Source organism: Salvelinus alpinus, chromosome 5 (genome assembly GCF_045679555.1).
Source record: "Salvelinus alpinus chromosome 5, SLU_Salpinus.1, whole genome shotgun sequence".
NCBI lineage: Eukaryota > Metazoa > Chordata > Actinopteri > Salmoniformes > Salmonidae > Salvelinus > Salvelinus alpinus.
This window is the reverse complement of record NC_092090.1, coordinates 37460983-37605161: the sequence shown is the minus strand read 5'-3', so window position 1 is coordinate 37605161 and position 144179 is coordinate 37460983. Positions and strand designations below refer to the sequence as shown.

The 144179-nt window shown below is 42.2% G+C and overlaps 1 long non-coding RNA gene across 2 annotated transcripts; it reads left to right on the top strand.

The window, feature by feature from the left end:
- Positions 1–41518: 41518 nt before the first annotated feature.
- On the top strand, positions 41519–142080 carry LOC139576138 (uncharacterized). 2 transcript variants are annotated; one of them, XR_011675070.1, is made up of 3 exons: positions 41519–41734; positions 116723–116763; positions 141367–142080. It is a non-coding gene; the product is annotated as an uncharacterized lncRNA (long non-coding RNA). The 2 variants fall into 2 exon arrangements; XR_011675071.1 differs by lacking the exon at positions 41519–41734 and adding an exon at positions 79044–79740.
- Positions 142081–144179: the final 2099 nt, after the last annotated feature.

The window sequence follows — 144179 nt, the reverse complement described above, 5'->3', positions numbered from 1 at the left end:
TAACCACCTATATAACATCTTACAACCTCATATAACGTCCTATAATATCATATAAACTCCTATAGCCTCACATAGTATCCTATAACTGTCCTTAAGCCTCCTATAACCTCCTATAACCTATAGCCTACTATGTCCTCTTATGGCCTCATATAGCCTCCTATACCAGCCCAGAGGTGGTACTGAAAGCCGTCTTCCACTCGTCTCCCTCTCGGATACGCACCAGATTGTAAGCGCTCCTAAGATCTAGTTTGGTGAAGAAGCGCGTCCCGTGCATTGACTCCATCGCTGTGGCTATGAACGGTAGTGGGTAACTATACCTCACCGTGATCTGATTCAGACCCCGGTGGTCAATACACGGATGCAGACCTCCCTCCTTCTTCTTCACAAAAAAGAAACTCGAGGAGACGGGTGAAGTGGAGGACCGAATGTACCCCTGACACAGGGATTCGGAGACATATGTTTCCATAGCCTCCATCTCCGCCTGTGAAAGGGATACATGTGACTCCTGGGATGTGCAGCGTCTACCAGGAGATCTATCGCACAATCGCCCCGTCGATGAGGTGGTAATTGAGTCGCCTTCTTTTTAGAGAAGGCGAGAGCCAAATCGGCATATTCAGGGGGAATGCGCACGGTGGAGACCTGGTCTGGACTCTCCACTGTAGTAGCACCAACGGAAACCCCTAAACACCTACCTGAGCACTCTCGCGACCACCCCGTGAGAGTCCTATGTGGTCAAGAAACAGTGGGGTTATGACAAGCTAACCAGGGTAGGCCCAGCACCACGGGAAACGCAGGAGAGTCAGTAAGGAAAATACAAATTTTCTCCGTGTGACCCCCCTGCGTCACCATGCCCAAAGGAGCGGTGACCTCCCTAATTAACCCTGACCCTAATGGTCGACTATCTAAGGTGTGAACGAGGAAGGGCACATCCACGGGAACAATGGGGATCCCTAAACTATGAGCTAACGATCTATCAATGAAATTCCCAGCAGCGCCTGAATCTACGAGCACCTTATGCTGGGAATGCGGAGAAAACTCAGGGAACGTGACAGACACAAACATATGTGCAACAGAGGGCTCTGGGTGAGAATGGTGCCGGCTCACCTGGGGTGACGCCAGAGCGCCCTGCCTGCTGCCTCGATTCCCAGAGGAACCAACCCGGCACCGACCAGCAGTGTGACCTCTGCCGCCACAGATGGTGCACGAGCGGAAACCCCCTCTGGTCTCCCTGCGCAACGCCCCTCCCAGCTCCATGGGTATCGGAGAGGGGGTGCGGGAGAATGGAACCACCAGACCCCGATCTGGACGTCCGCGAGTAGCCAGCAGGTTGTCTAGCCGGATGGACAGGTCCACCAGCTGGTCGAAAGTGAGGGTGGTGACTCTACAGGTCAGCTCCCGACGGACGTCCTCGCGCAGACTGCAGCGGTAGTGGTCGATCAGGGCCCTGTTGTTCCGGCAGCCAGGGTCCTAAACTCCTGGGCGCTCCTCGTCTCCTGCCTCAGATGGTAGAGGCGCTCACCCGCCTCTCTGCCCTCGGGCGAGTGGTCGAAGACTGCCCGAAAACGACGGGTGAACTCCTCAAAATGGTCCAACGCCGCATCTCCCTCTCTCCACACGGCGTTGCCCACTCCAGGTCTTTCCCGGTGAGGCACGAGACGAGGGCGGTCACCCTCTCGCGGTCCAATGGAGCTGGGTGGACCGTGGCCAGATAGAGGTTTAGTTGGAGGAGGAAACCCTGGCAGTTGGCAGCACTCCCGTCGTACTCCTGTGGCATGGAGAGACGGATCCCACTGGGTTCAGGCCGGAAAGGGACGCTCAGGAGAGACCTCGGTTGTGCTGGTGGAGGCGCTGGAAGAACTCCCTGTCTCCATAGTGGTCCATTGTCTGGACAACGCGATCCATGGCGGCTCCCAGATAGTAAAGCATTACCGCATGCTCCTGGACGCGCTCCTCCACCTCCATGGCCGGGGTACCTTCTCCTGCTGACTCCATAGGTGGTCGGAGTGCGTGTTGGGGTGCGTGTTGGTGGCAGGGAAGTCAGGTGCAGGAGAACGAACTTGGTAAAAACGTAGTTGTTTAAATAATGCTGACAAAACTCCAAAACAACCAAAGTGTACAAAATAACAAGTGGGTACAAAACCCGTCGCACACCAACACTAAATAGCACATCACATACAAACAAAACAATCTCCGACAAGGACATGAGGGGAAACAGAGGGTTAAATACACAACGTGTAATTGATGGGATTAGAACCAGGTGTGAAGGAAGACAAGACAAAACCAATGGAAAATGAAAAAATGGATCAGTGATGGCTAGAAGGTCGGTGACGTCGACCGCCGAACATCGCCCGAACAAGGAAAGGGACCGACTTCGGCGGAAGTCGTGACACCTACAGACTCCTGTAGCCTCCTATCACTTCCTATAGCCTCCTATAACCTCCTATAGCCTCCTATAGCCTCCTTTAGGATTCTGTTACCTCCTATAACCTCCTTTAGCCTCCTATATCCTAATATAGTCTCATATAGCCTCCTATAACATCTTATAACCTCCTATAAACTCCCATAACCTCTTATAGCCCCCTATAACCTCCTATAGCCTCGTATTCTCCTATAACCTCCTATAGCTTCCTATATCCTCCTATAACATTCTATAACATGCTATAATCTCCCATCGCCTCTTATAACCTCCTATAACCTCATATAGCCTCCTGTAGCCTTCTGTAGACTCATTTAGTCTCCAATTTGTAAGTCGCTCTGGATAAGAGCGTCTGCTAAATGACTTAAATGTAAATGTAAATATAGCCTCCTATAACCTTCTATAGCCTCCTATAGCCTCCTATAACATCCTATAACGTCATATAACCTCCCATAGCCTCTTATAACCTCCTATTGCCTCATATAGCCTCATATAACCTCTTAGAACCTCCTATAGCCTCCTATAGCCTCCTATAGCCTCATATAACGTCCTTTAGCTTCCTATAACCTCCTATAACCTCATGTAGCCTCCTGTAGCCTCCTATAGCCTCCTTTAATAATTAACATCCACATTAAAAACACACATTGTGTGACATTAGTGTTTTTAGACTTGTTGAAAGTAAAACCAGAATACCAGAAACCTCATATTCCAAGGTCAGGACATTCCAGGTTTAAATGTTGAAATATTTGTTGGAAATATTTTGTATATATTATTCAGAGAGACAATGTGAGTTTCCCAGAAAGAGATGGGGGAGAATAGAGAGCAAGAGGGAAAGGGACCGAAGGGGTTAGAGGGTGTATCCTGATTTATAGCAAGGCCAGGGAGCAGAGACCTGAAGGTGCAAAGGCAGTGCTTCAAATAGAGATTGCTGGTGGCCTCTGGTGTGAACGTCGACCCAAGGTGAGGCATTTAACGATTTATGTCTCTCATATCCCCTCATCTTCCCTGCCCTAGCATGCACTGGGCTGTGATGGGGCTGAGCAGGGTCCTGCAGGCGGCCGAGAGGCAGCTCCTTGCCAGCCAGGGCCATCCAGCTCCAAGCCCAGACCGTGGCCCTTCTGACTGACCCAGGAACAGGGCTACAGAGAGGAGCTCACGCTGTAGCCCTCACAGCCATAGTCATGATCTCACACAGGCTGGGTCAGTGGTGGGGTGGGGTTATGCTAGCCTGGCAGACAACTTACCAGTGCTAGTCTGTACTTCCGTGGGTACTGTTGGATTCAATGTCTGTGTGTATGTTTAGAAGACCTGTACATTATGTGTGTGAGTGAGTGCAGTACAATCCAGTGCAGTACAGTGCAGTACAGTGCAGTGCAGTACAATCCACTTAACCAGTCATTCATGTGCACACACACACACACACACACACACACACACACACACACACACACACACACACACACACACACACACACACACACACACACACACACACACACACACACACACACACACACACACACACACACACACACACACACACACACACACACACACACACACACACACAGTACGCAGACTCTCCCAGCCCCACAGATGTCTGAAGCTGAGGCTGGCTAATGAGGAAATGTATTCTCAGTTGAGTGGACTTGATGCCAAGAGAAAAACCTACAGAATCAGCCCAACAGCTTCATCTGTCCAGCATGTGTGTGTATGCAAGTGTGTGAACGAGGGGTGTGTCTGTGTGTGTGTGTATGTGTGTGTGTGAGCGAACGCTCCGCTCCACTCTTAACATATTTCACCACATGGGACTGGCGTTGACATCCCCCATGCCCTGGGATCCTTCAGGAGCAGATTTAGAGTGATTTTCAGAGCAATTATACCTGCCACTTCTGACTGGTAGAGTTGCCCTCCTCTCAGCTCATGTCTTCATGCTAGGGAATTGATCCAGTGGTTGTGCAGCTGCAGGGCCTGGCTCCATGCTCCAGGGCCAGGGCTTCCTCAACTCAGCCCAGGAAGAAGCCCTTTCTCTAGCTAAAGCCACTGTGACCTGCAGTCTGGCAGCCTGGAGCCTGGATGCCATTTGCAGTTAGTGCGAGGTGATAATGAGTTGCCAGGCAGATTGTCTGTCATCAGTAGGCTGTGCCCTTGTTGTCTGGCTGGTGGAGTTGGACTGTGTGGCCCACAGGCGGGGTTTGGAGGGTCCTTGTGTAGACGTGTAAATCACAGCTTTACACGGTGGGATTGGTGACCTCCTCGCCACAACCCAGAGGTCATCCCCATATGTCCCCTACTCTCCCCTATACACACATAGACCCTCATCCTCCCCAAAAGAAGTGCACAGTTAAAGAATGATGATTATTTTCCTAATTCTTTTGAGTTAGCTGTTGTTACTCAAGCTTTTGCATATTTTTCATATTGCAATTATGGTTTACAGAGTGAGATTCCAAATATAAACAAATATAAATGTGCTAACATTTTAATTTGTATTCCTTATAAGTGGTCATATGTAATATGTTGTAGATGTTCTATGTGCGCATGCTTATGTCTATGCATGTGTATGATCTCTCTGACCCCAGTGACCCCAGTGACCCCAGTGACCCCAGTCTTCGACAGTGGATTGTTTCCCCGTCTCGCTACCATGCAGCGGCCACAGCACCACCATGCATCAGAGGGGCCGTAAAAGCAGGCCTAACCCCTCGCCCCCACTCCCTGCGCCCCCACTATCCCCCGCTCCACTCCAGAGACTGGGACCTAATGAGGGATCCACCTGCCTCACAATGAACCCCTCACAGTGTCTAGTGGAGGACTAGGGGTAATAAAGGAGGCTAGGAGTGTTAGGGACTATTTGATCCGTTACAACCACGTACATTGCCACTTCAACTACCATGTCCTCGCTGGCATCCATTTTATCTGAATCAAGGTAGATGGCTAATGCTGAGACTCATTTTCCATGTGAGGAGCAATCGCAGGGAGCGGAGCACGTCACTCAAATTTCACAGAAATTTCACAGCGACTCAGGAGAGCGGTTTAGTGTTGCAGGGCTCTTTCAAGGCATCATTAGAGGAGCGCTGAGAGAGGCTCCTGCAGGATGAGACTTTCGTCATTGTCTCTAGGGGGAATAACAGATAGTAGAGGCCCAGGCAGGGAGCTGGGAGCAGGGACAGACAGGGTAAATAAAGGTGGTGCTGTGGAGAGGAGAGGGAACACACAGCACAGCTTAATCAGGGCCTGGCTGCGCTGCTCTGCTCTGGGGGGACAGGTGTAGCTACCTGAATGACAGACAGACACGGATGCTTCTGATGCTTAGATGAATATAACTGGCAGAGAGGAGCAGGACACAGGAAGGTGAACCTATGGAGACCCGGAAGGAGGGTTAGCTACATACTGTAGGTTTGTGTGTGTCTGTGGGGAGTGTGTGTACAAATGTGTGTGTTGGCATGACATAAACCATGGGGGTTGCTGTAGTGGTAGGATTCCTACTGTCACTGCCTGTCCCCAGCCAGCATAATTCTTTTGGGGGCTCATCCCTCATCTCTCCATTAGCGTCAGCAGTCTGGAGCGACGCACAGAATCCCTCTAATTGATATGCAGTAACGTATTTGTCAACAGGAAGCGAACCCAGCTGGCCCTCTCTCTCTCCACTGGGGGGCTGCTGGGGATAGGTGGACAGCCCAAGGAGGGGGTGGCGGTGGGGGCAGTGGAGGTGTGCCTGAGCACTGGGGCTGTTTATTTTTCACCTGAACCAAATGAGTCCTGTAGACAGAGCACTGACTGTATGGTGAAACACAGTGGACTAACTGTAGGTAGTGTGATGAGATAAATGAAGTTGAATGTAATGGAAAGGCTGCTGTTTGTTGTGTTTAGATATGGGGATGCCAGAGCAGTGGATGGCCTCACATCCAGAAATGGTACAGTCGGGGATGCTGTTGTGGATATCAGTCAGATAAGACAGTGTCTCAATAATGAAGGATACGGTGGAGCTGGTACTCTCAGCTGCATTGTTCTGGGTCTTGACCTTTAGGTTCAAAGAGCCTCCTTCAGAGCACCAACCCCCCTCGCCACACCCCTATCCCCCCTACAGGAGCCCAGTGATGCTCAGTGATGGGTGCTCCTCTTTATGGTCACTCTGCCCCCTGCATAGTGTAGTGCTGACTCTCTTAAAGCACCTCTGGGCCTGATAAATAATGGAAGTGGAGAGGCTTTCTCCTCTTTCTCCCGCTTCGCTCCGCACCATCAACTCCCAACGTCAGAGTTGACTACTCAGCTGTAAGGTGTCCATTATCTGGTGTGGACAGGGGAGTTGAGCAGGCCGGTCCCGTCTGGGGCCGTGGTGCTGTGTGCTAAGGTGTAGAACCACAGTGGGTCCCCAGACCCCGCTGACAGCTCACTTTTACCTATGCCCTTTCCAATCACAGCCGAGCCAAGGAGAAGACAGGCAGCCCCACACCCTATACATATTCATAAACCTCAGTTGAATGTCATGTTTACCTGTCAAGGCTGTGATTAGGATGAACTGTGATCAGGTATGTTACTGAACTTCACCACCCCTGGCAGACACCCATCCTCACCCCTCCTCTCCCTCTCTGTCACCCTCCTGAGTCGCTGAGGGGAAAAACAGTCAACAAAACCATTCAACAGTAAAGCGTTTGATTCCCTCTCTCACTATTTATTGTAATGTTTCCCGGTGTTACAGCGGTAGCTCATAATGAATTCTGATAAATTAAAGGTTGTATTGTTCTGCTGCCACAGCGGTGCTTGATCACGATGCCAATTACTGGGGGGTAATTTCCCCCCTCTGCCTTTCACTCCCTAAGATCTGACAAAAGGAACTTCCTGCAGAGTGGAACAAGTTGACACACGGGTGACAGATTCTGTTTTTAATTATTCTCTTTTTGATTCAACATTACAACGGCACATTGTACATTTTCATTGTCTCCCAGCCCTTCTCCTGTTCCTTCTTTAGAGGAAAATCTGTTGACTCAATTGGAAATGTCACCCAGGAATCTTTAACCTGAATAGAAGAGTTTTGACTCTCCTTATATGAAATGACAGACGAGGACACAGTCTGTCTTCATCTACGTAGATGTACACAGACAAGCGCACCTCTACCTAACTAGTGCGAGTCTAAAAATAAGTAAATAAAATAAACTAACATGCTGGGGGGCAGATGAGAGGAGGAGGAGGGCGGGGGGCTCTGCTTTTTTCATAAACAATATATGAGGTGCTTTTTGCAAGTTAAATCCTTAAAGATTCACTGGCGGCTTTCCTCACAGTGCCTTTTAAGGAGCGAGATTGCATGAGAAGGAAATGGCAAGTAAACATTGGGGGACAGAGGAGGGGGGCGGGGGTAATAAACAGAAAACAACGCATTAAGGAGATAACCGTTGACATGAAGATTGCCGCCCCCCTCCCAATCCTCCCATCCCCTTCGCTCTGAGCAGAACCTTCTCACTGAAGTAGCCGGGAGATGTTTGTACGTGTAACCTCTCTTCTTAGCGTGCTCGGATCGCTGCGTTCCTTGTGCTGTTTGTTGCCTTTATTGGCTGACATGGAATCACCTAGAATCTGCGTAATACCTCTCTCTGTGAGAGTGACCAGTAATTAAGTTGTGCAGATCAGAGTTCCCTCTCTGTTATCACTGTAACAATCAGCCTAAGATGCTTTTTGACTGCCGGTTGTGCAGTGACCTGTGCGCGTCAAGTCCTTCTCTCTTTATTGGGTTGTCTTCTGTCCACACTAATGGCCATAGGGGGCTGAGCCCAGGCTTCACCTGACCAGCACTCACAAAGCCTGCTCTCTGGAGCCGACAGGCGGAACGAAAATCACATTAACCCAGCCCAAACCAACAACCAAAGCAGCACACATTCACACATACTGAGCAAACACAAAACGGGAGGTTCTCTGTGTTTGGCTCCTTTATCAGCGGTAGGTGTCAGTTTGGCTCATCGTTGTTTACCGGGCTTTGTCTTAAAGGGCTTCTGCCACCCACACCCCTTTGTGAGGCCAACAGGAGAGGCCTTCCCGAACACTAGCGGCTGAGATGATTTGGTAGTAAGCCCTGTAAGTAACTAATGACATCTCCTGACCCATCAGAAGAGATGAATGATGAGTAGATGATGAATAGTAGATCGTGTGGCACAGTCTTCTTAGTTGCCTGTTAGGGAGTTTATGATGAGGTGCAATGTGAAGGGTAGGAAAAGAAATGAGCCTGGATGCCTCCTGGACAGAGTTGCAAAGTGAGATGAAAGACGGGAGAGATGTAAGATGGAGGCCTAAAAAAATCTAGCTCAAGTTCTACACATGAAAAAAACTAGCATGCCAATGTATAATGGCTGGAATGGCTAATTTAGCTTTAATTCACCTTCAATTCACCTAATTTGGCTTTAATTCACCTTCAATTCCCATATTAGCGTGATGACGCTAATATGGGCTACAGGGTAGTCTTGAAGCCCTGAAGGCCTGATGGTTGTTGAACGGTAAAGGCCTTGATTCTGGGAATGAAGTGATGTCAGTTGTTGCCCTTGTGCTTTGTTGACACTGCATGGTAAACCCTATCATTAATGTCTCTGTACAGGCTCCTTCTTTTCACTTAATAACCTTATGGATTTGTCTCTTTACATTTTTGACCTGTTTTCTTTTGTTGAGTGTAAGATAGAATAGTTCGGGTTTTTTGTGCATTACGTCCCTACTGCAGAAGGTCTCCAGTTCAAGGCCAGCCATATCCAGTCCATACTACTCATTTTCAATTTCCCCACTATGATCAAGTGGGAATTACATTTTCCTCTTGCGCTCACCGACTGCAGTTAAAGGCAGTTTGATGGACACAGACCGGTTTAATTTTCCAACACTTAGCAGTAGCTTTGGGGCATGCCACATGCGTCCTGACATATGAGCCTTTTGTCACAATTAAAGGGATTCTGGCCCTCTGCCAGACCACTGTGCCAGCCTGCTTCCCTCTTCACTGGACTCTCTGCTCAGCTGTTTGTCTCAATCGGTCTAATATCAGCCATATTGCCCACCAGAGGACTTTATGCGCCACATGTCCGACATATGGACGAGTGCCAAACAAAGCACACTCACTCAAATCAAATGGCCCTGAATGGCATTGTGGGAATCTAGGCCACTGGAGCCAGGCATCTCAGACTCTGCTTTTAGGCTCAAAGGGAAGGAATTGAAGGTGAATTAAAGCCAAATTAGGTGACTTGAAGGTGAATTAAAGCTAAATTAGCCATCCTAGCCATCATCCACTGGCATGCTAGTTTTTTTTCTTGTGTAGAACTTGAGCTAGATTTTTTTAGGCCTCCATCTTACATCTCTCCCGTCTTTCATCTCACTTTGCAACTCTGTCCAGGAGGCATCCAGGCTCATTTCTTCTCCTGCCCTTCACATTGCACCTCATCATAAACTCCCTCCACCTCCACAATGCTACGGAGACTAAATCAACCCTCTGTATCTCCCAGCCGACACTCCCTCCCTATTCCAGGCGCAGGGAAGCAGTGGGGAGGGCAACAACCAGCCCTGGCAGTTTGTTGTTTTTATTTCATGTGTTTCTACTTCCATGTCATATTTTCTCTATTTAATTGATGCCCAGGCCTGTGCTGGTGCCCAGCACAGCATTGAGAGGATGCTTCCTCCAAACAGGCCCTTATCCTCCTCTAATAGGCCTGGCTCTCCTCTGAGGCCTTCAGCTGTGTCAGGCCACTGCTGCCTCACTGCACCTCTGGTTTTAACCACTGCCGTGTAGCCCATTAGTTCTCTCTCTAGGCCTCACTATTCCCTGCGCTCATTCCTCTGCCACCCCTCCCTCCGCTACACCACCTTCCCTCCGGCCCCAACCCTCACCTCTGCACCCCCTCCGCCTCTCCTCCATGCTCCCCCTACGTTTCATCAGCCATAATATGAGGATGCTTTCACAATAAACATTTTTCATCTCATTCTTCCTGTATGAGTAAAAAGTCGGCTTTGCCTGTCTGCACCGGCTTGGCCTGTCTGTTTAATTTTTGTGTTCTGGAGGTACTTTGGGCCCTGGCCCAGCCATCACTTCCTGCCCTGCTCTGCCTGCCTGGGAAGGCCTCAGTGCAGCCCTGCAGCCCTGCTGTTGAGATGGGTGGGGGGGGGGGGGGGGTTGAGGCCTGGGTGGTGAGTGTGTTGTTGGTGAGATGTGTGTCCGGCTGAGACGGCAACCCTTTGGTGTCCGCTGGTGTTTCTGGGCTGTGTTTGTCCAAGCCTGCACCTCTGCCTGGGTGGGACCACCCGGCTCCTGCAGCCTCCTGCTGCCTCTCCACATCAGAGGAAAGCTGAAGAATAAAAGAGACCAGAATATCTAAGCGCCTTGAGGGCATGGCAGTGGACTCATGGGCCACCCTTGAATCATTGATAGATCTGCAAAGCAGTTTGTTCTACCGAATTGAACAATGATATATCATTATCACAACTTTGGGGGAAATCTATAAAATCAATGGGGACGCCGGTGGAACGGGATTAGTATTACTAAAGCGCTGAGAGGGTGTTAAAGCGGCCGAGTATGGATCCCAGTTGCGGCTCCGATCAATGGCGTTTGTGGACACTAAGCTCAATAACAAGCCTTCCAAGAACTGGGAAGACGAAGAAAGAAATAGATGTGAAAAGCACATTTGCTGGGAGAAGAGCTAATATCCTGTACGCGCCCGGCTGAACATGAGCTGTGGAGACGTTGGCGAGAGAGAGAGAGAGAGAGAGAGAGGGAGAAGGGAGTGGAGGAGTGTGGAGGGAATGGATTCCTCCGCTCAAATGGTACCAATGCAAATAGAGGTGTCGTTATAGATATCCTTACTTCATTGGTATTGGCAGACGGGTAAAGAATGTCAAATGCATTGATTTCAATGGGGGGCACAAACCTGTTGTTTAGCGTTCGTGTCTGTATCGAGTGAATCGGATTGATTTAGAAATTGTGTGTATTTTAAAATGCAATCGATGCCTTTAGGTTATTGAAAGGGAATATATTTTCGTAGTGTACTTTTATCAGAGGAATGATTCCCTTCAAAGTGTCAATAATCATTGCTCTCCCCTCCCTCAGAGTTGTGGAGGGTGAGTGAGATGACTGAGGCTAGATGGACAGCTCTGTTTGCATGCCTCCTGCATGGGAGAGGAAGGTACGAGGTGAGGCAAAGACACAGTAATTGGATCTGTAAAAGTCCAATTTCCTGTTTGGTGCCGAAGTCCTGACAAGATGACAAAAGATGCTGTGTTTAAAGAATGGAGATGTTTGGCCATAAGGATAGCATTAATCTTGAGGGGAATGACAGCCCAGTAGAAAGTGGGCATTTCCCTCAACACGGAACAAGAGGAAACAAAATTAGCATGTCCACTTTATCCTCACACTGATGCTTAAAGAGCAACAGTCCAGACAGGCCTGGATATCCTTCTGGGCTTCCTTTTATTAAAATCCATCACAGTGGCTCGCCTTAGATTAGTTGAGTGGAGAATGTTTGTTTAGATGGAAAGGATAATACAGCTTAGTAGCATTCCAGTTAGGAAATAAGTTTGATATGGTCCATAATGAATGTTGTGAGGTTATATACAGTAGTAGCCTCTGCTCAAGGGCTTCTCATGTATTCTATTGGCTTTTCAATTTATTAAGATTTCGAATTCTTGAGAGCAAATTGTTTTGAGTAAATTATCTCTGCAATTGCTGGGAGCTCAATACATCTTTACCTGATGTACCTTCATCAAAGGCAAAGAGAGAGAATATTAGTGCCACATTTACATAGGCAGACAATATATTTCTGTTGAAATGTGTTCTATGTATAATCAAGTAGATTATAAGAAACAAAGACAGAAAAAAAGGTCAACCCAAAATAATACTAATCCAGATAATAACAATGTTGTTAAAGGCTTCGGTCCCATCAAGGAATCACATTAACAAGTGTACTTGACAAGAGCAGATAAACTGTTTTCACAAAATACTGTCAAGCTGATGGCTCAGCCACATAAAATATAATTTGCTGTATTAATTATGAGTTTGAAATATAAACCCTGCCCAGATCACAACCACACACACACACACAGACTTGAGTGGTTCTGATTAGCATATAAACACATTTCTCCATCTGTCAAACCATTCTGAGAGAGCAACAGGACATTTTCTTTCTGTCAGAGCATCTGATTGTGTGCTCGCTGTTTTCTTTTAGATTGCATGTTCAAACAGTGACAGGGTCCCGGCCCAAAAGTGACCGTCAGGAGCCAGGGAGACTGGGAGAGGTAGCTAGTGAGCTGTGGTCAAACAACTCCTGTTACCAGAGAACACAACTGGGCCGTCTATCTTTCTGCAGTGGGAAACAGATAGCACCAGGAGGACAACCCAACACAACTCAACAGACTGCAGGGAAGAAAAGACAGAGACAGAACAGATTGCTGGTTTAGAAGTGAAAGACACAGCTTGAAGGGAGACAGTAAAAGGCAGATGAGATATCGTGGCAGGAGAGGGGGAATGTGAAAAAGGGAATGAAAACAGAAAGAGAGTTAGAGCCCTAACTACTTTGAATGGGGGCCAGTCTTTTCACCCATGTTTTGACAGAGATGAGAGATAGAGGGAGAAAGAAAAGAGAGATGAGAAATAGAGGGAGAAAGAAAAGAAAAGGGTGTAATTAACCAGCTTAATGAGTTTGTGGCTCTTTTGTAAGCATGGAGTTTTTTTTTAAAGGAAGCCTGGCTTTTCAGGGTAGAAAATCTTCTCTTTCAGTGCTGTCAAAGAAGTTTCTGGCAGAGCAGTTATCACAGCATGTCAAATTGCTCCAGCTCCAGAAATAATTTGGATTTTTTTCCTGTTCGCAGAATGCTGCGAAACAAAAGGCCCCCCCTGGTCTAATTTGCCTTGGTAGGGTCCCTCTGGGTGGGGGGTCCGCGCGGACAGTGAGGGCCCTGTCTCCTTGGGGATTAGGGGATAGGGAGGGGTAGGGGTGAGGCGAGGGGCGGGGGGTGGGGGGGTGAAAGAGCCTTCTAGCAATTTTACCCAAAATGCTGCAATTGTCCCCAAGATTGAACAGTGCAGAGCAGCAACGCTCATTTTCCCCTCTATTCATCATCTCTCCTGTATTTACTTATCTTTGTCTCAAAAGGGAAAAAATCAAAGTGTTTAAAGGGCCCTTTCATGTGGAGAAAGGTTTTTAACAGAACACTCCGACTCTGACACGGCTGAGTTAAACTAAGCTACGGTTATGTTATGAAGACAGTATGAATGGCAAATGAGTACTTTTCTACTTCTCATTGGTATTATACACTGAATTAGATCCTTGATTTCTTCAAATTGCATTTCCCTAGGGCGCCAGTATAATGCCTTTTTTGGGGGGATGAGATGTGCAATTTTGTGGTGTCAAATTAGCACAAGGAAAATTACTCCGTTATTCAGAGGAACGGTTCTCTACTATTTTTACATCAATGTGCCATATGACTTGATTTTATTTTTCTTTGAAAATAAATCCCTTCATAAATTATGCATCTTTGGCGAGAGATCATTTGACAAGAGATAATAAAACAGTAGGAGCTGTGCTGGATTTACATTCTAATAAATGGAGACAAAGGAAGTTCATGTAGAAAGATATTTCCCCTCTCTGTTTGCAATGAAATAAACCTAATTGACGTTGTCCTTTTCAATGAATGTCAAAGCTGACACAGCTGTACTTTACCGAATCTACAAGAGATTTACTTGACATTAATGCTGTCAGCTCCTGATTTCTGGCTGCTAGATGAAGAAGACTTTCAACATGTCACAACAACTGCAGTTACAGCTTCTCATCGAAGGTAAAGGAAGGTTGGGGTTGTCTTTGATGATCAGTATGACAGTGTGAGGCCCAGCTAGTCCAGGCCTGTCCTCACACACTGAGGCTAGCTGGGCTCAGGATCCTGGAGTGTGTGTACTGGGCCGGACCCTGAGCCAAGGCTGATGGCTGTGTCAGCTGTACCAGAGATCATCATTCTGATTGGCCACACTCTCTCTAGTGGCCATGCAGAGGATGAACGAGGACTGCTGTATGGACAGTGACCCGTTATGAACACAGTTATGTCTATAGACCTGTTTGCATTGGGTGCTTTGGGAAATGTCAAATATCATGTTCTCAGCTATGTAAAATGGCCACGCTCACTGAAAAAAATATTATAGGCTTGCACATGCTGAAGTTATTATCACATGCACGTACACATGTGCAAAAACACACACTAGACATTTAAAAATTATATTTTTATGTAGTTAGCTTGTTATTTTCCATGCTAAAATGCATTATTTCTTGCTTCATTATTGCATGTTTTAATGTAATTTCTGAGTGGGGAGAAGAGAATTGTTCAAAGTGCACCTTGAAATTAAATGGATGAGCCTCTTGTCCAAATATCTTTGTGACCTATGCCGTTGTCACTGGGGTTACCTGCTGCTCTTGGAAGGGAGCCAAGTGGAATCAGCTCGAGATGGATATTTTGCCCTCAGATCAACTGTTGTATCAGTAGATGTGTAGTATACTGAAAGGTCCCCACTAAATGAAATGGAGTCAAATCAAAATAATCAAATCAAATTGTATTAGTCACATGGGCAGAATACAACAGGTGTAGACCTTACAGTGAAATGCTTACTTACGAGCCCCTAACCAACAACGCAGTTAAAAAAATAAAAATAACAATAACAATAATAATAATAATAATAATATATATATATATATATATATATATATATACAGTGGGGCAAAAAAGTATTTAGTCAGCCACCAATTGTGCAAGTTCTCCCACTTAAAAAGATGAGAGAGGCCTGTAATTTTCATCATAGGTACACTTCAACTATGACAGACAAAATGAGAAAAGAAAATCCAGAAAATCACATTGTAGGATTTTTTATGAATTTATTTGCAAATTATGGTGGAAAATAAGTATTTCCTCCACTCGTTACCTGTATTAATGGCACCTGTTTGAACTTGTTATCAGTATAAAAGACACCTGTCCACAACCTCAAACAGTCACACTCCAAACTCCACTATGGCCAAGACCAAAGAGCTGTCAAAGGACACCAGAAACAAAATTGTAGATCTGCACCAGGCTGGGAAGACTGAATCTGCAATAGGTAAGCAGCTTGGTTTGAAGAAATCAACTGTGGGAGCAATTATTAGGAAATGGAAGACATACAAGACCACTGATAATCTCCCTCTATCTGGGGCTCCACGCAAGATCTCACCCCGTGGGGTCAAAATGATCACGAGAACGGTGAGTAAAAATCCCAGAACCACACGGGGGGACCTAGTGAATGACCTGCAGAGAGCTGGGACCAAAGTAACAAAGCCTACCATCAGTAACACACTACACCGCCAGGGACTCAAATCCTGCAGTGCCAGACGTGTCCCCCTGCTTAAGCCAGTACATGTCCAGGCCTGTCTGAAGTTTGCTAGAGAGCATTTGGATGATCCAGAAGAAGATTGGGAGAATGTCATATGGTCAGATGAAACCAAAATAGAACTTTTGGTAAAAACTCAACTCGTCGTGTTTGGAGGACAAAGAATGCTGAGTTGCATCCAAAGAACACCATACCTACTGTGAAGCATGGGGGTGGAAACATCATGCTTTGGGGCTGTTTTTCTGCAAAGGGACCAGGACGACTGATCCGTGTAAAGGAAATAATGAATGGGGCCATGTATCGTGAGGTTTTGAGTGAAAACCTCCTTCCATCAGCAAGGGCATTGAAGATGAAACGTGGCTGGGTCTTTCAGCATGACAATGATCCCAAACACACCGCCCGGGCAACGAAGGAGTGGCTTCGTAAGAAGCATTTCAAGGTCCTGGAGTGGCCTAGCCAGTCTCCAGATCTCAACCCCATAGAAAATCTTTGGAGGGAGTTGAAAGTCCGTGTTGCCCAGCAACAGCCCCAAAACATCACTGCTCTAGAGGAGATCTGCATGGAGGAATGGGCCAAAATACCAGCAACAGTGTGTGAAAACCTTGTGAAGACTTACAGAAACGTTTGACCTCTGTCATTGCCAACAAAGGGTATATAACAAAGTATTGAGATAAACTTTTGTTATTGACCAAATACTTATTTTCCACCATAATTTGCAAATAAATTCATTAAAAATCCTACAATGTGATTTTCTGGATTTTTTTTTCTCATTTTGTCTGTCATAGTTGAAGTGTACCTATGATGAAAATTACAGGCCTCTCTCATCTTTTTAAGTGGGAGAACTTGCACAATTGGTGGCTGACTAAATACTTTTTTGCCCCACTGTATATATATATATAAGAATAATAAATAAAAGTAACAAGTAATTAAAGAGCAGCAGTAAAATAATAATAGCGAGACTATGTACAGGGGGTACCGGTACAGAGTCAGTGTGCGGGGGCACCGGTTAGTTGAGGTAATTGAGGTAATATGTTGGTAGAGTTATTAAAGTGACTATACATAGATGATAATAACAGAGAGTAGCAGAGGTGGGGGGTGGGGGGTAAAAGAGGTGGGGGGTGGGGGGGGGTGCAATGCAAATAATCTGGGTAGCCATTTTATTAGATGTTCAGGAGTCTTATGGCTTGGGGGTAGAAGCTGTTTAGAAGCCTCTTGGACCTAGACTTGGCGCTCCGGTACTGCTTGCCGTGCAGTAGCAGAGAGAACAATCTATGACTAAAGTGACTGGAGTCTTTGACCATTTCTAGGGCATTCCTCTGACACCGCCTGGTATAGAGGTCCTGGATGGCAGGAAGCTTTGCCCCAGTGATGTACTGGGCCGTACGCACTACCCTCTGTAGTGCCTTGCGGTCGGATGCTCTCGATAGTGCAGCTGTAGAACCTTTTGAGGATCTGAGGACCCATGCCAAATCTTTTGAGTCTCCTGAGGAAGAATAGGTTTTGTCATGCCCTCTTCACGACTGTCTTGATGTGCTTGGACCATGTTAGTTTGTTGGTGATGTGGACACCAAGGAACTTGAAGCTCTCAACCTGCTCCACTACAGCCCCGTTGATGAGAATGGGGGCGTGCTCGGTCCTCTTTTCCTGTAGTCCACAATCATCTTCTTTGTCCTGATCACGTTGAGGCAGAGGTTGTTGTCCTGGCACCACCCGGCCAGGTCCCTGACCTCCCTATAGGCTGTCTCATCGTTGTCGGTGAATAGGCCTACCACTGCTGTGTCATCTGCAAACTTACTGATGGTGTTGGAGTCGTGCCTGGCCGTGCAGTCATGAGTGAAGAGGGAGTACAGGAGGGGACTGAGCTTGCACTCCTGAGGGGCTCCTGTATTGAGGACCAGAGTGGCGGATGTGTTTTTACCTACCCTTACCACCTGGGATCCAGGATTCAGTTGCAGAGGGAGGTGTTTAGTCCCAGGATCCTTAGCTTATTGATGAGCTTTGAGGGCACAATGGTGTTGAACGCTGAGCTGTAGTCAATGAATAGCATTTTCACATAGGTGTTCCTTTTGTCCAGGTGGGAAAGGGCAGTGTGGAGTGCAATAGATATTGCATCAACTGTGGATCTGTTAGTGCGGTATGCAAATTGGAGTGGTACTAGGGTCTCTGGGATAATGGTGTTGATGTGAGCCATGACCAGCCTTTCAAAGCATGTCATGGCTACAGACGTGAGTGCTACAGGTTGGAAGTAATTTAGGCAGGTTACCTTAGTGTTCTTGGGCACTATGGTGGTCTGCTTAAAACATGTTGGTATTACAGACTCGGACAGGGAGAGATTGAAAATGTCAGTGAAGACACTTGCCAGTTGGTCAGCGCATGCTCGCAGTACACGTCCTGGTAATCGTCCTGGAATGTTGACCTGTATAAAGGTGTGGGCTGGTGTCGGCTGTGGAGAGCGTGATCACACAGTCTTCTGGAACAGCTGATGCTCTCATGCATGTTTCATTGTTATTTGCCTCGATGCAAGCATAGAAGTCGTTTAGCTCGTCTGGTAGGCTCATGTCACTGGGCAGCTCGCGGCTGTGCTTCCCTTTGTAGTCTGTAGTGGTTTGCAAGCCCTGCCACATCCGACGAGCGTCAGAGCCGATGTAATACGAGTTGATTTTAGTCCTATATTGACGCTTTGCTTGTTTTATGGTTCCTCGGAGGGCATAGCGGGATTTCTTATAAGCTTCCGGGTTAGAGTCCCGCTCCTTGAAGCGGCAGCTCTAGCCTTTAGCTCAGTGAGGATGTTGCCTGTAATCCATGGCTTCTGGTTGGGGTATGTATGTACGGTCACTGTGGGGACAACATCATCGATGCACTTATTGATGAAGCCAATGACTGATGTCAATGTCATCGGAGGAATCACGGAACATATTCCAGTCTGTGCTAGCAAAACAGTCCTGTAGCTTAGCATCTGCTTCATCTGACCACTTTTATATTGATCGAGTCACTGGTGCTTCCTGCTTTCATGTTTGCTTGTAAGCAGGAATCAGGAGGATAGAATTATGGTCAGATTTGCCAAATGGAGGGCGAGGGAGAGCTGTGTTTGAGTCTCTGTGTGTGGATTAAAGGTGGTCCAGAGTTGTTTTTCTCCTCTGGTTGCACATTTAACATGCTGATAGAAATTTGGTAAGACCGATTTAAGTTTCCCTGCATTAAAGTCCCCGACCACTAGGAGCGTCACCTATGGGTGAGCGTTTTCCTGTTTGCTTTTGGCGGAATACATCATTGAGTGCGATCTTGAGCTGTAGTTGGCACTACAGACAGTACTAAGATACAGACATTCAGACAGACACTACCAAGAGGCACCTCGTCACAGCCCACCCACAGCTCCTATTGAATCTACAGTAACTCTTCAGGAGAAAAGTCTCAAACAATTATATTTTTTCCCTTCCAACTTAATTACTGATATTTCAGTGTAATGTGTGTCTGATCTGAGGGAGATAATTAGGTGGGATATTGAGGAGGGCCTCCAGGGGCCCAGGCCTGGCGGATCAGGGCCTCAGAGATGACGAGGAGACGCCATCTTCTCAAATTATTCTGGGGGGCGAGTGCTCCCAAGCAGCTTATGCAGCGATGGCCTGGTAATTAAATGATGATTTAACCTGCTGAGTGTGGAGCAGCATGGCCAGGCCAGGCTGGGGGTGGGAGAGCACTGACAGGATTTACACTTAATGAAATAATAAAGCAGCACCAGCGCTGTGTGGTGAGCCATTCAGCAGGCAGGAGACTTCTGCTCTCTGTTTATCCACCTACCTCCTCTGCAACAGGGGAGGCTCAACCCAGTCTCTCTCTCTGTGTGTGTGTGTGTGTGTGTGTGTGTGTGTGTGTGTGTGTGTGTGTGTGTGTGTGTGTGTGTGTGTGTGTGTGTGTGTGTGTGTGTGTGTGTGTGTGTGTGTGTGTGTGTGTGTGTGTGTGTGTGTGTGTGTGTGTGTGTGGGTGGGTGGGTGGGTGGGTGCGTGGGTGGGTGTGTACAGTACTGTACTGTAGGTATTCCTTTGCACAGTGTGGTGTTCTGTATGTTGGGGTCAGTAAGGTGTTATAATACAGCAGATATTTTTATATGTTTCATGTATCTGTGCGTGTGTGTTCAGTGTTAGTTTCTTAAAGTGTGTGTTCATGCTTGCATTTTATTTGCCTATGCGTTTGACTGCAGTATTTCGCTAATGCTCATGTTTCTCTTCGTGCATACTAATTCTCTGTTAATTAATTAGGCCTCTCTGTGGGGAACCTTAAAGTACATACAATTAAAAACTCCAAGAACACTCAGAAATGTGCTGACCCTCCAACATCAACATTTAAAACCCTGAACCCCATGGGGGGAACATCATCCAGTCCAAATGGAAAACTGCTGGATTGGTCATTTGTTTTACTCCTCAGGTTTGGTTCCTGACAAAATAGGGAAGAGATCAGTAATATAGTGGATCAGAAGCAGGACCCCTCAGACACCAGTCAGCCCTTCCCTACTACTGTACTGTAACTGTAGTGGTATACCTCCCTTCATGAACAGAGAGACAGAGGGACTGGAAGAGGAATAGAAAGAGGGAGTGAAACAGAGACAAGAGATCCAGAGAGGAAGAGAAGGAGCGAAGCCACCATATTGTTCGCTCACTATGCCTTTTAAAAGCCTCCCTTCCTGCTTTTTCCTGCTTCATCACCGAGGTTATTAAGATGGACGCCCGGATTACAGGGAAAGACAGTGTTCCACCCAGTAGCCCTGTGCCGCCACTGGCTCATTGTGCCTCCCACTCCTCTCTTCCCCAAACCTCCCAAACCACCATCACTACTGTATAACCCCTTGCACCCCACTTTCTCCCACTCAGCCCCCGCCCTAGTTCCAGCCCCCGCTCTAGTTCCAGCCCCCGCCCCAGCCAGCATGACAGACAGGCCCAGTTAACAGTCTCTATAAGCGGGGGAAAAAAGCCGAGCAGAGAGGTAAAATGACTGGACCGCAAATGACAGGTGTAGTTAAAATAGTGAGACGCAGAAAGGCTTGAGGACAGAGAGCCGCAGCCGCGTTGTAATAAGCGGGATGAGGGAGCTCAACCGTTCCCTGAGTTTTCCTCACTCGTTCACTCCCCCCTTTCCTCAGGCAAACAAAATAAAAATAAGATAAACTTTTTTCTTCAGACAGCTCCTCAGTTAGTTTGGCTACCTGACATCCTGCAGTTCTAATCTAACAGTATTTTTCAATGTCCAAAATGTATTTAGCATGAACATTATTATGTTAAGCAAATTTACACCAGTTAGGAAATGTCAGATTGCAATTCCAGTGATTATGAGATCTAATGAAAAGTAGCCTTCACTTTGTCATTTCTGGGCTCAGACTGCTTGAATTGTAAATGAGACGGGGGAGGCCATTTTGTTTGGGTTGTGGACCTGTCTGGCTAGTTTAGATGGACACTGGGGGGATTTGTCCTCCACTGCTGATCTGCATCTTTTTTCTATTCCTCTCATCCAATCTCTCTGCCCCATTTTTATCTCCACCTCTCCATCACGTCCAGCCCTGCCTCATGTTTAAAGTAATCAGATTTTCCCAGGAGCATCTCTTGGAGGGCTGGATAGGCTGGGGGAGATGAGATGTATGCGGAGGCAGAGCAGGAGAGGAGCGGGGCCATGCTGGCTCCAGTGTAGCTGGGCTGGGGAAGGACCAAGCCTTATTCCCCCTGTCCCTTATGTGTTGGTTGAAAGTTTAAGTCTTATTGACATTGTGCCTCTACACAAGCCCTCTCAGAATTAGACTGTCCTTGTGGGATTGTGTGTTGTATGTGCAAATAAATCTGTGTGTGAGAGTGTGTTGACAAGTTACCAGCCAGAGCGGCACCACATGTATACATACATTCATCCAAGCAGAGGTCACACACATACAATACTTTACAGGTCACCCAAAATACACAAGCACACACTCACACAGACACACACATACATTCATAAATGTCTCTCAGACCCTACCCTTTAGTGATTGCAGACCTCAGGAAGCGTGTGTATGGACGGTCAATCATGCAGTGTGTGTGTGTGTGTCTGATCAAACACAACAGCTCCCAGTCGTATCCGTATAAAACAATACACAGGAACAGGAATCAGATAGTTCTCCCACTCATCTCCTCCTCCCCCTCCCCTCCCATCTCCATCACCCTGGGCCTCTACCTATCTGATGAGTATTAAAATTATTTTTAATGCTGCAGTTTAAATTAGCAGTAATGGAGGAAGAAAGCTGTCTACTGCCACAAATGATTGATGCACAGGGATTAAACTTCATAATGTAGAGATTGATCTTTCAGGAGACTGAAAAGATTTGGCATGGGTCCTCAGATCCTCAAAAGGTTCTACAGCTGCACCATCGAGAGCATCCGACCGCAAGGCACTACAGAGGGTAGTGCGTACGGCCCAGTACATCACTGGGGCAAAGCTTCCTGCCATCCAGGACCTCTATACCAGGCGGTGTCAGAGGAAGGCCCTAGAAATGGTCAAAGACTCCAGCCACCCTAGTCTCTCTGCTACCGCACGGCAAGAGGTACCGGAGAGCCAAGTCTAGGTCCAAGACGATTTTAAACAGCTAAACAGCCCCAAGCAATAAGACTCCTGAAAATCTAATCAAATGGCTTCCCAGATTATTATTTGCATAGTCACTTTAATAACTCTACCTACATGTACATATTACCTCAATTACCTCAACTAACCGGTGCCCCCGCACATTGACTATGTTCCGCTGTTTATAGCCTCGCTATTGTTTTTTAATGCTGCTCTTTAATTGTTTGTTACTTTTATTACTTTTATTTTTTGGATTTTTCTTAAAACTGCATTATTGGTTAAGGGCTTGTAAGTAAGCATTTCATTGTACCCGTTGTATTCGGCGTATGTGACAAATACAATTTGATTGGATTTGATTTGATTGCTCCAAGGCAAAGTAGTGGCATCCTTTTTGATCTTGAGGAATTTATGGATATCTTGGATATTAACTATGCCAGAGAATACTACAATTATATCTTCTAAATGCCAGTGGAGGCTCCTCAGATGAGGAAGGGGAGGACCATCCTACTCAGTGAATTTCAGAAACATTTTAATAGTGAAACATTAAAAAAAGTGATCCTCTTTAGTTAAAACTATACTAAATGTATTCACGTAACCAAATAACTGATTAAAACACACTGTTTTGCAATGAAGGTCTACTGTAGCCTCAATAACACTCGCTTAGGTACATTGACTTCAATACAAAACCTAGGAGGCGCATGGTTCTCACCCCATTCCATAGACTTACACAGTAATTATTATAATTAGGGCATCCTCCAACCTATCAGAGCTCTTGCAGCATGATCTGACGTTGTTCATACAATCAAAGGAATTAATCTAGTACTGAAAGCATAAGCTACAGCTAGCTAGCACTGCATGCATTATACAGTTAAAGTCGGAAGTTTACATACACCTTAGCCAAATATATTTAAACTCCGTTTTCACAATTTCTGACATTTAATCCAAGTAAAAATTCCCTGTCTTAGGTCAGTTACGATCAGCACTTTATTTTAAGAATGTGAAATGTCAGAATAATAGATGAGAGAATGATTCATTTCAGCTTTTATTTCTTTCATCACATTCCCAGCGTGTCAGAATTTTACATACACACTCAATTAGTATTTGCGAGCATTGCCTTTACATTGTTTAACTTGGGTCAAACGTTTCGGGTAGCCTTCCACAAGCTTCCCACAATAAGTTGGGTGAATTTTGGCCCTTTCCTCCTGACAGAGCTGGTGTAACTGAGTCAGGTTTGTAGGCCTCCTTGCTCGCACACACTTTTTCAGTTCTGCCCACAAATGTTCTATAGGTTTGAGGTCAGGGCTTTGTGATGACTTTGTTGTCCTTATCCAGTTTGCCACAACTTTGGAAGTATGCTTGGGGTCATTGTCCATTTGAAAGACCAATTTGCGACCAAGCTTTAACTTCCTGACTGATGTCTTGAGATGTTGCTTCAATATATCCACATTATTTTCCTCCTCATGATGCCATCTATTTTGTGAAGTGCACCAGTCCCTCCTGCAGCAAAGCACCCCCACAACATGATGCTGTCACCCCCATGCTTCACGGTTAGGATGGTGTTCTTCGGCTTGCAAGCCCCCACCCCCCCCCCCCTTTTTACTCCAAACATAACGATGGTCATTATGGCCAAACAGTTCTATTTTTTGTTTCATCAGACCAGAGGACATTTCTCCAAAAAGTACGATCTTTGTCCCCATGTGCAGTTGCAAACCATAGTCTGGCTTTTTTATGGCGGTTTTGGAGCAGTGGTTTCTTCCTTGCTGAGCGGCCTTTCTGGTTATGTCGATATAGGACTCGTTTTACTGTGGATATAGATACTTTTGTACTTGCTGTTTTGTAACAACTTGCTGTTGTTCTCGGATTGATTTGCATTTTTCGCACCAAAGTACATTCATCTCTAGGAGACAGAAAGCGTCTCCTTCCTGAGCGGTATGACGGCTGCGTGGTCCCATGGTGTTTATGCTTGCGTGCTGTTGTTTATACAGATTAATGTGGTACCTTCAGGCTTTTGGAAATTGCTCCCAAGGATGAACCAGACTTGTGGAGGTCTACAATTTCTCTTCTGAGGTCTTGGCTGATTTCTTTTGATTTTCCCATGATGTCAAGCAAAGAGGCACTGCGTTTGAAGGTAGGCCTTGAAATACATCCGCAGGTACAGCTCCAATTGACTCAAAATATGTAAATTAGCCTATCGGAATCTTCTAAAGCCATGACATAATTTTCTGGAATTTTCCAAGCTGTTTAAAGGCACAGTCAACTTAGTGTATGTAAACTTCTGATCCACTGGATTGTGATACAGTGAATTATAAGTGGAATCTGTCTGTAAACAATTGTTGGAAAAATGACTTGTGTCATGCACAAAGTAAATGTCCTAACCGACTTGTCAAAACTATAGTTTGTTAACAAGAAATTTGTGGTGGTTGAAGAACGAGTTAATGACTCCGACCTAAGTGTATGTAAACTTCCGACTTCAACTGTATGTGGTGAGTAGTTGACTCACTTTTGTATATTATCTACCTCACTTGCTTTGGCAATGTTACCATATGTTTCTCATGCCAATAAAGCCCCTTGAATTGAATTGAGAGAAAGACAATAGCTGAACCGTTTTAAACATATTCATTTATTTTTTTAAATGAAGGAGAAGCAGCAGAGAGAGAGGGAGAGAAAGCGATAGCTATATTTAGTTGTATTTTTTTCTCACTTTCGCTTACTTAGCTAGCTAATGCTGCTATCTAATTTTGCCTATTCAAACACCCGGCTCAAACAGAGAGGAATGCTGTTTGTGTTAGCTAGCTGGCTAAGGCTATCCAATACTGGAACTCTTCTAAATCAATGTAAGCTTTCGGTTTTATTAATTTATTGCCACCGGGACCCGCAAGTGTACTAATCTACTTGCTGTACTCTGTACTGCGTGATCGTAGTGGGTTTACTCATGCGTTAGTTCTAGTAACTATGTTGGCTATGATGTTAGCTAATATGGTGACAACGATGTAGGCTGTGTGTAGTGGTTAGCTGTTATGGTATGAAGGTTTGGCTTGGAAAGTCTCATTGATAAAAATGTAAGTGCCAATAAGGTACTAGAGATGTCTTTCTCATGTTAGAATATGAAATCCCTCGAAGTTGTTTAATTGCTTGAACCCCAGACCAATAAGAACCCTCAAACCTCCTGTAAACCGGGCTCAACATTTCTGAGCACATCCATGTGTGTTGTACAGTCCCTTGGTCCAGGTGGGGTGCCATCAGCCAGTAGTAGTAGTAGTAACACTGACAGGCCTGCTCAGCTGACTCCCCTCCTATGGACTGTGGTGTTTTGGTGGTGGTGCACTTAACTGACAAGACGTGTTGGTAAGTGAGACTGGGCAGGCCGGCGGTCTGGGGGACCTCAATGTGTATGCTCTCTCTTTCTCTCTTCCTGGGCAGAGGGGGAACATCTGTCTCTATTAGCGGTGTACGTGTGGTTAACTCTGTACAGGAAACCCAGGGCATGTTATTCATGCAATATTTAGATGACGAGGTAGGAGTGCTCCTGTGGGGATGGATGGAGCTGAGCTCGTCTCTGTCGCGCTACACAGGCAGATGGATGGAATGATTGGTATGGGCCGTCGAATACTGTGAAGAGAGAAGGCAGAGAGAGAGAGAGAGAGCGAGAGAGAGAGAGAGAGTGGTGATAGATCTGTCAGGGCTCACTCTGACTGTATCATCTGATTCCCTCACCACCATAGTCTCTTCTCCCCATACCTCTATGCTATGGTCCAGATTGGTAATAACACAGGAAGACAGCATATTAGAGTCTGGTAATTAGCACATGACTATTAGACTGAGTTCTGTTGAGCTAGATAGGGATTTGTGGTGATTGAAGTATTGACACATTATGCAACTGGTGATATCATGGTCTAATAAGACTACAGGCCATGGAGAGATGTGTGTCTGGCCTCTTATCTAATAGACAGATCTGCTGTAATCAAATGGCGCTATGCAGAGAGGGAGGTCTGAGGAGAGTGACATTTAGAGGAACACACACATACTCAGGACAGATACTACAGTATTCCTGCACATTGTACATGGGGTACTGGTATTGGCCCTGTATTTAGCTTATTTTCTTATTTCTGGTGTATTTTTTATTAGTTCTCCTATTTTGATATTGAATACTGCACTGTTGGGTAGGGCTTGCAATAAGCATTTCAGTGTACTTGTGCATGTGACAAATACAACACACACACAGAGAGAGTGAGGCAGCATGCAACAAACAGCACAATGTGTGTATCAGGTTGCCGTAGTATTGTGCATGTTCAAACAGATGAATATTAGTGCTGTGCCTCGCGAATGTCCATTCTGTTACTGTAAGATGGAGAATCCAGTTGAAGTGAATCCAGGGAAAACAGGCTGTAGACGCAGAGCTTCTACTGAGTTTGTTGGAATAGATCCCCTCTGCTGCTCTCCCATCAAGGGTATCGAATGAATAACATTACTTTAGTGTGATTGAAACTGTGCAGAGAAAACACACACACACATATAGTACACAAGAATAACACATTGTTTTACAGCACGGTTACTGAGATTGTGTTCCTTTTTATATCTGCTGTTTTTGGGGAGTATATACAGGTCCTGTGCATATTTCTATATACCTCTTGATTGGCTGCTGCACCACCACCTCCTCTGCCCTATTAAACACGAGACGTTCATTCAAAGCCAGCGTTTGTTGGCAGCAGTCTTGCGTCTTTTTTTAGCAGGTCTAGGACTCTGCAGCATTGCTCCTTTGCTGCCAAAATCAAAGGCAGCGAGGGGAATTCTGAACAAACCTCTAGTGTTCCCAGTCTGTGTGGATAGGTCCTTCTGTAGCCTGGTTTGTATTACAGACATATTCCCTCTACCGCTCGCATACTCAGACTCACATTCAACTGGGACAGACATACCGCAGAGTCACTGCTAAAAGAGGGGTCCCCCTACTCAGAGGGGTGCACCTGCTGGCACACTGCTAATATAGTCACGTGTGTGTGTGTGTGTGTGTGTGTGTGTGTGTGTGTGTGTGTGTGTGTGTGTGTGTGTGTGTGTGTGTGTGTGTGTGTGTGTGTGTGTGTGTGTGTGTGTGTGTGTGTGTGTGTGTGTGTGTGTATAGGTGTGTGTGTGTGCGTGCGTGCGTGCGTGTGTGTGTGTGTATAGGTGTGTGTGTGTGCATAGGTGTGTGTGTGCATAGGTGTGCATGTGTGCATAGGTGTGTGCATGTGTGCGTAGGTGTGTGCATGTGTGTCTGTCGTACTTGTCACCAGCAGGGCCAGAGACATCAGTAGGAGCACCTCTAGTAGAGGTATCTCTCACTTGACCTGTACAGTCATGAGGCACTGTGCTGATTGCTGCTAAAACCAGTGGAAAGCAAAGGGACGTCCATCTCCTCTTTAGCGGATTAGAGAAAACATGACAGAGGACCAGCCATTTGTCCCCTGCCACCCCTCTTAGCTTTAAACGCATGGATAATGTGAACATTACCTATTTCTACCAGGAGATATGCAAGGTATACTGTACCAAGCTATTATGATAAGTAGATATAATGGTTGCAGTCATTTTTATTCTAAGTGTTCCAATATTCCCCCACAGAGGAGACAAGCACCATATTAAGCCAGTCACATGCACATAGATACACAGTAATGATGCTTTCATAATAACTATAAGAAAAGAGAGAATAGCCTCATTTGTGAGCGGGTCCCTCTGTATTCATTTTCCCCACTAAGTGATCTGCCATTGTCTGGCAACAGCTCCTATAGAAACATAACGTATTAAGAAATAAAGCCAAGTGGCATTAATAACACATTAAGAGGAATGAAATTTGTCTGTGAAATGTTTGAGGGATTGCTGCCAGGGGGGTTGGGAATTAAAATGGCCCCCGGTGCCACGGCTCCGAGGATGCAGCAGGAGAGAAATATTTCAAATAAGAATAATATCATCATGAAACAATTTGCAACCTTATAGGAAAACAACTCACACAAATACACACACGCACACACACACGCACGCACGCACACACGCACGCACACACACACACACACACACACACACACACACACACACACACACACACACACACACACACACACACACACACACACACACACACACACACACACACACACACACACACACACACACACACACACACACACACACACACACACACACACACACACACACAGAAACAGTCTCCCAGGCCTTGAGACGGCACAATACAAACGCCCTGTCCCTCACGCCCAGCAGCTGATGTCTGATATTTCATCCTTGTCGTTTTATTAAAGATTTAAACAGTTTTGCATCTCCAACAAATACATACAGGCCAATTTCCCTGACACCCACTCTGATCTAATGGTGCAGATTTGGAGGACGGAGCAGGGGAAGGAGAGGGAGGAGGGCATCTGATGAGATTGTGATGGTATATTACATTTCCACATGTGAATTTAATAAATGTAAAGAATGCATTATTTCATATTATCAGTGTTAAATTAGCCAGTGTTGGATTTGTGTGAATATGACTCCTGTCAGATGAATGAGAAGATGACAATAGAACCGCTGCCATGATGAAAAAAAAAGCTCATGACATTACCATTATGAGTCCTGTGACTATTAGCATTAGCAGCGGTAGCAGCGGTAGCAGCGGTGGGGCTGTTCTTCACAATGTGATCTCGCCTTATTAGTGTTAATAATAATGAGAATATGCTGCTGTAATATATCTGTATGTTCAGCCTCACATTACAGTTTTTTTCAGTTGCTAACAAGCATCGGTCAATACTGAAGAAACTTTTTCAAAACTCTTCACACAGTCTGCATTACCAACATGCATCTTGGCCAAACAGTTAATCTCACCTCCAAAACTCACTCAAACAACCAAAACACTTCATACATGTCACAAAATAAGCTCGTTCGACCATAACACTGGCAACAATTCACTCAGAAAGCATACATTGTCACTCATAACACACTGACTTAAAAAACACTAACAACAGGGAGAATTACATAAATGATTCACTTTACTCTTTGAAGTTTGAATGATGTTTCACATAAATCAGTATTTCATTATAGAATAAGAATAACGCATTTTCACTTTATTGACTGTACTAAAGTACACTAAAGTATGTAACAAGAATGAATCAGAAATGCAGCAATTTGCTTCAATAGCCTTTATTTTTTTCTATATCTTTGCATATAGCAATTTAATTGTGAAAAATAAAAAGTTGAAAGAAAAATTCCAGTGCCGCAATAATAATTACAACAAAAAATCAACAACATGTGTAGTATAATCACTCATACTGTATAGTACTGTGAGAGTTCTAGTTCTCCCTCTCTCCTGCATTTGGCCACAAATTCTCATCAACATCAAGTCGATTATGCAGGTCATCCAGAAAAGAAAAGAGCCTCTCTGTATTGTAGGGGCCAATGAGTGGTTTGTGTAACAGCAAATCGTCATTGGACAGTGCTGCACACATTGTGATGTTAGCTCCTCTCTGGCCTGGGACATCCACAGTTGCTCTCTGTCCATTCACATTTCTTCCACTGCGGCGTGTTTTTGCCAGGTTGAATCAAGCTTCATCCACAAAGATGAATGCATGTGCAGTTTGCCTGGCTTCCATCTCCATTACTCTCTAAAATACAGTAAATCCACAGTTTTACAGTACTTTACATTATGCATAGCTGTGTATGTACCCTGTTTGGTTATTGAACAGACATTTTACCTGGACATATTGATACCAGAGTTCTTTCACACGTTCACCGTTTCTCTCAAAGGGTACAACTGCTTCATCCTTATTTAATGTTTCTCTATGACTCTGGCCATTGTCGTTGTGCTGACCGTATTCACATTCCCTAAAGTGATCTTGTCTGCCTGCACTCTGTCCTGAATTTCCCGCAGTTTTATTGCGTTGTTGCCAATTATAATGTCGACAATGGCAATTTCCTGCACATCTGATAATATTCTGCCCAGATTTTCTACATGTTTCAATCTGGTTACTGCAGAAATGCACTACATTTGGCATCATTCTGTTTTGAATGTGTTTTTAACAGTTTTGGACACAGTGTGTTAGCATTTGAAATCATGTGCTGCAAATATATAGTTTGCAGGTGGTGGAGTATGAATGAGAAAAGAGTTCATGGATTTCGGAGAACGTGGTCATTGGATGCATTTTGTGTGAAAGCAATGAAAAATTATTCACAGTTTGGTCCACATACACTTCTGTTTCGCTGACTGTGTGATGAGTTTTGACAATGTGACTTCAGTTTTGACCAATGCATGTGAGCAATTGAAAGAAACGGTAACTGCTTTTGTGTGGGAATGAAAGGAGGTGTCACGCCCTGACCTTAGAGAGCTTTTTTATTTCTCTATTTGTTTAGGTCAGGGTGAGATTAGGGTGGGCATTCTAGTTTTTCTATTTCTTTGTTGGCCGGGTATGGTTCCCAATCAGAGGCAGCTGTCTATCGTTGTCTCTGATTGGGGATCATAGTTAGGCAGCCTTTTCCCACCTTTAGTTTGTGGGATCTTGTTTTTGTGTAGCTGCCAGTGAGCAGCCCAGAACGTCACGTATCGTTTGTGCTTGTTTGTTTTTTGTTTGGTGAGTTTCGATTTATTAAAATATGTGGAACTCTACGCACGCTGCGCCTTGGTCCAATCCTTCCATCGACAAACGTGACAGGAGGACTTCTAATGACATCCCTTCTTTTATTTCTCTCTCTTTCATCTTATTCCTCCCCCATACCACTTTATCTGTTTCCTCTTCATGTCATTGTTTTATCAGCCTTTTCTTCATTTAATTTCTCCCTGTTTCTTTTTTCTGTGCAGCTCCTTGTCTCTTGTTCTCTGGATCCTCAAAGTCAATCGATTACTTCCATGGTGGCTGAGGTTCCTGGCTGCATTTGTCTGACATTCTGGGTATCTATCCCTGGTTCTCTGACCTGGGCCAACTCCCCCGCCCTGCCCCGCCTCACCCCTCGTCTCCTTCCCAACTCTGTTGGCAGCATCAATATCCATGTCACCAGTCTGACACTGTCCGTCCTGCATCGATAAACATTTGGGGAAGGCAGATTTTGTCTGGGCTGAATAATTTATAGTGCGTGATTAGAAACCCAATCCTGAGTAGAGGATTTGGTTGCTTGTATGTTTGTCTTGGATCTTTACAAAATAACATGACCCAGTCTGATGTGAGATGGGGGGGGGACCAGAGCTCTCTCTCTCTGTTTGTGTGTGTGTGTGTGTGTGTGTGTGTGTGTGTGTGTGTGTGTGTGTGTGTGTGTGTGTGTGTGTGTGTGTGTGTGTGTGTGTGTGTGTGTGTGTGTGTGTGTGTGTGTGTGTGTGTGTGTGTGTGTGTGTGTGTGTGTGTGTGTGTGTGTGTGTGTGTGTATGCACGTGCATTTATGTGCACGTGTGTGATACACTGATCCCGGTCCCGTTCTGCTAAGCTCCGGTCTGAAGTGGTTGTGATGTGGATGGAGAAGCAGACTGAACACTGAACAGTCTGGCCTAGCTGTCCTCCATAAAGTCCTGTCATACTCAGTGCTGCAGCCTCTCCCAGCCTGTTTTAACGCAGAGCCGCTGAGCCCCAGACACACAGATAGGGTTTGACTGGCACTGTCAGCACACAGTAACACACTCTCTTATGGCAGCTCTCCCTTTCATGTGCTCAGATGCAAACGCACATGATTTGAATATTTTATCGCTCACACAAAGATTTTTTAAACATGAAGTCGCAAAGACAGTGGAAGTGAGAAATAACATAACCATGTACAAAACGCTGTAAGGACTACATAGAGCCGAGTCAAGCCCTGGAGGGCTACTCGCCACTCACCACTTCCATCTGAATAGGAACTAACTATCTGAATAGACTGGAGTGGGTTCATGGGCTGGATGAGGTGATTGAATCAAGTGTCTGATTCAGCCCTGAGCCCACCATTCATAATGACACGTCTGAGAGTAGGTCTGTAGTCTGTCACCTGTCACAAACAGAGCAGTTCTAATGGTACACTTCCATTGTTGTGCTTTCCAGCACACGTTCAGATACTCAATGTGTCACTGTTTGTGGCTATGGTGAATGTAGCAAAAGCTGTTGAATGTATATACATTAGTCTAAAGCACCACAGGGTGATTTGTTCTGTATCAAGTGGTAATGCTGCCAACTATCACACAGACACAACTTAGAGGGAAATCACTGATGGCCATTCAGTTGAGGCTTTGTCAACCAGCCCCTTTCCTTTGTAAAAATGTTTACTGTCAAAAATAATAAAGAGTGCAATTAACAGTCTTCAGAGCTAAGATAAATCATCCTCACCCCTAACTGAACTATTTAACTATAATATTTTTTTTGAGGTCCAAATTATTATTTAAACGCTTGTTGTTCACGAGTGACTCTGCTACTGCTTAGATACAGTCTTTCAGATTAAACAACACATCTCCGTTAAATGAATAAAGCTGTCACTAGAGACTAGCAACTTGTGTTACAATATAGGGTATTTCACTGTTTTTATCCAGCCTCTCTTTTGTACAGATTAAAAAATGTCCACTTCTCAAAGACACATTACTTATAAGTAAAAGTTTTTTTTAGAGGCTGTTCACGAGGCTAAACACCAGACAAAAGGCAAGAGACAATGTTAGTGTTTTATTGTCCGTCACTGTACTGCTGTCTCCTCCCCAGCCTCAGACTCTTTGTGCTTCACAAGGCCAGTGTCGACATCATGAAGTGTGTTTGGAGGGGGGGGGGGGGGTGTTGCTGTTCATTAGCACAGCCAGAATGCCTGAAGGCATGAGTTGAGGAGGAGTAGGTTGAGGGTTATACAGTAGTGGGGTGTGTGGAGGCGGTTTGTATGGAAATTGACCAGCGTGCTGTAACCGTTCGTCTGGTCTGGTGTAGGGCCTTTGAAGTGAGCTGTTGAACATTGCAGCTGTCTTTGTTCTTGGTAATTGCCTAAATGATCTCCATGGAGCGCCGGCCAGCGCTACAACTTAACTAATCCAACGCCAGCCCACTGATTTGACAGAAATCCCCTCTCCATGCCAATCCACCCCCCTCCAACCCCCCAAACACGCACATACACACACAACACCCCATTCACCATTCTGTTTCGTCCTCTTTATTAGTCTTGCACAGCAGGGGGTGTGATTGTTGGGTGTACGTCTGTGTTCCTGTGTTGTCGGGATGAGAGGCTCTCTGTATGCTCTCTGAGCTTAGCCACACGCTTAACCCCCCCTCCTTGACGTGCTCCCCTCCCGTTCTCCCCCATTGATATGGAAATGAGACGCAGCTCCATTTGTAAATCAGGGAGGAATAATTAGTGGGGAGCACTTAGCAACAACAACAATAATACACGCCTGTGATCCAGACTGAGCTGCCCTCTCTTTATCGTTTAACCCGCCGCTGGCAATCCGACAAGCTCTCCCCTGCGCCTGAGACACTCTTGGTTGGTTGGGGGGGGGGGGTTGTATCGACAACAAGTACAGTGTTTGGCCTGCTGGAGCATCACCGAGGTTCATGAAGTCAGTGAAGCATGGAGGGTGAGCAGAGCCCAGGGCCCTGAGCACAGAACAGCACAGAGCAGCACAGAGCGGAACAGAGCAACACAGAGCAGCACAGAGCAGCACAGAGCAGAACAGCGCAGCACAGAGCAGAGAGACACTCGTGGGTGGGTGGGGGGGGGGGGTATCGACAACAAGTACAGTGTTTGGCCTGCTGGAGCATCACCGAGGTTCATGAAGTCAGTGGAGCATGGAGGGTGAGCAGAGCCCAGGGCCCTGAGCACAGAGCAGCACAGAGCAGCACAGAGCGGAACAGAGCAACACAGAGCAGCACAGAGCAAAACAGAGCAGCACAGAGCAGCACAGCAGAACAGAGCAAACAGAGCAGCACAGAGCAGCACAGAGCAAAACAGAGCAGCACAGAGCAGCACAGAGCAAAACAGAGCAGAACAGAGCAACACAGAGCAGCACAGAGCAAAACAGAGCAGCACAGAGCAGCACAGAGCAAAACAGAGCAGCACAGAGCAGCACAGAGCAAAACAGAGCAGCACAGAGCAGCACAGAGCAAAACAGAGCAGAACAGAGCAACACAGAGCAGCACAGAGCAGAACAGAGCAGAACAGAGCAGCACAGAGCAGAACAGAGCAGCACAGAGCAGCACAGAGCAGAACAGGGCAGCACAGTGCAGAACAGAGCAGAACAGAGCAACACAGAGCAGCACAGAGCAGCACAGAGCAGCACAGAGCAGAACAGAGCAGAATAGAGCAGCACAGAGTAGAACAGATTGCCTGGGTTGTTGACCTCAGTGGTGTACTAGGGAGGATAGGACAGAGGGCACACTACAGTCAGTAGATATCCTGAGACCTGAGCTATACAGGTCCTGAAGGAAGAAAGAACACCTTCAACCATGTTTATGGAAAAGGCTTAACTGGAGATACAGTATTTCACGTTTTCAGGGTGAAAGGTAGAACAAGTAGAAAGAGAAATGTGTGTGTAGGTGTTTGGATAAAAAAATTGTGTATATAAGTCTTTCAATAGGAGTATGCATGTGGTATTACCTGTGTGAGAGAGGGTAGAAGACAGTGAAAGCCGGAGAGATCTAGATTGAAAGAGCAGTGACACAGAGACACATAGGGTTATGGAGTAAAACAAGCCTCCATTTCAGGAATATGATTCAATATCATTTGAGTGGGAAACCTATCCGGAGGATCATTAGGGCCAATCTACATACAGTGCTGTTGTATAGCACAGCAGGGCTTCAAAGGGCCGGGTGTCATGTGAGTGCAGCGTGGCCAAGTAGGCGTAATGAAGAGGCCCCCTCCCACTGTCCCGGGACAGGAGCAGACAGGGCCACTGGCAGGGTATCAGGTAGACTAAGGTCCCATATAAAAGCCGCCCCTATGAATTATAAATCATAGGCCATTGGAGCCACAGCCTGTGGGATACAGAGGGGCCATGTTCCCGGAACAAAGGCCAGGGATGGGAGGGTGGGGGCTTGAGGGGGGGTTGATCAGGGGTTGGAGGGGTTGATCAGGGGTTGGATGTGAGGAGAGGGAGGGGGGTGTCATACAGTATAAAGATAATGAAGGACAGAGGACTGAGTTGTTTTTCTGTTGTGGTTGTCAGTGGTGGTGGTATCAGTAAGACAGGGGGCTTGTTATTCCTTTCGTGTGTGTGTGTGTGTGTGTGTGTGTGTGTGTGTGTGTGTGTGTGTGTGTGTGTGTGTGTGTGTGTGTGTGTGTGTGTGTGTGTGTGTGTGTGTGTGTGTGTGTGTGTGTGTGTGTGTGTGTGTGTGTGTGTGTGTGTCCATCCCAGGGCCCTGTATCTCAGACAGTTCCACCCTGTCTGTATGGGAGAACCACACTTCACTTCTGTTTAACTGGGTCCTGTCTATGGATGGTCTATGGATGTGAGAGACGAGCTAACATGGAGGGTGGACATCACCATACACAATTTTTCCACTGACAATCAGACCGGTCCTCCTATGAACATAGCATTGTTTTGTTATTGTTTATTATTTGTAATGTGTCTATCCATGTATTTCTATCATTCTAGCATTAGGATCATTTTATATTAACTTGGCTCAATTTGCTGATTGTGAATATGTTTCTCTGGTAAGGTGAGTGTCCATCTCTGCAGTGTGAGAGAGAGTGGAAATATATTGCCAGGCGTCTATGCTCGTCGTCAGATGGAGGTGTCAGGGTGTGTAGTGTACTATGCTGTGTGTATATGTATGTGTGTGTGTGTGTATGTGTGTGTGTGTGTGTGTGTGTGTGTGTGTGTGTGTGTGTGTGTGTGTGTGTGTGTGTGTGTGTGTGTGTGTGTGTGTGTGTGTGTGTGTGTGTGTGTGTGTGTGTGTGTGTGTGTGTGTGTGTGTGTGTGTGTGTGTGTGTGTGTCAGTGTGAGTAGGACGGTACTGACCCAGCTAGGGTCCTCTGGTCCTTCCCATTGGTCGCTGGGTTGCAGGCCTGGTCCAGTCGGAGGCCATTGAATGGAAATATCGTTTTTTTGGCGAGGCATGCTGATGAAAGGTTGATTGATATGGTGTCAGACGCTCTGTGATGGATTAAATTGTGTGTGCAGACGGCTGTGGCCCCGGCCAGTCATGGCTGTTGCTGCCTCTTCCGCCAGCCACCGCCGAGGTAGCTTTAAGAAAATTTGATTTTGGCAGCTCAGAAACACACGGCAGCCCCTTTCTCTCCGCTGCCTGACTTCTATTTAGTTTGAGAGTGCACAAGTGATTCTTTATTGGATGAAATCTGCGCCGGATTGGATAAAGTGTTAGAGCGCTGAGCCATCTATCACTATCACCGCCCAGCTCCAGTTTCCTCTTAAAAGAAAAGAATGAAAGCAAAGAACAGTAGAAAAGAAGAGGTAGAGGAAAAACAGACAGGCAGAGGATGTTGGAGATTTGAAAATGAACTGTGGCGTTGGAGAAAAAAAGATCTATCCTCCAACAGCTAAGCCCGTTACCTCGGCTAACAGAAGACAAACCTTTCTCCAGTAGAAGCTAGAACCTGACTCACTACTGGTCTGTCTGTGACTCTCCTGCCTCTCTCCTGCCTCTCTCCTGCCCCTCTCTGCCCTAAAAGATCCTCTGACCCTCCCTAAAGGGCAGCTTTTGTCTAAAGTTCTGACCAGAGGATTCAGGGGGGGGGGGGGGGGGGTACACTAACCCTGACACCCCAGCATCTCTAAAGGCTGATCCTAGCGCTTGCATCCATCTCCCCCACTGCCCTGAACAGATCAACATCGCCCCAGGTCTGACAGACAGAGCTGACCACCACACGGCCAGCCCTCATTCCCATCCTCCCCTCCCTTCCAGCCAAACAAATGAATTAGCCCAACTTGTTTGTTTGCTCAGATCTGACCATCTTCACATCCATCCATTTTTAAACACCACCCTTCTTTCCCTTCTTCTCCCCATTAGTGGCATGCTCTAAAGAGCAAATGGACATGGATTTCTTTAGCTCAGGGCAATGCCGCTGTTCTGCGCACATCCAAACGAGAGAGAGAGAGAGAGAGAGAGAGAGAGAGAGAGAGAGAGAGAGAGAGAGAGAGAGAGAGAGAGAGAGAGAGAGAGAGAGAGAGAGAGAGAGAGAGAGAGAGAGAAAGGAAAAGTAGGTGGATAAGAGTACGGGGAATTATTTAAAAGCGTAAACTCCTATGTATTTCATTTAGTCATCCATAATTCATTCTGAAATGAGCTTCAGATGATGTAAATCTGTTCGGAAGAGGCTGCCTCTTTTCCAAGCCTTTACCCCTAAAATGTGTCCATGGCTTGAGTGTCCTGAGGCGTTGTGGTGGATGTGGTGTGGGCCCGCCAGGCTTCCCCCTTAATAAATCATAACTGAGCCGTAGGAGCACTTATCTATCGTCCTGGACGGTCAGAGACCTTTAATGAGCCCTGGGATGGGGAGCAGAATTCAGTCAGCACACCCACCCCCAGAAATATTTGATTAGGAACCATTTAAACACGCTACATCCACTCAGGATGTATGACCACATCTCAGAGACCCTGAATTATATCTGCCATAGATAGGAGGATATAACTAACTCAGTCCCTTGGTTTAGCCTTGGCACAGGCCCATAGTGAGAGCTCTCAATGGGGCCCCTCTGAGTCTGTGGGTAGGGGTCCCAGCTTGGCTCTTAGTCCAGTAGTGTTCCTAAGGGGCTTGAATGATGACCTCTGTACAGATAGTGTGTTTAAGATGGTCTTTCAGTGGACAGGACATATTCAGCAGTCACAGTCGGGTCACTTGTTACTCTGTGTCTCCAACATGGGACTGCATTGTTTCATTGGCCAGAGCTCTCTTTGTTCCTAATACAGCACTAGTCAATGAGATGATACTAAATGAGCTCCTCCACGACATGGCCGATACACCCCATTTCTGCAATTGATTAGAATAGTATTAAAGGTGTTTGACCTTCATGATAGGACGACACAAAGAAACAACCACATTAGTCATCATGCTGATTGTAACTATTTTATTAGCTGACTCAATGTATTACTTTGTGTCGATATCTACATTTGTTCAAATGTAGATTTTCATTCTTTGACGTATTAATGCGGTTTAAAGCAGTGGATGAAGCATTGAGAGCTTGGTGTAAAGAGAGAGAGATCCTGTCTCAGGTTAAGTCCAGTCTCTTTGATACAGCCAGACTGTCATTAGAGTGTTGCTAGGGCCCTCAGCCATAAATCCACTATTCTAAAACACCTGACCCAGGATAATGGCAAGAACATTGTTAATGCATCATTTTTGTAATAAGTTGGAAAATTGCTTAGACCTCTCAACAAAGGGAGAGTGAGCGAAGGGAGCACTGACAGTAATAATAAAAGGTAAGAAGGTCTTTCTCTTTCATTCCTTTTAAGTTTCCAACATCCAAGACTGAAGCAAACTAACAAGAAAAAAAATAATTATGCGCTTGTTTCATCTGACTCTTTCTTCCCCAGTACAGAAACACTGGGCTGATTAAAGATGACTCAAATCTAAACCCGACGAGCTACTACTTCTCCATCCTCCTCACTTCAACTTTTATGTTTAATGGAAAATCTGCCCCGAGCTCGTTTACTCAGGAACAGAGGGATATAAATGTTTAAAAATTTAACCGAAAAAGAAAAAGAAAGGGAAGAAAAGGGAATGGAAGGAGGAAAGGACAGGTAATCGGAGAAAGATTTCAATCTTAATAATTCATAAAGCAGTCCCTCAACCCTTTTTTTGTCTCTGCTGACTGGTGTTTGATGAAGATGCAGCCTTTGTTTTGGCCGGGCGCTAGGTAAATGCTGGAGTCGTGGAGCCGTGTAGATTTCTCTGTGATAAAGCCAGTCAGTGTGTGAGAGACTAACCAGGGGGACGGTGAAACAGTATTACCCAGGCAGAGCAGAGTAGGGAGGAGTGGAGTGGAGCAGGGCTTGGGCAGAAACAAGGTTAGAATGGCAAGAGAAGCCCCAGGGAAACAAGGCAGGGAATCAACCCAGATGTTACACTGATTGTACACCTTGGGTCTCAGGGTTAGGAATGGAGAGGGCCCTGAATATTTTTTATGCTCTGTGTGTGTGACAGAGTTTTTTTTAATGTGTGTGATATTTTTGTTCTGTCTAAGTGTTTACCAGCCATGGTTACAAATAAAACAGGGCTCACTGTGTTGCAGTGGAGTGATATTTTCCCCCATCAGCTCAGATACAGCATGTTTGTTCTTAACAAAAGGACACACAAGTGATTACTGTAATTGGCAGAAATATTACTATCATTATTCTGGTGATCTCTGTAGTTTTCCCTCTGGTGGCATCTCTCATTTTCCAATCAAAGGTGTCTGTCAGCACAGGAGAGGTCCTGCATATTCAAATGCCTCCCGCTAAATGTCAAAGTTAACTGAATATTTTCTCTGAAATCATATCAAAATGAATGGTAGCCTGTAAAATGGAGAATGTGGGAGTGAGTGAGTGAGTGAGTGAGCGAGTGGGAGAGAGGGAGAGGAGAGAGGGATGAAGAGAAAGGAAATGAGATGGAAGGGGCTTGAGCTGCTCTGAGGTATGGCCCTGTGATCTCCTTTTAAATCGCGGCCCAGCATGCTCAGCGGCACAACCACTCAGGCCTGCGGCCCCTCAGGGTTCGGGCTCTCTTTCTCCTCTCTCAGCCTCCTCCTCTCCTCTGCTCTCTACTGACCGCCGGCTCCTCTCTTCTCCTTTCCACCCCAGCGATCACACCCTCCCGACCAGGACATGGTTGTTGACACTGTGTTTGAGGAAGCGTTCTGTGATAATGCCCCAGTATTGATCAGCTATCCGCGGCGTGTGCTGCTGGGAAAGAGATCTGTATTCAATCCAGACTGATTGCTGATGCCAACGGAATAGCGAGGAGTTAGAGGAGAGGAGCCCCTCTATGGGTTGTCTGCCGCTGTTTGTTTTAGGGGAGACCCAGGGTTCACCAAAGGTGAGGGGCCCTCCCTCCCATCTGTAGCCCTGGGACTGGGAGTCAAGTTCAGCCACGGGGTCTGGGGTGTCTGGACGCTACGTCCATCTGGATCAATCTGCATACAGGGGCCAGCTGAGTGACTGAGACTGAGACACACAGGCCAGGGCCAGGGAGAGGAGCAGAGGAAGGGGGTGGAGGGGAGGGAGGCTGATTTATAAAATGTGATTTTTCTAAGCAGAAGAGCGAGCTGAACGGTCACCCCTTTATATGTGTTTAATGCAATGCGAATTGATTTTCAAATAAACGTCCGTGCGGAAAACCCAATTGGTTCATGTTTATTTGCCTTATGTACTTTATGGTATGCATAATATGCATGATCCAAGGAAATCAATGACAATTATATCAGGGAAATATGTCTGGCTGTGAAGTCAAATGCTTGGAATAAAAGTGACCTAGTGCACCATTAAAGTGATACACACCTAACAAAAATGCACTCATTAAGGAAATGTTTAAAAAAATCTACAGAATGCATAAACGTGAACAGATAAACCTTTCCTAGATCTTCCCTATGTTCCCTATATGTGGATAGTGGTGTGTATCCGAGGCTTGAGGATTGATGTGAGTCAGTGGTGTGCTGGGAGTGAACCCTGTCCTCCCTAAAGGAACAGAGGCCAGGGTGGCGTGTGGCCGGCTGCCTCTCCTACGTAATGCTGCTCTGCTTATATTGTCTATTGTCTGTGGTGGTGGCCCTCTCCCCGCTCCACGCTAGACTTTTGACCCTTTTTATTTGGCTGTCCGATTCCAGCTGCCCTGCAATCTAGCAGGCATTAGAATACAGAGCAGATGCTCAGGGGGGGCCTAGGCTCTGAGTTACTGCTAATAGGCTGCTGCTGCTGAGATACCAAATGATTTTCATAGTCCCTCAGATAGGTTTGAGACAGGCTCTGCTCACTGCAGCATGGGGGACTACTGTTATTTTTGTTTTCAATTATTTATGGATTTTTTTAAACAAAAACAATAGCAATGCATTGGTGTAATTTTAGCCAAATACAATTTCAGTTGCATGAGTTCTGGTCATGTGTGTGTGTGTGTGTGTGTGTGTTGGGGTGTGTAGGGGTGTGTGTGTGTGTAGGGGTGTGTGTCATGTGTGTGTGTGTGTGTCCCTAGGCTAGACAAACCGTCCTGCTCCCTGACATTCCCCCCTGTCACTGCAGAGGCCCGGCTGTGTGTGATCAATCTCACGTGGATCAGTCATGGTGTCAGAGTAGCAGTGTCTCTGACTCTCTCTCTCTCTCTCCTCTCTCTCACTCCCTCTCCCAATTCTCTCTCTTCCTCTCTTCCCTGGCTCCTGTCCTTCCCTCCTTCCCCTGGGCTGTGTAGGAGAGTCAGGTCAGGAGAACAGGAGTGAGCCCAGAACACACATCCTACTGGAGGATAATTAATGGAAGCCATGCTGGACATCTGATCTGATCCTGATCCTACAACTGGACTACTCCAACCAGGTACTGCTGATTCCCTTCCTGCTTTACTGTGGAGCTGAGCACCCTGCTCTCTGCTCTCTGCTCTCTGCTCTATCAACTGAGCTGACTGATCTGCTGACCAGCACTCACTCACTCTGACTCTCGCTCTCCCTCTCGCTCTCTCTTCCTCTCTCTGTCACTCTGTTACTCTGTCACTTGCGCGCACACACACGCGTACATGCTTACACATGCGCACACGCACGCACACCTAAACACACACCTTATCTGCTTACTTCCACAGCTTTTACCGTATTGTGAGGAACTTGTTCCTCTGGTTGATATTGTGTAGGTTTACAGGTGTACAGAAATGAATCGCTCTGAGGTGGCAAATGTTCCATGTTTGAGGTTGAGGTGGGTTGTCTGTTCTCAGTTTGCTGTTGGCTGTGGGCTATGTTTACTGTTCTTTATGTGCCTGTACATCTCTGATCGACTTTCTCAAAGGTTGCCACTTTTCGCTTTGGTCTGTGTTTTTGATGTGCTATTTGTTTGATGGGATGAAACTAAAATCTCCTTCACATGCTTTGATACTTACAGGGAATTTAAGTTTCAGTCAAATGTGTATTTTCAAGTTTTACACACTCATTGGAAGTTCGTACTGTATTTTAATTCTGTAAATGTTTTACTGTAAGTCAGTGAGTTTCATTGTCAGCTCTGTTGAACCCATCACTCATTGTGATTTCCATGAGTTATCATAAATACACGTGTGAGTTAACTTATGCATCCTCAACGATAGCTTATACTTTCTGAAACTGCAGAAATGCACTTGGCAAAATATAATTAGCATGATTTCCAAAATAGCCTTAAAAGGTCCATAATTATATATACAGTATATTACTCAATATACAATGATTAACATATGTTCATAGCTTTTATAACCTCTATGCGGGACTCAACTTCTCAACTTCTCAGAGTTACTGCAGCGTGACTTGTCTGCCTTTTAAAATGATTCTGTGCTTTAGATTTCCATTGACAGCCTGGCCTGACTTCCAGATTGTTGGGTGTTGACATGCAGGCACTTCACAGTTTTTTACAAAGGGGAAAAGGAGTTTCCTGTAAATGTCACTTGCATTTTTCGATGGAGGGAGCTGCTTCAAAGGCCTGGGCACAGAAAAGGCCTTTGAGGAGCTGCTTGTGGAGGGTTTGAAAGGGGACTAATTGTCAGAGTGCTTGAAGGTGTGTGCTGGAGAAATCTCTGCTCTCTGCTTTCTCTTGAAAATCCACAGCAGCAAAATGTGCTCAGACCATCCTGATTTGATGGTGTTGTATTGTAATTTAAATTTAACCACATTACCGGCCCATTTAGGAGGTGTAGCCGGGTGAACCAGTCAGAACTTGTTTTAAACTTAATTCACATGTACACAGCCCCAAGCCCAAGAGGTTAATGGCTAACAAATTAACCCCTGTGGCATTATCTTACAAATAGCCTGCAGCATATGATAACCTATAATCAATATCAGCAATTATGTGTCAGACGAAGGCCCGTGGCCGTGACCTGTCTCTCATGAAGGGACTCTCTCCGGAAACACGATCTCTTCCTCGATGCAAAGTGCCCCTAATGACAGGCAGGTTTTTTTAATATAAAAAACACAGGCACCTGGGACCACCTCTTATCCTCTGGGTCTCTCACTACATCTCTCCATCTCCTTCTCTCTCTCTCTCTCTCTCTCTCTCTCTCTCTCTCTCTCTCTCTCTCTCTCTCTCTCTCTCTCTCTCTCTCTCTCTCTCTCTCTCTCTCTCTCTCTCTCTCTCTCTCTCTCTCTCTCTCTCTCTCTCTCTCTCTCTCTCTCTCTCTCTCTCTCTCTTTCTCTCATTCTGTACATTTTCTGCCCTTACCATTCCTATGCTTTTTCACTGATTAGGTCTATGGGAAATAACAGGTGGCCTATCAAAGTGTTCTATTGGGAGAGTAGCATACTATGAATAGTCAAGATCAAGTCCTATTAACTGGTACTATACTTACTGTGGGCACTTTATATGCAATCAATGTATTGTAATATGTTATTCATTTCCCCGTTGGACAGATGTCTACTTTCCCAGCCTGTATTTAAATCTGGACAGAGAGCAGAGTGAGTCGGCCCAGCTATGTTACCTACACATAGGCCTACTCAAAAAAACATAAATGTACATTTTTATTTCTCGCTGACTGGAACAAATGGGTCCATTTCCGTAGTCACAATTGCATAAAACATAAAGTGTAGTAGTTTAATCAAACTCTCTATGTGTTTCAACAGTTGTTGGACATCATTAGTTTGACTACAGTAGTATATTAGCAGTATTAGCCACTTGTTGAATTGTTCTGCTTTGTGTATAACCGGTGGAGATTACACATTGGGACAAACTCACAGGAACATAGGTGGAGTTTTATTTTCTCCAACCAGGAAATTGGCAAGTGACACACACCAGCTCATGCAGGTGAAGGACGAAAAAAGACAATTCATACTTTTAGTTCCTTTAGGAAAAGTGGTATATCATTTCACAGAGATGAAAGTCATCTAGAATTGGACACTTTTTCTCAGCCTGCATGTATCATCTTGGCTGTCATGACATGGATCTGGACAGGTCATATATACTATACATGTGCATCATGAAGTATGTTTCAAAAGGGGGCTTCCTGCTCAAATAGATATCTGCTATTGACTTCATTGAGCTGTGCAAACGGTAGATCAGAACTGATGTGGCCTATGTTCAGATGACTGTATTATCATATTGTCCTCTAATTGTGGGATTTGAACATGAAGTTAGAAGCACATTTGCAGGCTATTTGTTTTAATGTTTGAAAAGCTGGGCTCAGAGAAACAATATTAATATGTATGTGATAAACCAGGAATACATGCTTACAAAACTTTTTTAAAAGCACTAACTTCCTCAACATCAGTAATTTGTCGGAGTAGATTGTGCTCCAGGAAAGTTGAATAGAGGAACTTGTTTCCTGTGAGATCAAGGTGCATGTAACCAACACACATAGGAATGTGCAATTCAGCAAATAGCCTTTAACTTTATTGTGAAATTGTGTACCTTGATTTTATGTTTTTCTTGACGTTTTTAAATCTCTATTTTCTTAAACAAAACACAACATTTACATGTACAGGGCTATTAGATTCTAAAGGTCTCTGAAATGATGTCTACTTGTTGTAATGCCATGCTTAAATTAGTTGTTCTCAAGATGCTCTAATGTTTCTATAGCATTTACCTGAGTTACTGTCTACGATTCAGTTTCAAGTTAATAAAGTTTTGTCAGAAAATATACATGAACTCTCCACTGACTTTGTTTCCCTCGTGTGGGATATATCCTATATTTCCTTAAATATAGCCTACAGTAAAAGAGAAGTGTAATTGACTAAACTTGACTGCATTCAGGATAGTAGGCTACAAATGGGCATACAGATGCTAATAAAACTGAACACCAAAATGTGTGATCTATTAGATATTTCATAATTTGATGGGATATTTTGCCTCATGGATGCTAACAGTTTGCTCACCGTTTTCACCGTGGATTCATTTGACAAATCAACTATTCCAAGCTCTTTCTTCTAAAAATAGTTAATTTTTTTCTTATTCTTGTTTAGAAAACAATTATCAACTAGAGATCCCGATGCAGCATTTCGTTTCTATAAGTAAACAGCAGTGAGGGTAGACTAATATTGTAGAGTTGTGGTGCGATAATGATGAACACTAAGGCAAATTTGAAGTGATCAAGTGGTCTAGAGAATTAGTTACATAATCATGCTAATAGCCACCATATGCGTCTCTTTTGAGATTATTTTTTAAATGATAATAATAATCATCATCATTATTATTATATTTATTATTATTTAATGCAATTAGTAATTATATGTAAAGCTTAGGCTAAACCCAAGAGTTTGACCTAAATCTGAGCTACATACCGGAAGACTATACCAAGACAGCCGTGTGGCCATCCGTGTTTTGAGGTAGTTTGGTCGGTCCTGAACCTTGTCACTGTCATTGGCAACGGAACCAGAGACCTCGAACTTGCCGATGTTAAGTTAGGAGTTCTAAAGATGATGGGCAGCTTTTCTTTAGTGGTGAAATGAGGACCATATAAATGCCTTGGTGTCTCCGGACGCAGTGTGACAAATGGTCACCAATGAGTTTCTGAGTTATTATTATGGGATATGATCAGGCCATAGTAGTAAACATGTTGTGGATTATAATTGTGGAATATGATTAATTGCATCATCATAAGTATCATCATCAACACCATCATCATATGTTTAATACTATTTTCCTAAACCAAGACTTTTCCTAAACCGAGATGTGCTTTATACATTGACAGTTGTCCAGACCTGCAGATTTATTGTCACCTTCAGTAGACGACAGAGAGTAATACTATTACCTTTATAAATAGAAACACGTATTTATTATTTATTTTGCTGTGCCCTGAGTGTCCTTGTGGTCTAGCTTGGCTACACAGCTTGCATGATGCACTGGTCTTCCCTTTTAAAAACGGATTTTGTTTCACAAATGTTAATTGATTAATGATCACAAAAAAATTGGGAATAGATACTTTTGCATCCTGCATTGAGGTTGCTATTTTTATATGACATCATTTATGGAAGACTGCAGGCCCATATTTGCCGCAAGACAGAGTTTAAACCTGCACCTTTGTTGAAATAACTGTGTTATGTTTTGATGTATGAAGCCCTTTTGGTTCTTGGATAGAAGAAAAGACATTGGAAAACTATGAAAATTGTATGAATAAACGTGATTATTTATGTCTAGCAGAGGAAAGAGAACGAACGGAGGGAGTTCAACAAACGTAAAGGAGAAAAGGCTTTGCTATTTCGGAAGATTGTATAGCGACTTCAGATTGATAGAAGGTCTAAGATAGTGGCAACGTTTCAAATATGTATTATATTTATTTGCCCACGTAATGTCAAATAAAAATACCTGAACAATGAAAACATTTGCTCCAGGTCAGTTCGCTCCAGAGTTTCTATGCAGTCTTACTATTTATACTGTCGCTCTTTGTAAAGGTAAGCAAATAGAACAAAAGTATTCCTATTCCTATTACTTTGTAGATTCGTATGTTCTAACAATAAACAGGTTTAGGGGGAGTGCTGTACTGATACAAGGAAACAGAGATGACTGCACTGCATTGCAGCAGCGTCTTGGAGAACAGGAGAGATGTTATTAGGCCTACACTCTTAGAAAAAAAAAGGTTCTGGATATAGGACCAAAAGGGGTTCAATTGCTTCCTTCATATATGATACCCCTAAAGGTTCTATATAAACGCTTTTGTAGGGTTCTTTGATCAGAACCCCAGGGGTTCTTCTTCACTGAACCAAAATTGGTTCCATATAGGACCCTTGGGTTCCACATAGGGTTCTATATGGAACCAATTAATTTCGGTTCTATATAGAACCTTAAGGGGTTCCATATATGAAGCAAACATTGCACCTTTTTTGGTTATTTCCAGAACCTTTTTTTCTAAGAATGTACTGTATATTTAGCGTACACAAATAGACAGATCTTATTTTGTTAGTTTTATGTTTTTTAAATTGATTCATAATTTATCTATATTTTATAAATGCATCAATGTAATCGGCATTCATTTGTACTACACGAGAGAAAGAAAATTATTATAGGCTAAACTGTATTTTCTAAATGATCAAATACAGGCCTATGGTAGTCAGAATTAGCAGATTTGGTCGTTGTTGCAATCACCCTAATAATGGCCCTATTAGAATGTAATGAATACTAAATGGATACAATAAACATGTCATTGTCTGTTGGATCACTTGCCAAATTCCTCAACAGTTGGCTACGGGGTAATTAATACAGGCTATTACCCCGCGATAAAGGATCATCTTCCCTAATTGGTTCAGGGGGGGTCGGCTAATTATTACAGTCTGATTGAAACCCTTTAGAAAACGGGCTTGTTGTGTATTCTAACCAGAAGGTCCTTACATGCAGCTCTCAGTGGTAAACACTATTCACATTCAAATGAGACTGACTAACTTTGGCACAGAAACAAGCACGCGTCCGCCTCCCAGCCTCCTATTAAAGCGATTCGCTTTTGTTAGCCAGTGATGTATCAACCTGACACGTGCTAAGAACTTATTTGGTTAATTTTGTAGATGGCACAGTGCCCAAGCATAGAGAGGGCGCTAATCCCCAACAGGCAAACAGTAAATAGGCTACTATAATCACAGAATTATAACAGAATTACCAAATGACCAAAGAGCAGTCCCCCAATACCACTAGCCTATATCAATTGTATATACAGTAAATATACGTTTTTTTTGTATTGTTTTTATGTATTTTAAATTCGACTGCCTGAAATGGAGTATTCACATTTATATTATTTTGATTAAAATATGAGACTGATTTTTGTAAACAAACTAGATACATTTTCATTGTAAACCTATTTTTTTGATAAACACACACAACAACAACAAAAAACAAGAAAGCAAAATAGAAAAAAAAACATTGACAGAAATGATGAAAAAAGTACATTTTAAATATAAATGTATTTACCGATATTACAGTAGCCAGCGCCTTGCACCTGTCTCTCGCTAGAGATTGGCACCCCCTCGCGCTGTCTGCGTTGGGGGCAGCTCTACTGGCCATGATTGGCGATGCGTGTCGTATTTTGACCCCCCCCCCCCCCACGCTTTTCCTGCGGCATTTGTCTTTGTTGTGCAATACATATAATATGTGACCTAAATAAGCATTTTATTGTCTGTTCTTCTCTTTAGTCTGGGCTCATAAAACAGGGAAATTCAGCTATAATTTTGCACATTTTGCTGTAATTTTCCCGTTCTACTTTGATAAGTGTAATGTTAATATGACGAGGACATGTCAATGAATTGCTCTGTACCTGATTGAGCAGACTGTCTGTGATACTGGGGCTAATGCAATATTAATGCATGAAGGGTTTGTTTGATATCAGAAAGGATGTCTCTACAAAAGTGTCCCCCACAGGGACCCTCTTAGAGGGAAGCACACATAATACTAATGATCACTCTTTTTAGGGTATATCTGAAAAATATCAGGCTCCTTTTTAAGTGACAAAAATGTGAAAAGCATAGTTCGTTTAGCATATTTTTCCTTGCAAGCATATTTCCTGTCCAATTCTTTAAAAGCTGTTTTTTCTCTATATATTTTTCTTCTCTAAAGATAGATTTCAGCAGCTTCCCAACAAACCTTTCTACATGTTGAAAATATTTTATAACGCTATTCTCACGATAGGGCAAAACATATTAGGAAAGGAACAAATTGTGAAACAGCAATACATACACTAATTTGTCGTTGGCAATTGAAATGTATTTAAATGGGCAATCATGTCAATTGGAGGTATTGATTAAAGGCTTGTAAAGGTGTAAGTAAAATGGACTGGTGATGCATCTGGTCTTGTCCTGCAGACAGACAGGAGGGGAGGATAATGAAGCATAATGCTATCTGAGCCTGGGCCTCCTGCAGAACAATCCCAAATTATACCAAAAAACAAGTGAAGACTCTCCTGGGGGCCACAAGGTCAAGTCCATGACCCCTAACCTGTATGGGTCTGTGTCTGGAGCGGAGCGTGTGGGATGCGGCTGGGCTTGGGGAGGGTCTGGGACCTGCCTGCCTGTCTGTCTGTCCTTGGCCCAGGCCTGTTCCTCTCAGCTTGGTTTTAGTGTACAGCCCATCTATTATTTATCCCACTTATTAAAAGTTATTTCTGAGCCGTGCCAGATGACCAGAGAAAGGGGCCTCCTGAGCGTCCAGGCCGGCTGACTGGCTGATGGCAGGCTGCAGACAAACCAAATGGACACACACGGTGGAACTGCTAAAACACAGGTTATAAACAAACAGAAAATACTGGCTGAATTATTCAGAAGGGCATGTGCTATAGGAGAAATAAGAGCTCTTCAATATTTCACTAGCACAATCCCAAACACAGATGAATGTTTAATTAAAGCCAACTGCTGTTATATTTATATGTAAGTTAAGAGACAGATAAAAGCACAAGCATGCAAACATATAGCAGGGCTGTAATTATAAATCATTACTTTTTATATGTTGACTCATCTCATCTAGTAAAGCTCATAAGTAAATTAATACATATTAATGAATAATGTAAACAAAGTTTTATTGAGCATATTTTCTTTTCACTTTATAAACAAAATAAGCATATTAAAATTTGCTGCAAATAAGGAATTGTGTTGGAGTTGACCACAAAGCTTGTTCTGCAATTTTAATGGAATAATTAGCATTCTAACTTTCAAAATTGACATGGAAATATTGTGGTTTATTGTATTGGTTTTGTTAAATGAATGTCAGTTTTTATCAATATACTGCATTGATTCATTTGAATGAATTCAACAAAAAGTTTACTGGATGTTTCAAAAAGCTTTTTATTCTAGCTAATATTTGAGTATAACCCATATGCACTTAAACCAGGGACTTTGCACATATCAAAATGCATAAAAAGCAATATTCTATTCAAACATGACTCCCTGCTTTTTGCTTGCTTTTGAATATTCATACCTTAGTTGAAGAAGTGTGACATAACCTTTCCCCCCCTCCTCCTCCCTAATGTGATGTGTGCACACGCACCTCCCAGCTGTGTCCGGAGAGGGCTGGTGTACGGGGCGGTCGAGGGGCGTAGGGTGCAGGAGCGGACCGAGGCAGAAAGGTCAGTTGAGGCAGGAGACAGGCGGGCAGGCCGGCTGCCGGGGCTTTGAAACTAACAGATGGTGAAGGTTAGGTGACGTCCCCTCGCCTGGCCTTTCCCCAGTAATTGAGGATAATTTGAGCACCAAAGAGAGTAGGCCTGTCCACTGTCAGGCCCAGAGAAGAGAGGCGAGGTTAATATGAAAATGATTTTGTATTATGGCTGGCTTTGTGAGGCTGGCTTTGTGAGGCTGGCCGCGTGGCGCTCTTCCCAGCCCCGGTCCTAATCCTGGCCTGAGGCGGTGAGGATGAAGAGTGTCACCCTGAGTCCAGGCGCGACGCCACACACATGAATACATCTCCGACCCAAACCCACGGCCCTCTGCCCCCCATTAACCAACACTCTGCCAGGTCCCATTACACACTCCAACTCCGAGGCTTTGGGGGCATTTTAGGGAGGTTTGGGACTGGCATTAACCCCCATCCTATAAGAACAAAAGAGGGGCACAAAGGCTGTGTGATATCAGGGCTGATCCCTCACCTCTCTGCTTCTCTCAACTGGCTTCATCTAAACCCATGCAAAACAGTGTGTGTCGCTTACTTTTATGTAATTTACTGTATAGACTTACTACAGCTTATGTATTGACACAATATTTTATTCTTAGTAGTTTCCCTCTGCATTTCAAAAACAGTATTTGTGTTCAATCAAAGTCTACCTTTTTTTGTTGTTGACCATACTGACAGGAATATGAAAAATACAATTAATGAACTAATCTGTTGCTTTGAAATACAGGCCTATAATTTATTAGAAAATCTTTTATATACACATGACCCAAATCTCTGTCCTTATATATCAGTGCATTTACAGTAGAATTACCTGTAGGTGTACATTTAGGAAATTCCTAGCCACTCTGACTGGGTCTCCCCAGTACACTGTCCTGTCAGTAGTAACTGTGGGACCAATCCTGGCTAGAAAGTTGCCTCCTTGGTGTGATGAAGTAATTTACAGCTATTGATCTGATAGTCAAACTGAGCATGTTAACCTGAAGAGCCTTGCAGGGGGTTTCTGGGAACATGCAGGGGCCCCAGGGACCCTCTCATCAGTTAAAGTAAGACACAATAAACAGAGACCTAGTTTTAAAACGCTAGCTTGGCCTGGGTCGTAACTCGGTCTTGTGGTGCAATGCTGTCACACTCGACCTACAGTGGTGCCTTGACTGGTTTTAGAGAAGAACTAGTCACTGTGATATTATATACTTAATAACAGTATTAGTAATTGTTACTTTGGTTGCTTTAAATGTGTCTTATCAATGTATTTGCTTTAAATTGACAATGTTTACTGATGGGAATGTCGTAAATCTGTGAGAGATTCTGTGAAACACCCTGTGTAGTTACGCTGTGTCTCTCCCTGTGTTTGTATGTGTGGTAGACTGTTTCCCACTATGCCTATGTGAAAGCCCAGCTGTGTTGTGAAGCTGTACAGTAACTCAGTGTTTCGCTCTGGTGTCTGTGAATGAATGGTTGTGTGTACTGTAGTACAGTAGCTGCTGTGGTGTATCCTGTATCTGCTCAAGCCTGGTGGTTGTGTGGGCACCACAGCCCCTGGACTCCCCCAGGTGTAGTCCACATGAAGGGCTCTTTACTGGGGCCATCCCACTGTGGTGCTGCCCTCTGCTTGTCTCCTGTGTTCCCCGGGAATGGTGGGCTTTAACACAAACCCAGAGTCCCTGACCTTCCCTCTGAACACAGCCTGCCTCTGCCTCTGGCTCTGCCTCTGGCTCTGGTCAGGAGAGGGACACTCCTCCTTCCTCCTCCTCCTCCTCCTCTAAACACCGCCTCCACCTCTTCACCTCTCTCCTCTGCTCTTGGGGCAGATGACTCTCTGGTCACCGTCAGTAGTAGGCTACTTAGTAAACTATTCAAGTTCAAGCTGAAGTCTAAAGATTAATGGTGTTTTATTGTCTCTGCTCAATCTCCATCCTTCTTTCAATAGAATAATAGTCAGGGGTGAAGGGGTTAAATTAGCTAGGCCAGAAGGGGTTTGACAAAACTCTCTCTCTCTCTGTCTCTCTCTCTCTCTCTCTCTCTCTTTCTCTCTCTCTATTTCTCTCTGTCTCTCGCTGGTGACTGGTCACAGGGGTCACTACTGCTCTCAGAGGGGAGAGGCAGACAGAGAGAGCAGTTAGGGCAGAATACAGACTTTCAAACAATGAAAGAACCAGCTGTTTTATACAAGCCAACACACACACACACACACACACACACACACACACACACACACACACACACACACACACACACACACACACACACACACACACACACACACACACACACACACACACACACACACACACACACACACACACACACACACACACACACACCTTGCTGTTTTAAATATAAGTATGACACATTTTCACCTATATCTTAAATTTTGCAGATCCTATTGCGATCAATCACAATAATGAGCATATTTTAGGCAGTGTAATTTTTATTTATTTGGTTTCTCACTGGGGATGTCTCTGTGCAGTCTGACTGTCTGTAGTTGAGGTGCAGTCTGACTGTCTGTAGTTGAGGTGCAGTCTGACTGTCTGTAGTTGAGGTGCAGTCTGACTGTCTGTAGTTGAGGTGCAGTCTGACTGTCTGTAGTTGAGGTGCAGTCTGACTGTCTGTAGTTGAGGTGCAGTCTGACTGTCTGTAGTTGAGGTGCAGTCTGACTGTCTGTAGTTGAGGTGCAGTCTGACTGTCTGTAGTTGAGGTGCAGTCTGACTGTCTGTAGTTGAGGTGCAGTCTGACTGTCTGTAGTTGAGGTGCAGTCTGACTGTCTGTAGTTGAGGTGCAGTCTGACTGTCTGTAGTTGAGGTGCAGTCTGACTGTCTGTAGTTGAGGTGCAGTCTGACTGTCTGTAGTTGAGGTGCAGTCTGACTGTCTGCAGTTGAAGATGATATCTTGCATGTGTTTCATAGTGCATGCAGGAGTTGGCGACCCGGGGAGGACCAGAGGTTCTGTCTATAATGATCCTCTTATTATTTCACTTTTTGTTTCCAAATGGAAAAAAGGGCATTCATCATGGTGTTGACCCGTGAGATCACGGCAGAAAGCACGCATTTGAAAAGTAAAATAAAAATTCACTTTTAAATAAGATCAATTGTAAACAAACCCAGGCCAACCCTTTGAAAGTCCCTGCCAAGAGATTTACCTCGCCCTGTGGCAAATACTATTTCTTGAACTGGGATTAAATTTCAAGTGTCTTGGGTTTATAAAAACCTGGAACAAAAGAAAATGGGTCTCTTAACAGCAAATATTATCTGCTGTTAGGGCAAGATGTCAAGATTGTATTTTTGTTGTCTCAAATACGGGAGCAGGGATGGTGTATGAAACTCCCAGAATAAACCACTATATTTATTCTTGTTTACTTGCATTTAGTAGGATCACCATGAAACCATATTTGTGTGCATTGTTTGAACAAAGGTACATAGACATTATCTATATTTGTTTATTTACTCTCAACAAGCCATATCGTTTTTAGATTTCCTCAAATTCGGTATTATTCTCCATATAAAAATATGTGCAATTTTACTATTTTGTGGTTATAGGGTATTTTACATTTTATACTGCTATAATAAGGAAAATATATATCTTAAATTCATACTTTGTAGAGTAAGTGTGTTGATAGCTATTTGAAAAGGATCATGTATTTTCATACACTGCTGAATCACTTCCTTTCAGTAGTAACTCTTCTACCTTTAAATCTAGGGGTAAAGAACGGGAAGATAAAAGGACATTAGGCTAGCTAGCCCCCATAGTTAGGCTCTGTGTATTTCAGGATAATTCTGATGATGGTAGCAATAACTCTGTAGTGTTGGTTGGTAATAACAGAGATGGGAGGCCCAGTAATGACCTGCTCCCTTGATCAGTGTCACATCAAGCTAAGATGAAAGCGTGTGGGATTGTCTGATAGGGTCTTGGTGTGACCTCCCTCCCTACCTTCTTAATATCCCTCCTTCTTCCCTCTCTCCCCTCTCCTCTGGCCCATCAATCCCCTGCTCTGAGTGGGTAATAACCCCACCTCGACACACATTTCTACTTCTCTATTTTGCTTGCAGGGGGACTTTTTTGCCTTTTGTTTGTTTTTTTAGGAGAGAACACATCAGAGGAGATGGGTAGTAATCATGAAAGAAAACTCCTGCTGCACTTCTGACTCCCTTTTTTAATTGGACACAGCTTTTAAGTGAACACAGTGGCTGGATTGACGGAGGAACAGCGTTCTCTGTGTAATTTGGTTTCTCTTTGTAGTGAGCCCTTTTTAGAGCGATATAAACCTCGTCCAGCCCACCGGCCAGACAACCTTTCCCCGCAAACTGCTATACCCCACCCTGAGTGGCTTCTCTGTCATCTGATGTTCCACTCTACTTAAAACAGAGTCTGAGGGGGAGAGGGAGAGAGATGGAGAGAGAGAGGAGAAAAACCACCCTGGCCCCGCTATCATCATTTTATTAGGATTTTTTCCATCCTATTCTTTAATCCCTCTGATGAAGTCTGGACAGGCAGAGGCATGCTCTCGCAGACAGCAATTTCACTGCACCATATGTGTCTCACACGTAGGAACACAGGGAGGAGAGGGGCCTGGCAGGAGCATGGAGAGGAGAGGAGAAAGGGGAGAGGGAGAGATAAGACGACATTAAATAAAAAGGGGAGCGGGGGATGCGGTTGGGGTGCACTGATACCCTCTGTTTCACTGGCTACAGCATCCACCCGTCTAGCTACTATAACACATATTCACCACAACCAGAAACACTGGCTCGAGATTAAAACAAAGTACAATTATGGTTAGAGATTATATTATAATTCCTGAATGACACATTTACTATTATGCAGGTAAACAAATGAGCCAGGTACTCACACAAAATGGTGGCGAGCGAGCGAGCAGCAGTATACGCGCTGGGCTGGCCCCTCCCTGAGCCGAGGATGTGGTGCCGGCACCCTGGTCATGTGACCAGAGAGGATGGAGGAGAGGAGAGTGCTCCGAGGCTACACTGTGTGGCTGGATAACGCCTGCGCACCTCCTCTCTTTCCTCATCCTCTCATCCACTTCCTTTAGACGTACATCTCAGATGTACACCTTCAGAAAGTATTCACACCCCTTGACTTTTTTCCACACTTTGTTGTGTTACAAAGTGGTATTAAAATGTATTTAATTGTCTTTTTTTTGTCAACAATCTTCAGAAAATACTCTGTAATATCAAAATGGAAGAAAAATTATCACATTTCTTTTGAATTAATGGAAAATAAAGCACTAATATTTATTGATTAAATAAGTATTCAACCCCCTGAGTAATACATTTTAGAATCACTGGCAGTGATTACAGCTGATTACAGAGTCTTTCTGGTAAAGTCTCTAAGAGCTTTGCACCCTTGGATTGTACAATATTTGCCCATTATTCTTTGAACAATTCTTCAAGCTCTGTCAAGTTGGTTGTTTATCATTGCTAGACAGCCAATTTCAAGTCTTGACATAGATTTTCAAGCCAATTTAAGTCAAAACTGTAACTAGGCCACTTGGGAACATTCAATGTCGTCTTGGTAAGCAACTCCAGTGTATATTTAGCCTTGTGTTTTAGGTCATTGTCCTGCTGAAAGGTGAATTTGTCTCCAAGTGTCTGTTGGAAAGCAGACTGAAACAGGTTTTCCTCTATTATTTTGCCTGTGCTTAGCTCTATTCCGTTTATTTTCATCATAAAAAACTCTGTAGTCCTTGCCGATGACAAGCATACCCATAACATAATGCAGCCACTGCCATGCTTGAAAATATGAAGAGTGGTACTCAGTGATGTGTTGGATTTTCCCCAAACATAATGCTTTGTATTCAGGACAAAAAGTAAATTTATTTGCCACAGTTTTTGCAGTATTACTTTGGTGCCTTATTGCGAACAGGATGCATGTTTTGGAATATTTTTATTCTGTACAGGCTTCCTTCTTTTCACCGTGTCATTTATGCTAGTATTGACGAGTAACTACAATGTTGTTGATCCATCCAGAATGTTGTCCTCATAGTTAAATCCCTGATCTGTTTCCTTCCTCTCTGGCAACTGAGTTAGGAAGGGTGCCTGTATCTTTGTAGTGACTGTGTGTAATTAATAACTGAACCATACTCAAAAGGATATTCAATGCTTTTTTTACCGATCTACCAATAAGTACCCTTCTTTGCGAAACATTGGGGAAAAAAACCTGGTCTTTGTGGTTGAATCTGTGCTTGAAATTCAGTGCTCGACTGAGGGACCTTACATATAATTGTATGTGTGGGGTACATAGATGGGCTAATCATTTATAAATCATGTTAAACACTATTATTGCACACAGAGTCCATGCAACTTATTATACGACTTGTTAAGCACATTTTTACTCCTGAACTTATTTATGCTTGCCATAACAAAAGAGTTGAATATTTATTGACAAGACAATTTAGCTTTTAATTTTTATTAATTTGGAATATTGCATGTAGATCAGTGACACAAAATCTCAATTTAATCCATTTTAAATTCAGGCTGTAACACAACAAAATGTGAAAAAAGTCAAAGGGGTGAATACATTCTGAAGGTACTGTATAGTGTTGAACTACGTTACGATAGAGGGATGCCAAATATACTGTTTTATTTCTCTACAACACAAATGCATACATCTAATATTCATAGTAATGTAGAGCTTATACTGCATAGTTAGAAAAGTAAATGGCCACAAATAATACATTGCGAGTCATCTTTTATTTTATGTAGGGACATTTATCCTTACTGATAGTTCTGTCCAACCACATCAGCATACCAGTTCATAATGCTTAATCTAAACAAATACCTTTGCATAAACAAATATTAAAATACTTTTCTTCTTGGAAAAGAGTGGTAGGTCTTAATGAGGGGGGAAAGGAAGGGGAAAGGGAGGGCCGGGGGGGTAAAATAATTACATTTGGGTCAAAAGACCTTGCTCAGTTACATACAAGGGGAGATCCATAACCCTGTGTACACTTTGTCTGCTCGCATTTCCAGTACGCTCAGTGCTGACCAAGCAACCTGCTCCTTAAACCTCCTCGCTGGTTTTCCATATACATAATACATCCATCCCATATCCTTCAGACCGGTTTACTCCCCCACTGAAATATGTGGAGACCTCATGAGGAACACACTTCATTTGTCCCCCTCTAAGGGCGAGAATGAGGGAGGGAGGGAGGGAGCGAGAACGAGGGGAAGAGATGAAGAAGGTTACATTTAAGCAGTGATTGGGGAGTATGCAATTAAGGTTGTGTGGCATTCTATTTTACAGGACAGTGTGCTGCTCTGATACTGAACCTCTCTAGCGATGAGCACGGCCCACTGTGGACTGACTGGACTGGCTCTGTCACATTTACATGTGATTTAGCACCTGCTAGAACCCAAGAAAAAAAACACCCATCAATGGAGTTTTGTCCTGGGATCCTTCATCACTTCTCTGATTACAACTCTGTACTCATTTGTGGACCAATTGGTTGTTATTTATTATCATACCATTTCCATATTGTACATTGCAGAAAATATTGAATATATTTGAATATTTGTTACGATATACTACTAAAATGTTGTCGTTTTTTGTAATTTGATTAACTAAGACGTAAGCATATAACACTATACACAAGTTGAGACCTTTCACAAAAGCAGAGATATCAGTATGTGAGCTGGATTGGGTGAATAGAGAAAGACACCTTTTTGTTGGTCCATAGACTTGTTTTAAATTTATTTTAAATGACAGTAATGACACATGCTGTGTGATGGATGAGATCTGTGCATGGTACCTATGCAGTCCTGAGCCCAGCAGGTCCAGATCAGCAACACATTACCCAGGGGGCAATGTAGCATGCAGCTATGTAGCGGGAACTCACCAAGCCGAGAGCAGTAGCAGCAGTAGCCCCTGTAGTTGTAGCTAGCGCCCAGGCTGAGAGGAGCTGTATAATACACTTCATTTGCTGCAGGGGAAACTGAGATGTCCTGAGCTATTGATCCAGGTATTGACATCATTTGATGGTTCCTTTAAAGCCTAATGTTAGGCTGGGGAGGTAAGTGAGAGGAAGTGAATAGAGGTGATCTCTCTGTCATCAGGCTGGTGTCTGTGTGTGTGTGTGTGTGTGTGTGTGTGTGCGTGCGTGCGTGCGTGCGTGCGTGCGTGTGTGTGTGTGTGTGTGCGTGCGTGCTCAGGTGCTGTTCGTCTGGTGACTCTGAGACCACCTCTTGCCTTCTGAACCCTCCCAGACTCTCTTTCAGTATATCCCCAGTCCCCACCCCATATCAACCTCAATTACTGGATGCCAAGTCAGCACCGACAGAACCAGGGAGTGCATCCCCATGTAGTTACTGATATAATATAATAAGTTGGAGATTGACCATCCATCATTAAATGAACCAAAAAAATGAACAAGAGTCAAGAGCATTTTCAAATATTACCACATAGATTTTTGTTTTAGTTTAAAAATAGATTACAATAGGCTATAATGACAAGATTGCCATTTTTTGTAATTTACAGAATTAAGAAGGTCCCATTCAGACCACTCGCAGACTGTATTCTGCTTCATGTTTTTTACTTTCAGGATGCCGTTACATAAAGTATAAAAATACAGATTTATTTCAATATTCATACTGATATATTCAAGTACAAACTCAGCATTTTGTGTGAAATTGAAACTGGATACTGTGTGCCTTTTACTAAAGATAAATGACTCCCTATAAACAATATGTTCCAATGTCCAGTTGGAGTGAGTGCAGTGCTGTCCAGTCAGCAGCATATGGCAGTGGAGTGTGCACTTGACTTTGAGCAGTTCCCAGGCCCAGCCCTGCCTGGCTCAGAGGGGACAGCTGTGTGGGACGGTCAGGGTGACAACAGATGTTTCTCTGCATTAGTTTGACTGAGTCTGGGGACATCTCTCTGTCCACACCTGACCTCTGACCACTAGAGTTGGTTAGAATGCTCTCACTGCAAAGGTCAAGGGTGGACTGCACATGCTCAGTGGAGCTCAGCCCAGTCTGGACATCAGAATAATCCAGATGAACCTGTTTTTAGCATGTGTCCAATCATTATTTTATTCATAGTCTTTTAGTGCCCTGTTGTAGAATGTATGAGTATCACACAATTATTTACCTTTTAAATTATTTGCTTCAGCAAATTAGATAACAAATTAATATAATTCATTGCACTACATTTTATGTAAAAGTTTGCACACAATTTGGTAAACATAAAATGATCACATCTGTAAACGTATGTTTGCTTTGAATATGAGACAGTAAAGACCTCAACAACTGATTGCATTGAGAACTGATTTAAAATTGATTATAAAATATATCCATTCCAAATTAAACAAAGAACTTCATTGTAGTGTAAAATACATCAACCTTTAAATGTTTTTGTCATGTCACAGTTATGTTTTTGTAATTGGTTCATATGTTTTATATTTCATATATTCCAGTACTTAACATCAATATAGAAAACAAATATTGTTTACAGCGTTAACTACTATAACACTTTCTAAATAAAGACAAATACAGACACGCTCCAAAGTATACCGAGATCACATCTAATCAACATTTAAGATAATGAAGAATTAATGGGGAAAGGTAAAGGTAGTGATTATTGATGTAAGGATGTAAAATAATATAAATGTACAGTATTATTAAATATTATGTATACCATATTGAATCAAATGAGACTGGGGACATGTATATGTGGAATTTGTCAATATGAATGATTACATTAATTATATGAGCAATCATATTAATTTAGAGCCACCTCTTTCTATAGTAATATTATTGCTGTACTTGCTGCAGCTGTGGTATAGTTACTTTAACCAACAGACAGTAGCTGTATTGTGTGTTTTGTGTGAAATAGTGATGTGTGATCGTATTGACACAACCAAGACTGTGGGTTCCTGAAACACAGCGGGTGTTGACTAGGGTTGTTCTCGTCAGATCTGTCTGTCGGCAGGTCAGCTCCTCTCTCCATCTCTCCTCTCCAGGAATTTGTCTTTACTCGCTGTTACAACAGAAGAATCAAAAGATTCAGGTGATGTTTTTAGTTCACCGAATACAGGAGTTCAAATTAATAACTTTCACTTCCCTGAGGCATCCGCACTGTCTATATGCATGAGTTTGTTTATTTGCATTTGTGTGCGTTGATGAATATTTACACAATACACGTGTCATTTATTAGTATCTGCCCAGGAGCCAGTTAAGGGGTGGTATTTTGGGTGTTCAGGGTCAGATGATGAACAGTGGTGGCACCTCAGTCCCCAAACTGCATGATTGTCATGGTGGTCTCCTCCAGTCCTCCCTCTGCTCTGTGTGCATATAGAGTCCCCCTCTCTGTCTGCATATAGCAGGACTGTGGTTGAAGCTGATCCCCACTGACCAGCCCAGGGCCCGGGGCCCGGGGGCTTTCCATGGGGAAATGAGCTACCTGCTGATCTCTTCAATAACATCCCATCCCAGACATCCTCCACTATTCACAGAACTAAGGCCAGACTTTATAATGTGACAGTTAGCTGTCAACGTCCATCCAGGTTATTGGAAAGGAAGTTTTAGCCAAAAATTTGAATTATCAACCAATGGAATTATTTGTGTGGGTGAGGTTTAACGCTGTTACCGGGAGGACTGCTGAGAGGGAAGACTTCCAGAATATTGATTGCTGATTAATCAGGAAAGTCAACTCTATAGAATGGTGCGATGCTGTTGGAAGTGACTGTCACATACGCTCCTAAGTAAGGCTGGCAGCAGGATGAGCTTGGTACTAGATATGGCCATGAATTTGTATGTCCTTATTTTGTTATTTTATGAGAGAAGTGCTTATTTTCTACTGATTATATTAATGTTTTGACTTTGTTGTGCAACAGATGCAGAGCAAATTTCAGTCTAAAATGAAGTTCCGTTTTTAAAAATGGGTTACATAAACACATTTAATTATCAGAGACAGAAATGTGGACAGTTTGGAAAGGTTTAACATTACTGTACATTTAAAACGAGAAAATAAAAACGGATTTGACTTACTGTTCTTGCTCATCAAAATTGCATAGGTGAATTGCAGGGCGAATTGTGAGATTTATCACAATAAGGATGACTGATTTATCCTGCGTCTCAGGGGTCAGTGAAATGACCCTGAATCATAAAACCCCAGCTTGGTGACCAGCAGTGAATGTCTGCAGAAGAAAATGTGAAATAAAAAAGCTGTTAGTTTAGGGTCCCAGCCCTCACAAAGATGTCAGGTTGGAATATTTTGTGAGAGGGTCATGTTTGTCACGTTCTGACCATAGTTCTTTTGTGTTTTCTGTGTTTTAGTGTGGTCAGGGTGTGATTTGGGTGGGTTATCTATGTGTTGTGTTTCTATGTTGGGTTTGTTGTTTTGCCTGATATGGTTCTCAATCAGAGGCAGGTGTTTGGTATTGTCTCTGATTGGGAACCATATTTAGGTAGCCTGTTTTGTGTTGGGGTTTTCTGGGTGGTTGTTTTCTGTCTTTGTGTCTCTGCACCAGATAGGACTGTTTCGGTTTTCACGTTTTGTTGTTTATGTATTTTGTAGTGTTCAAGTTTATGGTCTTCATTAAACATGATGAACATTGGCTACGCTGCGCTTTGGTCCTCTCCTTCGTCCACAGAAGAAAGCTGTTACAATGTTCATGTCCTCATTACCAATACCAAATAGAAGTTAAATTGATGCTCATGCTGTATTTAGCCATAGTGAAATTGGTAGATTTGTATCAATTTCCCCTCACCCTGCCTTGTTAAAAACTACACATTTACCCAAACATTTCTGTGTAAGAAAATGAGATGCAGCGAGGGAGAAAACAAAACGTTTTAGTTCAGTTTGATTCCCTGTAGTGGCCTATGCCTCATGAGACATAGAGGCTTAAGTTTGTTTGACCTCAGCCACATAGTCGATCCCATCCAAGGTAATAGGAAGCATCTCATTTGTGTTGTCTGAGGCACAGCAACTACAGCATTCCCTTTGAACGGTTCCCATGCAGCATCAAAGACATGCTTTAATAAAGGGTGTTTTGTACAAGGTTGATTAGCTGTAATGTGCCTGTCTAGTAATTCCTGTCTGATGGAAGCAGCGTCAGATGGAGGAAGAGCAGACAGTGTTGTATTTCAATATGGCTGCCTTTTAAGGACGCTGGGGCTAGATGTGTATTGATCTGGATTTGATAACGATTCTATTAGTTCTATTAAATGTGTATATATTCAAGGTCTCAGTTACACACCGAGAAAGAAAAAAAGAGTGAAAGAAAATAAATGAGTTGTGTAAGGGTGGATTGTGTTGCATGTAATCTAAGAGGGGGCCATTGGTAGCATCATCAGGAAGTGTCTGAGAAGTTAGTAAGGAGTAGACAGGAGGTCTCAATGGAGGAGTGTGTGTGCATGTGTGTGTGCGTGTGTGTGTGTGTGTGTGTGTGCGTATGTGGGTGCGTGCGTGCAAGATGCTTACATGATGTAGTATTTATGTATTTTTGAATGGCAGTATTTTATTTTTTAACTTATGGTCAGACAAAGTGTATTAGACGGAGGCTCGTTAGATTTATTTGAATAATTTAAAACACAATACAGCCACACATGTGGATAATGCATTTAAAATCAGCGAGGATGACACAAAAAAGTTAGATAACGTACTTCCATTGTGGTTCTCTTAAATAAATGGTTAAAAAATGACCAACATAAACATAGTAGTCCTAGGCTACATGGTAGAGCTAACCTACTATAACACATACAGTTGAAGTCGGAAGTTTACATACACCTTAGCCAAATACATTTCAACTCAGTTTTTCACAATTCCTGACATTTAATCAGAGTAAAAATTCCCTGTCTTAGGTCAGTTACGATCACCATTTATTTTAACGAATGTGAAATGCCAGAATAATAATAGCGATAATTATTTATTTCAGCTTTTATTTCTTTCATCACATTCCCAGTCTGTCAGAAGTTTACATACACTCAATTCATATTTGGTAGCATTGCCTTGAAATTGTTTCACTTGGGTCAAATGTTTCGGGTAGCCTTCCACAAGCTTCCCACAATAAGTTGGGTGAATTTTGGCCCATTCCTCCTGACAGAGTTGGTGTAACTGAGTCAGGTTTGTAGGCCTCCTTGCTCAGACACGCTTTTTCAGTTCTGCCCACAAATGTTCTATAGGATTGAGGTCAGGGCTTTGTGATGGCTACTCCAATACCTTGACTTTGTTGTCCTTAAGCCATTTTGCCACAACCTTGGAAGTATGCTTGGGGTCATTGTCCATTTGGAAGACCCATTTGTGACCAAGCTTTAACTTCCTGACTGATGTCTTGAGATGTTGCTTCAATATATATCCCCAGAATTTTCCTTCCTCGTGTTGCCATCTATTTTGTGAAGTGCACCAGTCTCTTCTGCAGCAAAACACCCCCACAGCATGATGCTGCCACCCCCGTGCTTCACGGTTGGGATGTTGTTCTTCGGCTTGCAAGCCTCCCCCTTTTTACTCCAAACATAACAATGGTCATTATGGCCAAACAGTTCTATTTTTGTTTCATCAGACCAGAGGACATTTCTGCAAAAAGTACGATCTTTGTCCCCATGTGCAGTTGCAAACCGTAGTCTGGCTTTTTTATGGTGGTTTTGGAGCAGTGGCTTCTTCCTTGCTGAGTGGCCTTTCAGGTTATGTTGATATAGGACTCGTTGTACTGTGGATAGATACTTTAGTACCTGTTTCCTCCAGCATCTTCACAAGGTCCTTTGCTGTTCTGGGATTGATTTGCACTTTTCGCACCAAAGTACGTTCATCTCTAGGAGACAGAACGCGTCTCCTTCCTGAGCGGTATGACGGCTGCGTGGTCCCATGGTGTTTATGCTTGCGTACTATTGTTTGTACAGATGAACGTGGTACCTTCATGCGTTTGGAAATTGCTCCCAAGGATGAACCAGACATGTGGAGGTCTACAATGTTTTCTTCTGAGGTCTTGGCTGATTTCTTTTGATTTTCCCATGATGTCAAGCAAGAGGCACTGAGTTTGAAGGTAGGCCTTGAAATACATCCACAGGTACACCTACAATTGACTCAAATTATGTCAATTAGCCTCTCAGAAGCTTCTAAAGCCATGACATAATTTTCTGGAATTTTCCAAGCTGTTTAAAGGCAACTTAGTGTATGTAAACTTCTGACCCACTGGAATTGTGATACAAATAATCTGTCTGTAAACAATTGTTGGAAAAATGACTTATGTCATACACAAAGTAGATGTCCTAACCGATTTGCCAAAACTATAGTTTGTTAACAAGAAATGTGTGGAGTGGTTGAAAAACGAGTTTTAATGACTCCAACCTATGTGTATGTAAACTTCCGACTTCAACTGTACCAAAACAAAGGACCACATTGTAATAGCCTACAGCAGGGGTACTCAACTCTTCCCCTACGAGGTCTGCTGGTTTTTATGTTCTACCTGACCATTAATTGCACACACCATGTGTCCAATGTCTAAATCAGTCCCTGATTAGAGGGGAACAATGAAAGAAAGTGGAGGAACTGGCTTCAAGGTCCAGAGTTGAGTTTAAGGGCTCTAGAGCATTTCATACAGACATGATCTCTTCTTCTATTGCTCCATCATTAGCCAGCTTTTGACATTCTTTTGAAATGAAGTTATGGTTGGCATTGTTTTTAGTTGTTGTAGTAGTTTGTTCCACTCAACAGTGCCGATATAACATTAGGAACACCTTCCAATGCTTCCCACAAATGTCTCAAGTTGGCTGGATGTCCTTTGGGTGGTGGACCATTCTTGATACAAATGGGAAACTGTTGAGCGTGAAAAACCCAGCAGTGTTGCAGTTCTTGACACACTCAAACCGGTACGCCTGGCTCCTACTACCATACCCCGTTCAAAGGTACTTAAATCTTTTGTCTTACCTATTCATCCTCTGAATGACACAGATACACACTCCATGTCTCAATTGTCTCAAGGCTTAAAAATCCTTCTTTAACCGGTCTACCCCCTTCATCTACACTGATTGAAGTGGATTTAACAAATGACATCAGTAAGGGATCCTAGCTTTCACCTAATCAGTCTATGTCATGGAAAGAGCAGGTGTTATTAATGTTTTGTATACTCAGTGTATAAAAAGGTGTTCTTACCAGATAGACTCTTACATTTAAAACAGGCAATATCAGAGTCTCTGGTTCTGGTGTTGTATTGGTGGACATCTCTAATATAAGTCAAATAATTTGATAGGTACCTGGGGGCTGAGTCAGTAATAATTATGTAGACCAGGCCAAGTTGAATTAATGCTACTGTGCCAGCCTAGCTGATTAAAATGCTCGACCTTCAGATGAGTATGAGGGGGGAGTTTAAGTACAAATCTCAGCAGTTTTGGCTGGTCTGTAGCTTATTCTTTAGATGTTTGGTGCTGCTGGTGAACCATGATGTGCAGCATAATCAAAGTGACACTGAACTAGCGCACCTGCCAGAGTCTTTAGGGTGTCACTATCAGATATTTTGAGGTTCGAGCAAGGAATTCATTGATTTGGTTTATCTTTGTTAAAACCTTTAGGGCCATAGTCTCAGCAGTCAGGTATCTACCTAATTCACACCCAATGTCTCTCAATTCAATTCAATTCAAGGGGCTTTATTGGCATGGGAAACATGTGTTAACATTGCCAAAGCAAGTGAGGTAGATAATATACAAAAGTGAAATAAACAATACAAATTAACAGTAAACATTACACATACAGAAGTTTCAAAGCAATAAAGACATTACAAGTGTCATATTATATATATATACAGTGTTGTAGCAATGTACAAATGGTTAAAGCACACAAGTTAAAATAAATAAACATAAATATGGGTTGTATTTACAATGGTGTTTGTTCTTCACTGGTTGCCCTTTTCTTGTGGCAACAGGTCACAAATCTTGCTGCTGTGATGGCACACTGTGGAATTTCACCCAGTAGATATGGGAGTTTATCATAATTGGATTTGGTTTCGAATTCTTTGTGGATCTGTGTAATCTGAGGGAAATATGTGTCTCTAATATGGTCATACATTGGGCAGGAGGTTAGGAAGTGCAGCTCAGTTTCCACCTCATTTTGTGGGCAGTGTGCACATAGCCTGTCTTCTCTTGAGAGCCATGTCTGCCTACGGCGGCCTTTCTCAATAGCAAGGCTATGTTCACTGAGTCTGTACATAGTCAAAGCTTTCCTTAGGTTTGGGTCAGTCACAGTGGTCAGGTATTCTGCCACTGTGTACTCTCTGTTTAGGGCCAAATAGCATTCTAGTTTGCTCTGTTTTTTTGTTAATTCTTTCCAATGTGTCAAGTAATTATCTTTTTGTTTTCTCATGATTTGGTTGGGTCTAATTGTGCTGCTGTCCTGGGGCTCTGTGGGGTGTGTTTGTGTTTGTGAACAGAGCCTCAGGACCAGCTTGCTTAGGGGACTCTTCTCCAGGTTCATCTCTCTGTAGGTGATGGCTTTGTTATGGAAGGTTTGGGAATCGCTTCCTTTTAGGTGGTTGTAGAATTTAACGGCTCTTTTCTGGATTTTGATAATTAGTGGGTATCGGCCTAATTCTGCTCTGCATGCATTATTTGGTGTTCTACGTTGTACACGGAGGATATTTTTGCAGTCTCAATTTGGTGTTTGTCCCATTTTGTGAAATCTTGGTTGGTGAGCGGACCCCAGACCTCACAACCATAAGCACCTCCCATAGTCTGTTCTGGACTTGGGGACTGTGAAGAGACCTCTGGTGGCATGTCTTGTGGGGTATGTATGGGTGTCCGAGCTGTGTGCCAGTAGTTTAGACAGACAGCTCGGTGCATTCAACATGTCAATACCTCTCTCTCTCTCTCTCTCTCTCTCTCTCTCTCTCTCTCTCTCTCTCTCTCTCTCTCTCTCTCTCTCTCTCTCTCTCTCTCTCTCTCTCTCTCTCTCTACATCATCACACACACTACACACACACACACACACGCACACACACACACACACACACACACACACACACACACACACACACACACACACACACACACACACACACACACACACACACACACACACACACACACACACACACACACACACACACACACACACATTCTGCCATGACTGGTCAGAGTCCAGGGGCCACAGGGTCACCCGTTATTAACACACTGACCACTTGTAGCAGCTCACTGACACTGATCAGTGGTCAGCAGGCCTGTCAATACCTTCCATCAGGGCCTGACCAGACAGACAGAGGTCATTATCAGTCATCTGGGCTTAGGGCCTCAGAGCACAGCACAGTGGGGACCTCTGGGACTGACTGGATGACTTAGTGCTTCAACCCCCAGACAGGTCAGGTCAACGTCCCTCCGGCCAGGGCCACGCTGACCCCTCCCCCCTTTTACCTTACTCTCACTTACACACTCTCTCTTACTCTCTTCTTTACCTCGCTCTCTCTTTCTATCTTCTTTACCGCTCTCTCTCTCTTTCTATCTTCTTTACCTCTCTCACTCTCAATTCTTCTCATATACACATTGAGCTGGAACAAATAGTGCTAACCAGCAGTCCAGCACATCTTCAGATTGTCTCAGTAGTTTTGAGACTATTTATTTAATGTGTGTAGATGAACAGAGCATCCAAGCCTTTTCTGTGGCTCAGACTGTTACATATGGAAGAGTCACATCCCAGCCATGTCCTTTTCATTTCATTTAGCAGCGAGAGGCAGATAAATCTTTGGGGAAACACTCATTTGGAAGGAAGGAATGCATTCGGAGGGAGGCAGCCTCTGGAAAGTAATAGGAATGTATATTTAGAGAAATTAACATAAGACATTTTACACAGTCCATGAAGAATATAATCCATGCATAATTGATTGGCGGCGTGATTGCCTGAGTTTACTGTAATTTTTCTATAGTGAGAGAAAGTCTCTCCTCGGGCTGTTCAGCCTAATAGATTTTAGGATATTTCATTTAGGGCTGTCCAGGAGCAGAGCAGCTGCAGTGCTACAGTGATTCTTTTTTCTTCCAACACGTATGACTCCATACCACTGAAATTACTCTAATTCAGCAGGCAAAACCAAGGTCACAAACACTCTAATTGCCTGCCATTTTGATAAACTCTATCAACTTGTTTGTCTCACATTCCAGTTTGAAAAGCAGGTGAGGGGGCTCTTTGCCCGTTTGTATGTTCCGTGCATTTGCATTGAAAATTTGGCTGTTTGTTTTCATATGTGTCTTTTATAACCAATGCCATGACCCTATGACCCCCTGCTATGGCTGCCATTGTCCTTTAGAACAGGCCAGAGTAGAACAGGAAGGAGATTCAGAGTTTATAAAGAAATAATGCAGGGCCCTGATGATTACAACATATTATTTTATATATTATATTTATAGCTTTTGTTGTTTTCCACCAAAGACTGCCATTATACTAGGTCAAGATATTTGTTATCCACCTTAGAAATGACTTTTAGAGAATAGGACCTCACTCTTGATAATGCTCCACAATAAACACTGGAATTTCAATTTCAAACTCTGGCCTTGTACAAATTGTACTGTATACTTCTTAAATGCCAGTGGATCGATAAATGAACAAGCTAATTTAGGAATTTCTAGCTATACAAAGTAATAGCCCGACACACCTGACGCCAGGACTGACTGCTGTAATTCAGTCTTTCAGGGTAGTGATGCTCTGATGGTGCAGACAGACATATGAGAGAGATGAGGACAGTGAGTTGATGATGGCAGTTCTCTGTGCCTGGCCCTAGGGAGCATTGTGACTAGATCGTAGTGTAGTGGAGCCACTGGTCTGGGCCCTGCTTCGTTATCCCCTTTCTAACCATCCACATCGACGGCCACCTCCACCCGCCCTACTGGGGCCCCAGCCGCCCCACTGCCACCGCAACGGCCGAGACGAGGGGCAATGAACTCCGAAACACACCTTTCATCTTCCAGATGGAGTGATTTAGCATGGGCTGTGTTCCCCAAGAGCCCTGCTCCCTTACCCCTACTCCCCATTCTGCAGAATCAACATTTATATTCTTTAACTTGATGATTTGTTACTATGACAATAGAAATCAAGCAGTTGAGATGCATTTGGTACATCCGGTGTATTTCCAAACCGTTAGAGAAAATAGAGAAACATGACATTGGGAGAGTAACAGAGGAAAAATGAATACGTCTGACTGGACCATGGTGCTCTATGGGGAGTTGAAATCTAACGGGGGGGAAACTGCTCCTCTTTCCTACTGAGCTTTACCAATGAGGGGAAGGGGCACACTTATTTTTATTTCACTCCCTTAATTTTCTCATCACTCAGAAGAAGCCACCTGTCTCTTCCCAAGATTCCCTTCCTTTGTCTCTTAAATAATACGCCTGCATCCGCATGTTGGATGGAGATGACCAGGAGGGAACAGAGAAAAGGTGTGTGAGAGAGGGGAGCAAGAAATGAACAATAAGGGGGAATGCAATAGAAAGAGAGGGAGGGGGATTAAAAGAGGAGAGGTGACCTTTTTTCTCTGTGGCTCTTGTCGTGTCTGGCCATCAGTAAGCAGCAGCAGCCATGTCTGCAAAGGGAGCCATTTTCTCGCCCATCTCATTACCACGTTTTATATTCAGCAGCGTTGAGAAGACGCTGGTCACCGCTCTGCTCGCCCCCCCCGCCAACCTGCTCGCCCCCCCCGTGTGTGTGTGTGTGTTTGTGTGTGTGTGTGTGTGTGTGTGTGTGTGTGTGTGTGTGTGTATGTGTGTGTGTGTGTGTGTGTGTGTGTGTGTGTGTGTGTGTGTGTGTGTGTGTGTGTGTGTGTGTGTGTGTGTGTGTGTGTGTGTGTGTGTGTGTGTGTGTGTGTGTGTGTGTGTGTGTGTGTGTGTGTGTGTGTGTGTGTGTGTGTGTGTGTGTGTGTGTGTGTGTGTGTGTGTGTGTGTGTGTGTGTTTGTGTGTGTGTGTGTGTGTGTGTGTGTGTGTGTGTGTGTGTGTGTGTGTGTGTGTGTGTGTGTGTGTGTGTGTGTGTGTGTGTGTGTGTGTGTGTGTGTGTGTGTGTGTGTGTGTGTGTGAGAGAGAGAGGGGGGGGGGGGGGATTAGACAGACGGACCCCTGGGTTGGAGGCCAGAGCTCAAGTTCATCACCACAGACAATGGAAAGCTCTTCAGAAAGCAATTGGGCTCTCAGTGATATTGGCCTTGGTAGCAGTGGGGCTTCAGCTGAGCATGCGCACACAGCTGTCCCCCAGACCGCTGCAGACCCCTCTCTCTCCCTGAGCCACCTTCATTACGCCCGATACCGCTCCACCTCTGCTTCTCCCCACCGCAGCCCATCTCCAGAGCCCACTACTGTTAATTATATCCCATGAGCACCTCTAGCCACAGTGACAGTGTGTGGAGCAGTATGTGTATCTGGGCACGCACACTGAGTCAGCCTCTGCTGTGACTAGAGCACACGATGGTGACAGAGCTAGCCCCCTCCTCCCTCCTCCTTCCCTCCTCCTTCCCTCCTCCTTCCCTCCTCCTCCTCTCCCTCCTCCCCTCCCTCCCTCCCTCCCTTCCTCCTCCTCCTCCTCCTCCTCCTCCTCCTCCTCCTCCTCCTCCTCTACCTCCTCACACCCCCATGCAAGGACAGCTGCTCCCCCAGCCCAGTGTAGCTGCCATTGTGAGGATCCACACTAACAGGGGCTTTAGCCACTGGTGGTGGGAAATTAAACAGCCCTGTCAGTCCGTCAGTCCGTCCGTCCCCTGATGATAAGTGGCGTGCTGTCCACATGTAGCTCTGGTTATCTGCTGTCACACTGCACAAGGTCAGCCCACCAAGGTGATCATGGGAATTAGAGTTCGGGACTAAAAAATCTCAGCGTGGAGAAAAACTGACTTGTTCGTAGTGGTTTTTCCTATTTTTTTGGGGGGGGGTGATGTTTAGTAAACTGTATTACACAGTGGTTGATATACAGGCTAATGGCAAGCAGACCGTAATGTAGTAGATCTATCGACTGTACTATGACCCATCCAGGTGAAGTGTTTTATGCTAAAGACCCTAACTGGTGCTGCCTTGTCCTATTTTGCATATGTTTCTGATGATAGTGAATAGATATAGTAAACGTTAGGGTGTTATGACGTGGAAATAGGACATTCTCTGCATTGGATGTACAGTATTCAATACTTAATGAAAACATATTATTCACAGGACTACTCAAGGAAGTAAGAGCAGTAGTCTACAAAAAGGAAATGAGGTGATGGAATTAATGAAAAGGCCATTTTTGCCAGAGCAAATTATCTTTTTGAAATGAATAGTTAATATTTTATTATTACTATATATTGTTAATGCACACTTTGCATTTTTGCTAATATAATGTATCATTCCACATTCATTTCACCACTCAGCCTTGATGAGTACTTCAAATGTGAATTAAAGCACTCCATTTTTACGAAGAAAATTAGTAATAATTCAGAAATATTAATAATATATAATAATGCTATTCAGGAAAATGGAAAGTTCAAAAACAGAGGGGAGAACAGGGAGTGATTGCTGTACCTGGGATTGTTTGCTGTTTAGTGTGTGACGCTACAGGTCAGAGAGGTTGGTCAACAGAATGCAATCAAAGGCTGTTCGGGTTCTCGTGGTCAGAACACGGTCATCCAGCGGTCACAATTGAGCGGTCTGGTTTGAGGTAGGCTGAGCTGGGCTGGTGGTTGGCTCTGGTAGCTAATTGAAGCTGAGCACTGACAGGTCTCCTCATCTCCTCCTGTACTTAACCCATTTAGAAGTCACTGCTAACACGGACCACTCATTAATATTAATTATCCTGCGTGTTAATTTGAGCCAATCCCCATCTTTAATGCACTTAAACATGGTGAAGATGATAGGGCTGTGAGGTGCTGCTGAGGGACAGACTCTCTATCTGACTATATGGGGTCAGGGGAGGAGGGGGGGGGATCTTTCTCTCTCTCTTTCTTTTCTCCTTCAACTCCACCCTGTCTTTCTCTGTCTCTTTTCTACCTCTTGTCACGCCCTGACCGTAGAGATCCTTTTTATGTCTCTATTTTGGTTGGTCAGGGCGTGAGTTTGGGTGGGCATTCTATGTCTGGTGTGCTATGTTGTCCTTGTTTTGTATTTCTGTGTGTTTGGCCTGATATGGTTCTCAATCAGAGGCAGCTGTCTATCGTTGTCTCTGATTGAGAATCATATTTAGGTAGCCCGTTCCCACCTGTGTTTGTGGGTGGTTGATTCCTGTTTAGTGTTTGTTTCACCTTTCAGGACTGTTCGTTTGTCGTGTTTGTTGTTTTGTGAAGTGTTTCATATTTTAATTAAATAGTATGAACACTTACCACGCTGCACCTTGGTCCTCTTCTCATTCTCCCGACGACGTGCGTTACACCTCTCTTCCACTCTGTCTCTCAATCTAAGACGATTCTGCAAAGTAAATTAATTCCTTTTTTACCATGGCTTTTAAAAAGAATATTAGAAACTCTCATCATTATGATATTATTAAAAGGTGATTCCACGCCAGGGGGAGCAGAAAATTATTTTTTGTATCTCAGATTGTTTGGGCAATTCTCTCATAGAAACTTGATTAGGAGGAAGGATGTTTGACATGCTTTTTATATTTGTATCACATACCAATTTTTTTTCAAATGATGATGAAAGTGGCCATTAGACCCTTTTTAAACCTATACCTTCCTCCTGTAAGACCCTATGATCTGTGAACTGTAGTTTTGAGATATTATGATTTTTTTATGTTGAGTAAATGAATGTGATAATGTGTATTTCATAATCTAGACAAACTCCATATGTTAGAGCACACTGTAAAGAGCACAATGACACCAAGGTGTTGTCTGTATCGTGTACGGCTCACAGATAATAGGGTCTTACAGGAGGCAGGTATACAGTTGAAGTCGAAAGTTTACATACATCTTAAACAAATATATTTAAACTCAGTTTTCACAATTCCTAACATTTAATCCAAGTAAAAATTCCCTGTCTTAGGTCAGTTAGGATCACCAATTTATTTTAACGAATGTGAAATGTCAGAATAATAGTAGAGAGAATGATTTATTTCAGCTTTTATGTCTTTCATCACGTTCCCAGTCGGTCAGAAGTTTACATACACTCAATTCGTATTTGGTAGCATTGCCTTTAAATTGTTTAACTTGGGTCAAACGTTTCGGGTAGCCTTCCAAAGCTTCCCACAAAAAGTTGGGTGAATTCTGTCCCATTCCTCCTGACAGAGCTGGTGTAACTGAGTCAGGTTTGTAGGCCTCCTTGCTCGCAAACACTTTTTCAGTTCTGCACACAAATGTTCTATAGGATTGAGGTAAGGCTTTGTGATGGCCACTCCAATACCTTGAATTTGGTGTCCAAGCCATTTTGCCAGAACTTTGGAAGTATGCTTGGGGTCATTGTCCATTTGGAAGACCCATTTGCGACCAAGCCTCAACTTCCTGACTGATGTCTTGAGATGTTGCTTCAATATATCCACATAATTTTCCTTCCAGATCATGCCATCTATTTTGTGAAGTGCACCAGTACCTCCTGCAGCAAAGCACCCCCACAACATGATGCTGCCACCCCGGTGCTTCACGGTTGGGATGGTGTTCTTTGGCTTGCAAGCCTCCCCCTTTTTACTCCAAACACAACGATGGTCATTATGGCCAAAAGTTATATTTTTGTTTCATCAGACCAGAGGACATTTCTCCAAAAAGTACAATCTTTGTCCCCATGTGCAGTTGCAAACCGTAGTCTGGCTTTTTTATGGTGGTTTTGGAGCAGTGGCTTCTTCCTTGCTGAGCGGCCTTTCAGGTTATGTTGATATAGGACTCGTTTTACTGTGGATATTGTAACGGCTGTCCTCCTCCTCTTCTGAGGAGGAGTAGTTGGAAGGATCGGGGGACCAAAATGCAGCGTGGTATGTGTTCATCATGAATTTAATAAACAGAGAACACTGAACAACCTATACAAAACAATAAACGAACAATGAACGTGAAGCTATATAAGAAATGTGCTGACACAAGCAACTAACATAGACAATCACCCACAACCCACAATGACAAAACAGGCTACCTAAATATGGTTCCCAATCAGAGACAACGACTAACACCTGCCTCTGATTGAGAACCATATCAGGCCAAACACAGAAAGAGACAAACTAGACATACAACATAGAATGCCCACTCAGATCACACCCTGACCAAACAAAACATAGAAACATACAAAGCAAACTATGGTCAGGGCGTGACAGTACTCCCCCCCCCCCCCCCCCCCAAGGTGCGGCTCTGGCGCTGGACGTGGACCCAACTCCACCATAGTCTTAGTCCACTTTAGTAGCGTCCTTTGAGCGGCGACCCTCGCCGCCGACCTAGGACTGGCAACCCTACTAAAGGGCCCCACTGGACTGAGGAGCGCCTCTGGACTGAGGAGCGCCTCTGGACTGAAAGGCAGCTCCGGACTGAAGGGCAGCTCCTGACTGGCGGGCGGCTCCGGCAGCGCCTGACTGGCGGGCGGCTCCGGCAGCTCCTGACAGACGGGCGGCTCAGACGGCGCTGGACAGACGGGCGGCTCAGGCGGCGCTGGATAGACAGGCGCACCTGTAGGGAGGAGACGGAGAGACAGCCTGGTGCATGGGGCTGCCACAGGACCCACCAGACTGGGGAGACCTACAGGAGGCCTGGTGTTTGGAGGAGGCACCGGAAGGACCGGACTGTGGGGAGCACTGGAGCTCTGGTACGCAGCCTTGGCACCTCTCCCCCAGGCTGGATAACTACTCTAGCCCGGACCCTCCAGAGTGCAGGCACAGGTTGAACCGGGCTGTGGGTGAGCACTGGAGATCTAGTGCCTACTACTCGCACCTCTCCCTTGGGCTCCACTCCCACAATCGCCCGGCACGAGCGGAGCGCAGGCATAGGACGCACTGCACCCTCCCAACGCCCCGGAGACACAGCACGCAGAGCCGGCGCAGGATACCCTGGACCGAAACAGCGTACCGGAGACCAGACACGCTGAGCAGGCACAATACGCCCTGGCTGGATGCCCACACTCGCATGACACTTTCGGGGGGCTGCCCTATAGCGCACCGGGCTATGGGCACGTACTGGCGACACCGTGCGCCTAACCGCATAACACGGTGCCTGACCAGTAACGCGCTGCTTATAATAAGCACGAGGAGTGACCTCAGGTCTCCAACCTGACTCTACCTGACTCTGCCACACTCCCCGTGTGCCCCCCCCAAAAAATGTTTTGGGGCTGCCTCTCGTACCTGTCGCGCTGCCGTGCTGCCTCCTCATATCGCCGCCGCTCAGCTTTCGCTGCCTCCAGCTCTGCCTTGGGGCGGCGATATTCCCCAGCCTGTGCCCAGGGTCCTTTACCATCCAAAATCTCCTCCCATGTCCAGGAGTCCAGAACTCGCTCCTGCCCGATACCACGCTGCTTGGTCCGGTTGTGGTGGGTGGTTCTGTAACGATCTTCGTTGGGAGAAAGAGAGGAGGACCAAAGCGCAGCGTCGTAAGTGTTCATGATGAATATTTAATGGAACAAAACTGAACACTGAAATACAAAACAATAAAGTGAACGAACTAAAACTGAAACAGTTCCGTGTGGAACACACAGACACGGAAGACAACCACCCACAAAACCCAACAGAAAACAGGCTACCTAAATATGGTTCCCAATCAGAGACAATGACTAACACCTGCCTCTGATTGAGAACCATATCAGGCCAAACGAAAAACCCAACATAGAAACACAAAACATAGATAACCCACCCAACTCACGCCCTGACCACACTAAAACAAAGAAAATACAAAAGAACTAAGGTCAGAACGTGACAGATATAGATACTTTTGTACCCGTTTCCTCCAGCATCTTCACAAGATCCTTTGCTGTTGTTCTGGGATTGATTTGCACTTTTCGCACCAAAATACGTTCATCTCTAGGAGAAAGAACGCGTCACCTTCCTGAGCGGTATGACGGCAGCGTGGTCCCATGGTGTTTATACTTGCGTAATATTGTTTGTACGGATGAACGTGGTACCTTCAGAGGTTTGGAAATTGCTCCCAAGGATGAACCAGACTTGTGGAGGTCTAGAATTTTTTCTTCTGAGGTCTTGGCTGATTTCTTTTGATTTTCCCATGATGTCAAGCAAAGAGGCACTGAGTTTGAAGGTAGGCCTTGAAATACATCCACAGGTACACCTCCAATTGACCCAAATGATGTCAATTAGCCTCTCAGAAGCTTCTAAAGCCATGACATAATTTTCTGGAATTTTTCAAGCTATTTAAAGGCACAGTCAACTTAGTGTATGTAACCTTCTGACCCACTGGAATTGTGATGCAATGAATTATAAGTTAATTAATCTGTCTGTAAACAATTGTTGGAAAATGTACTTGTGTCATGCACAAAGTAGATGTCCTAACCGATTTGCCAAAACTATAGTTTGTTAACAAGAAATTTGTGGAGTGGTTGAAAAACGAGTTTTAATCACACCAACCTAAGTGTATGTAAACTTCCGACTTCAACTGTACGTCTAAAAAGGACATAAAATGGCCACTTTCTTCATAATTGTCCAAAAAATGGTTTGTGATACAAATATGAAACATTCTTCCTACCAAGAAGTTGTGACAATTGCCAGAACAATCTGACATACCAAGAATATTATCCGCTCCCGCTGGTGTAAAATTGGCCTAAAATGATTGAGATTGGATGGTAATGTCAATGGAGTCATTTTGCAGCTATGCTTAAACACTAATGGTGCTGCTAGAATGGCCTTGGTCAGCCCTGGCTCTCCATCTTTTCCTCCAGTAGCAGAATGGCCTTGGTCAGCCCTGGCTCCCCATCTTTTCCTCCAGTAGCAGAATGGCCTTGGTCAGCCCTGGCTCTCCATCTTTTCCTCCAGTAGCAGAATGGCCTTGGTCAGCCCTGGCTCTCCATCTTTTCCTCCAGCAGCAGGCAGCCAGATAGAGGCACATCCTGGCTGGGCAGAGTACTAGGGGTATTAACAGGTTCTATATTGGCTGGTCGTCTAGGGGTGACAGGTGTGACCACAATGATATAAAGAACACTATTGGACAGTACATTATGTGCCATGGTGTTTGATTATGGGCGGCGTGTGGATGTGGATTTGCACGCCATCTTCATGCCTTCTGCAGTCTATAGCTTTGTCCCATATTCTTATTATTATTGTTATATTCAACCTGCTTTTTGAGCAACTTTGACGTGCCGTGCACAGTATTTTAGTGATGTGATGCAGCCCATATTGATCATGACTCTGGATTGATAGACAATCTGTATTTGAACTTGAACTTGACTGTGAGTGGCTTCCTCCAGTGGTCGTATAGAGCCTGTTGTGATTGGAGGTTGATGCTGGCCACTGTGTTTCTCTGGTTAAGCCGTCCACTCCACCCTGCTCTCCTCTCACTGTGCTGACGGGGTCTTGGGGGTGCGCTGCGTGGTCACAACTCCTGCCTCTGTGCTGGTCCCTGTGGGGACGCGGGGGCCGGTGGTCCGTCGGTCAGTGTGGCAGCTCCAGCTTACACAGTCATTTCCAGGCTGCCTGCCTCTCTCTCTGGGTTTTTACTGTGGATGTGGACGCAAATCCCTGCCATCTATGTTGTCTGACTGAGCTGAGGTTTAGGGTGAAGATCGTGCAGGGAGAAGTATACTATCGATCCATTTCATACTATATTTAAAATTCAGTTCTATAGAATCAGCACTTACAAATGAGTAGGAGGAAATGACTGTGGGCAGTGGTTGGCAGTGGTTTGACATGTATAGTTTCTATAATGGGAATATTGCATTGTTTTGAAATGTTCCAAAGATGCAAGAAGTTTTTTGAGACTGAAGTTTTTGGAAGTTTTTTGAGTCATTAACTGTTGCCATATGGCTAAACTCAACAAGAAAACCAAATGTTACAGTAGGTTAGATAGAGCTGTGTAAGTCATTATGAATATACAAATATGTAGATATAGTATTTTTCATTTATTATAATAACATTTCTTATATTTCACCTAATCATAAAATCGCTGTAATATTATCATAAAATAGCAGTTTTTTTCTACTCAGATGCATGAGACTGAAATATGACAGTGCTCTCTAAATGTAAAGCATGTTTTGGTAGTGGAGTAGTCACAGCCAGCCACACACACACACGCACGCACGCACGCACACACACACACACACACACACACACACACACTGAAGTGAATTGAAGTCATTTTGATGAAAAATGAGGGGCAGGCTGATTTGGGACAGCTTGGCGGAGCCGGCAGTGATGCCATTAAGCGGCACCCTGGCTGATAAGGCGAGCAGAGTTATTGAATAAATAAATAAATTAAAATAATATCTTATGTATTCTTTTCACCTCCCTTCAGGCCCCCCATCCCAAATCCTGACCAGTCGGGCTCTTCCCCCCCTAACCCCCAGACCCCGTCTCCCCCAAACACACACATCATTTCCCTGCACCCCTTCACTGCTGATGCAGGCACCAACCGCCGCTTCTGGAACCTTCCCCCTAGTATCCATCCACCAGCACATAAAAAAAGAACTTGAATGCAGCTTTGCAATAAATAATACATTTGACTAATACACATTCAGCAGGAGTCAGTGTTTACCCCCCACGCCCACACATCCAGAGGAGGGAGAAAGACAGAATCCAAGAAAAGAAGCGTTTCCTCCAGAACAGAGAGCAGTGACGGCTCGATAATAGGCTAAAACAACTAGCATGAGAGCAAGGGAGTGAGGGAGAGGGAGAGAGACAGCGAGAGAGAGATAGAGAGAGAAAGAGAGAGAAAGAGAGAGAGAGTGAGGGAGAGGGAGGGAGAGACAGAATGAGAGAGAGCGAGAGAGCGAGAGAGAGCAAGAGAGAGAGTGGCAAGCATATTATAACTCATCCATGTGGATCTCCCTAGTAGATTGGGAACAATCCCTTGTTGAAATTGCCTTCTAAACACTTAGAGAGAAGGAGACAGCACGGAGCAGCCTGCCAAGCTCAGTGTGTTCCTGTGTGTGTATTCTCACACTGCCTGCTATCCTAGCCAAGGTAGAGAGACCTCTGAGAGAACGCATGCATGTGTGTGTGGAGGAGAGAGAGAGAGAGAGGGTATTATGCACTGTGGATGTTGCCTCGTGTTTAACCAGCCTGCCTGCAAGCCCAGGTACTGCCTGCCTGCGCGCCGGCTTCTAAATAAGCAGCACATTCACCGTCCCCTTAAGGACAGGAGGCTAGGCTGCAGAGTGTGAAATCCCACTAATAGTCAGTACAGTAGCTAGCGCTGAGCAGCAGCCAGAGCAGGAGTCAGCTCCTACATGACTTACTACTGTAGGTAGAGGACAAGCAGGACCAGAAGAGACAGTGGGGATTGGACGTCAGAGGGAAAAGAAAAATAAAATACAGAAAGGTCAGTAAATTCCTTTTTATTTTTGCTCTGTGGAATCTATTTTTTTCCTCATCTTCCACTCTGAGTCCAGTAAGTCTGGAACCTGGGCTGTGACTGCTGCGTTTTGCTGGAGAAAGTATTGATTCTTTACAAGTTTGTGGGAAGTGTGCTACTGTTTGATCCTGCCAGGTGGGAGCAGGTGGAAAAGCTGGATGTGGGGGTCTGGCTGCTGGAACAGGCCAAGTCATCACGAGTGTATAGACTGTGTGTGTTTGTGTACGTTTGTGCATGTGTGTGTTTACATTTTAGTGAATGGGTGTCTGTGTGTGTGTTTATTTGTGTACCATTTTACATTGCATTACATTTTAGTATAAAGTATCTATATTTGTGTGTGTTATTATCATATGTGTGTGTACTCCTATTTTCTGCTTGTGTAAGTTGACTGGGTCAAACTGTGTGTGTGTGTGTGTGGGTGTGTGTGTGTGTGTGTGCGCACGCACGTGTGTATGGTTGTGATGCTGTCTATATTTTTGGGAGTGAGGGGGAGGCAGAAGGGGGAGGGAAGGGGATCCCCCCCGTGGTCAGTAGTGAGTGGGCCAGAGAATGGGATCGGGGAAAGGGGACCGTGCCGGAAAAATGAAAGCGGCGGCCGTGCTGAAAAGATAAATAAAAGCGCTCTTTGCCGCCATTTCATCCTGTATGTGTGTATGTACTCATAGGGATGCTCTGGCCAGCACTGATGGACAGACACTCATGACTCCCAAACACGACAAACGCTAGCTGTCTCATGTGGTAACATATTACACACTGAGGGGGTCATTGGACCCGTGACCTGCACACACACAGGTGAAGGAAGCATAGTAACCCACACCGCGGTGCACACCACAGACACACACCAACCAAGATGGTGTCCTCCATTTCCTCCTCCAATGGTGTTTCATGTACAGTCAGGTCCGCATCGTCATTAGATTTTTTAATAGAGCTTTGTGGTGGGAAAAAAATGATGTTGACTTTTACTTCCCACTTTGGTAGTTCATTTTGAAATTCACATTTTTTGTAAACAATGTTTTTAAAATTTTGGTTTTGATTTTTTATGTTTTGAGCTATAATTTCAGAAGTATGAATGTGGTTGAGATTTGGAAGGGGGAAACGGCGGGACTTAAGGTATGTGTCAGCACTTAGACACGTTTAGCCACACTCAAAAGAAAACTGGAAAAGCCAGGACTACCAAATTGTCAGCTACACTAAAGACATCAACACAAACATTTCAGCCATCCATCATAGCTGTCGCTCTGTTTCTGTGGCGACAGTGATTTATTCCAGGGCTGAAATCCATTTGAGTCTGAATGAGGAAATAAACTCCAGTCCAGCAGGAGGACTACAGACACACACACACACAATCACGCTGAGCATGTTAACACAGATACCGTAGAGAGCAGGTGTGCCATGTTCCCTCACAGCCATGTTTAAAACCACACATCCCACAATACACCATTGTAAACCTCCCCGCAGGGTCACTAGATATTAAGCAGACCGAGAGTACCCAGCTAGCAGCTAGAAGTTGTGGGAAGGTTGTATGCAAAATAACCAAAGGACAACCTCGCTCTCACCAAGCTCTATGAAAGATATGGTTCTCAGAACGTTATGTGTTGTCTGGGTACACAATATTAACTTCTAAGTATGGTTTTGAGTAAATGTACAGTAGATCCATTATTTATTATTAATCCCCTTAATTGTAAATCTTGAAATGCACTGGTTTCAAAACAACCTAGTATGTTGTGCAATTTATCACCATACACAGCATGTTGCAGTTGTGAAATATTTAGAGGACCAGCACATATTAATACATGTAGTAATATGAAGGCTAAAACTGGTATGTGTGATGAGCTGCTGCTCCTGTGTGTGTGTGTGTGTGTGTGTGTGTGTGTGTGTGTGTGTGTGTGTGTGTGTGTGTGTGTGTGTGTGTGTGTGTGTGTGTGTGTGTGTGTGTGTGTGTGTGTGTGTGTGTGTGTGTGTGTGTGTGTGTGTGTGTGTGTCTGTGTCTGTGTCTGTGTGTGAGAGTTTGTGTGTGTGTTAGTGTGATGCTTGCTGTGATTTAGGTTTGTTTTTTCATATTGCTCCCTCTCTCTCTCTTGCTTTCTCCTCTTGGCCTGTCTTCAATTGCTTATTTTTCCCATTTTGCTTCCCTGTCGTTGTTTGTATCTCAGATCATAACTCAGGTCCCATACTGTGCAGGCAGATTTATCTGAGCGAACATACCAACCCCCCCCCCCCCCCCCCCCCAGCCCCAGCCCCAACCTTAGCCCTTAAGCCCTCGTCCCTGGACATGCACATGTTGATGTGTGTGTGGACTAGGGTTGCAAAATTCAGGGAACTTTCAATAAATTCCCTGGTTTTCCAGAAATCCTGATTTGAGGAAAATGTGCAACCCTAGTGTGGACACACTGTGTGTGCTTGTGAGTTAGATATATAGATAAGCAGAGGGGGTGTGTGAGTTTGTTTATCATCGTCCATGTATATATTGGTCAAACGGGATTGGGGTGTCAGGAGGAGAGCATGATGTTGTGATTTATGCAGATGTGTGGTGAGAAGCTCTGTGCTGGGCACTTAATGTGTTTGGGTCTGCTGCTATCTGGCCTGCTAATGTGGGCTGAGGCAGCATCCGTCTGGAGCTAGGCTGGGCTGGCCTGGAGTTGGAGGTGGCCTGGCTGTGTGTCTGTCTGGAGGGGAAAAGCTGGCCACAGAAAGCCAGACAGGCCACTCACACTCAACTACAGACCTCTCTTTCCAGCCAGAGAGCAGGAAGAGATTGTCGTGCCTCAGCTGAATTAGAGAACAGCTGTAGGAAGAGAGGTGGATGTTTTAGTGTTTGAACATATGAATTGGATGACAATACTGGAAAAATAATGCCTTTGTTGTACGTCATCCAAAGGTGAGTTATACTGAACAAAATATAAACGCAACATGCAACAATTTCAACGATTTTACTGAGTTCATATAAGGAATTTAGTCAATTGAAATAATTTCAGTAGGTCTTAATCTATGGATGTCACATGACTGGGCAGGGGCGCAGCCATGGGTGGGCCTGGGAGGGAAATACTCCTCAGTTTCATCAGCTGTCCTGGTGGCTGGTTTCAGACGATCCGCAGGTGAAAAATCCGGATGTGGAGGTCCTGGGCTGGCGTGGTTACACGTGGTCTGCAGTGATGAGGCCGGTGGGACGTACTGTCAAATTCTCTAAAACAACGTTGGAGCCGGCTTATGGTAGAGAAAATAACGTTACATTGCCTGGCAACAGCTCTGGTGGACATTCCTGCAGTCAGCATGCCAATTGCACGCTGCCTCAAAACTTGAGACATCTGCACAAAACTGCACATTTTAGCGTGGCCTTTTATTGTCCCCAGCACAAGGTGCACCTGTGTAATGATCATGCTGTTAAATCAGCTTCTTGATATACCACACCTGTCAGGTGGATAGATTATATTGGCAAAGGATAAATGCTCACTAACAGAGATGTAAATACATTTTGAGAGAAATAAGCTTTTTGTGCGTATGGAACATTTCTGAGATATTTGATTTCACCTCGTGAAACATGGGACCAACACTTTACATGTTGCGTTTATATATTTTTTCTGTAATACATTTGCAGTATATTACAATTCTAAATGCAAAAGGGCATTATAATACCTTAAAACCTGTATCTGTGAGAAGGATATCAGTGGTATTTTAAATCTTGAATCACTTGCATTATGCCATTGGGAATATTATTCATTAATTTGTTTTTCAACATGGGTATGGATTTTTGGATTTAGAATTTTAGGAAATGTTTAATGAAGACCTAAGTCAAGACCTGATATTGACCATGTTGAATTCAAGCGTTTTGATTTGCGGTCTGATTATATATTTCCTGACATGTGATTGGTCCAGTTGTAGTGCTGGTTGTCCCATAGGCATCTTTTCTCCCACACAGTGATTGAATAGAGGCTGAGGTCCGGGCCTTACTATGATAATGTGCCAAACTCGGCTCTGCTCCCAAAATCCAGGATTAATGCCTGCTTTAGGGGCTTAGCATGGGCAGCCATTCAGACGTGCATGGGATTGCCTGGGCTGCTACCTTGGTCCCCTGTTATCGCCTGCAGAGGTTGACAGGGCTAGGAGCCACTGGAGGAACTAAGTGTCTCACTTTAGCACCCCGACTGACCGTATCACTCCACACTCCACACTCTGTATCACTCCGCGCTTCACACTCTGTATCACTCCACACTACACACCTTCCACACCTTCCACAGGCCATGCCACACTACCAACCTGGACATCTCCTTTCTGTTTGGGCTGTTACATGGGAAATAAGCTCTTTTTAAAGCCTGATCTTGATGTGGAAGATATGATGTGAGTCATATGACATACAGTGTGTAGGCTTTGTCATGTAAATACTGATGTTTCTGACAGGTGCAACCATAATCATAATGAACTTTGAATTGCTTCAACAACATTTGTGTTTATCAAATTACAATTAATTGGATATTTCACAAGGTATGAAATATGTAAGTTATTTGTATTTTATAATCAGCAATGTTACATTTTTTTATCATTATCTTGAATATGTTCACAAATTTGTCTACTGTATTATTTATGTTATATTTGCTAAATTAGCTAATTAAATACTGAATCAATTGTTTGTCCCAGCTTTGAAATGCTTTGCTCATCTAATTCTTTCCAATTAATTAATTTAAGCTCAAAACCCATTAATTTTGTGCAACTGAGCAATTATAAACTCTGTGATAATTTAAAAATGAAAAATATTCAGTTCATAAAGCAATTAATTGTAGTTATATGAAGTGGTGGTAAATTGAAAGCAAAACAAAATTATAAATTATAATTGCAATTATTTGTTGTTCGACACAGCCGTATGTCGATGCATGGGTTGCTTTGGTTTTCTCAATTGACAAGTCCACCATCATGTACTTTATTTATCCTTAGCCCCAAAATATTCTCTCTCTCTCACACACACACGCACAAATGCATGCATACACACACGTAAACACACAACCCACACACACACTGGAAGGTTGCAATATTGTATTGTACAACTCATATCAAGTGGTTGTGGGTGTGTAACTGTCTTAGTCCTGGTAATTTGTATGATTTTGTAGTGTCATAAAAATATGTTGTATTGGACTGTATAGTAGCAGTGGAACTGAACCTGCAGGTCATATATGTATTGTTGCTAATGTACAACTATTGCAGTATATTTCACCTTATAACTACTATCATGACCATACTGTGTAAAATAGTCAAGTATAGGATTACTGTGGAGCAGTGTGTGATTGTTGTGATATGGTAGACTTGTGTCCCACATGCCTCCGACACTGGAGGCAGCTCCGTTGACTGTCGGATGAGTGACACCTGCTCTCGTCCTATGAGACGTCCAGCTCTGTGCTGTCAGCATCAGCGGAGTGTCTGGGATTGGCTGTTTCCAGACATCACATGTCAACAGCCCTGTGGAAACATCTGCATCTTGTGCTTCAGTTCAGACCCACTCCTTTTATTTTTCCTGCTTTCAAGTAGACATGGGCACATATGCAGCTGTGTTTGAAACACATGACAAACGCAGAAATATTTGACTCTATATCAACAATCCTGAGCTGTGTATATTCTGTGAGGAGAGCACACTGCAAAGGCTCCACATGTTATGACATCACAACAGCAGATGAAACAGTCGATGTCTCTGCGGGATTAATTTAATTACATGAATGTTGTTGATTTTTCTGTCTCCCCATGACATCCTCGTTGCTTTATTTGTTGCTGTTGTTTGTTCTTTTGCATGTTAGCCAGGATGTTTTTTGCCTTATTAGTTAAATCTGTAATATCCATCAGAAGGAATAAGACGTTGGGTAATCATGTGGGCCAGCCAAATCTGAGTCTGCCTCTGCCTCTGCACAGCGTCTATAGTACAGCGTCTGGGCTGGGGTAAATACGTATGGTCATTCCCCATCTTATTACATCTGATTACTGCACTCATGTGGATAATCTCTTTATGCCTTTCTCATGTCTGAGGAACTTTTACACTCTCATGTGTGAACCTTATGGACTGGGGGCTGCAATGTTTCAAATACGATTGTTTATTCTGTCACCCCACATCCAGTGGGAGGATACTAAATAATTGTGTACTTTGTCGGGCCTTCTGAAAGATTTCACAATGTGCAAGAGTTGGGATGATTTGTTATCCCAAAGATCAAATTAAATATATATTTATTTTAGTATAATCTAGCCTTGACCTCGTGTAGATAGGATTTATATTTATGGGTGCTACACATCAGGCAGTATGAACGATGCTATGAAAACCCACGGTCTATTTAGATTTATCTGGGGTAGGGACGCCTTGTCTTTTGTCCCTGTGCTTACTAGAAAGAGAGAGGATACATTTCCATTGAGATTGATGGGCGCAAAGCAGCACGCTGCGGTGTAGTTTGGTGCAGCGACTGATCTGTGTAAGAGTAATGGCCGCTGGTTTGGTGCTGTGTTGATTCCATCTTGGCTGTCTTGCAATCAGCCGGAGAAGGGGGGGGGGGGGGGGGGGGAGAACTATTTTATTCCTCAGACCCCCTCCTTCACCACCACTGGAATATAATCCACTGTCTCCTGACCTTCAAATCATGCCGCGCTGCAGTCATTTCAATTGGCCTGGCCGGCATTAGCGTGAAATGTCCTCTAGCCGCTCTAACCACCAAATGGAAGATTTCCCCTCTCACAGCATGGCCTCCCTCCTCTTCTTCCCTCCTTTCTCTCCCTCTGCCATCATGCCCCGTGAAGTCAGGGTGGAGGGATGGGAAGAGCTTCCTCCTCCTCCTCCTCCTCCTCATGTTGGTAATGATCCTCCACAGGAGATGCTGCTGGTCAAAGCAGAGAAATAAAGGCCTTCACACCATTTTAGATTCAGCTTTGTTTGCGTTGCATTCTGTTATCGGGTTGAAATGATTAAAATATTGTAAGGATTGATACTGTATACTATAATAAGTCAATTGTGGGTATTTTGTAATCTAATTATTTTGTGTGTAAAATATTTATCAATATTTTTTTTGACAAATGGAAATTCATATTTACAGTATGTCAATTATAATATTGAACTTATCTTGCCGGTGGATGCTTTTGTGTCACATGCATGATTTCAGTGTTAACCCACTAAAGGGCCTGGTATTAGTATGAGTCCAAAGAGAGCGCATGGTGTAGCCAGTGTGGTGTTGTGGATCAGTACCAGTACTGAGTTTATTCTCATGTTAGTGATGGAGTGATGCATCAGAAGCCTGAGGCAGGGCAATCACTAACTCACATGCCAAGGCCCAGCCTGTGTCATATTGGTTGTAGACAGATATTTTATGAATAATTGAGAAAACCATATTTGATATTATCTGAATAATAAAAATATATCAGAGCACAAGCAGCATTCATGGCTGTCTTTAGAAGCTGAGTGAGAGATGTGTGTCATGCGTACACAAGCCTCTAGAGAGACTCTTTGTTCTGAAGGGTCAAAGAAGCCTCTGAATGTTTGGTATATCTTATATCTTATATCTTAGCCTCTGAATGTTTGGTATATCATATCTAGAGACATGGTTTATTTCAAAGAATTCACAGAAAAGATTTCATCCAGAATGCGTTGTTCATTTACATGGAAAATGATAGAAATGTTCGCAGTGCAACAACTTTTCAACATGATGTCTATCATCAGCATGTCTCATAAATTACTGCTAACTCCATATTCATAACCCCTGATGAATATGCTATGCCCTAGAATTCATCTTATGATGTACTATGAAACATCTCTTAACCCTTTTGTATGCTCCTGCCTGTATCTGAAGGAGGTTGTAGAGGTATGGATTTCAAGTCCCTACTTCCTGCTTCTGTGTTGATTGGTTGACGTCAAGAGCAGGTGTGGGAGGCTGTGTGAGTCAGTGTGACGTGTCGACGTGTAATGGAAGTGTCATGGCTGTGACCCTATGCTGACTGAGAGAAAGAGGAGTGACGTGTGTTTGTGAGTCATGTGAGAGATGTGTCCTCTGGTCCTAGAGATGTTTCCAGTGCTGTCCTCATCTGGAACCTTCTATAGCAGGTCCATGTCTCCTTCCTTCTGCCCTCCGGTTGTTATTACATACAGTATACTGTATGTATGATTAATGATCCCAATGGGAGTGTCCATAACACTACAGCCTCGGGCTAGAATTGAAATGCATGCAGGGGATGTAGAGCATTCTGCTATTATTGCTCAATAAACTTAGCAGCCATTACATTTGTTTTGCTTTTGTTGAGAATAAAACAGAGAGGGCTATGAGGTTTCAAATCAACAACTTGGCCACTCTAAGAGATGGACTTATTGGAATTGCATTAAGTTGATTAGAGCCAGAAATGAATCCCATTTACCACAGAGCAGTGTTAAACACACCGTTTCCCCCAGCAATGGCAGAGCACTGACAGTCAGTCAGCATCAATTCAACTCTGTGATGTGTATATCCTCATCCTGAGAGGTCTGGCTTTGTTCTCTTCTAATAAAGACCGTCTGGGTCTGTCTGTGGTAGCAATGTTTAATTTCCTCATTTTCCAGAGATGGCCCTGAGTAATGCACAGTGCTTATCATACTACTGGAGAGCACTGACACAACACAACACAGCTCTCGTCTGATACCTACATGAACCTGGCTACCCCAGTCCTCATATCACCGCTCTGTGAACCAGCAGTAAGGAGGAGTATTGTTGTGTTTTAATCAGAGAATATGTCCAGCTGGACTGAACCAGGGCCGTTACATTGTGACCCCCTCTCCTCATTTACATATGGGATACATAGGGGATATGGAGTGTTTATATGCATGGAGATTCAGACGTGGCTTATTGTGGTCCGTCACACATGAAAAACATCTACTATTGTTGTCATAAAAGTTATTGTGTACAGTCTTGACTAGAGAAAAACACGGCGGTATATCTGGAGGCAATAGTGTCTGTTCATATGTGAGTGTGTGTCCGTTTCCTGGTAGTAGTGAAAGGGTGTGTGTGGGGGGTTGTGAGGGGGCCAAGCTGTCCCCGGCTGGCTGTCAATTCATTGTGTCCCCAGCCCCCTGTTTAATTAATGTGAGCCACACTCATATACGTTATTGCACCCGGGGTCTGTCACTCATTAATCATGTGACCTTCTGTGGCGCAGTTAATGACCTTGGTAGAGTAGATCAGCTGGATATGGCTGGAGCCACGGAATTCAATTGTTTCTGGAAGTGGTTACGGTCACGCCAGGCAATTTATACGGCCGCCCCGCTCGGGGTCCTTCTCATGAGCCAGCGCCACCTCTGCCTGTGTGCCTGCGCCTGGCTAGAGGTCCTTACAGGCTACGCCACAGGGCTGGCCGAGCCACTGCCAGACAAAGCAGAGAGGGGACACAGGATGGAGATCAGCAGGGGATAAGAGCAATCTGCAACTCAAATTCTCTCATCCTGGGCCTGTTTGGGCTGTCTCCTCTGTAAGTACTGGATCTCACTCTGCATATCTCCCCCCTCTGTGATGATCTCCCTCTTCCCCTTCCTGTCAAATTCTACTTTCTCTACAAATTCTCAAATAATCAATAGAGATAGCCGCAATCTAAACTTGGAGGCTGCGAACAAGGCGTAGAGGCAGAGAAGTAAGATTAGTAACACACGGTTAAATGTCAGAATACTTGTTAATGTTGCGACCGACTGTTTTTAGCAAGTTTTGTCAGTGAGCTGGTTTTGGCAACTTTGTTTTTGTCTAATCGCCGTATAATGAATCATTATGATAATAATCCTGACTCTATGGGTGTGCAAAGTTTAAATAAAAATGGTGTCAAGGCTGCCGCCTCCTCGCAATCGTAGCATTAAAATGTTGGCTTTCTTCTCGGTGACATTAAAATGGAGGGATTTTGTTTATCCGTGCTTTTGTTTATTTAACATTTTGCTCAGCGGGGGGAGTTTCAGATAGCTTGTTTTCAAGACAGTCCCTGCAGACAGCGAGCAAACACTCCACAGTGTCATCAAACAGAACAATCCTCAACTTTCCCCCCTCCGCAGTTCTCCACAGCGCACACACAAATGTGCCAGAGAGGAAGAACACCATACAGGAATTTTTTTGTGAGTCTGTAATGTAATAATATGCATTCAGGTTTTTTTTCTTCTTCAGATTCGTACACATAAGTGTAGCCCTTCACAGAGAAACCACATTGATGGATGAAAACATTGAATTTTCATGAAGCAAACTTTGGTGGGTATTGTGTCATTAATGAATGCACTGATGTGTGAAGGAATTCTAGATTCTCTATCTTTAAGGTGGCATCAACAGCCAGTTGGGCATATTCTGAAACCTGAAAAATAAAGGATGAGATAAAAACAATCTTTGTGAATGGAGAAGTGAGTTCACTCCTGTATGAAATGAGTTCTGAATTGAGCTCATTCCACATTTACGTCTCCCATTCTATTTGGATATATGTGAACTACACTATAGTGGATCTGTGCAGCGCTGTGGTGGGATAGTGATGACTGACTAGGCTTCTGCACTCATGTCAGTTTTCACTTTTGTTGTTATTGCACAGACACACTATTGCATGGAACGCAAGGGAGTCTATAGCACATTGTTTGTTAGTTATTCTGGAAAAATCTATTATTTTTGATATAACATAACAAATATTACCAAACATTCCGAACTGAGTGTGTTTACTCCAGACCAAGGTCAAGTTGATAGACAGTGTGTCAGGTTCAATGTCAACATAAAAAGGGAGGTGAATGGGGACTGGGGCTAGGGGGGCTGGGGCTAGGGGGGCTGGGGGTTGGGGGACTGGGGCTAGGGGGGCTGGGGGTTGGGTGGAGCGGCTTGGGATGAAGCCTCCCAATCTACCCTGCCTCATTAAAGCACATTCTGTTTTACTGTCTGGCTCAACCAAACACACAGACATACCTACCATTATCTTTTTCCTTCCAATCTTTCACCCTCTCCCTTCAGTCCTTCTATCACCTCTGTCTCTCCTTTCTCCATCTTTCTCCCTCTCTCGCAAGTGCAGGCTTGATTCATATTTTCCGCTGTTCTGTAACCATGGCAATGAGGTCACTGCATATGATACTTAATTGAATCTTTCCAGTGCTTTTGTGTTCATCTCCTGGTCCGGACAATAAACATCTTCTGCTGATGACTCCAACCCCCTTCCTTCCCTCGCTCCACTCCCCTCCATCTTTCTTTCTTTCTCTTCATTTTGTCCCTTATGAATGTATTCATTTTTTCCCTCCCCTGCTTCCACCTCAGTATTCCCTCTCCCTCTCTTTCTCCTCGTCTATTTCTGACCCAATCTTCCTTGTCCTTTCTCCGCATGGCATTATTTAATTTTTTACTCATTGTTTTCTCTCGTGTCTTGTCCTTCGCTGTGGAACAAGTTATTATTATCTTATTTAGCCCAGCTCTATCCTTGCTGGTTTTGTTTCTCCTTGTCAAATGAACCTGCTGAGATTGAAATTAGAGGACTCAGAGCTGTTTAATGCATGTAATAATGCACATTGCCACTGCCCTTGTCCTCCTCCATCTCCATCCCCTTCTCTCTCTGCCCCCACCCCTCTTTCTCTTTCTGTCTCCATGTCTCTCTCTCTCCTGCCTGGACCCACTTTCTCCACCTTTACCCCTCTCTCACCCCCTGCTGCATTTGCATACTCAAATCAGTCTCAGGCGCAATCGTTAAATTGAATTGAAAAGACTCTGATGATTCAAGTGATGAAACAAAGCGCCTGGCATCCCAGGGACCCATTGATACACAAAGTGAGCCAGTGACACGAGGCGCTCTCCGAGCAGGTGTTCTGATTAATGCCCCACAAATTGGGGTCCTCTAAAATCCAGGCACAAGTGGAGAGACACGCGTCCCTCCTCTCCACACAGCACACAGACAGACCAACACGCAAACACACACGCTGGCCACGCTGGCCTTTCAGCCTTTGTTCACGCAGGCATGGCAGCTAATCCATGAGGGTGTACAGATTCAAAATACAAACACTGGAGTGGATAAAACTGGAAAGAGGAGGGAGGAGGGGGAGGAGGGGGAGAGAGGGGAGGAGGGGGAGAGAGGGGGGAGAAAGAGGTGAGTGGGTGGAGGGAGGAGGCAGGAGGGGGGAAAAAAGGGTGTCCCGCATCTGGAGATATAAAATAATAAACAAGATTCTAAACAATATGGGTGTCATGAATTTGAAACCTACTTTTTTATTCACGTTTTTGATTGCCACCTTGCCCCTGTTTAGTTTTTTATGCATTTCTTTGATATAAGTTTTTATATGGCCGAGTGTGTGTAGAGAATATAGATAAAGATGACATGTTGCATCACTCTTATTTCACTTGCGTATATCACTCAGGACAAATGAAGCCCAACCACAAGGTGCAGAGCTCTGATGGCTGGGCCGCTTTACAGGAAGTCAACAACATATTATTCAACCTAAAAAAGTATCTTTACAGAGCAACTTGACAGGTCATTTTCCTGAATGGGTGACGCAGGTCCACTTTTTCCATAGGGAGGTCCCTCCATCAACTCTAATAACGGCACTAGGTGAGGACGGAAGTATCTAGATACTCAGAAGTATCTATAGAACCAAATAAAATAGAGAGAGAGAAACAAATAAACAAATAAAACTCGACATCAGATTTGGCATATGCACCATAAAATAAACATTAGCAGTTACCTACAATCTGAAGTGACAGTCTATCAATAATGTCACTCTGAAAATGGGACAGGTTTGTTGCTGCCTCTAAATCAATGGGGACTCCATATAGCTGAAAAGCAGGCAGGTATAGGAAATGCATTAAGGCTGGATGTTGATGGGAGTGATGTGAACGCTGGGACACCCAGTGGCTCAGAGGGACATCGTTCAGGAACACTGCCCAGCTCAGAGACATCACAAGCAGGGTCACCACATGGAGAGACCTGCCTGGGCTGGAGTTCAGTCTGCAGTCTACACTTCACCTAACGACTGCAGTTGTATGGTATTATTCTCATATATCTAAATGTATTCAATTGCCCATCAAATATTGATGATAAGAAATGCATGCTCTTAGCTCAAAGCCTAGGCACGTCAAAAAACATAATGCAGAGTATTTGATAGAAACCTGGCGAATTTGTGTATGTAGAATTCACTGTTTATATTCATAGCAGGGCTTTACACAGCAAAAATAAAAAAGCTTAACATCCTTTAAATATATATTTTTCTTTTTTACAGTAATCAAAATGCACGATTACTATGCTTATCTGTGTGAAAACCTTTGTCAAACTGCACACACTTAAGTTATGTTATGAACTGGATTCATCTGTGTTAATTTAAAATACAGCATTAACTAATCCTGACATTATGCCCCCTGACACGTCCTTCAACAGCACCCCCCCAAACAAACAAACACGTGCCTGCGTACACACACACACACACACACACACACACACACACACACACACACACACACACACACACACACACACACACACACACACACACACACACACACACACACACACACACACACACACACACACACACACACACACACAAAAACCCATGCACTCCTCCCAGGCGACATATTTGCATAAAATCTGACTAGGCGTTGTATGTGAATGGAGTCTGTTCATGAATGGGCCAGGCAGACAGTGGCTGGCAGCTTTGAAAGACGACCAAGGAGCACGTGCCTATTCTGCTGGGGTGTTTAAAGTGGCAGCACTTGTGTGTGTGGAGCCTACAGGATACCGTCATCTGCTCCCCCTCCACCTTCTCTGTGCTGGCGTAACAGGCAGGCATGGCAGCAACAAGTGTCTGCACATTACTACGCTTGCCAGCCCCTCACTTGGCAGCCAGCCTGCCCATCTGCCTCCGCCCTTATGTAGATAAAGAGCCAAATGTGCCAGGGGAGTGCGTTGGGGGGTGGGCGGCGAGATGGAGCAGGAGGAGGGGGGAGATGATTTGCATAGCGCTGCTATGGAGACACCCATCTGATGTTAAACAGTAAAGCAGCAATTAAGGGTCATTAGTATTTTTGTTTTGTGTTCCAGTGTGTGGCGCCGTCGCCCCAGACTGCACTGGGGCTGCCTGTGGGAATGTCAGCGCTACACGTGTCGACATGCCATCCCCCCCTCTCCTCCTCACGCCGCCTCTCTGCTACTCAAGCTGCTTCATCCTCCTCTTGTATACAAACCCCCGTGGCCGGGTGGGCGGGTACGCTATTGGCAAAGGCCTGGCACAGATGATGATGCCACTTGGCAAGCCGCCCACCGTATGTCGACTAGCTGGTGACAATACAGTGACAGGAAGCACCAGTGTGTTAGCACAGCCTCTTCTGGCACGGCATAGCTCTTCTGAGATGGCTCTATTACTTTTGTTCACCCTATTAGTTAACCCTATTAGTTTACCCTATTACACTATTACTACAGAACTATTACTATAGAACGAATATACACCAATAGTTACACTATTACTATAGAACATTAACACATCAATAGTTACACTATTACTTTAGAACATTTACACACTAAGAGTAACACTATTAATACAGATATATTACACATCAATATTTACACTATTACAATAGAACTACTACACATCAATAGATACACGATTACTATAGAACTATTACACATCTATAGTTAGACAATTAATATATAACTACTACACACCAATAGATATACTTTTAGTATAGAACTGTTACACACCAATAGTTACACTATTAATATAGAACTTTTACACATCAATAGTTACACAATTACTATAGAATTATTACACACCAATAGTTACACAATTACTATAGAAATATTACACACCAATAGTTACACTATTAATATAGAACTTTTACACACCGCTAGATACACTATTACCATATAACTATTACACATCAATAGTTAAACTATTACTATAGAACTATTACACATCAATAGTTAAACTATTACCATATAACTATTACACATCAATAGTTAAACTATTACTATAGAACTATTACACATCAATAGTTACACTTTTACTACAGGACTACTACACATCAATAGTTACATTATTACAATATCACTATTACACACCAATAGTTACACTATTACTATAGGCCTATTACACATCAATAGCTACACTATTACTATAGCACTATTACACACCAGTAGTTAGACAAATAATATATAACTATTACATACGAATAGTTATACTTTTAGTATAGAACTATTACACAAAAATAGTTACACTTTTACTATAGAGCTATTACACACTAATAGTTACACTATTACAATAGAAGTATTATACATCAATAGTTACAATATTACTATAGCACTATTACACACCAATAGTTACACTATTACTATAGCACTATTACACACCAATAGTTACACTACTACTAAAGAACTATTATACACCAGTAGTTACAATATTAATATATAACTACTCGTTAACAATAGTTATATTTCTAGTATAGAACTGTTACACACCAATAGTTACCATTTAACTATAGAACTATTACAGATCAATAGTTACACTGTTACTATAGAACTATTACACACCAATAGTTACACTATTACCATATAACTATTACACATCAATAGTTACACTATTTCTATAGAACTATAACAAACCAATTAGTTACATTATTACAATATTTATTAATTTATTTTATTTTACCGTTATTTAACCAGGTAAGTTATAACTTTTACATACCAATAGTTACACTATTACTACAGCACTATTACCCACCAATAGTTACACTATTACTATAGACCTATTACACATCAATAGCTACACTATTACTATAGAAGTATTACACACTAATAGTTATACTATTACTATGGAACTATTACGCATCAATAGTTACACAATTACTATAGCACTATTACACACCATTAGTTACACTATTACCATGTAACTATTACACATCAATACTTACACTTTTACTATAGGACTATTACACATCAATAGTTACATAATTATTTTGGCATTATTACACACTAATAGTTATACTATTACTATGGAACTATTACGCATCAATAGTTACAGAATTACTATAGCACTATTACACATCAATAGTTATACTATTACTATAGCACTATTACACACCAATAGTTGCACTATTAATATAGCACAATTACAGATCAATAGTTACACTATTACTACAGCACTATTACACACCAATAGTTGCACTATTACTATAGAAGTATTACACACCAGTAGTTACACTATTACTATAGAACTATTACACGTCAATAGTTACACTATTACTATAGAACTATTACATACCAATAGTTATACTATAATTAACTTTTCAACGATTACACACCAGTAGTTACACTACTACTACAGCACTATTACACATCTAAAGTTACACATTAATATATAACTACTACACACCAATCGTTATACTTCTAGTATAGAACTGTTACACACCAAAAGTTACACTTTTACTATAGAGCTATTACACACTAATAGTTACACTATTACTGTAGAACTATTACACACTAATAGTTACACTTTTACTATAGAACTATTACCCACCAATAGTTACACTATTACTATAGACCTATTACACATCAATAGCTACACTATTACTATAGAAGTATTACACACTAATAGTTATACTATTACTATGGAACTATTACGCATCAATAGTTACACAATTACTATAGCACTATTACACACCAATAGTTAGACTATTACTATAGAACATTTACGCATCAATAGTTAAACAATTACTATAGCACTATTACCCACCAATAGTTACACTATTACTATAGACCTATTACACATCAATAGCTACACTATTACTATAGAAGTATTACAAACCAATTAGTTACATTATTACAATATAACTTTTACATACCAATAGTTACACTATTACTACAGCACTATTACCCACCAATAGTTACACTATTACTATAGACCTATTACACATCAATAGCTACACTATTACTATAGAAGTATTACACACTAATAGTTATATTATTACTATGGAACTATTACGCATCAATAGTTACACAATTACTATAGCACTATTACACACCATTAGTTACACTATTACCATGTAACTATTACACATCAATACTTACACTTTTACTATAGGACTATTACACATCAATAGTTACATAATTATTTTGGCACTATTACACACTAATAGTTATACTATTACTATGGAACTATTACGCATCAATAGTTACAGAATTACTATAGCACTATTACACATCAATAGTTATACTATTACTATAGCACTATTACACACCAATAGTTGCACTATTAATATAGCACAATTACAGATCAATAGTTACACTATTACTACAGCACTATTACACACCAATAGTTGCACTATTACTATAGAAGTATTACACACCAGTAGTTACACTATTACTATAGAACTATTACACGTCAATAGTTACACTATTACTATAGAACTATTACATACCAATAGTTATACTATAATTAACTTTTCAACGATTACACACCAGTAGTTACACTACTACTACAGCACTATTACACATCTAAAGTTACACATTAATATATAACTACTACACACCAATCGTTATACTTTTAGTATAGAACTGTTACACACCAAAAGTTACACTTTTACTATAGAGCTATTACACACTAATAGTTACACTATTACTGTAGAACTATTACACACTAATAGTTACACTTTTACTATAGAACTATTACCCACCAATAGTTACACTATTACTATAGACCTATTACACATCAATAGCTACACTATTACTATAGAAGTATTACACACTAATAGTTATACTATTACTATGGAACTATTACGCATCAATAGTTACACAATTACTATAGCACTATTACACACCAATAGTTAGACTATTACTATAGAACATTTACGCATCAATAGTTAAACAATTACTATAGCACTATTACCCACCAATAGTTACACTATTACTATAGACCTATTACACATCAATAGCTACACTATTACTATAGAAGTATTACACACTAATAGTTATACTATTACTATGGAACTATTATGCATCAATAGATACACAATTACTATAGCACTATTACACACCATTAGTTACACTATTACCATGTAACTATTACACATCAATAGTTACACTTTTACTATAGGACTATTACACATCAATAGTTACATAATTATTTTGGCACTATTACACATCAATAGTTAAACTATTACTATAGAACTATTACACATCAATAGTTACACTATTACCATATAACTATTACACATCTATAGTTAAACTATTACTATAGAACTATTACACATCAATAGTTACACTTTTACTACAGGACTATTACACATCAATAGTTACATTATTACAATATCACTATTACACACCAATAGTTACACTATTACTATAGACCTATTACACATCAATAGTTACACTATTACTATAGCACTATTACACACCAGTAGTTATACAATTAATATATAACTATTACATACGAATAGTTATACTTTTAGTATAGAACTATTACACACTAATAGTTACACTTTTACTATAGAGCTATTACACACTAATAGTTACACTATTACAATAGAAGTATTATACATCAATAGTTACAATATTACTATAGCACTATTAAACATCAATAGTTATACTATTACTATAGCACTATTACACACCAATAGTTACACTTTTACTATAGAAGTATTTTACATCAATAGTTACAATATTACTATAGCACCAATACACACTAAAAGTTATACTATTACTATAGCACTATTACACACCAATAGTTACACTATTACTATAGCACTATTACACACCAGTAGTTACACTACTACAAAAGAACTATTATACACCAGTAGTTACAATATTAATATATAACTACTCGTTAACAATAGTTATACTTCTAGTATAGAACTGTTACACACCAATAGTTACCATTTAACTATAGAACTATTACAGATCAATAGTTACACTGTTACTATATAACTATTACACACCAATAGTTACACTATTACCATATAACTATTACACATCAATAGTTACACTATTACTATAGAACTATTACACACCAATAGTTACACTATTACCATATAACTATTACACATCAATAGTTACACTATTACTATAGAACTATTACACACCAATGGTTAGACTATTACTATGGAACTATTACACACCAGTAGTTACACTATTACTATGGAACTATTACACATCAATAGTTACACTATTTCTATAGAACTATAACAAACCAATTAGTTACATTATTACAATAGAACTTTTACATACCAATAGTTAGACTCTTACTACAGAACTATTACCCACCAATAGTTACACTATTACTATAGACCTATTACACATCAATAGTTACACTATTACTATAGACCTATTACACATCAATAGCTACACTATTACTATAGAAGTATTACACACTAATAGTTATACTATTACTATGGAACTATTACGCATCAATAGTTACACAATTACTATAGCACTATTACACACCAATAGTTAGACTATTACTATAGAACATTTACGCATCAATAGATACACAATTACTATAGCACTATTACCCACCAATAGTTACACTATTACTATAGACCTATTACACATCAATAGCTACACTATTACTATAGAAGTATTACACACTAATAGTTATACTATTACTATGGAACTATTACGCATCAATAGATACACAATTACTATAGCACTATTACACACCATTAGTTACACTATTACCATGTAACTATTACACATCAATAGTTACACTTTTACTATAGGACTATTACACATCAATCGTTACATAATTATTTTGGCACTATTACACATCAATAGTTAAACTATTACTATAGAACTATTACACATCAATAGTTACACTATTACCATATAACTATTACACATCAATAGTTAAACTATTACTATAGAACTATTACACATCAATAGTTACACTTTTACTACAGGACTATTACACATCAATAGTTACATTATTACAATATCACTATTACACACCAATAGTTACACTATTACTATAGACCTATTACACATCAATAGTTACACTATTACTATAGCACTATTACACACCAGTAGTTAGACAATTAATATATAACTATTACATACGAATAGTTATACTTTTAGTATAGAACTATTACACACTAATAGTTAGACTTTTACTATAGAGCTATTACACACTAATAGTTACACTATTACAATAGAAGTATTATACATCAATAGTTACAATATTACTATAGCACTATTACACATCAATAGTTATACTATTACTATAGCACTATTACACACCAATAGTTACACTACTACCATATAACTATTACACACCAATAGTTACACTTTTACTATAGAAGTATTATACATCAATAGTTACAATATTACTATAGCACCAATACACACTAAAAGTTATACTATTACTATAGCACTATTACACACCAATAGTTACACTATTACTATAGCACTATTACACACCAGTAGTTACACTACTACTAAAGAACTATTATACACCAGTAGTTACAATATTAATATATAACTACTCGTTAACAATAGTTATACTTCTAGTATAGAACTGTTACACACCAATAGTTACCATTTAACTATAGAACTATTACAGATCAATAGTTACACTGTTACTATAGAACTATTACACACCAATAGTTGCACTATTACTATAGAAGTATTACACACCAGTAGTTACACTATTACTATAGAACTATTACACGTCAATAGTTACACTATTACTATAGAACTATTACACACCAATAGTTATACTATAATTAACTTTTCAACTATTACACACCAGTAGTTACACTACTACTACAGCACTATTACACATCTAAAGTTACACATTAATATATAACTACTACACACCAATCGTTATACTTTTAGTATAGAACTGTTACACATCAAAAGTTACACTTTTACTATAGAGCTATTACACACTAATAGTTACACTATTACTATAGAACTATTACCCACCAATAGTTACACTATTACTATAGACCTATTACACATCAATAGCTACACTATTACTATAGAAGTATTACACACTAATAGTTATACTATTACTATGGAACTATTACGCATCAATAGTTACACAATTACTATAGCACTATTACACACCAATAGTTACACTATTACCATGTAAATGTTACACAATAATAGTTACACTATTACTATAGAAGTATTACACAACAATAGTTACACTTTTACTACAGGACTATTACACATCAATAGCTACATAATTAATTTGGCACTATTACACACTAAGAGTTATACTATTACTATGGAACTATTACGCATCAATAGTTACACAATTACTATAGCACTATTACACAGCAATAGTTATGCTATTACTATAGCACTATTACACACCAATAGTTGCACTATTAATATAGCACTATTACACATCAATAGTTACACTATTACTATAGCACAATTACACATCAATAGTTACACTATTACTATAGCACTATTACACACCAATAGTTGCACAATTACTATAGAAGTATTACACACCAGAAGTTACACAATTACTATAGAACTATAACACACCAATAGTTATACTATTAGTATAGAACTAGTACACACCAATAGTTATACTGTAATTAACTTTTGAACTATTACACACCAATAGTTACACTATTACTATATAACTATTACACATCATTAGTTACACTTTTACTATAGAAGTATTACACACCAGTAGTTACACTATTACTATAGAACTATTACACACTTAAAGTTACACTATTACTACAGAACTATTACACATCAATAGTTACATTATTACTATATAACTATTAAACATTAATAGTTACGCAATTACTATAGAAGTATTGCTCACAGTTGTTACACTATAACTATATAACGATTACACACCAGTAGTACACTATTACTACAGAACAATTATACACCAATAGTTACAATATAATTCACTATTGAACTATTACATATCAAAAGTTACACTATTACTATAGAACTATTACACACTTAAAGTCACACTTCTACTATATAACTATTACACATCAATAGTTATATTATTACAATAGAACGATTACGCACCAGTAGTTACACTATTACTATAGAACTATTACACGTCTTTAGTGACACAATTACTATAGAACTATTACACACCAATAGTTACACTATTATTGTAGAACTATTATACACCAGCAGTTACACTATTACTATAGAACTATTATACACCAGCAGTAACACTATTACTATAGAACTATTATACACCAGCAGTTACACTATTACTAGAGAACTATTATACACCAGCAGTTACAATATTACTAGAGAACTATTATACACCAGCAGTTACACTATTACTAGAGAACTATTATACACCAGCAGTTACACTATTACTATAGAACTATTATACACCAGCAGTAACACTATTACTATAGAACTATTATACACCAGCAGTTACACTATTACTAGAGAACTATTATACACCAGCAGTTACAATATTACTAGAGAACTATTATACACCAGCAGTTACACTATTACTAGAGAACTATTATACACCAGCAGTTACACTATTACTATAGAACTATTATACACCAGCAGTAACACTATTACAATAGAACTATTGCACACCGGTATTTACACTATTACATAGAACTATTACACATCAATAGTTACACTATTAGTATAGAACTAGTACCCATTAATTGTTACACTATTACTATGGAACTATTATACACCAGCAGTTACACTACTACTATAGAACTAATACACATCTATAGTTACAGATTAATGTATAACTACTACACATCAATAGTTATACTTTTAGTATCGAACTGTTACACAACAATAGTTACACTTTTACTATAGAGCTATTAAACACTAATAGTTACACTATTACTATAGAACTAGCACAGATCAATAGTTACACTCTTACTATAGAACTACAACACACCAATAGTTATACTGTTACTATTGAACTATTATACACCGGTATTTACACTACTACTATGGAACAAATACACATCAATATATACACTTTCAATATAGAACTATCACACACCAATAGTTATACTATTACTAAAGAACTGTTACACATCAATAGTTACAACTTTTACTATAGAAGTATTACACACCAGTAATTAAACTATTACTATAGAACTATTACACGGCAATAGTTACACTATTACTATAGAACTATTACACACCAATAGTCATACTATAATTAACTTTTCAACTATTACACACCAATAGTTACACTATTACTATATAACTATTATACACCAGCAGTTACACTATTACTATATAACTATTACACATCAATAGTTACACTATTAATATAGAACTAGTACACATCAATTGTTACACTATTACTATAGAACTATTATACACCAGCAGTTACACTACTACTATAGAACTATTACACATCTATAGTTACACATTAATGTATAACTACTACACATCAATAGTTATACTTTTAGTATCGAACTGTTACACACCAATAGTTACACTTTTACTATTGAACTATTATACACTTGTATTTACACTATTACTATAGAACTATTACACACCAGTAGTTACACTACTACTATGGAACAATTACACATCAATATATACACTTTTAATATAGAACTATAACACACCAATAGTTACACTTTTAGTATAGAGCTATTACACACTAATAGTTACACTATTACTATAGAGCTATTACACACTAATCGGTACACTATTACTATAGAACTATTACACACTATTAGTTATATTATTACCATAGAACTATTCAAAACTAATAGTTACACTAATACTATAGAACTGTTACACTATTACAAAAGAACTATTACATATCAATAGGTACACTACTATTATTGAACTATTACACAACAAAATGTATACTACTACTGCGTAACTATTACACATCAAAAGTTATCCAATTACTATAGAAAAAAAACACACCAATAATTACACTATTACTATAGAACTATTACACAACAATAGTTGAACTAATACTATAGAACTATTAAACACTAATAGTTACACTTTTACTATAGAACTATTAAACACTAATAGTTACACTTTTACTATAGAACTATTAAACACTAATAGTTACACTTTTACTATAGAACTATTAAACACTAATAGTTACACTTTTACTATAGAACTATTACACATCAAGAGTTTGACTATTTCTATAGAGCAGTTACACACAAATAGTTACACTAATTCTATAGAACTATTAAAAACAATTAGTTACTCAATTACTGTTTAACTATTACATATCAATAGGTACAATTTTATTACAGATCCAATACACGTAAATAGTTACACTACTATTATTGAACTAATACTCATCAATATTTATACTACTACTACAGAACTATTACACATCAATAGTTACACTATTGATATAGAACTATTACACACCAATTGTTACACCATTACTAAAGAGTTAAATAACACTAAAAGTTACGCTATTACCGTAGAACTTTTAAACGGTAACACTTACACTATTACTAAAGAACTAATAAGCATCAACAGTTACACTAATACTATAAAACTGTTACACATCAAAGGTTACACTATTACTATAGAACTATTACAAATAAATAGTTATACTACTACTATTGAAATCTTATACATCAAAAGTTACACTATTACTTTAGAACTCTTACACATCAATAGTTACACAATTACAACAGAACTATTACACATCAATAGTTACACTACTATTATAGAACTATTACTCATCAATATTTATACTATTACTACAGAACTGTTACACATTAATAGTTACACTATTAATATAAAGCTAGTACTAATGATGTGTAGTTACAATATTACTATAGAATTATTACACACTAATAGTTACACTATTACTATAGAACTTTTAAACACTGATAATTACACTATTACTAAAGGACTATTACACATCAACATTAAACTATTACTGTAGAACTGTTACATATCAATAGTTACACTATTACTATAGAAATATTACACACTGATAGTTACACTATTACTATGGAACTATTACACTATCAAGAGTTTGACTATTTCTATAGAGCAATTACTTAAAATAGTTACACTTTTACCATAGAACTGTTACGCAACAAGAGTTACACTATTACAATAGATTTATTGCACATCAATAGTTACACTATTTCTGAAGAATTTTTTCACACTAATAGTTACGCTATTACTGTAGTACTATTAAACGCTAAGAGTTACACTATTACTAAAGAGCTAATACACATCAACAGTTACACTAATACTATAGAACTGTTACAAATAAAAAGTTACACAATTACAACAGAACAATTACACATCAATAGTTACACTATTACTATAGAACAAACAAACACCAATAGTTTCTCTATTACTATAGAACTAATACACACCAAAAGTTACACTATTACTATAGAACTATTACACGTCAATAGTTACACTATTACTACAGAACTATTACACATCAATAATTACACTATTGCTATAGAACTTCGAACCACTAAGAGTTACACTATTACTATAGAACTATTACACATCAATAGTTAAGCTATTACTATAGAACTATTACACACCAATAGTTACACTATTACTATAGAACTATTACACAACAATAGTTACAGTATTAATATAGAACTGTTACAAACCAGCAGTTACACTATTACAGTAGAACTATTACACACCAGTAGTTACACTATTACTATATAACTATTTCACACCAGTAGTTTTACCATTACTATAGATCTTTTACACATCAATAGTAATGCTATTACTACAGAACTATTACACACCAGCAGTTTAAACTAATAGTTACACTATTACTATTTAACTATTACATATCAATAGTTACAATATTACTACAGAACTATTACTTGTCAATATTTATACTACTACTACAGAACTGTTTCACATCAATAGTTACAATATTAATATAGAACTAGTACACACCAATAATTACAATATTACTATAGAATTATTACACACTAATAGTTACATATTTACTATAGAACTGTTAAATACTGAGTTACACTATTACTAAAGGACTATTACAAATCAACATTAATCTTTTACTATAGAATTGTTACATATCAAAATAGTTACACTATTACTACAGAACTTTTACATATCAATAGTTACACTCTTACTACAGAACTTTTACATATCAATAGTTACACTACTGTTATAGAACTATTACACATCAATATTTATACTACTACTACATAACTATTACACATCAATAGTTACCCTATTACTATAGAAGTATTACACATCAATAGTTACACTATTACTATAGAACTATTAACCTCTCTTGGGCACGTGAGACGGTAGCGTCCCACCTCTTCAACAGCCAGTGAAACTGCAAAGCGCCAAATTCAAATACAGAAATACTCATTATAAAAAGTAAGAAAACAAAACATATTTTACATAGGTTTAAAGATTAACTTCTTGTGAATCCAACCTCGGTGTCAGATTTAAAAAATGCTTTACAGCGAAAGCATAACTTATTATTTTTTTCATAACTTATTATTTGAGAACATAGCCCACTAGACAAATCATTACAAACAGTAACCAGCCAGGTAGAACAGTTACACAAGTCAGAAATATAGATAAAATGAATCCCTTACCTTTGATGATCTTCATATGGTTGCACTCAGCAGACATTAATTTACTCAATAAATGTTCCTTTTGTTCGATAAAGTCTCTTTATATCCAAAAACCTCAGTTTTGTTTGCGCGTTTTCTTCAGTAATCCACAGGCTCAAACGCAGTCAAAACAGGAAGACAAAAAAATCTAAATTGTATCCGTAAAGTTCATAGAAACATGTTTATATTCAATCCTCAGGTTGTTTTTAGCCTAAATAATGGATAATATTTCAACCGGACAATAACGTTGTCAATTTAAAAGGTAAACAAGAAAGGCACTCTCTCGGCCTTAAAAGGTAAACAAGAAAGGCACTCTCTCGGTCTCGCGCATGAAAAAGCTCTGTGACAGTTTAGGATCCACTCATTCCGACTGCTCTTACTTCCTAATTTTTCAGAATACAAACCTAAAACAATTTCTAAAGACTGTTGACATCTAGTGGAAGGCATAGAAATGGCAATTTGAGTCCTAAGTCAATGGATATAACTACTTCCTCTCAGGTTTTTGCCTGCCAAATCAGTTCTGTTATACTCACAGACAATATTTTAACAGTTTTGGAAACTTTAGAGAGTTTTCTATCCAAATCTACCAGTTATATGCATATCATATCTTCTGGGCCCGAGAAGCAGGCAGTTTAATTTGGGCATGCATTTCATCCACTATAGATCTATTACTATAGATCATATATACTATAGCTCTATTACAAACTAATAGTTACACTATTACAATTTAACTATTACATATCAATAATACACTATTACTACAGAACTATTACACATCAATAGTTACACTATTAATATAGAACTATTACACACCAATTGTTACACTATTACTATAGATATATTACACACTATTAAACTAAGAGTTACACCATTACTAAAGAGCTAATACACATCAACTGTTACACTAACACTATAGAGCTGTTACACATCAAAACGTACACTATTACTATAGAACTATTACATATAAATAGTTATCCTACTACTACATAACTTTTATAGCCCCTTAGTTAAATTATTACTCTAGAACTATTACACGTTAATAGTTGCACTATTGCTATCTAACGATTTAACATTAGTAGTTACACTATTACTATAGAACTATTACACATCAATAGTTACACTATTACTATAGAACAAACACACACCGATAGGTACACTCTTACTATAGAACAAATACACATCAATAGTTACACTATTACTATAGAACTATTACAAATCAATAGTTAAACTATTACTATAGAATTTTTACACATCAATAGTTAGACTATTACTGTAGACATTTTACAAACTAATAGTTACACTTTTACTATAGAACTATTACACATCAGTAGTTAGACTATTACTATAGAACTATTACACATCAGTAGTTAGACTATTACTATAAAACGAATACTTAACAATAGTTAGACTATTACCATAGAACTGTTACACACTAATAGTTACACTATTAGAAAATATTTATTGCACATCAACAGTTACACTTTTACTATTGCACTATTACACACCATAATGTACACTATTACTATAAAACTATTACAAATCAATAGTTACACTATTACTATAGAACAATTACACATTAATAGTTATACTATTACTACAGGACAAGTACACATCAATAGTTACACTATTACTATAGAACTATTACACACCAATAGTTACACTAATACTATAGAACTATTACACACCAATAGGTATACTATTACATTTGAACAATTACACATCAATAGTTAAACTATTACTATAGAACTATTACATATCAAAAGTTACACTATTACTACAGAACTATTACACATCAATAGTGATGTTTAATAACTATTACACATCACTACTATTTTAGAACTATTACAAATCAATATTTATACTACCACTACATAACTATTACACATCAATATTTACACTACTATTATATAACTATTATACACCAATAGTTACATTAGTACTATAGAACTCTTATTCATCAATAGTTACACTATTACCACAGAACTATTACATATCAATAGTTACGCAATTACAACAGAACTATTACACATCAATAGTTACACTATTACTATAGAAATATTACACATCAATAGTTCGACTATTACTATAGAACTTTACACATCAATAGTTACACTATTACTATAGAACTATTACTTAAAAATAGTTACACTATTACCATAGAACTGTTACACAACAATAGTTACACTATTAGAATAGATTTATTGCACATCAATAGTTACACTATTACTATAGCACTATCAATAGTTACACCACTCTTATGGAACTATTACTCATCAATATTTATACTACTACTTCAGAACTATCACACATCAATAGTTACACTATTACCACAAAACTATCACACATCAATAGTTACACTATTAATATAGAACTATTACACACCAATTGTTACACTATTACTATAGAATTATTACATATAAATAGTTATACAACTACTATAAAACTTTTATACACCAATAGTTAAAATATTACTATAGAACTATTACACATCAATAGTTGCACTATTGCTATCTAACAATTTAACATTAATCGTTACACTACTACTATAGAGCTCTTATACAACAATAGTTACACTACTACTAAAGAACTATCACACATCAGTGATTACACTATTACTATAGAACTATTACACATCAATAGTTACAATATTACAATAGAACTGTTACACACCAATAGTTATTCTAATGGAATATAATTATTGCACATCAATAGTTACACTATTACTATAGAACTATAAACATCAATAGTTACACTATTACTGTAGAACTATTACACATTAACAGTTATACTATTACTATAGCACTACTCCACAACAATAGTTAGCCTATTACTAAATCACTATTACATATCAATAGTTACACTATTACTAAAGAACTATTACACACCAGTAGTTACACTATTACTATAGATCTACTACACACCAACAGTTACACTATTACTATAGAACTATTAAACAATAATAGTTATACTACTACTAAAGAACTATCACACATCAATAGTTTCACTATTACTATAGAATTATTACACACTAATAGTTACACTCTTACTACAGAACTATTACACATCAATAGTTACACTACTATTACAGAACTATTACACATCAATATTTATACTACTACTACATAACTATTACTCATCAATAGTTAAATTTTTTCTTTAGAACTGTTATACATCAATAGTTACACTATTTCTACAGAACTGTTACACATCAAAAGTTACACTATTACTTTTCAACTATTACACATCAACAATTACACAATTACGATAGAACTATTACACATTAATAGTTACACTATTACTATAGACATTTTACACATCAACAGTTACACTATTACTATGGAACTATTACATACCAATAGTTATACTATAACTGTAGAACTTCTAAACACTAATAGCTATACTATTACTAAAGAACTATCACACATAAATAGTTACACTATTACTATAGAACTGTTACACATAAAGAGTTACACTATTACTATAGAACGTTTACACATCAATAGTTAGACTATTACTGTATAACTATTAAACACTAATAGGTATACTATTACTATAGAACTGTTACACTATTGGATAAGAATTAGTGCACATCAATAGTTACACACTTACTACAGAACTACACACATCAAAAGTTACACTATTACTATAGAACTATTACACACATAAATGTTTACTATTACCATAGCGCTATTTCACACCAATAGTTACACTATTACTCTAGCACTATTACATTTCAATAGTTACATTACTGCTATAGCACTAATACACACCGATAGTTACACTAATAATACAGAACTATTACACAGCAATAGTTACAATATTACTATGGAACTATTAAAAACGAATAGTTACACTATTACTATTTAACTAATATTTTTAAATACTTACACTATTACTACAGAACTATTTCACATCAATAGTTACACTATTACTATAGAACTATTACACATCAATAGATATATTATTACTATAGAACAAACACACACCAATAGTTACACTATTACTAAAGAACTAACACACATCAATAGTTACACTATTACTATGTAACTATTACACATCAATAGATATACTATTACTATAGAACTATTACACATCAATAGTTACTATATAACTATATAACTATTACACATCAATAGTTAGACTATTACTATAGTACTATTAAACACTAATAGTTACACTTTTACTATAGATCTATTACACATCAATAGTTACACTATTACCATAGAACTGTTAAACACCAATAGTTACACTATTGGAATAGAATTAGTGCACATCAATAGTTACACTCTTACTACAGAACTATACACATCAATAGGTACACTATTACTATAGCACTATTAAATATCAATAGTTATACTATTACTATAGCACTATTCCACACCAATAGTTACACTATTACTAAAGCACTATTACATATCAATAGTTACACTATTACTGTAGAACTGTTACACATCAATAGATATACTAGTGTTATAGAACTATCACACATCAATAGTTTCACTATTACTATAGAACTATTACACACAAATTGATACACTATTAACTATAGAATTATTACACACTAATAGTTACACGCTTACTTTGGAACTATTAAACACCAATAGTTACAATATTACTAAAGAACTAATACACATCAACAGTTACACTATTACTATAGAACTATTACATATAAATAGGTTCAGTCTTACAACCTAACTATTACACATCAATAGTTACACTACTATTATAGAACTATTACACATCAATATTTATACTACTACTACATAACTATTACTCATCAATAGTTACACTATTACTATAGAACGTTTACACATCAATAGTTACACTATTACTATGGAACTATTACATACCAAAAGTTTAACTATTACTGTAGAACTATTAAACACTAAAAGATATACTATTACTATAGAACTATTACATAACAATAGTTACACTATTACCACAGAACTGTTACACACCAATAGTTACACTATTGGATAAGATTTAGTGCACATCAATAGTTACACACTTACTACAGAACTACACATATCAATAGTTACACTCTTACTATAGAACTTTTACACACTAAAATGTTTACTATTACTATAGCACTATTAAATTTCAATAGTTACACTATTGCTATAGCACTATTACACACCAATAGTTACACTATTTCTACAGAACTATTGCACATCAAAAGTTACACTATTACTATAGCACTATTACACACCAATAGTTACACTACTACTATAGAACAATTACACATCAATTGTTACAGTACTACCATAGAACTATTAAACACCGATAGTTACACTATTACTATATAACTATTACACATCAATAGCTACACTATTACTATAGAACTATTACACATCAATAGTTACAATATTACTATAGAACTATTACACATCAATAGTTACATTATTACTATAGAACAAACACACATCAATAGTTACACTATTACTATAGACCTTTTACACATCAATAGTTACATTATTACTATAGAACAAACACACACCAATAGTTACACTATTAGTAAAGAACTAACACACATCAATAGTTACACTATTACTATAGAACTATTAAACATCAATAGTTACTCTATTACTATTGAACTATTACACATCAATAGTTAGACTATTACTATTGAACTCTTACATAACAATAATTACACTATTACCATAGAACTGTTACACACCAATAGTTACACTATGGGAATAGAATTAGTGCACAGCAATAGTTACACTCTTACTACAGAACTATACACATCAATAGTTACTTTATTACTATAGAACTATTACACACTAAAAAATACTATTACTATAGCACTAATTCACACCAATAGTTACACTATTACCATAGCACTATTAAATATCAATAGTTATACTAATACTATAGCACTTTTCCACACCAATAGTTACACTATTACTAAAGCACTATTACACATCAATAGTTACACTATTACTACAGAACTATTACACATCAATAGTTACACTATTACTATAGCACTATTACAAACCAATAGTTACACTACTACTATATAACAATTACACATCAATTGTTATAGCATTACCATAGAACTATTCAACACCGATAGTTACACAATCACTACAGAACTATTACACACCAACAGTTACACTACTCCTATAGATCTACTACACACCAATAGTTACACTATTACTATAGAACTATTAAAAACGAATAGTTACACTATTTATATTTAACTATCACAGATACTTACACTATTACTACAGAAAAATTAAACACTAATAGTTATCTTCTACTTGGTCACAATCCCGGATCCGGGAGCACCCTCATCAGTAAAAAAGCTGACTAGCAGCCTAGCATAGCGCCACAAGTAAATACTAGCATCTAAATATCATGAAATCACAAGTCCAAGACACCAGATGAAAGATACACATCTTGTGAATCCAAAACACAATATGTATTTCTATTAGCTAACCACGATAGCAAAAGACTCAACCGCATATTTTCACCATTTTTTTACCGCATAGGTAGCTATCACAAATTCGACCAAATAAAGATATAAATAGTCACTAACCAAGAAACAACTTCATCAGATGACAGTCTTATAACATATTTATTGTATAGCATATGTTTTGTTCGAAAAATTTGCATATTTCAGGTATAAATCATAGTTTTACATTGCAGCCACCATCACAAATCTCACCAAAGCAGCTAGAATAACTACAGAGACCAACGTGAAATACCTAAATACTCATCATAAAACATTTATGAAAAATACATGGTGTACAGCAAATGAAAGACAAACATCTTGTGAATCCAGCCAATATTTCAGATTTTTTAAGTGTTTTACAGCGAAAACACAATATAGCATTATATTAGCTTACTACAATAGCCTACCACACAACCGCATTCACAACCGCAACGTTAGCGATAGCGAATAAACCAGCAAAAGATATAAATTTTTTCACTAACCTTCACATTCTTCATCAGATGACAGTCCTATAACATCATATTACACAATACATATATGGTTTGTTCGAAAATGTGCATATTTAGCGGCACAAATCGTGGTTTTACAATGTGAATACGTTGTCAAAATGCAGAAATATTGTCCGGAGAAATCTTGGAGAGGCACCTAATTTAATCAAATAATCAAATTACCCATCAATAGTTGCACTATTACTATAGAACTCTAATACATCAATAGTTACACTATTACTATAGCAATATTACCCATCAATAGTTGCACTATTACTATAGAACTCTAATACATCAATAGTTACACTATTACTATAGCAATATTACCCATCAATAGTTACACTATTACTATAGCAATATTACCCATCAATAGTTGCACTATTACTTTAGAATTAATACACATCAATAGTTACACTATTACTGTAGAACTATTACACACTAATAGTTTTACTATTACTATGCTGAGTATAGAATAATTGCACTATACTATGACTTACATTCTTGAGCCTACTAACAAACTAATATTTCTTTACCTTCTTGTTTTCTTTTTTAGTTTTTTTTTGTACAAACAAATTAAACTTAGATCTTCTTTCCAATAATCGTTTTCACTTTGAAGCCAATATAATTAAGTGGCACACTGTGGACTCTTTTTCACCAATGTCATGCTAGCCCTGCCATTCTCTCCCTGGTTCTCACAGCAGCACCACTAAATGCTACACTACATAGCCAAAAGTATGTGGACAAATCTTCAAATTAATGGATTCAGCTATTTCAGCTACACACGTTGCTGACATGTGAATAAAATCGAGCACACCGCTATGCAATCTCCATAGACAAACATTAGCAGTAGAATGGCCTTACTGAAGAGCTCAGTGACTTTCAACATGGCACCGTCAGAGGATGTCACCTTTCCAACAAGTCAGTTTTTTAAATTTCTGCCCTGCTAGATCTGTCCCGATCAACTGTAAGTACTGTTATTGTGGAGTGGAAATATCTAGGAGAAACAACGGCTCAGCTGTGAAGTGGTAGGCCACGCAAGCTCACAGAACGGGACTGCCGAGTGCTGAAGCGTGTAGCACGTAAAAATCATCTGTCCTCGGTTGCAACACTCACTACCAAGTTCCAAACTGTCTCTGGAAGCAACATCAGCACAATAACTGTTTGTCGGGAGCTTCATGAAATGGGTTGTCATGGCCGAGCAGCAGCACACAAGCCTAAGATCACCACACGCAATGCCAATCGTCGGTTGGAGAGGTGTAAAGTTTGCCGCAATTGGACTCTGGAGCAGTGGAAACGCATTCTCTGGAGTGATGAATCACGCTTCACCATCTGGTAGTTCGAGACGAATCAGGAGAGCACTACCTGACCTAATGCATAGTGCCAACTGTAAAGTTTGGTGGAGTAGGAATAATGGTCTGGGGCTGTTTTTCATGGTTCGAGCTAGGCCCCTTAGTTCCAGTGAAGGGAAATCTTAACGCTACTGCATACAATGACAATCTAGATGATTCTGTGCTTTCAACTTTGTGGCAACAGTTTGGGGAAGGTCCTTTCCTGTTTCAGCATGACAATGCCCCCGTGCACATAGCGAGGTCCATACAGAAATGGTTTGTCGAGATCAGTGTGGAAGTACTTGACTGGCCTGCACAGAGCCCTGATCTCAACCCCATCGAACACCTTTGGGATGAATTGGAACGCGACTGCGAGTCAGGCCTAATCGCCCAACATCAGTGCCCGACCTCACTAATGCTCTTGTGGTTGAATGGAAGCAAGTCCCCACAGCAATGTTCCAACATCAAGTGGAAAGCCTTCCCAGAAGAGTGGAGGCTGATATAGCAGCAAGTGGGGGACAAAATCCATGATTTTGGAATGACATGTTTGACGATGTAGTGTATGTACATCTGTCTAGATGCTGACTGCACACCACCTCTATCAGCGAGGGGAAAATATTACCCCCTTCCACAACAAAACCAAATGAATCCAAAATATCTCTCACAAAAATATCTCTCATAATGTGGTGGCTATGTACCTTATAACAATCATGTGCTTAGGAGCAGCCATTGTGATAGTCTCCCAGGACCATAGTGAGTAGCATGGGGCAGTCAAAAACACAACAGCGTCACCTCAAGGTCAGAGAAACACCTCAAAGGAAAGCAGAGATGTATTCCTCTCTCTCAGTTCATATTTGTGCCAGTAGTTTATCTCAACTAACTCACCTGTCTAGTCTGGTGTACAGTACGTCTAAGTGTCCATAGCTGTAGAGGAAAAGCATCAGAAAGCATCTAGACAGGTCAGGTATGGTATGGAGCGTGTGTGTGTGTCTCCTGGTGTGGTGGCGAGACCCTCCTCAGCTCAGCTCAGTCCGTATAGAAAAACACTTACTGCTAATGCAAATAGCAGGGCAGCATAAATCAGGGGCTACACGCGGCCGGGAGAATATCGTGTAATAGTTATTGCGAAATGAAGTGGCACTGGGATCAATATCCCACTATATCTCACTCTGGTGTAATGGTGCAGGGGGAAGCTGGAGGCCAGAGGAGACAGCAGTCCAGGTCTCTCCATCCCTCCACGGGGCTTGTAAATCTGCCTGACCTGCAGCCTGCTACTCTGCTACCCCCTTATTAAAACGCATACGGAATCAGCAGCCCCCCAAAACCAGAATGTAATCCACTAACCTGGAGTCAGCTGTAACGGAGAGGCATGGCTCCCCTTGTCTTGTGGCAGGCCACGGGTCAGGGATTGACTGGCCGGAAGAGGCTAGGCTCCGCCTCTCACTAGGAATGAAAGGAATAGTGTTTAAACAAATGTGTTGTTAATTTCAATGTTTGCTGGTAAAATATTTAGATGCCACAGCAGTGCAGTCAGAATGGTTATGTACAGGTACAAGTACAGGTACAGTCTCTGTGGTCTGTATAGTTTATTTCCTGAAAGGCTGCTGATTAGATGTTCTTTCATTTTTTTCAACTAGGAAAATTCAAGTGTATGAGGTTAAATATATTGAATTGAACATTCGGGCACTCTGTGTCAGCCTGTCATATGTGCGATATGAAAATTATGTGAAAATCAAAGGCAGGAGGAGGGATGTTATTAAACATTCACTGCTGAGGTTCTCCCCTCCTTTTGTAAAATGTTTTTTTTATGAATAGCATGTCTACAAGGTTTCCTTTTCTAGCCTCTGGGTTGAAATGAAACCCACTGACAAACAGCACAAAAGCTTAGCTAGCAGACATGTACGTATATGAAGAATGTGGTCATAATGCCATTTGCAAGCTCATGTAGCACAGGCACATTCATACACACGGCCCTGTTCTGTGTTAAGTGTGGCCTTATTGGTCAGTAAGAAGAACATTTACAAAAGTATGCATATCAGAAAGCGGATGATTCAAAATGACAATTATGGCTTGTTGTTTTCTTTGAGGACAGTGATTGAAATGGATGAAATCAAATTGGATTTCATATTCGACTGAAGGTTGAGGATAATGATTATCTCGTCTTGTGCCTTTCAGGTCTGTGAAGAAGGTTCCTGGTAACGCCACGGCAACAATCGGTAAGTGTGTCCTCACAAATTCATGTTTTTTTTTCATCTTCAGTGTGAATTTCACTGTGAGCTCTTCAAAAACCTCCATCTTTGTCTGATGATTATTTATTTAATTTTTTAACCTTGCTCAATGCGTTTAGTTCGAGAACTCCACTATGAGGCAGAGAGGACAGTTGGTTTGGTGGAGAGTGTCCTTTCATGGCAGTGGATGTGCAGAAACCCATTACAGTATTGATCTGGAGACTGTGTCCACCTGCCGTATGCCATTCCAGCACTCTGTCACTCACACAACACTAGGGATAAAAAATGGAGAGCCACCTCTCTCAAAATGTGACTTTAGTGAGGACAACGTACAGGTACAAATCACAGACGCTGACCATGAAATCTTCTGTCACGCCAAAGCATCCGTGGCGTGGAATTATTACAGTGTGATCTGTACTTTTATAGGATCGATTAAATTAGGTTTTGCCTTGCAAGCATTGTAATATGTTCCTTAAGTTCAACTTTATAGTCACACACTGTATGAATTCATAATTTTGTTAATTTAAAATGTTTCTTATGCATTGAATAACTTAGAGTATTTAATCAGCCCCTAGAAAATGAAATTCTACTACGAAGGTAGTAATTATCATGTGACTCAAATTGCTTAAAGATATAATGGTAATTATTATTTAACAAATGATTAGTATTGATGAAATATTCACTTCATAATATATTATCAATTAAGTGAATATTTCATTGATGATGGTCTGTTCATATATTGTTAGTTGGATGTTACAATGAAATGTAATGTCTCAATTGAAAATAAAATGCAAAAAGGTGAGTTGACTTTGCCAAAGCAGTGTCACCATGATTATAGTGGTGGATGAAATGGCAGTGCATCCAGCTATGTCCTATTTTCACTAAGGGCTCTTCTGGTGCCCTCTGAGGCACAGATTCATTATAATCAACAACAACTTTTTCAATAGTTCATGTCGAAGCCCCACTGTGTTTTATGCTAGAAGTAATTATCATATAAATACAAGGCTCTTTTTAATGCGAAATTTCAAGATGCTTTAATGTAACAAACAGATGTTTATGCAATCTTTCCTAATTAGATGTCTGCATTATGTGGTTTTACTAATCAACACCAATGAAGTGCTGTTTTATGTATTTGTATTCATTAATCCACTCAAGTGTAGTTTTATGGCTGTGAAGTAGAAGACTTGTAAATGAACGGGCCTGCATGCTCTCTCAAAGAGGAGCCAGATGGAGATGATAGAGACATCCTTTCCAGAGCCCTTTCATTTCCAGCCTGTTCATGTTTGTTTTCTGTTCTTTGAGATTCAGGCCATGCAGATCCCTGTATGTCCATGGTGCTCAGCCCCAGCATATGGCCCTCTAGTGTTCTCTTCTCCCAGAGTGGGGCACCTCTCTTCTCCTTATCCCTCCCTGGCCTCAGTGACCTAGCCTTGAACTTGGCAAGGTTAGCAGGGTCATAGCTCAAGGGTCAGACTGGGAGGGGGGGGGGGGGGGGGGTTAAGGCCAGTCGGACTGTGCAGATTAGGGAGGGAGAGGTCAATAACATTTGGGAAGTAAGCAGTGTTGCCAGACTGCAGTGTTTGCCTCATCTGACACGATTAACTTAGCAGAGCGTGTGCGTGTAAGCCACATGTAAATCGTCCAGTCAAAATTACCTCTGAGCTCGGTGTATGGGCAGTGTGACCAGTGGCCAGCCCCTAATCCCCTCCTCAATGAGTTGACAATAGAGAGTATTGATCAGGTCAGCTGTCTGAGGCTGGGGATCAAGAGCTGGTCTACAGTAGTCTGGTCAGGCTAGGTCTGTCTTTCTGCTCTGTCTACTGGTAGAGTCATGATACGGAGTAAGTTTCTGTGCTCCCCCCAGACCACCAGTGTCTATGTCCAGGGTGACTTGTCCATCTAACTCCATGCTTATGCTTCTGCCCCTGTGTGAAAGATCTCATATGTCTGCATGAGCGTCACTTTCTCGTGCTTAAACTAGAATTACAATAATGCTATGTGTAAGACACAGCAAAAATAACACATTAGAGCTTGTGTTACTGGCTCAGGAAATAGCTGCGTTTTCCCCATAAGACAGCACAAATTGTTAAAAGCAAAGCTTATGCTGGAGAGCGGGGGTAACCTACACCCTCTCCCAAAAATCACATGCCTGTGGCTCTCCTGAGCGGCAGGCCCCTCAGAACTCCGGCCCCCCTCCAGAGCCCCCTTCTCCCCCGCTGCTCTCCTCTAGGCTCACCCTGAGACGGCTAGCCAGCTCCCACATCTGGACATGGTGAAGAAAGAAGAAAACACGTGGAAATATATAAATAAAGGGGTTCCTCTCCCCCTCCAAACAGTCTCTCTCTCTCTCTCTCTCTGTCTGTCTCTCGCTCTCACTCTCGCTTTCGCTCTCTCTCTCTCTAACTCTGTTTTACTCATCATCTCTCTCTTTTGCTCTCTCTCTCTCTCTCTCTCTGTCTCTCTCTCTCTCTCTCTCTCTCTCTGTCTTTCTCTCTCTCTCTGTCTGTCTGTCTCCCGCTCTCGCTCTCGCTCTCACTCTCGCTCTCTCTCTCTCTCTCTCTCTAACTGTGTTTTACTCATCATCTCTCTCTCTCTCTCCCTCTCTCTCTCTCTCTCTCTCTCTCTCTCTCTCTCTCTCTCTCTCTCTCTCTCTCTCTCTCTCTCTCTCTCTCTCTCTCTCTCTCTCTCTCTCCCTCTCTCTCCTCTCTCTCTCTCTCTCTCTCTCTCTCTCTCTCTCTCTCTCTCTCTCTCTCAATTCAATTTCAATTCAATTAAATTCTCTCTCTCTCTCTCTCTCTCTCTCTCTCTCTCTCTCTCTCTCTCTCTCTCTCTCTCTCTCTCTCTCTCTCTCTCTCTCTCTCTCTCTCTCTCTCTCTCTCTCTCCCTCTCTCTCTCTCTCTCTCTCTCTCTCTCTCTCTCTCTCTCTCTCTCTCTCTCTCTCTCTCTCTCTCTCTCTCTCTCTCTCTCTCTCTCTCTCTGTTGAAGTGGCCAAAGGTAGAACAACATCTGGAGCAGCAGATCCAGGCCCCTGATAATCCCTCTCCCTCCTCATTAAAGGGAGCTGAATAAACACAGGCCTCTTCCAGTTGTTCCTGCGAATTTCCTCACCGGGCGTCAGGAGACCCGAGCGGGGGCCCCTGGATCAAAGCTGCCGCCGGACCCGGGAGTGCCAAGGGTGCCGCGCATTGGCGGGGTCGGGCCGATTACCCCTCTCTCTGGGAGCCCCCGAGAACCCTGGGTCACAGCCTGTCAGCTCTGTGTCCCTCGTTCAGGAGGAGGGAGAGGAGGAGAGAGGGAGAGCAGGCCCAGACACACGGCCACTGTATTAGAGCTAAGACAGGGAGCAGGGGATCTGTCCAGGCCTCAGAGAGAGAGAGAGGGATCGAGAGAGATGAGGTGAGTGGAGTGGAGTTAGGAGAGGCAGGCTGGAAAGGGATTGTTGTGAGAACCTCTGGCTTTACGTACTTGGGTCTGGTATTTAGTAATCTCAAGGAGTTCACTTTTTGTTCCTGGAGTGTGTGTTGTAGGCTGTGCACCTTCGTTCCTGGTATACACTGTGAAGTCATCCACAGGTTTAGAGTAGTGCATTAAAATAACTTGCTGTAGGGTCTAGTGGTGGAAAACGTTGTGCTATAAGCAGCTCTAAAGGAAATATAAATAAACTCAAAATTGCATTTTCATTTTCTTCCATAGAGTCAAAGGTGGGGAGACAGTTTCTGTGATATTGTAGAAAGAAAACAAGGTTTCTGATAGTTTATGTGAGCAGAGCCATGCTCTAATGCACTGACCCTGGTGTGACATACATTTTCTAATTCCCTGCACTTCCTGGCAATCAACTTAGAGGGGCAGTGGTTCGCTGGGAAAGTTTGTTGTTGAGGCAATTAAAGGCAGAAAGTAAAGCAACAATAACAGCAGCAGCAGCAGAATCAACACAACTGGAGAGAACCATACCCTGCGGTATAATTGCTTACTCAATAACTCTGAGAGGTGACAAAATTGATCAAATTGCATCCCTGGTGTATTGAAGAAAAGAAAAACAACCTATGTTAAATGGCCAAAGTAATCAATTTAACCTGATACTAGGGCAGCAATGTGTCCAGAGCACATAGTACGTACTTAAAGGGGACCCTGGAGTGTGTTTACGTGAGTGTGTCTGTGTGTACTCCTATCTATGTCGCTTACTTGCTTGTGTGGTTGTGTGTGTGTGTGTGTGTGTGTGTGTGTGTGTGTGTGTGTGTGTGTGTGTGTGTGTGTGTGTGTGTGTGTGTGTGTGTGTGTGTGTGTGTGTGTGTGTGTGTGTGTGTGTGTGTGTGTGTGTGTGTGTGTGTGTGTGTGTGTGTGTGTGTGTGTGTGTGTGTGTGTGTGTGTGTGTGTGGGACCTTGTGGCCGTCGTCAGGCTCCCATCAGCCCCTCCATTAGGTACTGAGCTGTGGGTCAGAAAGGGAGTCCACCTGCCTTGAATACTGATGAGGAGGAGAGCAGAGCAGGGCTGTGGACTACACACACACACAGACCCACACACACATACACACACAGGACATGTTTGCACGTCACTGAAGATGTGCACATAGACACAAATCGCATATACACACGCATACATTTCACGCTCACATTTCACTCTCACATCAGGCATAAATGACAGTAGAAATATACCAGTGCACACATAAACATATTACCACTAAACATGTGCAGAAAATAATGGCTGAACACATGCAGACAAATACACTCTGTGCTATGAAGTGTATCTGGTTAGCAGATAAAAGCATGCGTCTCTGATTACTGCCTTTCACAGCCTATCACTGGACTCAGACATAGGCCTTTTAAAGAGCACTTCATCAGGAGCAGGCAGATCATAGCTTACACATGCTGAACAAACGTCACACACAGCAGAGTACACACACCGGCGGCACAGCACAAAGGCAAATATGGCCGCATACTTCTCCCTCCTCTCTCCTCCTCTCTTCTCGTCTCCTCCCTGGATCTGCAGAGCAGGCACATGCTCGTGACGGGAGATATGTGGACGGTCATTACACAGAGCAGAGGAAACACGCAGCCGGCGCACACACTGGAAATGTTTTCACATGTGCCGCTATTGACGGGCTGGAGAGCAGACACACACCAACACACACACGCAAGCACACACACACACAATTCCTGAGAATGATGAGATTTATGGGTCAGAATCCAAGCCTGGGCAGGACCCAGAGCAGGAACCATGGCCACAGACTGCTAGGCTCACTTTACTATGTACTGTTTGGAGCTCCCATGTATATACTGTAGCTGGCTCACAAATATGTACATGTTTTACTACATTTCTAGTGCGGTACAATGATAAATGTTACTTTTACTTTTTATGTCTGTTTATATGGAAGATGTGTATATGAAGAGTTTCATTAAGAGTTTTATTTATTATATTCATTTTCAGAAACATTGGTCCATTTACTTTTATTATGAAAGAGATTGCTGTGTTTTTTCACTATCTAATCTTTTCATGGGGTTGTTTAATGACGTACATGTATTTGTGTCAAATCTATCACTTGATGGTGATAGAAAAACTTTTTTTTTTAAATAATTCAATACAGTAATATCTGTTTGTAAAAAAAAATACATTTCACATTTTTGTCATTTAGCAGATGTGCGACTTATAGTAAGTGCATTTATCTTAAGATTCATCTTATAGACCACATGACAGTCAAATATAGAGGACACAAATATTTGATTCCAGCTAAACAATGGATATATAGACATTTCAAAAAAATATATACATTTTCATACACATCTAAAATATATACCGCACAAAAATCTAAACGTTAAGTGTTGGTCCTACGTTTCATGAGCTGAAATAAAACATCCCAGAAATGTTCCATACCCACAAAAAGCTTATTTCTCTGTTTTACATTCCTGTTAGTGAGCATTTCTCCTTTGCTAAAATCATCCATCCACCTGACAGGTGTGGCATATCAAGAAGCTGATTAAACAGCATGATCATTACACAGGTGCACCTTGTTCTGGGGACAATAAAAGGCCACTCTAAAATGTGCAGTTTTGTCACACAACACAATGCCACAGATGTCTCAAGTTTGGCATGATGACTCCAAGAATGTCCACCAGAGCTGTTGCCAGATCATTTAATGTTAATTTCTCTACCATAAGCCACCTAAAACGTTGTTTTAGAGAATTTGGCAGTACGTCCAACTGGCCTCACAATCGCAGACCACGTGAGCCACGCCAGCCCAGGACCTCCACATTCTTCAACTGTCGGATCGTCTGAGACCAGCCACCCGGACAGCTGATGAAACTGAGGAGTTTTTCTGTCCGTCACAAAGCCCTTCAGTGGGGAAAACCTAATTCTGATTGGCTGGGCCTGTGCCATCTTCCTATGCCCCCCAGGTTCACCCATGACTGCGTCCCTGCTCAGTTATGGGAAATTCATAGATTAGGGCCTAATTTATTTATTTCAATTGATTTCCTTATATGAACTGTACTGTAACTCAGTAAAATCGTTGAAATTGTTGCATGTTGCATTTATATTTTGTTCAGTATATGAATTAAACATCTGAGAACAGTAATATTTTACACCCACATGAAGGTACCCATGAGCAATCATTTGTGATGAAAAAACAGAAATGTGAAAAATTTGCAGATTTTGGATTTTGGAAATAAAGTCTTAAATATATCCCGTATGGCTGACATGTGGCTTCACAGAGGAAGATAGTGAAGTGGTAGAAATATCAGAAGCTATAGTGCTGCAGCTTTTCTGTTTTGATGGGGGAATGGGTGTGGGTTTGGAGGGGAGAGTGCAGTGACGGGGGGAGGCCAGGTTGAGTTCAAGGCCAGAGAGAGTTGCGGTGACCTGGGGGTCAAGCATGAGCAGTAGGAGACAGAGGCTGGGAGAGAGGGTACGTGATGGCCTCGACGCGTCCGACCCACAGGCTTCGCAATGGGACCCTGGGGACAGCGAGGTCAGCAGGCCTCCCTTCAACACCCACGCATTACTGTGCCATTTAAAGCCACCCAGCATCTATTTCCTCCAATAAAAACAAATAACCTTTTCTGTCGGAAATCACGGCAGCCCTCGAGTGCTGGATAGAGCAGGGTCCTGACTGGATGGCCTGTAATTGCGGTGCAGGAGTCCCCCTTTAGTTTCTTTTTTGTGTTTCGGATTAGTATTGTTTTTCAGGCCCCTCTTGGTCCTCGGTGCTTTGCGTGTGATTGCCTGTGCCGCTCGGCCCACACTCAGCAATCAGACAGGAGCTGGAGAGAGAGTGGAGAGAGACTGGAGAGAGGGTGGAAACAGCAACTCAAGGACCTTTTATAATTGGGAGGGATTTGGGGGGGTAGTTGGACTTTACATTTGGTGTCAGAGTGTTGTTGGTGTGGTGGGCTGGGGCAGGGTTAAAGAGGCAGCGGTAGGCCCTAGTGTGCTGCAGTGAAGTAGCTCATTGTAGCGGCAGGAGTGGGGGCATCTGCTGTCTATTTGTTGTTGGGAGTGATGTGACATATCTTTGGAAGCCAAGAGAAATGGTCCTTCCAGGCCAGGATTACAGGAGGATCCCAGAACTCTTTAGTCATCAGTGTTCAGTCATTTGAGAGATGTACAGCTTCCAGATCCAGCAGCATGGGCCTGAATGCTATCAGTGTATTCTTAGATTTACTCCTCACTAAATCACACTGAGAGCCTGCCTTACAAAAGCCAGAAACTGAAAGAATTGCTTGTTTTAATCTTTATCTGTTTTTGTTACAGCACGCTTATAAAATATTTAATTCACGGATGTTTAAGGATGTTGTTTACAGTACAAATTGTGATGAACTAGGGTTTGGTTCGGGTTTAGCAGCTCTTCTCTTTTTCTATAGTGTTAACATGGGGTTTCTAATAACTCACATTGACATTAAACAAGGGCTATCTTTACTCACACACTTTTGTCTTTTACAATCAGTTTTGCAGATGGTTTGATAAAGCTTTCATTTCTAGTAATTAATGCATAACGGAACGTTTCACCGGAGTGAGAATAGACAGAGGCAATTAGGTGTTTTTCCCAAAGCTCTTAAACTGACAAAATAGTCATTGTTACATTGTTACTGGCACCAATCATATTGGATCTTTACAAATTAAGCTTCAATTTCACTCCCTTTTCTGTGCAAAATCAGGATAATGATGAGTCTTACCTGCAATGCAATATGAGTAATACAAAAATAATCAAGACTAATTATAACGTGTGTGTGTAGTCTAGGTGCGTGTGTGTAGTCTACGTGCGTGTGTGTGTAGTCTAAGTGTGTGTGTGTGTGTAGTCTAAGTGCGTGTGTGTGTAGTTTAAGTGTGTGTGTAGTCTAAGTGTGTGTGTAGTCTAAGTGTGTAGTCTAAGTGTGTGTGTGTAGTCTAAGTGTGAGTGTGTGTAGTCTAAGTGAGTGTGTGTGTGTAGTCTAAGTGTGTGTGTGTAATCTAAGTGTGTGTGTGTTGTCTAAGTGTGTGTGTGTGTGTGTGTCACCCCATTCCTTTAACACACCCTCACCCCTCATCGACTTCTCCTTTCTTCTTCTCCAACATCTAACCCATGATCCCCTCCTCTTTCTCACTATCTCTCCATTTCTCCCTCTCTTCCCTTCTTTTCTCATTTTTAATGGCAGATGAAGGAGACAAATGGCTCAGCTGCCAGCACTCCCCTCCAGATCAATCTGAAGCCCAGCAGTAATTAACTATTTGCTAAACTTACACGATTGATTTCCATTTAATGCTTCCAGAGATGGTGTAAATGAAGACTGATATCCTAGTCCAGGGATGGGGGTGTGGTAGGCTGTCTTTGGGATGGACAGGAGGATCAGGGGTTTGGGGTAGAAACTCTCCCAATTTAAAAGTGGTAGATAAATTGGCCACTCCCTGCTCGGGGAGGGAGACCCAGCTGGGGACTAATTGAGGAGGGCTGTGAGCACCAGAGGGTACTGTTGTTGGCTTTAGTTCCCTACTGTCACCCTGTACAGATAACATGTTTCCCCGTGTAGCACATCACTCTAGGGGGGACGGAAGAAGGAGAGAGTTCTCCTAACAAACCCACCTCCAGCCCTGCTCTGACACTGTGGGCATTGTCATGACAACATACACAGTCCACAGATACACACAGACACATTCGGATAACTATAATGCAGTGTACATGGCCTGACGTACCTTCTCTACTTCTGAGTACTTCCCAGTGCTGTGCTGCAGTGCTTGTCTGCCTCTCTGCCTCTCTGCCGGTCTGTCTGTCTGTCTGTCTGTCTGTCTGTCTGTCTGTCTGTCTGTCTGTCTGTCTGTCTGTCTGTCTGTCTGTCTGTCTGTCTGTCTGTCTGTCTGTCTGTCTGTCTGTCTGTCTGTCTGTCTGTCTGTCTGTCTGTCTGTCTGTCTGTCTGTCTGTCTGTCTGTCTGTGTGTATCTGTAGCCCTAATCTTCGGGTTCTGGGGACGGGGGTCTGATTAAATAGTTAAGAGCGTTAATGAATAGGTTGCTGTCACAGGGCCTTGCTGAGCTTTTGTATTACTCTGGTCCATCAAGGCCCCGCTTTGTTTGCAATTTCTAATTGAATCTGTACAAACATGATCTCCCTCCCTTCCTACTGGCCCGCGCCTGTCCATGCTACTGTATCCCTCCAAGAGCCTCCTCACAGACATACATAAGTTGTTTTGTCCTGTGAATGTTACTTAGTGCCATTGGTGAGACTACTGTATGTTCGGGTTGAATACAAAAGTTTTATTCATTGTTAAATTGCACTGAGGAAGCTTGCCTAATTCTTGGTCTTGTACATTATTTAAGGTAAAGTGAGGCCCTCTGTTCCTGTCAGGAAGCCACATGCCTGCTCATTACTGGTCTCCTCAGTTTGTTCTGAACACACTCATGATTTTCTTTTATTCAATTCAATGTTCAATTCCCTCTTTGTTATCTACTCCTGTAGTGATTCCATTGATTAGACACTTTTAGGAAAACCTATTTTAGTCTGTGTTGGTAGTAAAGTGCCCGGTTGTCCTTCATTGTGTGTGTGTGTGTGTGTGTGTGTGTGTGTGTGTGTGTGTGTGTGTGTGTGTGTGTGTGTGTGTGTGTGTGTGTGTGTGTGTGTGTGTGTGTGTGTGTGTGTGTGTGTGTGTGTGTGTGTGTGTGTGTGTGTGTGTGTGTGTGTGTGTGTGTGTGTGTGTGTGTGTGTGTGTGTGTGTGTGTGTGTGTGTGCATGCGTGCATGCATATGTGTGTCAGACCAGTGGGTCAGCTACGTCATGCTGTACTCTCCGGTGTTGGCTAAGCATGGCGCTTTATGTCCAGTCACTTACCAGCCAATAAACTTGACTTGAAACTTAGGGAAATCCAATTGGTGCATAATACACCATAATGGGCAGATCAATACTAATTATGTCCAACAAAAGATACCACTGTGTGCACACACGCACTGATGCCTCAGTCAAGGGGATATCTGTACGTGACGTGTGTGTGAGGAACAGTAGAAGCATACCTTCTGATACCTCTGATTCCCCTAGCCCATTCCAGTTGGGCCTATCCCCTGGCTAGGCCTGGCTTGGCTTGGCTGGCCCGGTGAATGTTAATGAAGCTGTGGAGGGGAAGAGGCAGTAGGAGGCAGCCAGATGAGATGCTAAAGTGAGGGAAATGAGTAGTGAGCTTTCTGAAGCTGTTTCCCAGCTGTCTGGCGTGGTGGGGCTGTGGGACGCCCTCGCCGCAACCCCCAAATTAACTTCCCCCCCATCACCAACACGGGAGGGTGGGCGGGATGGAGCCAGGACTTTCTAGCCATAAATAATAAGGCATCCATCTGCAGAGGCAAAATGGCCCCTGAGCTAGCAGCCATTCACATCTTAAATTGGTCTAAGTGAAGAGCGGCCGGATGTTTTAATGAGGCCTGTGCTGATTTTAATTGATCGGCCAGTGCTTGTAATTGTGAATGTCAGAGACTTGGGCTAATGTGTTAGACCACTTTGAGTCTCGCAATGAAAGTAATCTGTGTCAGACCACAGCCCTGTCAGTGGAACAGTGGTCAGCTGCTGCTGTGGAAGGCATCCACGCCAGGGAAGGAAAGATAAGGTGTTTCTTTAGCGCGGTAGTAAAGAGGCAGCGACTCTGATGATGGTGAGTGTGTTTCTCTCTCTGATGAATCCCTCTCTTGTTTTGGAGTTGTGAAGGGTGAGGCCAGGCCAAGGGCTTGTGTTGCCTGACAAATGAACCTTTCCTGCTAGCCTTTCCTCAGTATGCTCTATGTGGGTGTGGGTGTGTTCTCCTGCGTCTGTGTGTGCACACTTCCTTAATTGCATTAAGAGGATGACGCACTTTCTTACTCTGTTAAAGCTCACTTTAATTGCTTGTGAATGGTGTGCTAGTGAAGCCCGGGCTGATGGCGCAATATGGACATCAATGAGCTATCTTTCATAAGGCTCTCGGGCGGTGGAGGGCTCTGATTCATAAAGGAATTTCACGCACAAAAGGAAAAAAAGCTACAAAATGCCATTGGGTTTGGCTAATGCTGCAGCATCCTCATGGAATGATATTTAATTCATTAGGGACTCAGACATACAGGCAAAGAAAGACAGAGAGATTTAGTCAAAGAGGAAGAGAAGAGAGATTAATGGAAAGAGAGGGAGAGAGAGAGAGAGAGAGAGAGAGAGAGAGAGAGAGAGAGAGAGAGAGAGAGAGAGAGAGAGAGAGAGAGAGAGAGAGAGAGAGAGAGAGAGAGAGAGAGAGAGAGAGAGAGAGAGAGAGAGAGAGAGAGAGAGAGAGAGAGAGAGAGAGAGAGAGAGAGAGAGAGAGAGAGAGAGAGAGAGAGAGAGAGAGAGAGAGAGAATGAGAGCGAGAGCTAGAGAGAGAGAGAGAGAGAGAGAGAGAGAGAGAGAGAGAGAGAGAGAGAGAGAGAGAGAGAGAGAGAGAGAGAGAGAGAGAGAGAGAGAGAGAGAGAGAGAGAGAGAGAGAGAGAGAGAGAGAGAGAGAGAGAGAGAGAGAGAGAGGGAGAGAGAGAGAGAGAGAGAGAGAGAGAGAGAGAGAGAGAGAGAGAATGAGAGCGAGAGAGGTAGAATGAGACCAAAAGATAGAGGTGAGGAGAGGCAGGGGCAAAATTTGAGGAGCGAAAGACTGATAGAGGTGAAGAAAGCGAAAAGAGAGAGATGAAGAGAGGAGGAAAGGAGAGAGAGAGAGAGAGGCAGATGGAGAAAGAGATCTATACTGATAGCCGTATAGATGTGTGCCCTTGTGTATTTCCCCCAGTTCAGGCAAAGTGCACTAAGGCTCAGTCAGTGACAGAGCTGGGCTGGGGATATGAACCAGGCTGCTGGGTGTATTCACTAGTAGTGTGAAATAACAGCAGCATTTTACACAGCATTTTACACGCTCCCCAGTCTGACAACTCAATGTATCTAATATGTTTGCATGCATATTGGTACAAAGAGAGTTAGTGTGTTAAAGACTAACATGTTCTTGAAAGGCTGGTTGTGTCATTGTTGTTGGGCCAGAGCAGTGAGTGCTGAGACTGTGACTGCTCTTATTCTTGGTTCCGTAGGATACTTAATCATAGGAGACTTAATCATAGGAGACTTAATCATAGGAGACTTAATCATAGGAGACTGCAAATGACAACACCTTTGTCCGTTTTAACACAAAGTTTTCACGTGTCACTGTTGATCATCATAATGGCCCTGCAGTCCATAAAATGTTTATACTTTATAAATATGAATTTATTCATATCTTATTTAAGGTATGTCTAAAGTATATTGGCAATAATAATCTAAGTAGCTCTTAAAACGCAATATTAGTTTACGATCCTTTTTCTAGAGTAGGAAGAGCTACACATTTTTCATGTGTATAAATTTATACTAAGCCATAAAGTAAATGACGTCATACATTAGGTTAATGGCATTGTTGCGACACATTATATCAGGAGAGCTGAATACAATGCCTTAAGTAGCTCACACAGCTCCAGAGATGCTCTCTCTCCTCTGTCTTCCCTGTCTCCCCCCTCCGTTTTTCCCCTTCTCCCTCCTATTCATTTTTCTCTACTGTTTCCCATTTCTTGCTCTGCCATATTTCTTTCCCCCACCCCCGCCATCTTGGACAGTCTGTCTGCCTCCCTCCCTCCCTTTCTCTCTCTCATCATTTTAATAGTGGACCTCAGAGCGGTTGCCATGTCGACCAGCCAGCATATTACTATGGCAACCAGTCTGTGCGCGGTGAGGCTGCTGATTAGGGAGAGATGTCTAGTGTAGCCTGGCCAGCGGAGAGAGGGAACGAGGAAGAGGGGGGAGAGGGATTGGGGTGCTGGAGGAGGGGTTGTGTATGTCTGGACATTATATGTGTCTATTTAAATAGAATGTGTAAAACCTGCTCTGCTGACTATAATTAGAACATGAATTACATTTTTACCAGCTCTGATCACTCTGACACACACATAACAGTCATACTCTGTACCGGACAGATCTCTCCAGCTGGATTTGAGATTATACTGCTAACCGTTACCTCAGAGTAACAACAATATGCTGTCAGACTACTTATATATCACTGTATCTTCATATCTGCCTGTTCTGCTGTCTCGTTTGGCTCTCTCCTTTATGCCTTTGTTTAGCTTGGTGCCTGTTCTAAAACAAAATCATTTAGTAACTGACACACATATGCTCATTTGAAAAAAAACTATAATAGCAGGAAGTTGAAACATTATAGGCAGAAAGGGACAATCTCCTCTCCTCTCCTCTCCTCTCCTCTCCTCTCCTCTCCTCTCCTCTCCTCTCCTCTCCTCTCCTCTCCTCTCCTCTCCTCTCCTCTCCTCTCCTCTCCTCTCCTCTCCTCTCCTCTCCTCTCCTCTCCCTCCTCTACAGTATGTTAATCTCATAGTGTGTTGGTCTGTGTGTGTCAGGGCTGGGCTGAGCAAGGACAGAAACAGGGAGAGCTTTTAAAGAGCTGCCCCCTCCGCCATGGACGCTAATGTACGCTGCAGAGGACGCCTCAGACCTCCCAGATCCATCAGAGAAACTAATTACAAGATCCAATTAAAGAGAGAGAGGGAGAAAGAGAAAGGAGAGAGAGAGAAAGGTGGTATAAAGAAAGAAACAGTCTCCCTCCTCCACCATTAAAACATCCAGCCTGTTAGCTGGGGACAGTAATTACAGCATATTTATTATTCATCCCATAGCTAAATAAGAGCCTGATATTTCAGTAACAATAATAAGGACAGAAAAAAACTCCACAAACTACATTCTAACTAATTGCCCTGCTCAGAGATTAAATGACTGGAAAAATGTTGTTATTTGCTTATTCATATCATCCAGAGGAACGATCGTCAGCACAGCTATGCACTAGAGATGGAATGTCACTCAGGGAATCTGACTAACGTAGGTGGTCCTCGTCAGGACCAGGATGTTGTAGTGATCACTGATCATGCATGTATTAAGGAGTGGTCGGCTATATCCCTAAGCAAGTCTTTAATGGCTGGTCTCTCTTTGTTATGTGGGCTTGGCTCTGTGGTTGGAATGGCTTGTTCTGTCTGGCCTGTGGTCTCTTCCTCACCCACTGCTTTTGAGGTACATTATGTTTACACATTTTGCAGCCACATTATCACAGTGAACTCAGACAATAATGTCTTACAATGCAGCAAATTATAAATTATTCTCCTGATGTGGTGTTTTGCAATTTGGCTCGCTTGGTTTTCGCCTGTGCATACGGGCTCCCCTACCTCTCCATCCTGCCCTCCTCCTTCTCCTCATCTCTCCATCCCCCATCCTGAACTCTGAGGCACCTCATTAAGACGGCGGCCCCCTGGCCTCATCGGCTGTGGCTGAGGTGAGGAATATCATATAATCATGAAGTGGAGATGGCATTACACTCATCAGAAATTATAGATGAGTTTTATGGCGCCTAGGCAGGCCCGGCGGACACAGGCCCGGGGAGCTGGGTGACAGTGGCAGGGGTCGGCTTACTGGTGGAGGGGTCACAGCGAGGGCCTCTACCCCTTCATCACTCAGTCCCCTGCACCCTCCGACAGGGACAGGAACTACACACACCACCCCTCCACCTCCCGAAACCACAGGGAAGGCTTTAGTCAGACGCAACAAGCATTCATCAAATGGCACTGTACAAACCAAACCAAATCTGAGAATCAGAGTGGCTATTTCCTTCTGAGGCACAAGCCGTTGCTTAGGCAACCGCCGCCATCTTACCTTGGCAGGCTCAGAGCGCTATCAGAGATGGAATCTAGTTCTACAGTACGACTCAGGTTATTGAGCCCCGGGATTTGAAGTTACCATTCAATTATGAGAAGCTGTTGTACCTGTCCCAAACACATACAGGATACTCAATCCAGGACAATAGGATGACAGTTAAGATGTTTATACTGTATTGAGGGCCATAGACTTACTAACACTTTCAGGACTAATGGGTATTTCTCTGAAGCTACAATGCTAATAGAGCTAACAATTTATAAATAGTATATATTTAAACACTACTTCATTTGTTGGTTTAATTTGTTTGTTTTCGTCTTTCTTTTGTCAGAAGAACTGTTCTGATCACACGTCTGTTCCGCTAAGCCATGTGTGTTGAGCTGTGTGTTTGTCTGAGTTCCACCTGACCTCGTCACAAAGACAAAAGAGAGGTAGAAAAGTAGAAAAGGAGGAGAAATTTTAATTAATGACATGCATTTGACTCTGTCCATTTCCAACCCTGTGCTCGTCTTCCTTGAGATGCCCAAGGACTCTCTCTCCACCCGTAAAGCAACAGGTACAGGTAGAATGGCGCTGTTAGGCCCTATGGTCCTCCCGTCCTCCCCCCGGCCTGCCTGACGCTCACTGTGGCGCTACACTGTGCTACCTCTCCTCCCTTCCTCCCTTCCTTCCCTCTCTTAATTCCCTCATCCTTGGATCTCGGAGGAGCTCTGCTAATGCTCCTTGATTAGATAAGTCAAGCAGCGACAGACCGCTAAAGCAGACAGCACAAATGAATAGTCAATATTTGGAGTTTCGGCGAGCTGAGTTAGCTAGCCAAGAGGATGACTGTATCTATATGGGATTTCCACTCAGGATGTATAGCAGGAAATGTGGGACTGAATTGTGTGTGTGTGTATCTACTTATGTGTATTTTATATATCCTCTATTTATGAAATGTGCAGGATCACACAAACACGCACGCACGCACGCACGCACGCACGCACGCACGCACGCACGCACGCACGCACGCACACACACACACACACACACACACAAACACAAACGCCACTCTTATCCACTCTCCTTCAATGACAGAGAGAGACATGGTTTTTAACCTTGCAGATCTGAAAGGAGGGTTAGCAGCCCAGTGACCCGTGCAGGCTGGGGATTTGAAGTCAGGGGCTGGAAAGACCCCTCTCTCACCCCCCACCCCCTCCATCATCAGCCCTGCAGCCCCCTCACAGCCCTCCCCTACCCTTCTCCATCCAGTTCATAGCCAGCAGCCCGGCACACAGGGGGGTTTCCACACTACTTATCAGCAGATATGACCTGCGTCCTCAGACGCCATGATTGATAGTTGTCATCTATAGCATAGGCAGCCAAACTTCTGCTGCACTATAGCGGCCAAGAGACAAGCATAGTGTTTCAGCCAGGATGTCCAGCATCCATCCACTGAGGTCCAGAGCAGAGTAGGGCTAGTAGCAGGACTGTCTGGCTGGCTGAGCCTGGATCCTGAAGGAGAGCGGGTGCAGTCTCCTCTTATTTCTTCTAATCTCTCTCTAAAGGGGGCTGTAAAACATGAGCCTTAAAACCAGGATGAGCATTATCCTCTGACATGACAAACTGATATTTTTCTAGCTTGATATACACCCCCAGCCATTCCTCTCCCCCAATTCACACTATTGTACACAGGACTGCACACACAAACCATAATTACATGGTCAAAACACACATACACACAAACTCTCTGACACACACACATGCACAAACCCAGAGTAGCACTCCAGCTCGGGGCTGTGGGGCAGTGGTTGAGCAATGCCTCCCCGGGGGGGGATATTTTATAGTTTGTGTCCATCAGTGGCGTGGCCTGGGGCGTCGGGGTTGACAGTAAGTGCTCTCAACACCGGTGACACTGATTCATCTGAGCCATGACACAGATGAGAGAGGAGGGGGCAGAGGGGACAGAGGGGGGACAGACACAGGGAACCAGAGAGGGAATAAAAAATAACTTAGAGACCAGGTCATGTCATGTCTTGTGACGATACACAGGCCCTCACTAGAGAGTCTTATGTATCTGTGTTGGAACCTAGTGTACGGGTAGCTGGTGATGCTATAAAGCGCCTTTTGTCTTTTCCATAGTGATCCTGTAAAGTTCTGTATGTGTGGTAATGGTAGTGTGGTAGTATGAGCGTAGCTGTTCTCCAGAACACATCCTCTGGACCAGACCGAGGCTGTTCTGAGCTGTGCTGGGCTGGGGAGCTTGGCTTGAGAGGGGGCCCCCCATTTAAATTTCTCATCCTCCCTCGCTGCTGCGCCTCTTCTACATATAAATAGGTATGAGGGCCTGAACCCCAGCCTCCAGGATGCGCATACTAAGCAATCAATGTGTCACCTCTCCCTGACAATCCTATTTTTTTTCATACGGGCGCCGCGTTCATTTTTTCTTGTCAGCAGAAGGTAATTTGCTGTATTGTGATTCAGTCCGAAAGCTTGGTGACGAGGTGTCTGATAGGTCGCCCCCCTCCTCCTTTTTCTCCCCCTTTTCTCCTCCACCCCCCGAGACCCCCCTCTGTCTCCACTGCAGCACAGAGGGGCTGAAAGAGGCACCCCGCTCCCCAGTCCCCTCTCCCCACACCCAGGCCAGCCCTTCTCCATCTGAGGCAGTAGGGCTGCTAAATTAGATAAGCGGGGCTGTGGCTGTGGCGGGGCTGTGGCGCAGTGGCCTTGATTAATAAAAGATGCAGAGCTCCCAGGGGACGGCCTTTCTGAGGACCGAACAGAGCCCTGAACAGAGCCAAAGCACAGACAATGGCGTTTGCACTGGCACAATGGACAGGAAGTGGAAAGAATTAACCAATCATGTAAATATAACATTTAAGGCCCATGCACCTCACCTTTCTGTCTCGCTCTGTACCCTTTATGCATCATAATGTATAATTTTGGCCTTATATTGAAATATTCATGTATTAATATATTTAGGAACTACATCCTGCTGTTGACATGTGTTGGATGGAAGCTGCCGATATCCTACTGTTTTATGGCGTTTCAGAAAAAGCCAAATATTTCCAAGGCCATTAGAGCCACTGCATTACCATGAGCAGTAACACCTCTGACTTGCATGGATGCACTGAGAGCAGGACAAGCTTTATACGTATGTGAAGTGCCCCCCATATTACTGAGGTTCCATTTTCACTGGAGAAGGTCTTTTGTCACAATAAATAGGGGAGGGGAATATGAAATGATTGGTTATCAGCTCATATTCTTTTGAATAATGTAAATGAATACTGATACTGATATTTCTGCTGGGCATTAAGTGTTTCATTTTTAGGTTAATGGTTGTGTGTGTCTGTGTGTCTGTGTCTGTGTGTGTGTGTTTATGTGTGCGCTGAGGGGTGTGGAATGTTCTGGATGCTCTCATGCAGAGCGCTATCACACAGAGCGGCATGGCGTCATGTCAGCCCAGTCCTCATCAGCCTCATTCACATATAATGGCTTTGTTACCAGGATGATTTTCTCCTTCTCTCCTTCTCCTTCACCCTCTCTCCTTCTCAGTCTCCCTCTCTCCTCATCTCCTTCACCCTCTCTCCTTCTCAGTCTCCCTCTCTCCTCATCTCCTTCTTCCTCTCTTCTTCTCAGTCTCCTTCTCTCCTTCTCCTTCACCCTCTCTCCTTCTCAGTCTCCCTCTCTCCTCATCTCCTTCACCCTCTCTCCTTCTCAGTCTCCCTCTCTCCTCATCTCCTTCTTCCTCTCTTCTTCCTCCTCTCTTCTTCTCCTCCTTCTCCCTCCCCATATTTACAGGAAAGACAGCATAGCCTATGTTGCCTGTGGAGACCACTGAAAGCAAGGAATTATAATGACTATTTATGTCTTCTTTCAAGATATGTGCTTAACATTGGGAACATTCAAGCTGCTCATTTCTGGTGGTCACATAATTTAATGAAAATAAGGAAGAAAAATAAATTCACTGAGGAACATGCACTATACTGGCAGACATATGCACTTGACTGTTCCAGGCATATACAGATACAGTGATACCCATTACCCAACCCCAATCAACTAGCCAAAAAGAGAGACATCAACCAATATGCTCAAAAAAACACACGCAGACGCATGCACATGTACACACACACAGCTTTAACATGTACACACACACACACACACACACACACACACACACACACACACACACACACACACACACACACACACACACACACACACACACACACACACACACACACACTCACACACTCCTGGAGAATAGAAATGAAAAAGTAAATGTAACTCTAATTGAAGTAAATCAAATCAAATCAAATCAAATGTATTTATATAGCCCTTCTTACATCAGCTGATATCTCAAAGTGCTGTACAGAAACCCAGCCTAAAACCCCAAACAGCAAGCAATTCAGGTGTAGAAGCACAAGTAAATGTAACTCTGTCTCAGATAGCATTTGGTCACAGTCTAAAAAGAATAAAACACACTCTGGCAACAGAGTTTTTTTTTTCAGAGCTGTAAATGCTCAATTTAGTGTTGATATTTAACTCTGCATCATTGCATTTCACTCTACAGTATTCATTAAAAAGAATAACTCTCTGAAGTGTTGTTCAGTATTCTAGACTTAATTATTTACAGTAATGTTTACTCTCACAATATAATCGCAAGAGTTAATTCAACGCTTATGGTTTATATGGTCCCATTTCAGGTGTAAAGTTGCATTTGCATATTTCTTACTGTGTCATATTATGGTGGCTTGCAATATGACATCCAAACTTAATTGGTATCCATTTAAGAGGGAGGATGTCCAATAATTTTACATCACCCACAACTTACATTCAAAATGCATGTCAGAGCAGGGAGGAGAGAACTGTTATTAGAGACATCATGTAAACTGGAACAGCCTTCTCAGTAACGCAATAAATCAAACCGATAACAGATTAGACTATTTTAGGAAAATGTATGTTACAGACTGTATCATTGTGTCGCATCAGATCAAAAACAATCAATGTACATGTGAAAGCTCAGATATTAAAATAAATCATTCTAAAAATCAACCGACAACAAAGCATGCTGGGAAATATGACAATGACACCCCCTGCACATCTGTGGATACTCCATAATTTTAACTCCCTGTCTCTGTTTGCAGTTATGGAGTTAAAAGTACTCAGTCCCAATCAACTCCAATTATCAACACTAACTCCAGGGAGCATATCACTCTGTTGATGGTTAAGATGACTCCGGTAGAGTCAATCATTTTGACTCTACCCTGCTCCTCTAGATAGTAAAGATAGTAAAAGCTGATATTTCATCTCTATAACGTCCCCTGTGGACTGTGGAACCATTTTAGCGCGTCGTTGAATACCGTTGCTACTGTTCACTGTGTTTCAGTAATGATCAGAGAGGGTCTATCAGACATCACACAGCCCATAAAGCCTCTCTGATGTCAGCACATTTTCATTGTTATCAAAGGCGTATGCCGTTTTTGTTATTGGTGCTTGCACATTTCCTCGCAGCCCCTGCAGCCTACAGAGATTGATGGGCCTCATTTATGAATATGTATAAGATATGCACGTGGGTTTGAACTGGCCTTTGACCTTCATTTGCTCACACATAGAGGCTTTGCGCTCCTCCATCACATCACAACATCTTGTTTTAAATCTGCTCCCTTCCAAAAACGGAATATCAAGTGGTTCTATTTCCTGTGCTGTTCTTTCTGGGTAAATAATCTGCAACGCACCTTGTGTTGATTCTCCTCAAGTCACAAGCCCATTTTAATAGAAGTATATAAAAAACATTACTCACATTCATATGAGGTGTAATATTATGAACATTTCATAAAGGATTAGCGCTGAGGCAGGGACTCTGCTCAGAGAGAAGAACAACACCTGATAAAAACATCAACATGTTTTCTCGTACATTTTTCACCAGCTTTTTGCTATCCCTCTTTAGTATTCTCACTGCCTTCTCTGTGGTTAGATTTCTCAAAGGTGGTTGTCTTACAGCTTTTTGCTATCCCTCTTTAGTATTCTCACTGCCTTCTCTGTGGTTAGATTTCTCAAAGGTGGTTGTCTTACAGCTTTTTGCTATCCCTCTTTAGTATTCTCACTGCCTTCTCTGTGGTTAGATTTCTCAAAGGTGGTTGTCTTACAGCTTTTTGCTATCCCTCTTTAGTATTCTCACTGCCTTCTCTGTGGTTAGATTTCTCAAAGGTGGTTGTCTTACAGCTTTTTGCTATCCCTCTTTAGTATTCTCACTGCCTTCTCTGTGGTTAGATTTCTCAAAGGTGGTTGTCTTACAGCTTTTTGCTATCCCTCTTTAGTATTCTCACTGCCTTCTCTGTGGTTAGATTTCTCAAAGGTGGTTGTCTTACAGCTTTTTGCTATCCCTCTTTAGTATTCTCACTGCCTTCTCTGTGGTTAGATTTCTCAAAGGTGGTTGTCTTACAGCTTTTTGCTATCCCTCTTTAGTATTCTCACTGCCTTCTCTGTGGTTAGATTTCTCAAAGGTGGTTGTCTTACAGCTTTTTGCTATCCCTCTTTAGTATTCTCACTGCCTTCTCTGTGGTTAGATTTCTCAAAGGTGGTTGTCTTACAGCTTTTTGCTATCCCTCTTTAGTATTCTCACTGCCTTCTCTGTGGTTAGATTTCTCAAAGGTGGTTGTCTTACAGCTTTTTGCTATCCCTCTTTAGTATTCTCACTGCCTTCTCTGTGGTTAGATTTCTCAAAGGTGGTTGTCTTACAGCTTTTTGCTATCCCTCTTTAGTATTCTCACTGCCTTCTCTGTGGTTAGATTTCTCAAAGGTGGTTGTCTTACAGCTTTTTGCTATCCCTCTTTAGTATTCTCACTGCCTTCTCTGTGGTTAGATTTCTCAAAGGTGGTTGTCTTACAGCTTTTTGCTATCCCTCTTTAGTATTCTCACTGCCTTCTCTGTGGTTAGATTTCTCAAAGGTGGTTGTCTTACAGCTTTTTGCTATCCCTCTTTAGTATTCTCACTGCCTTCTCTGTGGTTAGATTTCTCAAAGGTGGTTGTCTTACAGCTTTTTGCTATCCCTCTTTAGTATTCTCACTGCCTTCTCTGTGGTTAGATTTCTCAAAGGTGGTTGTCTTACAGCTTTTTGCTATCCCTCTTTAGTATTCTCACTGCCTTCTCTGTGGTTAGATTTCTCAAAGGTGGTTGTCTTACAGCTTTTTGCTATCCCTCTTTAGTATTCTCACTGCCTTCTCTGTGGTTAGATTTCTCAAAGGTGGTTGTCTTACAGCTTTTTGCTATCCCTCTTTAGTATTCTCACTGCCTTCTCTGTGGTTAGATTTCTCAAAGGTGGTTGTCTTACAGCTTTTTGCTATCCCTCTTTAGTATTCTCACTGCCTTCTCTGTGGTTAGATTTCTCAAAGGTGGTTGTCTTACAGCTTTTTGCTATCCCTCTTTAGTATTCTCACTGCCTTCTCTGTGGTTAGATTTCTCAAAGGTGGTTGTCTTACAGCTTTTTGCTATCCCTCTTTAGTATTCTCACTGCCTTCTCTGTGGTTAGATTTCTCAAAGGTGGTTGTCTTACAGCTTTTTGCTATCCCTCTTTAGTATTCTCACTGCCTTCTCTGTGGTTAGATTTCTCAAAGGTGGTTGTCTTACAGCTTTTTGCTATCCCTCTTTAGTATTCTCACTGCCTTCTCTGTGGTTAGATTTCTCAAAGGTGGTTGTCTTACAGCTTTTTGCTATCCCTCTTTAGTATTCTCACTGCCTTCTCTGTGGTTAGATTTCTCAAAGGTGGTTGTCTTACAGCTTTTTGCTATCCCTCTTTAGTATTCTCACTGCCTTCTCTGTGGTTAGATTTCTCAAAGGTGGTTGTCTTACAGCTTTTTGTTGCCAAAGTACATCACAGTGACAGACTAAACTTCATTTCCCAGAGAGCAGTGCAGCTGGTAGGTGTGGCGTGTTCTTGTTGAGGAGGCTGCCCTCTGAGGTCGTTGCTCTGGTGATGTGAAGGGACAGCGGAGCCCCATGGGCCGTATGACAAACCGAGCTGCCACGCCGAGGTGTGTGTCAGGGGTGTTTTTCCACAAAGCATTCTATAAAAGTGTAACTGGGCTGTGTTTGGCCTTTCCTCCCAGTAGGCGAACACCGTTCAGCCAACAGGCCCCCAAAGATCTCTTAAAAAGTGCTGATCCACAGAGCTGGGTCCTGCTAGTGCTCCTGTAATCCTTTCCAGCTTTTCACCTCCCTTCCTCTCCTCCTCTCCTCCTCACATTCCCTCACTCTCTCTTGCTGAGTCACTGGTACTGGGTGAGTGACAGAGGGATGGGGTCGGCGTGGGGCTTGTCAGTGCCCGGAAGTGATTATCACGACAAAACAAATCGGCAGCGCTGCTAATTGCGTGGCAGTGAAAACCATAACTGTGGTGTGTGTGTGTGTGTGTGTGTGTGTGTGTGTGTGTGTGTGTGTGTGTGTGTGTGTGTGTGTGTGTGTGTGTGTGTGTGTGTGTGTGTGTGTGTGTGTGTGTGTGTGTGTGTGTGTGTGTGTGTGTGCCCGGGGGTGCTGAGGGTCTCTGGGGCCGTGGCTTTGGGGAACCAGCGGCCTGGCACAGTGCCAGGGGAAGACATCAGCACCATCATTATTCAACCCCCCGCCCACCACCCGCCCCGTCACCACCACAGTGTCACATACAACCTGGCACTGTCAACACACACGCCATATCACTCCACCCCCCAGCACCCGCTCCCCATGTCCCTCCCTCCCTTACACTACACACACTCCACAACAGGGCCAGACAGCCACAATCTGTCACCAGGCGCCATCATACATCACTGCATTAATAAACATGAATTAGTAATGGCACAATTAGATGGGGTTGCTCTGGCGTTTACTGGTACAATAATGGTGTTCCTCTCCTCTCTCTCTCCTATCTCTCTCTCCTCTCTCCTTTCTCTCTCCTCCCTCTCCTCTCCTCCTCTCCTCTCTCTCTCCTATCTCTCTCTCCTCTCTCCTTTCTCTCTCCTCCCTCTTCTCTCCTCTCCTCCTCTCCTCTCTCCTCTCCTCCTCTCCTCTCTGGGCCCCTGCTCCCCTCTGGCCAATGCTGGATCTCCCTGTCAGATCTCAGGATGCGGCTGAGGAGGAAATGGAGGCTACAGAAGATAGCTAGTGTAGGTAAAAGGGAACAAAGAACCAGAGTGTTCTCTCCCAGGCTGCTCCTGCTGGCTGTATCCTGGAGCATGCTTCACTCTCTGCCGTCAGCTGACATCCTGCCCCCCGCTGTCGGGTTGCACTGGCTCTGACTGAGGAGGACTCCCGGAGTGAGGGTACTGTGTACTGACATTCTGTTCTCTCTCTCTTTTTGTTTCACTGTGTGTGTGTGTGTGTGTGTGTGTGTGTGTGTGTGTGTGTGTGTGTGTGTGTGTGTGTGTGTGTGTGTGTGTGTGTGTGTGTGTGTGTGTGTGTGTGTGTGTGTGTGTCTCAGGTTCAGTTCCACTGTGTAAGGAGGGAGGCGTTTGAACATTCTGATCTCCTGCGGCCTGACGGTACGTGGACTGCCTCCTCCACTTCAACACAACACTCCCAATACACATCACACTCACTGACTGAATGGGGCTACAAACAGCTCTTTACTATTTACACAGTAGACGCCATAAATGACTGACAATATACAGTTCAGGGGGAACATCATTCTACCGCTTGAAGGTTATTTCTTTTTTTTTTTTTTTTAAATTTTATCCCCTTTTCTCCCCAATTTTTGTGGTATCCAATCGCTAGTAATTACTATCTTGTCTCATCGCTACAACTCCCGTACGGGCTCGGGAGAGACGAAGGTCGAAAGTCATGCGTCCTCCGAAGCACAACCCAACCTAGCCGCACTGCTTCTTAACACAGCGCGCCTCCAACCCGGAAGCCAGCCGCACCAATGTGTCGGAGGAAACACCGTGCACCCGCCCCCTCGGTTAGCGCGCACTGCGCCCGGCCCGCCACAGGAGTCGCTGGAGCGCGATGAGACAAGGATATCCCTACCGGCCAAACCCTCCCTAACCCGGACGACGCTAAGCCAATTGTGCGTCGCCCCACGGACCTCCCGGTCGCGGCCGGCTGCGACAGAGCCTGGGCGCGAACCCAGACTCTGGTGGCGCAGCATAGCACTGCGATGCAGTGCTCTAGACCACTGCGCCACCCGGGAGGCCCCGAAGGTTATTTCTTATCCATTACTTGAATCAGATGTTTTTATTGACTTTTTTCTAGTTTGTATATAAAGTGAGTATTGTATTGCTCTATCTACACACTCAAACACACAAGAATACACACAATGAAACTCTCGCTGTTCTTGCCTCCTGCTTATTCATACTCTCCTTTTCAGCACAACGTTCATGTATAGTCGTTGTACTGAGGTTAGGTCCACGTCTCTGACTGTGGAAACTCTCTAAGGAGAGAGCTTTTTCATTTCTGAAGCAGATGAGATATAGTGTCAGTATAAAGAGGACAACAGGAGTGCTGTGTAGAGTCTGGGACGACACAGCAGTGGTTAGGAAGGTTTGATTGGGCCTTTGGTGCTTCTAGGAGAGGGCAGCCCTCCACCACTCCCAGTGAGGGAGATCCCAGAGAGAGTGTGTGAAATGGGGAGAGGAGAGACACTCGCTCCAGGGTATCACTGACATGATACAGTTGGATCTCTCCTTCACACACCCTGCCAGAGGCTCTGATATCGACCCTCTCACACCCCAAATCACACACACACACACACACACACACACACACACACACACACACACACACACACACACACACACACACACACACACACACACACACACACACACACACACACACACACACACACACACACACACACACACACACACACACACACATATACTTTTATGTTTCACTTTAACACTCATTTCCATGCCTTACACACAAACAACAGAGGCAGACATGTCCCAGACCTGTTCCCCTGTTCTTCTAGACATGTTCCCTCCTCCCTCTCTCTCCCTCTTTCTCCTCTTTTCTCTTTCTCTCTTTCACCCCTCCCCTCACTCTTTATTCAGTTCCTCTGGCAGAATCTCCTCTTTTACACTGTCACTATTCTGCCATGTGTTTCTCCTCCTCTCCCAGGGGGCCACTGTGTTTTGTTGCCTTTTGTTCCAACAAAACAGCCTAATTGGTTGATTAGGTAGGGTTGACTGACCTGTTAATTGAATACTAATTTAGATTTGATGTCTCCCCTGCAGATTAACATCTGATGTAAACGCTGTGTGGGTAGACATCAAACTAAATTACAACAACAACAAAATCTACAAAGATTTAAGACAGTACTGTAGATTTGAAACATTCTGGATTGTCCAGGCCTTTGAATAAAAGAGTTGATTAAAACAGAAAGAAAATGCTCTTTATGTGAAATTAAACATTACATCAATCAAATAAAAATAAATGTACTCACATTAAAATGTAACAGAGACCGTGAAGGCAGTAATATCCACATTAAAATCAGCATGATTCAGCCTTATCTGATTGTGGTCTTGTTATTTATTATTGAGTATGTTCTTCATTATTTCCACTTAGTGAACAGCCATTGTTGCCCCTTAGAATGAACCTAGCAGGGAATAGAAAGTGCCCTCTCAACATTAAGCCTCACCATCTAACCAGCTCAACTCTGTCCTTGATGCAACACACGGACAAATAAACCAAATTAATATGGTACGGTCAACAAATGAATAAGATTTGTGGCAATGAATGTTTTACCATTGTTCCACGCCTACTACTTTTAGCGTGTATTGAAGAAACACGACAGGGTCTTTAAGGAATGGGGACAGTTCTCCTGTTTACTCTGAGGGGTGTAAAGCTTGTTGAAGTCTTAATGTCTTTCACTGATAGACATATTATTCACAAAATGTCCTTGAGATGTTGTGAAACAAATAGGCTCACAGTACAAGGACAAATTGGAGGTAGATGTTGGTTTTCTTATTGTGGATGTTGTGTATTGTGTACAGTTCCAGTATTTTTTCTCTTTGTTATAGTTTTGACTGTTTCACTTTACAAAAACGTAACCAGAACTCTATGCAGGTTTTTCTGGCTCCTGCACCACACAACATTCAGTCTTTTTCCCAGTCTCCTTCTGGAACACAGGAAGGCAGCATTCAGAGTGCATGTCATATCCACTGGTCTGAGATCAGGGATTCAATACTGCCTAAGACAAGTATTTATCCTGCACAGAGTAGGCCAGGTCTCAGGGCAGCATCATACAGTATCCAAAGTGTGTCCGCAATATTATAATGAATCAGTCCGCAA